At 45.0% G+C, this 144,179-nt stretch overlaps 1 protein-coding gene across 1 annotated transcript; it reads right to left on the reverse strand.

Annotated features, from left to right (window-relative positions):
* Positions 1-13,412: 13,412 nt before the first annotated feature.
* On the reverse strand, positions 13,413-83,827 carry Deup1 (deuterosome assembly protein 1). Its single transcript, XM_057768033.1, has 14 exons — positions 83,792-83,827; positions 82,568-82,640; positions 66,211-66,382; positions 64,655-64,750; positions 60,626-60,757; positions 53,118-53,231; positions 50,008-50,250; positions 42,574-42,719; positions 39,855-39,960; positions 33,663-33,857; positions 32,253-32,339; positions 24,888-25,084; positions 16,967-17,081; positions 13,413-14,176 (listed from the first exon to the last, which is right to left on the reverse strand). The coding sequence occupies exons 2-14, from the start codon at positions 82,594-82,596 to the stop codon at positions 14,000-14,002; spliced, it is 1,809 nt and encodes a 602-aa protein (XP_057624016.1). The 5' UTR covers positions 82,597-82,640; positions 83,792-83,827; the 3' UTR covers positions 13,413-13,999.
* Between the last annotated feature and the right edge of the window lie 60,352 nt (positions 83,828-144,179).

A 144,179-nucleotide genomic window follows, 5' to 3' on the forward strand; every position in this document is an offset into this window, starting at 1 on the left:
CCTTATTCAGTGGGGCAGTCACATCTTGCTTCTTCTGTGGTCGGCTCAGGACTGCAGAAGAATGGGCTTCCTCCTTCTCAGCATTCTCCTGTTCTCTTTGACCCGCCTCTACTTCCTGTCTGGTTGTCCCACCTATATTTCCTACCTGGCTACTGGCCAATCAGCACTTATTTAAAATATGATTGACAGAATACAGACCATTCTCCCACACTGTCACTAGCTGACAGGTTGTAATTCGCTCATTTACATTTTCACAGATGCTTGTCTAGGTGGGGCAAAACTATCCTGAACTCTATGCAGTTCTGCTGTCTTACCAGAGACATGGGACCTGGAGGCACTGGTCCCTCATTGCCTGCTGTGTCTGGGGGGAGTGTTCACAGGAGATGCTCAACAGTTCCTCCATAGACCGGGACCAGCTGGCATATTTTAGCTGTAGCTCAGGTCCCAGGTGCCTGCCATTGCAGTGGCTCTGAGACCACCACATCCACTTGGCTGGCTGGAAACTCAAGTGGGCAGAGACATGCCATTTTCATTATTCCCACTTTCCTATCTTAAATCTTGTAATCACAAAATTAGGAGGATTCCTGTATCCTCTCCTCTGCTAAAAGCTTTTGATCTACTCAAACAGGCTCCGTATGCTCACAGGCAATGTAGCCTCTAGCCATTTCCCACTGACTGGGGGGGGGGGACAGCTGCAGCATGTGTGCATCAGCGGTCATCATCACAGCAGCCACCATCACGGCAGCCATAGACCTGGCCTGCTGGGAGGGGTCTCCCTGCTTTCCCTTCCCTAAGCCCAGTAGCAGACCTAACACAACAGCTGTTTCACTACAAATGTGGAGGAGGGGACAGAAGTTTAAACTATTTACTAGCCCTAAAAATCTTTGCATCTGTTTCTGCTCCACCCCAGCTCCTCTGGTTATCAAAATGCATCCAATCAAATGTACAGACAATTGATTACTATTTCCTTTCCCCATATCTACAAATGTTTACAGTTTTACTCCTGAGTTATTCACTGCACCTTAACTTTACTTTTTACTTGAGCATACCTTTTTTTACTGACATGTGGTTTCTTAGTCATCTGCATTGTCCAATACATTCTCACTTGTACCACTGGCCACACATCTGGGCACCATCTGTCGTGCCCCACGTTGGGTGCCATCTATTGTACCCATACATTGGGGTGACATTGTCTGGGTCCAGCCTCAGTGGCTGTTCATACATTCCAAGATAGGGACATGTGGATTAGGTAAAAGGAACAGAGATACAAAAGAAATACAGAGACATAGGCTAGTATCCAGAGGGCAACCTAGTGAATACTGAATCTGCTCTTGTTTATTTCTTATGATCTTTAAAGACCACAATCCAAAAAAGGGGAAGAAAGAAAAAGACTTTTTAAAATCATGATATAAGAAACAAGCAAAGTGATGACCATCTTAATACCCAGATACCAAGTAACCACATACTAGGTCAAAATATCTTTGTTAGTAGCCACACCTTAAGTCAAATCTCTTGTCAATAACCTTGAAGGAGCAAGAATAGGCTTACACTCTCTGACCTTTAGCTGAGGTGAAATGGATCCACTCTGGTGCCCCCACAGCTCTCCTACTCTCAAGCCGCCAGGGCAGGTTCACTCATACTCACCCACTTTCCCCTACCCCGTCAACTGAGTCAGCTCTACTGAGCTGCCAAGGTGAGGTACAGGGCCAGTTAGTGGGGGGCAGGGCCAGTTCTCCCTAGTACTGCACCAGTTTGGGGCAGGGCCAGTTGTGCAACCCCATCCTTACTGTCTTAGTAGTAACAAGAGCTACAGACATCAACACAGACTGAGAGAATAGCAGGGCCACAGGCCTAGGCAAGGCCTTTGGCAGCAGCCTAGACACCAATAACGGGATGGCCCCGGATGGCAATACAAACTTCTTAGATCTGTATGGCCCTGGAAGTGGCATGGCCCTTGGACACTAACATGGTCCTAGGTGGTGGTCCAGATTCCAGATATCCGAGTGACCCTTGTAGCAACATGGGCCCTGGATATCAACACACAGCCTGCCTGCTATTGGACCACAGACCCAGACTTGGTCCTTGTTAGCAGCCTGGGGCAGAATGTCACCATGGCCCTGGTTGGCAGTGTGTGACACTCAGATCACCATGACCCAGCTGCTTCAAGGCCCTTGAACACCAACATGGCCTCAGGTGATAGCCTGGATCCTGGGCATCTACATGGCCCCTAATGATATGACCGAGGAGCCTCAGACATCAACGCAGACTCTGACTACAGCTGGGCCACTGAACCAGGCATGGCTTTGGTTGCAGCTCAGCCAGGAAGACACCGTAGCCCTGATTGTCAGTGCATGTCACTCAGGTCTGTATGGCTGCCTGTGTGACTTTAGTTGTCTTATTACTCTAGCTAGAACTTCAAGTACTATATTGAATAAATAAGGAGAGAGGGGAAAACCTTGTCGTGTGCCTTACTTTAGTAGAATCACTTTGAGTTTCTCTATGTTTAATTTGATGTTGACTTGCTGTATATTGCCTTTATTAAGGTTTGATCCTTGTATCCCAGATCTCTCCAAGACTTATATCATGAAAGGGTGTTAGATTTTTGTCTAGATTTTTTTTAGCATCTAATGAGATATTCATGTGCTTTTTTTTCTTTGTATACATGGTGGGTTACACTGACAGTTTTTTGTATGTTGAACCATCCTGCATCTCTGGGATGAAGCCTACCCAATCATGGTAGATGATCTTTTTGATATGTTCTTGGATTCAGTTTGCGAGTAAAAGTACTTTGAGTATTTTTGCATCAATGTTCATGATGGAAATTGATCTGTAATTCTCTTTTTTTGTTGAGTCTTTGTGTAGTTTGTGTATCAGGATATCTTTGGCCTCATAAAATGAATTTGGCAATGTTCCTCCTGCTTCTCTTTTGTGGAATAATTTGAAAAGTATTGATATTAGCTCTTCTTGAACGTATGACAGAACTCTTCTCGAAAACCATATGGCCCTGTCTCTTTTTGGTTGGGAGATTTTTTTTTTAATTTTCTTTTTTTATTGATTTTTATTGAGCTCTACATTTTTCTCTGATCCCCTTCCTGCCTCCCCACTCTGTTTCAACTCTCTTCCAAGGTCCCCATGCTCCCGGTTTACTCAGGAGATCTTGGTTTTTTATACTACTCATGTAAATTAGATCTATGCATATCTCTCTTAGAGTCCTCATTGTTATCTAGGTTCTCTGGGATTGTGATTTGTGGGCTGGTTTCCTTTGCTCTGTGTTTAAAAACCACTTATGAGTGAGTACATGTGATAATTGTTTTTCTGTCTCTGGGTTACCTCACTCAAAAGACCAGTGATTGCTATCTCCTGTTAATTTACTTTTTATTGTTGGTGATGTTAATTTTTGTGTTTTGAGTCTATTTCCTCTACTGTATCTTCAGCACCTGAGATTCTCTCTTCCATCTCTTGTATTCTGCTATTCATGCTTGCAATTGTAATTCCTGATCATTTTCTCGGGATTTCTGTTTCTATAATTTTCTCAGCTTGTATTTTCTTTATTGTCTTCATTTCAGTTTTCAAGTCTTGGATAGTTTCTTTCTTATGTTTGATTTCTTTTTCTTGGTTTTCTTTAAGGGATTTGCTGATGTCTTCCAATTTTTTCTTCATCTTTTCCTCCATTTCTTTGAGGGAATTTCTCATTTCTCTTTAAGAGTTTCAAACATTCTCCTGAAGTTATTTTTTAGGTCATTTTCTTCTGCTTCATCTATATTTGGTTGTTCAAGTCTTGCTGTTGTAGGGTATTTAGTTTTTACTGGTGTTATGTGCTCTTTGTGGTGTTGCATGTGTTCTTACCTTTTCTACTTATCTTTTCCTCTAATAGGTGTGGTTGGGGCTGTCAGTGATTCTGTCGATTGATCTTATAGGTGCCAGTTAATCCAAGGCCCAGATAGTTGTTCCTCATGGTACAATCAGTGCCATGGTTCTAGATACCCTGTTGGTCACTCAATGTTCCTGGAGGATGTTCAGCTTTCTCGGGCTTTGCTCTGCTCCCTTGGAGTTTGCTGTCTCTGCTGTAGCCTAGGTTTTCAGCTCAGACCTGTTTTTGTAAATGTCCCTGGACTGAATCTGCTACCGCTGATGGAGCTTGCTTTCTTAAGTCCACTATGGCCTAGGTAGCTGGTTCAGTCCCACTCCTGTGGAATTTGTTGCCTCAGGCTGGCTCCAGCCCAAGGTGGAATTCCTTGCCTCAGGCTTACTTTGGCCTAGGTTACTGGCTTTGACCTGTTTCTGTAAATCCTGGTCTTGATCCACTCCTGCAGAGGTCCCCGGCTTGGAGTTGGTCCTGTAAATGTCTCTGGCTTCAGTTTACTCCCTCGGAGTTCCTAGGCTCTGGTGCTCTGGTGCGTCCAGACCCACAGAGGACCTGGCTCAGGCTTACACCCTCAGAGGTCCCAGACTCACACTAGGACCCACAGAGGTTTCTGGTTCCTGCCTATTCCCTTTGACTTTCCAGACATGCTTGGACCCACAATGGTCCTGGTTCAGGTCTACTCCCTCTGAGGTCCCAAGACTCACACCTGAACCCACAGAGATCTCTGGTTCCTGCCTACTCCCTCGGAGGTCCTAGGCTCATGCCCAGAGCCACAGAGGTCCTGACTTAGGTATACTTTCTTGAAGGTCCCAGATTCACACCCTCAGTGGTCTCTGGCTCTGGTTCACTTGCTCAGCGGTCACTCTCCTGTACCTGTTCCTGTGGAGTTTGCTGTCTCAGGTCTGCTCTGGCCCAGATCACTTGCCCAGTCCTGGTTCACAAATGTCCCTGGATTGAATCTGCTGCTGTTCCCTTGGAGCTTGCTTTCTCAGGTCCACTCCAGCCTAGGTAGCTGGTTCAGTCTGGTTGGGAGATTTTTAATGACTACTATTTCCTTAGGTACTATAGGTCCATTTAAGTTGTTTATCTGATCCTGATTTAACTTTGTAAGTGGTATCTATCAAGAAAATTGTTCATTTCTTTTAAAATTTCCAATTTTGTGAAGTTGAATATTTTGTTTATTTGAGTATTATCTCTCTGCCTGTTAGTTTGAACAAGGGTTAGTCTATTTTGTTGATTTTCTCAAAGAACCAATTCTTTGTATTGTTCTCTTTGTTTCTATTTTATTGATTTCAGTCATCAGTTTGATTATTTCCTACCTTCTTCTGCTCCTCTTTGTTCTAACATTTTCAGATGGGCTATTAAATCACTTGTATGAGAATTCTCTAATTTCTTTATGAAGGCACTTAGTGCTGTGAACTTTCCTCTTAGCACTGCTTTCATAATGTCCTGTAAAGTTTGAGTATGTTGTGCATTCATTTTTATTGAATTCTAGGAAGTATTTAATTTCTTCCTTGATCCAGTGATAATTCAGTAGAGAGTTGTTCAGTTTCTAGGAGTTTGTAAGTTTTTGGTTGTTTCTATTGTTGAAATTCAGCGTTAAGTCATGGTGGTCTAAGAAGAAACAGGGGGTTATTTCAATTTTTTTGAATGTGTTGAGACTTGCTTTGTGACTGAGTATATGGCTAATTTTGGAGAATGTCCTTATAAGGTCCTGAGGAGAAGGTGTATTCTTTTGTGTTTGGGTGAAATGATCTGTAGATATCTTTAGGTTCATTTGACTTACAATGTTAGCTTCATTATTTCTCTGTTTAGTTTTTTCTGGATGCCCTGTCCATTGGTGAGAGTGGGTTATTGAAGTCTCTCAGAGTTAATGTGTGAAGTTTAATATGTGACTTAAGCTTTAATAATGTTTCTTATAGTGCTTTTTGTAAGGCTGGATTTGTGAATAGGTATTGTTTAAGTCTGGATTTGTTACAGAATTTCTTGTTTTCTCCATCTATGATGATTGCGGGATTTGCTGAGTATAGTAGTATGGGCTGGCATCCATGGTCTTGGAATCTGCCACACATCTGACCAGGCCCTTCTGGCTTTTAGAGTCTCCATTGAAAAGTCAGGTGCAATTCTGATAGGTCTGCCTTTATATGTTACTTGGCCTTTTTCCTTTGCAACTTTTAATGTTCTTTCTTTGTTCTGTATGTTTAATGTTTTGATTATTATGTGGTGGGGGACTTTTTTTCTGTTCTGATCTATTGGTGAAGCTCATGTACATTTATAGACACATTCTTCAGGTTAGGACAATTTTCTTTTATTATTTTGTTAAATATATTCTTTGGGTTTTTCATCTGGGATTCTCCTCCTTCCTTTATATCTGTTATTCTTATGTTTGGTCTTTTCACAGTGTTCATGTTTCCTTGATGTTTTGTATTAGGGATTTTCTAGATTTGACATTTTCTTTGACCAATGAATTTATTTCTTCTATCATATTTTCAACTCCTGAGATTCTGTCTTCTATCTCTTGTATTCTGTTGGTTTTTCATTTCCAGAATTCCTTAAGTTTGTGTTTTCCTTACTGTTTCTATTTCCATTTTCTGGTCTTGAACAGTTTCCTTCATCTGTTTGTTTTTTCTTGGCTTTCTTTAAGGGATTTATTGATTTCCTCCAGTATTTGTCTGTCTTTTCTTCAATTTCTTTATGGAGTTTTTAATTTCCTCTTTAAGGCCTCTATCATCTTCATAAAGTTGATTTTAAGGTTGTTTTCTTGTGCTTCAGCTGTGCTGGAATGTTCAGGTCTTGTTGTCATGGGATAGCTGGGCTCTGGTGGTGCTATACTGTCTTTTCCTCTGTTGTGTTCCTACACTGGCATTTAGGCATCTAGATTTGGGATGGTTGTAGGTTTCGATGTTGATTCCCACATTTTCTTTGTTGGATGGGTGTTTTGTTCCTTGATTTATCTGATCTTCTAGCCTAAGTGGCCAGGAGCTCTGGTGACTAGCGAGTCTTCAGGTCTAGTAGATTGTCTCCAGTGCCATTTTTGCAGCCTGAAAGACCTCTGGGGTTTTGAGTGCCCAAATTGCCTCTGTGGTTCCAAGTAACTGTGTGGCCTCTGGGGCTCTCAGTACTTGTTTGGTTTCTGAGATTCCTAGTATAGCTCGGCCTCCAGTACAGCCAAAGTTTTCTGCCAAGGTTGTGGGCTGGGATATGGCACTCAGGGGAAGGGGGTACAGTCTGGGGATATTAGGTGTGCTTTAAGGAGTGTTGTTATGGGCAGTGGGAGATTTCTTACTTGGAGTCCCTAAGATCTGCCTGGGCTCTGATAAAGCAGAAGTCTTCTGCTGAAGTTGTTTGCTGGAATATGGAGTCCAAGGGAGGGGGTACAGTCTGAGGTTGTTGGATGGGCTTTAAGGGGTGTTAATAGGTGGTGGGTGATGTCTTACCTGTGGTCCCTAGGACTAGCCTGACCTCCAGTAAAGAAGCTGGAGGTATGGGCTGAGCTATGAAGCCAGGGGAAGGGTGCTGCTAGGAAATGTTGGGCCTACTTTAAGGACTGTTAGTGGAGGTGGGGAGTGGTGTCTCACCTTGGGTCCTTAGATCTGGCCTGGTCTCTGATAATGCAGCCAGAGGCATTGAACCAAAGGGAGGGTGTCTAAAAGTTTTTTTTTTTTAATGAGCTTACAAAATGTGAGTTTCCATAAGGCCTTTTTTTACTGATTTGTGGTTTCATTTTAAGGACTTGGTGCATTTCAAGTTGGTTTTCTGATAACCATTAGTGTTCATATCTGTACTATTATATTTTGATAATTTATACCCTTCTTTCTTTTTAAATTTGTCAGTTTTGCTATAGATTAGTCAATTTTATTGATTTATCTTTCAGAGACAGCTCTTTGGTTTTTCTCTACTTTCTTTGCATGGTATGTCATTGCTTTCTATGCCTCATTGTTTCCTACTTGTTTTGTGGCTTTCTTTCTTTTGGACTTTATGCTTCTAGGTTCTGCAGAGGATTTGAGTCTTTTCCCATTTGCTAGTCTATGCATTTAGTGACTAAAGCATTGCTTAAGCCTGCTTGTGAAGGAGACTCTCAAGGTGGAAAGGTAGATAGCTTATCAAAGCCTCACCTTTCACAGAGGATAGCCTATCACAGCCTCAGCTGTCTAGTGGATAGCCCATCAAAGCTTCAGCTAGCTACTGGATAGCCTATCAAAGCTTCAGCTGTCTAGTGGATAGCCTAACAAAGCCTCAGCTGTCTGTGGTCTCTGATTAGATCAGCCTTCTTGTCTTTTCCTGGGGGGGGGGGTGGCGTTGCTGAAGCCCTCAAACAGCTAGAATGTATTGTCTCAGGCTGGAATGCATGTTCAGGCAGAGCATATGAAATCAGGGTGTTGGCTGGATGGGTTCCCACTGAGTGTTCTGAGGAAGGATCTGGGTTCAGGTCTCCTCTCTAGCTGGTTTGCTGTCAGTCTTTGGTGCTCCTTGGTTTCTTCCTTCTTCTTCACAGAACAGTCCCCAGTGTGTACCTGTAATTCTGGAGCTGTGAAGAGTGAACTTTTGTCATTTACAGTCATCTTGTTTAAGATATTTGGCTACAGTAGCCTAAATAGATTAAGACAGCAGGTCATTGCACTGGAAGAAACACATTGATGGGATAGGTGAGCAGCTCTACGTTGTTTGAAATTATCTGTTATTTGTAGTGTGTATTCAGGCTTGCACATACCACAGCTTGCTACCTTTATGGAGTCTGACCTCTCCTTCCACCTTTATGTGGTTCTGGGAATTAGACTCTGGCTGTCAGGCTCCTGCAGGGAACACTTAAATTTCTGAGCCATCTTGCCTGCTCATTAATTATCTTATATGAAGCAAAGTAAGTTTTTTCTTTTGTTAGGGGAGGAAAGAGAAAACAAACAAACCATGAAAAGCATGGTTTAAAGGAAGCTGATATTAAGTGGAGGGCTGAAATGGCAATTTAATGCAAGCCTGCACATGAATCGATGCACCCATGCATGGAGGCAGCTGGTCCTTAGGACACTCTCTTCTGTTCTCCTCACTGCTGTATCCCCGATCTTGGTTTTGATGAGCCAGGTTCATCTATGAGGTCACTCCGAGGAGACTCAAGTGGTCGGGGACTTAGGATGTGGTGAAGATTGAAAGTTTAAACTTTCCAATCATTTGTTTGTTTAGGATGTACAGGATGTAGACAAGATCAGCTGAGTTCACGGTGGTTTGGTCATGGGTTCCATTTCTAAATAAACAATTTCTTCCCATCTTTGAGGAAAACACTGACATGCCTTTCTTCTGTTTTTGCTTAGGGTTTTGTTCCTTTTTAATTTTTGTTGCGCTGTGCAGGATCAACCTCAAGGCTTAAAGAATGCTAGACCAATGTTCTATTTTCATTGTGCCTAGGCTAGAAACTAGTCAATAACATAAAAGTACCACAAATCCTATGGTTTTCTTCATAAGGAGCCTTTGTGGGCTGATGTGGGATTCCCCTCTGTATGCTGTGAATACCATTGGTTAATAAGGAAACTGTCTTAGGTCTGTGATAGGGTAGAGCAAAGCTAGGTGGGGAAAACTAAACTGAATGCTGGGAGAAAGGAGGCAGAGTCAAGGAAAAGCCATGGAGCTGCCAGAGACAGACATGCTGAAACTTTGCCAGTAAGCCACTGCCACATGGCAATACACAGATTAATGGAGATGGGTTAAATTAATATGTAAGAGTTAGCCAATAAGAAGCTAGAGCTAATGGGCCAAGCAGTGATTTAATTTATACAGTGGTTATTTTGGGAGTCTGGGCGACCAGGAAACAAATAAGTGGGCCCCTTATATTACAAATTGGAGCTCCAACGTGGTTGACTAAATCCACATAAAACCTGATAAAGCTTAAAAAGAAATCCTAGACACAAAAGAACAGAGTTAAGCATGGTTTGGTAGCGACATTTTCTTGGGTGGGCTCTGTTTGCTAGAAGCAAGCAGAGGTATGGCTCCTTTAAGAGATGTTTTCCTGATTCAACAGTAGCAGAAAAAAAGCCACACTGTTTTGAAACTGTGCTTCCTGGGCTGTGCTGCCAGCACAAACTATGATGAGGTCCGGTTATGGAGCATTTAAATGGGTTCTGTGAGCAGAGTGCTATAAATTGCTTAATGGCAACATAGACCCACTGTGTGCCTAAAAATGGGGCAATGTGCGTGACTCTCAGAGGCAGCGAACAGCTCTACCATGCTTGACCAGATGGAGCAAGCAGGCAGGGCCTTGTTTACCCTAGCAAGGCTGTCGCTTAAGTTTTTAAAAAGCACTTAGCCCTGGTCAGAAAAAGATTATGGATACACAATAGGGCAGATTCAGACATAAGAGACCTTTAAATGAGACACAGTGTGTTTAAAATATGTATATAGGCTTGGGAGAGAGAAGAAAAAGAGTATAGAGAGTTATCAAAAGAAGTAAATGGTTTATAAAAAATAAAACAAAGCCTTTAAAGAGATAGAATAAATTTGTGAAAAAGTAATAGAAATATAGAAAAATAAGTCACATAAAGATGGAGTATACACAGAGAGACTGGATTATGTATGCTATTGTATTTTCTTTGAATTTTTTGACTGCGGAGACACATTTGATTCTGGGGACTGCTGAACTAAGTTAATATATATATTAAAGATACCTTGAATTTAAAATATGGGTCTAGAAATATGTTGCTTTGGAAAAGAGATTTTTCTTTTGTTTTCACAGAGGATGAGAACCTGTGGAGTCCCTCCAGACTAATGTGGTTTGATGAACCAAGATCCTCTGAAAGGTTGCTTTGAACACCCCTCAAAAAATTACTTTGCCCAATAAACAGGAGGAAAAAGTTTGGAGAGAAATACACCCATATTATCAAATATTGTTTATAAATGTTTCTTTACATTTAAATGGGGATATGCTATAGAGATTTGCATTGGTATGGATCTTGGTTTATTGATATACATTTAAGGCCAATTTTGTTATATGTATATTTTTGCCCTTGATTAAGGTATTATGTTTGTACAGCTCATTTAAAAAATGTAATGTATAATTAAGAAATATTGATTAATAGATAATCATCTATAATAGTTAAGCTTATCGTCATGTTAGTTAGATTTTCTAGATGTACAGAGATGTATTTCAGATGGATATATGGATTCTTCAAATCTTTCAAAGACTACAGAATATGGCATTTAAAATGTTTTAAAAACTTAGAACTTTTCATGACAATTAGACACATCTTCTCCTGGCAGCACCAATCTACTTCAAGAGGAAGATGGGCAGCAAAGAGGCTCCTTATGGAGTTGGTTAGCCATTTGGGCAGGAGAGTGCTCTTGCCTGGACTGCTTGATGAACTGGACATGCAGGACCCACAAAGAAATGACTGCTGAACTTGCCTAAAGGTGAGGCTGCCCTTTGGGGTTCCTGCTTCATGAAAGAGTCTGCTAGATACATTCAGGACACAGAAGAAAGTGACTGACAAGCTGCCAATATAGGCAGAACTGTCTGAAATTTTCTGCTTTGTGGAAAAGTCTGCTGGATACTATGGGCTTGTAGGCTAAATATGGATGCCCCAATGGTACAGAAGAACTTTGGGTGACTATCCAGGCAGCGAGATGTCTCTGTCAAATCTAGCATTTTGGAAGTTGCTTACAATGAACTTCTTGTTTACTTAGGTAATATTATATCCTTCTGGAGTCTTTGATGGAGTTTGTTGAAGGAGCTGCGGGCTGCGTTCCTGCCGCCTGGCTCCTGGCCACCAGCTAACTTATGCCCCAAAATAACGACACACAAGCTGTATTCATATAAACACTGTGTGGCCCATTTCTATTAATGTGTGTAGCACTACAAGGTGCGCTTACCAGGAAGATTCTAGCCTACGTCTATCCTGGGTCACAGCTTCATTGCGTCTGCCTCAGAGAGCAGCGGCATGGTATCTTTCTGAGGCGTCTTACCTCACTTCCTCTTCCTCTCAGCATTCTGTTCTGTTTACTCCACCCACCTATGTTCTAACCTATCAGGGCCAAGCAGTTTCTTTATTAATTAACCAATGACCTTCCTCCATCAGGAGTTGAAGAATTTATAGTTATAATTTTCCTTAGTTATGATAAGAGATAAAGTAGATACAAATATTGTAACTGTAATTCTTGCTTGATACCTGTTTTGTTATATGTAATTTTACTATGTTAAAGTTAAAACCTTCCTTCTCATTTAAACAGAAAAGGGGAGGTGATGTGGGATTCTCCTCTGTATGCTGTGAATGCCATTGGTTAATAAAGAAACTGTCTTAGGACTGTGATACGGTAGAGTAAAGCTAGGCGGGGAAAACTAAACTGAATGCTGGGAGAAAGGAGACAGAGTCAAGGAGAAGCCATGGAGCTGCCAGAGACAGACAGGCTGAAACTTTACTGGTAAGCCACTGCCACATGGTGATACACAGATTAATGGAAATGGGTTAAATTAATATGTAAGAGTTAGCCAATAAGAAGTTAGAGCTAATGGGCCAAGCAGTTATTTAATTTATACAGTTTCTGTGTGGTTATTTTGGGAGTCTGGGCAGCCGGGGAACAAACAAGCAGCCCTTCATCCTACAGTGGGCACATTAAGGGCGTGGAACTCTCTGATATGTTGAATGTATCTTTGTTCTCTATCTGCCCGCTTACAGGAAGTGATATTGTGGTGAGAGCCAGGAGTCTGAAATTCAGACTTTTCCTCCATATATCCTGCTTACTCTAGGATATTGTTGTTTTGCAAGTGTGAGCATGTGGATATGTGTGTACCTGTGTGTGTGCAGAGGGTGATATCAGGTGTCCTGATCTGTCACTCTCTACTCTATTCCCCTGAGACAGGCTCTCTCATGCACCTGGAGCTGGGCTAGTAGCCAGCAAGCCCCAGTGATCCTTCTGCCTCTGCTCCACACAGCATGAGGCGTCCAGGTGTGTATGGCCATGCCCTGTCTTTTTATATGGGTTCTTGGAAGACTCAGGTTCTCATGATTGAGCAACAAGTTCTCTTGTTGTTTCTGAGGTGTCTTCCCATTTCCTGGGATATTTATTTTGCTGACAGTAAATTCTTAAATTTAATTGGTGCTGTGGTGTGAGTGTGTGTGTGCCATTTTTATTTTGTTATTTTATTTTTTATTTTTCCATTCAAATATTTACACTTCCTTCCCTCCTCCCAATCCCCTCCCGCTCCCCCACTCCCCCTCCTCCTTCCCCCTCCTACTTGAGAAAGGGCAGGGAACCCTGCCTTGTGGGAAGTCCAAGGCCCTCCCCCCCCTACATCCAGGCCTAGGGAGCTGTGCATCCATATAGACTAGGGTCCCCAAAAGTCAGAACATGCTGTAAAAACAAGTCCCAGTGCCTTTATCAATAGCTTCTCAGTCAGCCCCCATTGTGTGTTCCATTTTTAAAGAACAAGATATCAGATTATCATTTGTGTATTTGTTATGTGAACTTCATTGTTCATTTTTTTGTTATTACTGCTGTAGAAACTGGACACTTGTGAAGCAGCTGAATCTTGCATTACTTTATTGTACTACAAACAGGGTGGTTACAGAGGAGAGAGGAAACGGGTGCTCTGCATTTGCTGGGCTCAGCGGCGGCATGACTATCGGACACGGCAACTTTTGCTGTGCACAGTGCACAGTCAGAATCCACTATAAAGTGAACATAAAAACATCAAGGACGCATCCTTCGCTTCTAAAACAAATCTCAGTGAGTTTACATAGGCCAGTGTATCTATCTAAACATCTTTCACTTTTACAAGCCTTTGGGTTTTTGTGCCCAGCACAGAGTGGCTGCACTCAGTTTCCTTATGTTTGGAGTTGAGCGCTTCCCTTTCTTGCTGCCTGTTAAACAGGAAATGGGACTTTAGCATACATGATTAAAATCAGAAATAATTCATTTCCAATCCCAAACTATGCCTTAGACAGGGAAGAAGTCCTCTGGGGCTAGTCATGTTTATTCTATCCTAACAGAACAATTAGTGTGTGAAATGCAGAGATGAGCAGCTTTTCTAGCTTTCATACAGAAGTGGAGACTGAACCAGGTTTCACAGTTTCACGAGTCTGCTTTGCAAGTGTTTCACTGGAGCCTTTCCCCTTCCTTTTTTTGGAGAGGAAGCAAACAGAAATGGTGCAATGCTCATATGTGCCTGTTCTGCCTAGGCTTGGTGTATTTGTTAAGCGTGAACTCGGTGTGTCTTTGCAGCTCGTCGATGTGTGCGTTGAGCAGCTTCTCAAGCTCCTTGGCCCGTCTCTCCTCTTCCATCAGGAAGTGCTGTGCAGCCAGGGAAGCTGGGAGGGATAAATCTGGTGGAGACTGAAGAGAGGGGAGAAAAGTGAGGTGTGACCAATCCAGAGCCTTCAGTTGTAGGCACGCACCTTCCTGACAGTCAACCCTACAGCTTTGACAAAGCACTGCATTTTGGACAGAATCCTCCTCCCCTTGCAATGTAGTCCCTGGTAATGTAACCCTCAGGGGTATAAGCCATCTCAACACCACACCATTAAAGAGCTCTGGGAATGACAACTGCAGTGACCAGCTGCAAATCCAGGGTGGACATAAGTACCAGGGAGCCCAGGCAGAACACATTTTCCTGACTCGCAAGGCAAGTCATCCAGAACAAAGGCAAGTCCCAGATCTGGAGAGAAGATGTAGCAGATTGGATAAAGATGGACATCTTGCTGGAGGTGGCTGTGTGTGCGTGCGCGCGTGTGTGCATGTGTGTGTGTGTGTGTGTGTGTGTGTAGGATGGGACTGCTGTTGCAATCCTCCCTCACTAGTCAGGCTTAGTTGAAGAAGAAATCCGAGTGATACTCAGTGTCCCTTATTGGGAGGTATGGGGTACTTCACAGCTTTCTTGTGGTGTAGCTAGTGTATATTTGCACAAGGAAAAATGAAATAAAGGATATTAGTTTTATTTAAACATTATAAAATTATTTTTTAAATTACACATTAATTTTTCAGTTCTTTTATGTACCCGTCTTTTTCTCACTATTCTTTGAGACAGTGTTTCAGGTCGCCCGGGCGTGGCGGGAACTCTAGGTGGTTGAGGATGACTTGGGTGTCTGCCTCCAGAGTGCTAGGACTCCTGGCATGCACCCGGCAGTGCACCGGCTGCCTTTATTCTTCTTTACTTCTGACTTGTTAAGAACAATGAAGCTGCCGGATGGTGGTGGCGCACGCCTTTAATCCCAGCACTCGGGAGGCAGAGGCAGGCAGATCTCTGTGAGTTCGAGGCCAGCCTGGTCTACAAGAGCTAGTTCCAGGACAGGAACCAAATGCTATGGAGAAACCCTGTCTCGAAAATCCAAAAAAAAAAAAAAAAAAAAAAAAAAAAGAAGAAGAAGAAGAATGAAGCTTTATGGAAGTGAACCTGGATATAAGTTCATCAATCTATAAAAACTCAAGATCACAGCAGGTGACACCAGAGGCCTGCAGACACATCCAAGTGTTAAATCCCAACTGTACCGACTGTACTGGGTGCAGCCTCTCCACCAGAGTCCAAGGAAACAGTCTTAAACATGCAGTGTGTGCTGTTGATGGGTCAAACACACTCTTTCTAAACACCCAGGGCAAAGAGGGTCAGAAGCAGTTGTCTGTTGCATGGGATGGACACTGTTGACGCCAGGTTTTTCCCAGCCTGTGCTAATAACGTGCAGTGAATTAATGGACTTTGCCCATCTGGACACTCAATAGACCATGCCTGCATACTAACACAAGCATCAAATCAGTGACGCTGAGGAATTAAAGGCTTGAAATGATGCCCACTCTTCAGAGGGTGAAACAAAGCCCCACACAGACTCAGGGGCGTGGCATGCTTGCAGACTGGTGGGGCAGGCAGGGCTATCCATAGACCCCAAGCTAATATGTACTGAAGTCCTGTGCTCTTGGACAGACAACCTGATGCCGTTACTGGACATCACAGAAGGCTGACAGGCCTAGAACAAAGGAGAGTTCTCCCATGGGTTCAGGATAGGTCAGAAATCCTGCTGCTGGGGTCAGATGAATGGTAAATCCTGTTCTAGAAAAATCTCCAGCAAGAGAATGCCATGTGCATTTCATAAGCCTCGAGGAAAGTCATGTTGTGGATGTTTAAGCCAGAGTGAGGCTGTGTTTCCTGCAGTAGAAGCCTGAACACTCCATAGACCACTCCCCATTTGGAGCCCAGGAGACATAGAGCACCTAGTACATGGACAATGTCACCTGTCCCATTTCTGTCCTTGGCAGCCCCAGAGGGTGGATGTATGGATCCAGTAGCAGAGTGCCCCGCTCATCAAGAGCGACTTAGCTTGCTTCTGTTGACTCTTGGACCAGGTGAGGCCAGGTGGTGCCACCCCTCACCGATAGCAAGAAGCCTCTTGGCTGCAGCTAGGCCACACTGGGTCCTTCCCACCCTGTAGAGGACAGAATTTTCTCTCCGCTGGAGATGATCTGCGTTCCTGGGATGACCCTTTCTGCCATAGAACCTTAGCACGTAAGTTAGCATGACAACGATGCTCTCTGGGATGACTGGGCACACGGCCATGTTCAGTTTATACCTGTTATTGTATGTTAAGACCCATCTGGGTCTGGTGATTTATGTCTGTAATCCCAGCACATGCAAACCCGAAGCAGGAGAACTACTACAAGTTGAAAGCCAGCCTGAGTTACATGATGAATTCTAAGTCAGCCAGAGCCAGTCTGGGCTACATGGTGAACTCTAAGTCAGCCGGAGCCAGAGTGAAATCCTAATAAATGAAAACAAACAAAAAACAAAAAGCATTGCCAGGATTCCTGGTGGGGCACTGGGTTATCTTTCCCTTCTAGAGACAGGTGTGGTCAAATGGCCTGCAGAGCATCCTGCATCCTGCAGTCCTATTTCAGAGATGCCGCACACACCTTTAATCTCAGCACTCTGGAGACAGAGGTACGTGGATCTCTGAGACCACCCTGGTCTACATAGTGAGTTCCTGGTCAGCCAGGGCTGCACAGAGAAATCCTTTCTCAAAACAGCAAAATGAACACAAGCAAAAGAAGTGACATTTTAAGCCATTCTATCCTTCTCTATATTGGTTTTAGGATTGAATAATCTTCCCTTAAAGGAAAAATCAGTTTCTGGAAACTCACCAGAGGGAAGACTTCATCGTCACTAACCAAGGGACTTGTCATTTCTTTGGTCTGGAATGACAAAGATGGTAACGGCGGTGTTGGACTTCTGTTCAGCTCACAGTCTTGGCTAATTCTAGAAGAGAAGAAATGGATGTCAACAGTCTTCATAAGGATCCTAGGTTTTTTTTCCTATTGCTGTGGTAAAACACCATGACCAAGGCAACTTAGAAAAGAAAGTGTTTATGTCTTGTGGGTTCAAAGGGTTGGAGTCCATGATGGTGGAGTGAAAGCCAGCTGAAGGCTCACATCTGTCGACAAACACTAAGCTAGAGCTAACTGGTAATGGGATGAGTCTTTGGAACCCTCCCCCACTAGTGACAAACCTCCTCCTGTAAGGCTGCACCTCTGAACCTTCCCAAATAGTTCCATCCTCTGGGGACCAAGGATTCCAACATACGAGGCCACTCTCATCCAAACTGACCACCAAAGGCCATGTTTGTTGTAGCTGAAGGTTCTGATTTTCCTGTTGTCCAACTAGGGAGAACCAAACGAATAAATGCATTCGTCTGGGTGTTTCTTTGACAATATTTTTTTTTTTGTCTAAATAATCCCAACTTCACATTAAAACCTTGGAATGCAGAATTATGAAGCAGAATACCCGATGATTGGCAGGACAGCCTACTGTCCTCAGCCTCAGCCTTCCTAATTCTGTGTTGTGCTGCTGTATTTCTAGGCCATTCTAACAACTGGAGCCAATTTGACAGAAATCTCAAAACTCTGAACACATCTGCCATGGTGGTGGGGGGTCTAAGGAGAGAAGCTAAAGTTCTCCGCTGCATGTCACAGGCTTTTGGAATGTGGTACCACATCTCTGTGCTAACCAGTTCCTTCGGATTCTCTGACATCATCCTGGTTCCCACTAGTGCCTTCCCAGGTGCCTTGCTCATGCAATTTCTTTCTTCTCTCTGACTTTCTATCACACTTAGGAGAAAGAGTTCTTAGGACAGGTGAGGGCCAATGCATGTAAAACACATGGAACATGATGCCTGCTGCATCCTAGACACCCAATAAGGATCAGATGCCGTCTTAATGTCCATTTGATCTTCAAAAAAGCACAACAAAGTGGATGTCCCCACAGATGAAGAAACTAACCGGAAAGTTAAAATTCATTTTCTTTTCCTTTTTTCTTTCTGGTACTGGAGAACTGAGCCCAGATTCTTGCAAAGAATGCTAGGCACGTGCCTACACTGAGCTGCACCCTAGCTTTATTATTTTTTTTTATCTGAGACAGGGTCCCCCAGGCTCTCCTTGGAAGTGAGACAGGGTTTCCCAGGCTCTCCTTGGACTCAAAGTCCTCTTGCCTCAGTGTCTCTGCCTTCCTCTGTCCCCATCCCCACTAAGTGGGGTTAGATTCCTCTGAGACAGCAGTGCATCTTCAGTCATTTATTACAATTGTATGAAAAACCTTCTCGTTTTTTACTTTTGAGATTACAATATAACGGCATCATTTCCTCCTTTCCCTTCCTCCCTGCAAACCCTCCTGCATATATTCCCCACCTTACGCTCTTTCAAACTCATGGCCTCTTTTTTCAACTGTTACATGCTTGTATATATGCTTATATATTCCTAAATACAAACAGCTCCGTCTGTCTAATGTTACTTTAGACTCAGGAGGAGGGAGGCAGTCAATAGCCCCACACAACTGTGACACCCATGACTCACATCAAAGAGCAGAGTGGCACTAGAACTCTAAGGTACAGTGCCTTGGTGACAGCTGACAGCCCTCTAGTTGGACTGAAGATACACTCAGGAAGAGGATAGTCATGCCTGGTCCCAGAAACCTCGCCAGCGTTCCAACACTAGTAAAGTCATGGATCTTGGAGAAGAACCCACACTTTTACTAAAAACCAGCATAGTTTCAACTACATTTGAAACATTTGTCCTTATATCCATAGATAAGCACAGTCTTCACCCCTCAGGGAGGAAACTTCTCTTTGCAACAGACGGAAGTCATTACAGTAAATAATAACTCATCAAAATGTAGGTAGAGTAATGGAGCCCAGCCCCAGTGGCTACACCTACAATATGGCTCCTGAACTCAGGGCTCGGAGAACACTGCGGAAGATGGAGCAGAGAGTGTTAGAGCCAGAGGATGGAGTTTGCTGTGAGACTGTCCCTCCTAGAAACGTCAGAAGCTGCACCCATAAAGTCTCACCATCACGACCGCCCAAATGTGAGCTGAACCGGGACCGCGCCAATGGACCTGGCAAAGTGGATGGAGACAAGCCTATGGTGCCTCAGATCTATACAAAAAACCATAGGCAACTAAGGGATGCTGAGAGGGAGCAATGGTCTCCCAGGGAAAACTGCTGGTTATCTAGCACCAAATTGTCAACCCCAAAAACAGTCGTTTACTTTACAAATGAGAATAAATTGCTAGGAACCAGTAACTTTGAACTCAAGTTTTCCTGAGGTCAAATCCCACAAGAAGAATGCAAAGCACACTATGGAACCTATTGTGCTAAAATATCAGGTGGAAGATATAAGTAAAAAAAACACCGAGCATAGAAGCGGATAGGGGAACAAAACAACAAACCTTAATGTTGGGCCAAAGACTACCCCACGTGGCCTGTTTGGCTAAGTGAATGTCTTTCATGAAAGTGGGGCTTCAGTTTAATCAAATCACCAAAGACCATGAAACATAAAAATCTCTTGAATTGAAAGCTGTTTATCCTTACTAATAACCCAGATTTCCCACAGGTGTCAACCATTTTCAAAGCGATGTTTTGATACAATTTGAAAACCCACACTGTATTTTTCTCCTCTCATCCAAAGCCCAGGCCATGCAGACTTGTCTCTTATGCGGGATTCTTCAAGTCTGTGCATACAAATGACACGGAGCATAGCACTAGGTGCCGCAGATCAACGCAGAGAAACAAATGCTTCCTGGCTTTACTTATCTTGAGATAAATCTTTCCCCCTATTATCCCACACCATAATTTTACCATGGAAACAGAGGAGCAAATTAAATGGAAATAACATGGTTTATGATGTGAACAATAGAAGAAACATCTCCCAGTTCAGATTGAGCAGTAACAATTGTATAATGAACCTGTGTATCATCTCTGGCCTGAACCTAGTGTCTACACTTCAGGGTGGAAAAACAAGACAATAGTGGAGGTGCTCTGAGAAGAGTGTGTGTGTGTGTGTGTGTGTGAGTGTGTGTGCACAATCTCGACTGTGAGAGATTTTATATACAAAGTATTATTTGTTCTAAATTATCTAAATAATTATCCCAATTACCCATTTTGCTGTGAGTGCACAGAGATGGCTTTATGGTGCTAATTACTAAGATTTATATAGGAATATTTTTTATATCATAAGATCAATAAAATATTGAGATTGAAGGAGAAAACTATATTATGAAGTAAAGTGCTTTGGCTTAAATCATCTTTACAGCTGAAAGCCCTTCTAGGACATAGCCATTCAAATACTTCATAAAACCACCTTGCACAAAATGCTGCACGTATCCATTTAAAGAGGGCTTAAGAATTATTGCAAGAAGGCTTTTGCTATCCACTCTCACGTCTCACTGTTCCCATAGGCTTTCCCATAGGCCCTGCTCCAGGGTCGCCAAGTGTGGCAGGCTCATCTGCTTGCACGGGAGGCAGAACTCCTCATGGAGTGTGAAGTCCTGTCTGAGGTATGCAGGCCTCCCATGCCGCTTCTCCAGGTCCTCCTTCTGGGCTACGGGATGATGTCCTAGCCAGGGACGAGGACCCACCACCTATCACCAACCTCCCAGTCTCACCTTCTCACACCCCACAGAAGCTCCCCCAGCTGTGACCTGCACTCTCTCCAGGCCTGGAGCCTGTAGTCTTCTGTGTTCTGCTCCTTACTGGTTAATACACAGAACAAAATTCTCATACATATTTTCAGCTTTTAGATTCATCCCTTGACAAGGGACCTTGCAAGCAGCAATGACAAGCCTGCTAATTTTGTGGCCTTTTCCTATTAGACACTTACTTTATTAGCTAAACATGAAGCCATCTTAATGATGAATGTTTCCGATTACTAATCTTTTCTTGATTCATAATATAAAAATTTAAACCAAGAATATCACTTTTTAAAAGATATATTGATTTTCATGCACATGTGTGTGTGTGTGCCTGTGTGGGCTTGTGTGCACCACTTGCATGCAGGAGCTGGTGGAGGTCGGAAGGAGTCAGATCCCTGAGAATGGAATTGCAGGAGGCTGTGTGCCATCTGATGTGGGTGGCAACCAGACCCAGGTCCTCTGGAAGGGCAGTAAGCGCTCTGAACCTCTGAACCATCTCTCCAGCCCCCGTGACTTCACTTTGAAATGTGTATTCTCATATGAAGACAAGCCCCATTTATGACAAAATTGTTTTGTCATTAAAATTAGTTCTGTATTAACAGTTCTGGGCCCCAGTACTCTAAATCAGCTTGTAAAGTCTCCTGCAACTTCCAGACATTATTTTTTAAAGAATAATACTCAGAACATCTTAACAAAATTCCATTAAATTTCATAACAATTTTAAAGTGATGGATAGATTTTTATTCTAGAAACTAAATGCTTTGGATTGCCTGAAAATGCTCCCGATTTCAAGTGAGCTAACATGGAGATATCTTCCAATAGGCATGAAAGACAAAAGTTAAGAATAAATAACTGTTTATATTACAGACTGTGCCAGTCTTCCTCCATTACAAGGGAGAATCTCCTTAGACAATGACCTTGAGATTTATGAAGCAATTTTATTTTTCTTCCACCAAATAGTTTAAGCCATTGCTATGTGAAGATGACTTGGTCATTGTCTGGTTAACTTATGTCTGACAAACATATGAATATGCCTTACATGCACAGACCCCCACATATACATAGTCACACACATATAATATATATGTAATATACACATAACCTATATATACATACACACATGCATACATACATATACATACACATGCACACATACACAGAGATACATAGACACTACACATAGATATAACCACACACATTCATATACACATATACCACACTCATACATACACTACATATTTATACACACATATACAAACATGTGTGCACACACACACACGCACACCCATGTACATGCACACATATGTGCATATAGATCTTGCTACTTGACTCCCTGAGCTGGGCTGTGAGGGAAAGGCTTTCTCTTCCACTGCTCGCATCATCAGGGAGCTCTCTGCTTTCCAGTTCTCTGCTGCTGAGCTCACAGTGTTCCTGCATGTCAACAACTCTTCCCCATCGTGGGTTTTACATGGCAACAATTTATTCAGACCGTTTGAAATGCTGTTTCTTTTCAAAACCAGGTCACTGAAGAACACTGAAATCAGACGAGGCATTAAAACAAATTTAATGAAACTTGCAGCAAATGGAAGCGGCAGGGCCCGGCCCTGCAACCAGTAGTCCAGGCTGCTTGTTAAGATAATCTCCCGCAGCGCCTTTTACTCCTTCCTGCCTCTGTCTCCCACGGTCTTGTTTTTGTGCGGCACTTTTAATACATCTGCACTGCCTGGCAAAGAAAGATTAAGGGCCAAGAAAAGTATGTTTAAACTAACAAACTTCAGAGCATTGGCACAGCACCTCACCGGACGCTACCAGACTTGCTCGAGCAGTAAGGATGGGCCTGGGAGCCCAGGCCCTCAGTGACTCGCTGAGGTCAGCCAGCAGTGCCACAATCGTTCCGAGCGTCTTTAGGGCTGGACTTTGCTGGGAGACTGAAGGTAGGGACATGCTTTGTGAGTTCTTATTCTAGATTAGAAATGACCTCTTAGAACAGGTTTTCAGTGCTACTGAGAGATCGGCATGTGTTTAGCCATTAGAGGACAGGCTTTTGACTGTGGCCAGAGGCCTCTTCATTTTTCCCACAGTGCTTACACGGAAGCCCCATCATGGTGCCACACCATGGCACCCCAACCATGGCACTCCCTCTACAGCACCCCAACCATGGCAACCCTCCCATGGCACTCCCACCACGGCACTCCCACCACGGCACCCCCACCATGGTACCCCACCACAGTACCCACCACAGTACCCCTACCACGGCACCCCACCACGGCACCCTCACCATAGTACCCCAACCATGGCACCCCACCATGGCACCCCCACCACAGTACCCCAACCACGGCACCCCTACCACAGCACCCCAACCATGGCACCCCCACCACAGCACCCCAACCATGGCACCCCCACTACAGCACCCCACCACGGCACCCCCACCACAGTACCCCACCATAGCACCCCTACCATGGCACCCCCACCATGGTACCCCACCATGGCACCCTCATCAAGGCATCTCCACTGTGACACTCGCACCATGCACTCCCAACTATGACATCACAGGCAACCCACCGTGGCACTCCACCGCAGTGCTCACACCTTGGCACCCCCTGTAGTACTCCTACCATAGCACCACTAGAGTGCCATCCTCACCAAAGTCCCCCCAACACAGTGTCCCCCGAAACACCTCCACCACCGGATCCTTTCTCCACTACCTATAGAGGGGTTAATTTAGGGCTTTGGAGAGACTGATACTTCAAGCATTGGAATGATTAGAATCCACCTTTCTAGGGGCTGGAGAGATGGCTCCAACCCATAGAAATTGCTCTTGCAGAGGACCAGGGTTTGGTTCCCAGCACCCAGATGGCAGTTCACAGTCATCTGGAACCCCAGTTCTAGGGGATCCAGCAATGTCTTCTGGCCTCTGTGGACACCAGGCATGCACATGGGGCAATGTAGACATAAATATAAAATAAATCTAAAATTACAAAAGAATCCATCCTTCTAGTACCTATAGGACTGAAGTAGGGAAGGGAGAGCATTGCTCTAGAACTGGAGAGTGTTGAATAAACTTCCCCCTCTTTGGGGCTGTTCCATAGATTTTGCTTAGCTACCAAGATGAGCCTGCCATGACCCTCTCCACACCTCAGGTTCAGTGATTAATCTAGTCACTAAAATACATGTTTTAGTCACCATGAATTTATAAAGGTATTAATATTATAAATGCAATTTACTACTACTAATATTAGTGCTTATTAGATGGCCAACATTCATGCCACTACACATATTACACAGATTCTTTCATACAATCCCACTAACACGCTACACACAAGAAACCATGAAAACATTATTAAGCATCCACACCAAGGACCTCGGCCTTCCAAGGACAGAGAGGGCAAGTTCAGTGTGCTTGGGACTTTCATAAGCACACGAACGGCTCATGTCAGAGCGTGTGGTGAAGGCAGCCATAGCCCTCCTCCGAAACCCACAGTGCTCTGAGGAGTTCAATGGAAAAAGAATCGCTTTGCTGAGGAGTTCATGAGACTGGGGGGGACAGTGAACCTCCTCCAGAGACTCTCCTGACTCCATAAATCGTTGGTGAAAATTGAGTTAATTAGCAGGTTTCATGGTTAACATTGACTTAGGGTGTGAGCTAAGATGTTTTAGAGATCGTGAGAATAAAATGGACAATGGGCATTGATCTTCCATGCACTGAACTCTCTTACTGTCCATAGGGCCCTTGTTAGCACGTGACCAGCTGTCGGTTACCATGGCAATATCTGTATTACGGGAGGACAGACAGAAGTGACCCTTTCACATGTTTTGCTTTCTCATACCTAATGGGGGAATTTCTAGTTTTCTCAGTTCTCACAACTTTAAAAGGATTTCTTGCTTGTCTTCCTGCATGACTGTTCTGAAATGACGTGAACAAAAGTCCCTGGGAACTCTCCGCCCAGCTGTTGCGGTGTGTACTTACAAAACAGTGTGCCCAGACTCCTGTGTTATCACTACTAGACAGAATGTAAACAGCCGATGAAGCCGTCATTTTCTACTACTGAGGAATTTCCCACAAGGCGTTTCTGATGCCTGTTTATGGCTAAGCTAGCATACCTGTCTCCAGCGGTCTCCGTCTTCAGCTGGCTCTGGTAGGCGCTTGCTCTTGCTTCATCGTAGCTGCTCTGTGTAGGCCACGATGCCTTCCCATTGACACGGAGCTTTGCAAGATCGCTTCGGAGCCTCTCATTCTCGTATTCCAGTTTGTTAATCGATGGGTACCGTGACTGCTCCTTGTCAGTGAAGTCCATACTCTGGGGAGTAAAACAAACCCCCCTGAATGACCTCACACATGACACGTTTTCCACATGTTTGGACTCATGTGTTGGGAAGCCCCTTTTATTTGAACTAGGTGACGTGGCTTTTGTGAACTCTTTGTTCCTCCTGAACGTTTTAAATGTAAAATGTTAATATAATTAATTAAAGTATATTTTAGAAGACTCTTAATAGCTGCATTAAAGATGTGTCAAATCTTGACAACTGACTCTGTTTCATCAGTGGTGCTGTGGCTGCTCATACACAGGCCTGCACTGGAATCCCTTAAAATACGAGAATAAACTGAATGAAGGTGTTTGAGGAGCTCAAGGGGAAGTGCTAATCCCACTCAGTACTCTCGCACATTCAGGCTGGAGGGATGGACGGCTCAGAGGCTACACTTGCTACTCTTCTGAAGGACCAGCGTTCAGTTCCAGCTTCAGCATCTCATAGCCACCGGGAACTGCAACTCCAGGGGAGCTGATGCTCTTTTCTGGTCTCTAAGGGCACGTGAACACACAAGGCGTGAGCGTGCACACATGGGCACGCGCGTGCGCGCACATACACACACACATAAATCCTTTAAAAAAATCTCATAAATTCCAACCAACAGTAGGCTGAGGATCTTATTTTATGACCCTCACAATCTGATATCACTATTTTGTTAGGTTTGTAAGCGATCTTGGTAATGGTAACTCAACAGCAGCCTTTACCACTGAAGTCAAATAGGTTTTCATGTTCCTTGGTGATTTTCACTCCACAGAATCTCAGTTGCTTTTGCATTCTTTGGTGATTTTCCCACTTTGGAGTTTCTGCTTACCAATATTAAAGTATCCTTTAACACTAGAGGCAGCAGTACAGTGTTTCTCTGGTTGTTGAAAATATGGTTTTTGTGGTTTTTAAACATATATTTATGAGGTTTTAATTGTGGTACATGGCATGTTTTGTCTAGAAAAGGACTTTGGGTTCTCTTTCCTTAACTCCTGCCTCTTTGCCTCACATTGTGATTTTCGTTTTTTAAAGAGCTATTAAATATTTACTTTCACTTTCTTCTATTTGTTTTATGATTTCATTATTTCACTTTAATTCTTTAGCTTATTTTGAGTTAATTTTGCTATAAAAGTGAGAGAACAGTAAAAATAATAAATCATTCCAATTATTCCAATTACATATTGATTAAAATATTCATGCCCGCTGCCAGGTGATGTAACAGATCGCATGCTGAACTGATGCTGAACTGAACTGGACTCTGCACTATTTTGCTGCATTGATCTTGCAGTTGAGACAGTGACAACGGTGCACATTTGGAGCAATGTCATTTCATGGCAGAGATTTGCTGCCGGGATATTAATGCACCGCCCCAGATTGTAAAATAAAGCATATTTAAATCACAAAATAAATGGCTTAAACAAGAGGCTTAGAGATTTCTCAGGTTGTTTTTGTTTAAAACTATAAGAAGTTTCCATGGAAGGGGTGTGTGAGTATGTGTGATGTGTGTGTATTTATGATCTTCTTGTACTGCTTTGTAGGATAGTCTCTGTTCTCACATAGCAAGTTGTGGGAAAGCTGTGTGCGATGATCTCTTGTCCACTTCTGTCCTTCCATCCTGTGAGTTGACCACCCCAAGCTGCATTGTGGCCTATGGGACCACAGTTCTCTCTGATCTACAGGATCAGAAGGGCAATACCTTAGCACCAAATGTTTGCCTTGGCTAGCCCATCACTTTTGAAGCTCCAAACATTTGGAATTCAAGGCCTAGGAACTAAATGTTTGGAGCTTAGACATTTCTTTTTGAAGTCCCTGAATTTCCAAGCTTTGAGAACCGTTCACGTAGAATAACACTCAACGTCCTCCCAACTTTCTCACGTTTTTGAATAGCTGCACATTGATAATCAACCGCACCGTCATATTAATGTCAGCACTGAGAACCAGCTTATAAACCACTTATACGATAGCACATCTAAGCTTCTAAAATGCTTTCTTGTTTTGTTTTGTGCCAAGGGCTACATCTCCTTACTGTCTTCTTGCACACTAAGACAATCTAGGAAAGGCAGAGGATAAGGACTCTGCGGAGCACATTTAAGCAGCTCACCAAGACTTGGAGAAACTTAGCCACCCTGAGCCAGCCAGTCATTCTCCACAGCCAGAGGAAGCTGCCCACAAGGCAGTGACATAACAAAGGGCTTTCTCAGGCATCTTTGATCAACTTTCTTCTCCTCAACAGAAGGAAGTAAGGATTAGGCAACGTTACTTCAGAATTAGGCAATCAGAAATGTTCTCAAATCTGTATTTATTTAGTTAGGACCGATCTCAAGATCAGTAGTTTCCTGTCAGGAAAGGAAATGGAGCGGGAGCTGGAGAGGTGGCTCAGTGGTTAAGGGCACAGGCTGCTCCTGCAGAGGATGTGGGCTTGGTTCCCAGCATGCACTTGGTGTTTGTAACTATGCCTAATCCTTAACTCCAGTCCCAGGGGCTCAGACATCCTCTGACCTCTGTGGGCAATGCATGAATGCATGCATGTGGTACATAAACATACACGCAGACTAAAAATAAGAAAGAAAGAAAAAGAAAATAAAACAGCTGTCATTTTAAAATTACTCAAATATCACAAATGTCAGGAGGCTGAAAATAATGATGTATATATGTATATATTTTGTTTCTTCCTACCCAGGGTGAAATTTCAGCTCTAATCACTTAATTTTATATTTATATATTCTAATCATTGCTTAATTATCTGAATATGAATTTTTTGTACTTGCAGAATTTTAATACATAGAAGTAGAGTTTTCTTCATTTCATGACATTTGAGAAGTAACAGAATAGAATAAACAAGGAATAAGAAATTGGTAAACTCCAATAATAAATTAAATAGGGGGCTAGAGAGAGGGGCTGGTCTTCCAGAGGACTTAGGTTCAAGACCCAGCAACCATATAGTGGCTCACAATCATTTGTAACTCCAGTCCCAGGGGACCTGATATTCTATTCTGGCCTCCGCAGGCTCCTCACACATGTGGTTCACAGACATAGATGGAGCCAAGACAATTACACACACAAAATAAAAATAGAAGTTAAAAATTTTAAAAATAAATGAGGTAATAGTATCCTCAAAGCCATTGCTTTTACGTGTCAGTAAAAGAAACTTGTGCGTCATAACTGAAACAAACAGAAGAAAATGAGTTCAACTATCTAAGCCCAAGCGTAAGAAAGGCAACTGAAACAGGAACTGGGCACGGTAGTTCACGTCTGTAACCATGGCACACAGAGAGTGACGGACAGACCTCACCTCAGATAAAGTGTCACCCTTGTGACTATTATTGGTTGAACTGTGGCTCCTTACAAAAGCCTGTTGAAGTCCTAACCCCTACTCCCTCATGATTTGACCTTATTTGAGAACAGCATCTTCTCAGAGACAGTGGTCCTGAAGTGAACACCCAGCAAAGGGAAATCTGACCTGAGCATCATGGGTGAGGAAAACAGGGACCACAGCACACTGAGACAAAGTGCTGGGGTGCTGCCGGGGACAGCAGAGACTGTCACAGACCAGCGAGGGGAGGAGAGAAGGGGGAAGAGGAGAGAAGATGGAAAGGGGGAGGGGGAGGGAACCTGTGCAGAAACCTCCTGCACCGAGGTTAGAGGGAACATGCCCTGAGGATGTCCCTTGGGACTTCTAGCCTCCTCCCAGAGTCCTGCTCCTAAGCACACACACTGTGATATCAAGTTAATTTAGAACTAGGAAGATTTATCCCTGGAACCCACATTGGACAGAAACTGGGAAATATGTCGACCATAGTGTCTGACGCGTCGACAAATGCAAGGGGAAGACTCGCACAGCCACCTCTGTCGCCAAGGCCCTGACAAGTGCTAGCAGCTGCATTTCATAACAGGGCAGAAAGAACCACAAAGGATCCTGGACTGAAAACAAATTCACACCCCACAAACCTCCAGAAGTGTGACATTTATAGACAGAAACTAGATAATTTGCTTGTGAGTGCTGCGGCGACTTAGATTTTCTCGGAGGTCCTAGCAAGGATACCTTGGCAATGACAGGGATGGGTGTGAGCTCCGCAGAAGAGGAGAGAGCCTGAGAGCTACACTGTGCTAACAAAGTTCCTCTAACAGAGCAACTCTCAGCCCTGAGTCGTGGTCCCTTTGGAGGTCCAATGACCCTTTCACAGGGATCAGTGTAGACCATTGGAAATATCAGATATTTGCATTATGATTCCTAACAGCAAAATTACTGTTATGAAGTAGCAATGAAAATAATTTGATGGTTGGGGTCATCACAAAGTGAGGAACTGTATTAAAGGGTCACAGCGCTAAGAAGGTTGAGAGCCACTGCTCTAGAAGGAATAACATACCGTGGACCTCCTTCTATGCTAGCAATTAGCTGCTTGATGTGGCAAAAGCAGATATTCTATTTATAACAGCAAGAAGAATTGTAAATAACTTGGGAAATGGTTTAAAGGAAGGAGACAGGAGCTATTCAAAGAAAATTGTATTATTGGGAAATGTATTATAAAGGAATGGGAATCATTCTATATCTTATTATAACGAAAGCTTTGTCTTCCAAGTTAATACAAAAACGAATTCAATTCCAGATAGAATCTACAGGAAATTACAAGAAGAAACCTGGTGCGTTGAGCTTAGTCTATATGAAAATTTTAACTGTGCTATTACACATTGCATTTCAAAGCATAATTTAAATGAATCGAACAATTGGATGGAAAATATAAAACCTGTGAAAAAGTACAAAAGGGCACAGGTACATGCAGAAACCCTGTCACCAAAGACGGCAGCTCCACGTATATCCATCAAGGCGAGTGGTTTCTGGCGAGTCAAAGTCAAACTTCTTTGGCAAAAATACAAAGTTACAGAAAACAGACTTTGAAAATACTTCAATAAATTGACAAGAAAAAAAACCTTACATCAGCGAAAATATTTATAAAGCATATCTAATTCATATTGTTAGAAACTGCCAAGAGGTGCAGGAAACAATTTCCCCACCTATGGCAGGGAAATGAAAATCAAAGTGCCGTAGAAAAAACTGCTGTAGTAATAATACCGGCAGCGAAAAAGCACAGCGATGAATGAGAAAGATGATAATGGCATTAACATTAAGACACACATATCCTGCGAGCCAATGGTTCCTCCTCAAGGAGCTGCTCCAAGACATACGTGTTGGGACTTTGTGATGACCGATTTTTCCAGGTGAGAATATGAAAACAGTCAAATACACTAGGGCTAAAATACTTATGAAAACCAGTCTAATAAGGTTTGATATATCAGCACTGTGGAATATTAACCACCCACTGTAAAGGACAGAATATGCTTGAGCCGGTTGGTGTGGAAAGGCAAATCACAGAAGTGTGACATGCAGAGTTATGTGAACCTAATTTTTCAAAAATAATTCTATGCATTTCTGTGTGTACATTTGTGCATCTTGTGTGTACAGGGCCCTGAGGGGAGCAGAAGATGACGTCAGATACCCCGGAACTGGACTTGGCAGGTAGCTGTGAGCTGCCGTGTGGGGGCGGGGAACTGAATCAGAAGCTATCTCTACGGGAGCAGCAAATGCTCTTAGATTGTGAGCCATCCCTCTATGCCTGTGACACTAATTTTTTCATAATAAAGATCCCCAAATAAGCACGTATGTGTGTTTCTAGAGGTGTCTAAATATACAAAGTGATAAATACTAATGAGTAGTCACTGTATACTGTCCGGCACATGGGACACGATGTGGAAGGCGGGGTAGGAAGGCTAAAAGTAAGAAAACGTGCCCTGAAGCCACCTGCGTGCACACTGTGGTTCATTCACAGACAATTACTGATAGCTTCGGTGAGGGCCATTTCCACGCACAGCTCGAGGTCAGCTCTGGGCAGCACCCGAGTTTCACATATACTTTATAGGAGACTCTATCTCCCCACCTTCTCTGTGGGAACGCTCAGGAACAAGCTACAGGGGCCACCACTTGCTTGCCGTCACAGAGCCCTCTGCTGCCCAAGTGGGACTGGGGGGAGGGGTGTGGTAATTAGCGGCTGCTTTATGTATCTTTGTGCATTTCAGTTCTTAGAAAATCAAATAATATGAATGAGTAAAGCCAAAAGCCTACAGGAGCAGAGTGAAGCCCCTCAGCGGGGCTCTGGTGACCTGGGATAGACACAGACAAACACTTGTGTGTCCCATGTTGGGAATGAAAAGGCAGAGATGACAGGCAGGGTTTTAATGAAGCAGAGAGGGAGACCAGCAAGCTTCCCTTTTCATCCAGCTGTGCTCCAGTCACAGGGTCCACAGCCAGGCTCAAGGAGGAAGGGAGAATGCTTCCAGTTGCTTCTACTGTCTTGATGCTGGAATACGGACTCATGTGAGAACAGGTGCACAACAAGATAGAAATAAACACAACATTCACTCTAGAAGGGGCCTGTCTGAGGCCCCAACCCACTGGCTCACATTATGGTTAAAGGGGCGGGCCAACTTAAGCAACTATGAGGCCCAAATTTTCCTATCTTACCTTTTCTGTTCCTTGAACAGTTAAAAAAAAATAGTAACAAGAGTAAGATTTTCTCTGAGTAAAAGAAAAGATAGCAAGGCATGCTAATATTTCAATATTTCGACCAATGAAAGCTCTTTTACAAAAACCAGTCGTGGACTGCTACATCAGACACAGGAGACAAATGAGAGGCTTGGGGCCATTTAACCTGTTTGTGAGACCAAGTAGAGCCAGGAACTAATTCATGTATTCAGTTAACAATCACTGAACACTTGCTTTGTACCGGAAGTCCTGAGCTGTTGGTCATGCCAACTTCCTCCTTGTCACCCAGTTGAAAGGGGCAAGCCACAAAACAAGTCAGAGGCAAATACGAACCAAGCAAGAACGGCCCTAATTGTTTTGATTCAGGTTTGTGGGGAAGGCACTGAGCATAAGGTTGGCACTGAAGTTGGGCCGTCTAGGATATGGGGTTTCAGAATTAAAAGTCAAGAAACTGCATGGTCTGCATGTCTGGGAAGTGGTCAGAACCGAGCCCAAAGCAAGTATCCCGGCCTGGGCGAACCATGGCTGGAAGAGAGCGCCCAGCTGGAGGGCGCATGCCCAGTGACTACACCGAGCGATCAGCCCCGACCAGACAACCCCCTCCTGTTCAGTTTGGGGGAGTAAATTCAGCGCATTACCAAGTACCGAGCAGGGTCTAGGTCTCCCATCATTCCTTTCAGGTGCGTGTTTTCTGTTCGGACAGCTTTGTATCTCATATCCGAGACCTGAAAGATTAGTAGACAAAAGGCACACGTGAAACTCGCGGAACTAGTCATCTTGTTCATTAGCTCTGTCCCGTGGGTTCAAATCCTTTCTGTGGCAGCAAAAAGGGAGCCGCCTGTCGGGGTCCCCGTTCCCTCGCCCGGCCTCTTTTTCTGTTTGAGCAGTGCTAGATTTAAAAAACTTAAATACTGATTTGCTTTTTTCCTTACCAAGCCCGAAATTCCATTTCTCATGTATTAGAACTATAACCAGGAGGGTCAGGATTTTAAAATCCCTTCTTCAAGAGATCGCTCATTACGCGTTTTCAATGCCCGATTAACTTTTACAGCAAGCAGTACATGGCTTAATTTGTTCCTTCTGGTGTTTTGGTCGCATTTCCTCGCCTGCCTAGGACTTCATTTTGTGTCCTTTTTCTTTGCTTGATTTCTACCTGAATATTGGAATGATGGACGTGTGTCTCTCTTCCTGGCCTGTTCTTTTGTATATCTAAGGCTCATTTCTAGATAAAACTCTTGCTTTTGAAAGATTTATTTTTGTAAGTTTTAGAATATATGCTCATTGACAAAATCTAGAAAACATGGAAACATGGAAACAAAAATGAGACTCATTCATGGCGGCTGCCCGCTCTGGCCATCTGCAGAGTGCCCTGCCCATGGTGCCCTGGCAGTCGCTCTTTTCCTGAATATGGCACAAACTGGTCAGTCTAAGGCCATTGACTGGATGGAGGCCTAATTTTTCCTGTTTTTAACTGCTCTTGTAGAGACTGTCTTGGTTCATGTTTTATGTTCTAAAATCACTTGGTTTTAGAGTGAAGGGCCATACAGTCCATGCTGTCAAAAGCAGACTATGAATTTGATTATTTGTAAGGGAGAAGGGAGGTTTAAAGGATAAACCGGGGAGGAGGGTGGGCATGAGCATCCCTTGTAGCATCGTAACAGTTGAAGTTTGCAACCTCTGCGGTCTCTGGGGACACACTGTGTGCTGAGTGGACGTTTAGTTAATACGTGCCGATTTTATTCTGTAGCCTCCATGTTTAAGACATGAATGGCAATCTATTAAATGTGTGTGTGTATCGGGGGCTGTTAGTGGAAAGATCCTATTGAAAACAACTTCGGAAAGAAGCACGTGTACGTGACGTGGGAGATAGCTGCAGGAGAATGCCAGCGTGGGACCGCTTGGCCTTGCATGCGCTGTCTTTAGGTCCCTAGTGTTCCTTTGATGATACTTTGTGGAGTGGTCCAGGGTTTTAGGGGGCACCCAAGGCTCCTGACAGTCGAGGAGAGGGCAAGGATGGGCACTGGGCTGGGTCAGCCCTGAGCACATACCTGTTGCTTTGTTAACATTTTTTCCTTTATTTCTAACTCTATCTTTAGCTGTCTTTCCAGAAGGGCAGCTTTCTTCCTGACAGTTGCTATAGTGATTTCCTTCTGGTGGAGTTCCTGGGTGAGGTCCGAGATCTCATTCCTCATGCGTTCCTGTTCAGAGCATAGGTCTTCCTCCTGATAGAGTTGGCTTCTCATCTGCAGGGAGAGTGACCAGAGACGTGACCAGCCCGCTCACTCACAGAGGAGCTGCAGCCTGTGCTGGACTCCCCCAGTCTTCCTACCTAGAGTGTCTGCAGCCCATGGCATCCCCATTATGACCTGTGCCAACCGACAAGCAGCGCATGAAGTTCAGTTTCCTCCTGACCCCCAAGTCCTTTGCTTTCTTGTAGTGTGACAAGTGTCACTCAGCTTTGGTACAGACTTGACAGAAAATCTTACTAAGTCCTGTGCTTTGTTTCTGAGGCAGGGCCTACCTACGCAGCTCAGACTGTCCTTTATCTTTGGATCCTCATGCCTTGGCCCCTGAAGTTCTGGGATTATGGCGTACACGACCAAGTCTGGCCATTAGGACCTTCTTACAGAGAAAAAGATAAAGGACCTAAGAAGGGTGAGCAACTTGTTCAAATCATACAAAAAGTGTCAGTCAGATTTGAGACTAGAACTCATGGTTCTTGGCTTTAATTAAGGTTTTTTTTTTTTTTTTTTTTTTTTTTAAATGCGACAAGTGTAAATCCCACTGTGCCAGCTGTGACCCCAGAGACATGAAGATACTAAGCTTAGTGTGTTTCCAAATCTTGCTGGGCAATTGCCCAGTCCACCCTCTCGGATGCCCTGCTCTTTGTTCCCATCCTCCCCACCTTGGCCACACCCCAGCATTGCTCACTGCTTCTCACCCTTGGGAATCACAGATAAATTATGCAACAATCCCTCTCCCGCATAAGGGGCAGGGGAGAAAGATAAGCAGGTATTTGTTTATTTTATTTTATTTTTAAATATCTAAACAATAACCCTTTATTGAAAAGGGGTTAGTTTAAATGGCTACAAAGTTGAAGTGTAAAGTGTGTACATTTCTACAGGTACAAGTTAACTTCTTAGTGAGAAGCAAATATTTATTAGCAAAAGTGTGTTTAGATTTGGATGGACAAACTGAAGGGGATTTAGAATTGTGGCTGCAAGGTCTTCCAGCACACGTTTACACTGTCACCCTCCGATGTCGGCTGGCTCTCAGTGGCACCCTTAACTCACAAACACGGGGCTCACACTGAATGCTTGAAAATGCTTTTGTTTTTTAAAACAAAAATCAAAAAACTTTCTCCAATCAAATCAGTGTTAAAATAACCCAAACAAAGGATTCCATGGTGCACTTCATAGTCATCAACACTTTTCTTGGTAGAAACTTCACACAGTTAACCCCAACCATTCACAGTGATGCAATAGTGAAGGGGCAAAAGGAGCAAACGTATTATTTTCTTAATTTATAACAGTTTTTAAGTCTCATTTTATTAGTACTATTGATTTTTGGCCTGAATTACACACAAATTCCTGTCTCATCATCAACCAAGCACTTTCTTCTGCAGCAAAACGACAGCAGAGAATTAGCACCTGCTTTGCTTCCTCCGCACCACCGTCTCCCTCACTTTCCCATTCTGTGGCCATTAACTGACATTAGGGGACAGTGCAGGAGCCTATGAGCCAGGCGTGGCTCTGCTCACCTGCTGGCAACACAGATCTGAAATGCCTTTCGTTCATGCCACACAGACATTTCACTACACAAACTGAGGAAAACAACAATGGCTGAAAACAGATGAGACAGTCTGCACATAAAAAACTGCTATTTTCCTCTCAATAGAAAACCACCAAAAAAGGGAAGAGTTAGAGGAAAATCTGGCAGGAATTTGGGCCTCAAGCGGCATTTTGTGCAAGAGCACCACCCAGTCACAAGCCTGGGTTCCGATCTATGCCAGCCAAGGACCACGATTTCCACTGCCATGGCAGCTCTCTTGCACCTGGTTATACAAAGTACATTAAAGTGCAGTATAAAATATAAACATTTTGGTTTCTTCAAAAAAGTATTGCCTTTTAGTTGAGTAGAAAGTTTATTAACTCCTATTGTATAAAGAGTCTTGTTACACTATGAAGCTGGAGCTCACAGCTGCGTTGGTTTTCTCCACAGCACAGCACAATCAGCATCCACAGTATAAAAATCCTTGTAGTGAGCTCTCTACAGAGGTTTGAAAATGATCCGGCACTAGAATCCAGAGCTCTTAAAATTCAACCCTGAAATCCTGCTTTTTAAAAGCTATTTAAGTATAAACATGTATCTCATTAGATAAATCTCCTCTGTTCTGCCTGGTTAACAGACAAATGTGCAGATGAATTAACCATACTAACTACTGCAGCAAAAGTGGTTTTAGGTGTTCTGCACAAATATAAAGTTAACAGTGTGCTTCGTTCTACTGAGCAAATGTGCTGCCACCACCTCTGTTACAGGTACATCGTGTCCACCACACAGGAACATTCTGAGCAAAGAAAAATGTCTAGACACAAATCAAAAGTACTTGTCAATGATTAGTCAGGCCAGCTAATCAAAGAAATTCACTATTAAATTATACATGTTGACTGGTTTTTGGAAAAAAAATCTAACATTGGTGGTTAAGGAAGAAGAAAATCAGGACTTACCTCACAAAATATAAAATGTGACATAACAATGAAATATAAATGTTAAAAGTACTTCATACCAGAGGGTAAAAAAAAGAAAAGAACCCAAAATCAAAACCAGTTAAAAACCAAAACCAAAACCAAAGCAAAGTCCCAACTGAAATCCTCAGACACAGGAAGTTAATCCGGATGGGCACACTTTCAAGGGTGTTAAGAAATGATCCCTCTCCCGCATAAGGGACAGGGCAGAAAGATAAACAGGGTGGTAACTGATGTTTGAGGAATGTCCTGGAGGGTGCATAGCCCAGCTGGAAGGTGCGGGGGAGGGGGGGGCAGGCAGGGAGCAGGGAGCTTGTGTTAGGATGGTCTTCCCAAAGGGGCCATCATCAGGAAAATCCTGAGGGGTAGGTGGAAGCCAGAAAGCCAGGGGAAAGGAATGCAGCCGAGGGTGGGGCCAGAGAACTGTGTTCACTGAGGCAGCCTGGAGTGTTTTCATCCTCTGTGCGCCAAGAAGTAAGGCCAGAGAGGGAAATCAAGAGAATTCAGAGATGTCTATGAATATACTCGGACACTTAGAAGGGAGAAATGACTCTTTTACATTCCGTTTTTAAATCCAGTGTGTATCTCTATAGGAAAAGGGGGCTTTTCCCTTTTTGTGAAACTGAATTAGGATCTCACTATGCCCACCTGGCTCTCCTTTCTCAAGCGCTCTCTTTGTGTCTGGCTGGTCTACTCATCCAATCCCATAATCTCATGTTCTAGTTACAGTTCTCATGTAAGGGAGTCACTTCCTAGAACCTGTGCCCCATCCATCCTGGGCAGCACACTGGGATGACCAGGGTTTAGGACCGACACCCAGGGAAAGAAGGCCTAATGTAGGGGATACCTGGGTCCAGAGGCCAGTGTGCTGATCCTTCTCTGATTATTAAGATTAGATATGTGACTTAGAAATCACATGATCTTAACTTTGCCACTCAGCAAACATGAACCAGGGGAATGTGGTCCAGCTCCCCAAAGCAAGAGTCTCAGTGATGGGACCTAATCCCAGTATATGTGATGGATCTCGATCTCTCTCTTTTTGTGTTTTTGAGACAGGGTTTCTCTGTAATTTTGAAGCCTGTCCTGGAACTTGCTCTGTAAACCAGGCTGGCCTCGAACTCACAGAGAGTGATGGTTCTCTTTAAATTACATTTGCTTGTGTGTTCACGTGAATGCCATGGTGTACATGTGGAGGTGCCAAGAATTCACAAGGGTTGGCTCACTCTTCCTACCATGAGTCTGGGAGACAGAACTCAGGTCATCAGGCTTGGCAGCAAGGCCCTCGGTCTGCTCGGCTGTCTTGTTCACTCCCTCTGAATCTCTCTGATTCACCCCTCTCTAGTTTTCATCCTTATTATAGTTTATTTGGTGAACCAGCTGATTGTCTGGAATTTACTGTTTATGTCCCTGTGGTGTATTTTAGCACGGTCCTCTTCAAAATGAAACTCAGAAAATTAAGAAAATGAATATGCTGTTCTGAAAGAGGATTAAGATTTTTTATTAGTTTATAGTGGTTAGATATTAAAACAACATGCTCTTCCACAGAGCCTTTTTCTAAATGAGATTGATTTATCTGTGCTTCCAATAACATGGCTTCTTTTTAATGTGAATTGTATCACAAAATAAGTAACGAAAAACAGCTCTGTACCCACAAAAGAAAAAACACAAGACTCATAGTGCATGGCACTGGTTAGTGTCATTACAATGGAATGGAAATATTCTTTGTAGATACTTTCTGGGAGCTGCAGCTGGTTACCTCAGCCATCCACTACCGCCCTGCACAGCGGGGGCCTGGGAGATCTGTACCTTGGCCTCTCTCTACCTTAGAGTCTGACTCCAAGGAGTCTTGATTTTATTCTGTCTCTCTGAATTGGCTGGACGTCTCTGAGCTCCAGGAGAGTCTAACTATACATGGCGTTAGTCACTCCTTCTACCATGACACAGTATCTAGACATATCAGTAAAGATCAGGTTTTGAAAGTTATCTTTTTAAAATCAGTGAACTCAGTTTTATGGGATTGCGTGGTATCAGTGTTCAAATCAAGACAGCAACAGCAGCTGCTCTCTGTTTCTGTGCTGGACCTGCTTCAGTTCTCAGGAGCTCTGCCAGGGTTTGTCTTCTAAGGGGATGGAGGACAGAGACAGGGTCTTGATGTATAGCCTAGGCTGACCTCAGACTTGCTGCAATTCTCCTGCTTCAACTTCATGAGTGTTAGGATTAATGTTGCGAATTACCACACCCATTCAAAACCTTTCATTGCAATCTATTTCTTATGGACACTGGTGGAATTACAAGGAGGATATATTGGCTGTAGGAGAATGAAGAACGCAGGTTTCATATGAACCCTGACCAGACCCTCCTCATCTTAGGTTTTTAGCCCTGGCATAGTCTGTGCTGGGCCCTTAGAAATGCGGGTGTGGCCCAAACCATCAGTAGGCCACATCTGTCAGGTGTTCCCCCAAGCCAGGCTTTGTTTATGCATTAGGTTGCATTATTAGCTCATGATTTTTGACAGAGGTAGGGATGTAGTCTCTGTTGTGAGGTAGTCTACATTTGAAACTTGGGTCTGCCACTTATTGTCTGTGTAACATGGGAGAATTTATTCAACTTCTCTGTGTCTTAATCTCCTCTAATGTAAAAAGAGGATTGACATAGATCCCATGTTTAAAGACGATTGCGAGGACTGAGTGTTAATCTTTGGGACAGTTTGTTCCTGGCACGTGGTAAGAACCACAAGCATGTCAACGGATATTGGCTCATTTCACCCCCATCATAGATACCTCGAGGTGTTGGAAGTTTTGTTTCCCTTTTCTCTGAGTTGAAACAATCCCTCCCGCCCTGAAAACACAGCTCATAAGACTTAGGCAACCATCTACCCCCTGCAAGGTAAGGCCCAGGGCGCCCAGAAAGTTGTAAGATCCCCAAAGTCCAACCACTAATTTCAGCAGTTAACAGTTGCTGAGACAGGAGACTGCAGTGGAGCTGCCAGCCAGCCAGCCAGGGCTGCAGCCTCTCTGATGCATTTCCCTCTGCAGGGCCCTTTTCTGTGGTCCAGCTGCCTCTGAATCACACACAGCCCTGCAAACACGCGCCCACTGCCGTAGGTCATTAATAAACTCACTGGTTTACTAAATGAGCCCTGAGTGGAATCCTTCCTGCGGTCTATGGTCGGTGCCCTCTCTGGAGAGACAGACATTTGTTCATTGTGTCGGCGGTACTAACCACCCCGTCTGAGATGAGGTCCCCCAAGGTCCCCCACATGCTGAGCACCAGGCTGGCTCTCTCACCAAGGCACCTCCACATTTCATCTGCAGCTGCCCGCTGGGAGACAACCCAAGATTTGTGTTCACACAGATTAACAGAATTATCCGCTTGGTAGATCATTTCTTTTGGAGAAAATACAGCAGGAGAAAGAAGGAAGCGTGAAGGGAGATTTTAAAGCCAATTTTATGCAGACTTTAGAGCTGAAAGAATGGATCTCGTCATACTCCTTACTTTGTTTAATTCTTTTTCATGATTTGGTTGATCTGAGACCATTGCAAACAACTCTCTCCTTTTCCTTTCTGGTTCTTTAGTAGAAGGGGAATATGACGATTCAAGTCTACAAATTAAAAATAAAATAGGCAACACTTAAGCTTAACTTGGCGAATTGCTAATTTTATTGTTAGTCTATGTCATTGGCCGCATAGAGACAAATCACTATATTATTAACACTAATAGCTAAAAAATTGCAAATTCTAATAATTCCAGCCCTGAGAATATTTCTCTTTTTTTATGGGAGTGGTTTAAATGGGAGAAAAGGTAGCAGTTAACAGGCTTTCAATTATATATTAAAATAGGCAGGTTACTAGGGTTGCATATGTACATAAGACTTTTAAAAAGTATTTATTTATATATTTTATGCACCCAAGTTCTTTGTTTGCATGTCTGCAGAAGAGGGTATCGGATACCGTTATACATGGTTGTAAGCTACCATGTAAAAGTAGCAGCTAATGCTGTTAATCACCGAGGCAGCTCTCCAGTCCCTGTAGGTAAAATTTTGAATAAGAAAAGACTTCCGCCAGGCAGTGGTGGCGCACGCCTTTAATCCCAGCACTCAGGAGGCAGAGGCAGGCGGATCTCTGTGAGTTCAAGGCCAGCCTGGTCTACAAGAGCTAGTTCCAGGACAGGAACCAAAAAGCTACGGAGAAACCCTGTCTGGAAAATAAAAAAATAACAAAAAAAAAAAAGAAAGAAAGAAAAGACTTCCTCTTGTAATAAAATAGCTTGGGACCTGGAAATACACTCAGCTACTGGTACATCGGGTGCTGATGTAGTGAGACAAAAATACATCAGAGTCCAGCAGAGCACACAGTCACCAGAGCGCTGAATGATGACCTCTGACAGTGTGGCCAGGGAGGCGACTCAAACGTGCCAGTGTTTGGTTATTTGCACATAAAATGGAATAGCAGCCGCTTGTCAATACTGGGTGGGGCAGTGAGGGAGGGGAACTCCCAGGAGGACAGCCCCACTTGATGCTCAGAGAAAGGCAGCTAGTGATGGCCACTTCTCTGTCTGGTAAACTGGAGCCAGTCATTAAAATACAAAGTAGAGCTTGGTGGGAGGGGCCAGCAAAAGCTCCAGGAAGTTAGGGGAGGTCACCACTGCAGTCTGCTGTGAGTGTAAGCTGGCCTTCCAGTGACATCAGAAACACAGAGCACACAATAAAACCACAACTCCAAATCTGAGCAATCGTGGAGAAACAATTGATTTAAAAATTGGAAATAAAGCTTCACTCAAAAGGTACAAAATCATAGCAGCCTCCCTGGCATATAGGTGTCTAAGCTGGGCTGATCTTTCTGCCCCTACCACACTCTCTGACATATAGGTGTCTAACTAAGCTGGGCTGATCTTTCTGCACCCCCCCCCCACTCCCTGACATATAGGTGTCTAAGCTGGGCTGATCTTTCTGCCCCTACCACACTCTCTGATATATAGGTGTCTGACTAAGCTGGGCTGATCTTTCTGCCCCTACCACACTCTCTGATATATAGGTGTCTAACTAAGTTGGGCTGATCTTTCTGCCCCTACCACATTCTCTGACACATAGGTGTCTAACTAAGCTGGGCTGATCTTTCTGTCCCTACCACACTCTCTGACATATAGGTGTCTAACTAAGCTGGGCTGATCTTTCTGTCCATCAGAGTTACCCCCCCCCCTCCCCACATTTGAGTTTGTGTAGGCCAACAGCGTGTGAGTGTAATTGCTACTGACGTATAACTATCCTGGAAGAATCAACCGCTGTCAGCTTCACTGTGAATGTTGTCTTCTCCCCCATATGTACAAGTGAACATGCTTCTCACACAACCACAGTACACACTACATGCTATTTACTTCCGTATGATCATAGTACACACTACATGTATGTTTCTCACTGACCTTAACCACTGAGGCATCTTTCCTTGTTCCCATATCCTACAACTTTGAAGAAATAATTACTGCCCGAAAAGCAGTAACAATTATCATCCGGTAAAATAGCCTTGATCCTTTAGCTATTCAGATTTTAAAAACCCTATCATTCATTTCATTAGCTTGCTGATTCTGAGAAGAAAGTTCCACACCAGCGAATTGTTAAAGACATCAGACCATCTCTTCAGAACCTCAAGCACCGAGAATTCTCAGAAGACCCCCATTTGGTGGCTGTGAAAGCCACAATACATGTCTGCTCTTGAGGAAAAATTTGTGTTAGTAATACAAAGAGATTTATCTTATTTCAATGTATGTATGTGTGTGTGCCTATGAGCACAGGTGCCCTCAAGAGGACAGAGGCGCCAGGGCCCCTGGAGCTCAGCAATGTGTTTATGAGCCACCTGACCTGGATGCTGGGAACTGGCCTAGGGTCCTCTGGAAGAGTAGCAAGCTGCCTTGGCACCGGGTCATCCCTCCAGGACAAGCACTAGCTCTGTCTGTGGAGCTGCAGGTCGTGAGTGCAGTTACCATTTCCTCAGCAAGAGGAAAGCTTAGCGTCAGGCTTATAGGCAACCAAGGCAGAGACAATAAAAGAGTAAATCTCATTTCCCTGCAAATTTATAATTAAACACCAGGTCTACACTGTTTTTCTATTGATATCCTAAAGAATACACGGTAATTCAAATAAACTTTGTTCAAATATGAAGCCTTCGAATGCACACACGCATCCTGCCTTGGGAAAGTTCCTCTCAGGTGAGAGCTGTACCTTTTCCTGTTATCGTGAGCAGTCTGGAATTCTCCCATTTTCAGCAGCTCCCTGTGCAAGTGCAGTCTTTCCATTTCTATAATCCTCAGAAGATCATCACGTGACTGTAGCTCATTCTTCACCTCTGACAGTCCTGCTTCCATGGCCTGCATTAAAAATTTTTGACGTTCATGTTAGAAGTACGATGCATGATACATTAAGAACTAACATCTAGCCCTCAAAACAATACAGGACACCACCATTGCTCTTGGTTGTCCATCAGATCCTCCTGCTGAAATCCTGGTTGTAAGACCCGGGGAGATCAAGCCGATAGCTCCCTCCCTGCAGGGCAGCTTGCATAGTGCCAGAATGTGCTATGCGGGCTGCTGTGCGAGACATCTGGGTAGTGGTATTACCCAGCGGGAGACCCTTCATGGCACCAACATGCCAAGCAACATGTGCCTGCTAGTGCAATAGTGGCACGGATGCTATGGACACAACCAGTCCCATTCTGATTGGATCTGGGGCTTGCTCCACAGGAGGCAACTCATATCTGGGATGATGGGGAGATCACAAGTCCCAGGGAGAAGCTGCTGTTGTTACTTTGCTGACCAAACATGTTAAAGTGCCTTCTGAATATTTGTTTATATCCGTAAGTCAGTGGTGTTCTTGGCCTTGGTCAGAGAAGCTTCTTTTTGCAGTGGGCGGTGGTTAACTCAGACTGGTCAAAATGCTGAGAATAAGTGACCGTGGGCTCAGCCCTAAATGGGACATTTTATCTCCCACCCTCAAGGCTCTGGAGTGTTTGACATGATGTGTAGTGCACATGGCCTGGCGGCTGTGCTCATGAAGTCACGGCAGCCATGGCTAACTGTGTAAGACAGGGCCTGTCAGCATCCCATCACTGGGGAGAGAGGGCTCTTGAGGACCCACTCCTCCTAGGGAAGCTATGGGTAGTGATGGCTTCCGGGGAAAGGCAAGGCCTTGTCTTCCATGATGTAGCCACAGGGAAGGTGCCATGTTATAGTATGTAAGTCCACATCCATGGAAACAATCCTAGTGACACCCACAAGGTCACCCCCCCACTCTCTCTCTCTCTCTCTCTCTCTCTCTCTCTCTCTCTCTCTCTCACACACACACACACACACACACACACTGCACTTTCATACTCTCACACACATACATACAGACACTGTCACTCATACACTCACACACTCATGCACACACCCACACACATAATTGCACACACACATTCTCACACATGCACACAAACATATTCACAGTCTTTTGCACAATACTCACACATTTGCACATATGCTCACACACTCACACTCATATTCACATCCTTTCACAAACACACACACTCTCACATATACATTTTCTCTTTCACAAATACACACACTCTCACACACACTTACACACTCTCACATATACATTCTCTCTCTCATACACACATTCACTCTCACATACACACTCTCTCATACACACACACTCTCACACACACTCAGTCTCACACACACACACTCTCACACACACTCAGTCTCACACACACTCTCACACACACTCAGTCTCACACACACACACTCTCACACACACTCAGTCTCACACACACTCTCACATACACATTCTCTCATACATACTTACACACACTCAGTCTCACACACACTTACACACTCACACACTTACACATTCTCACATATACACTCACACACACTCACACACATACATGCTTGAATGCAGTCACACTCACACACATGACGGCAGGGAGAGGACCCGTTCAGAAGAAGGAGGGGTGCAGTGGGGGAGGTGCGTTCTGGGAGAGGATAATGCTGGTGGAAATGACTGAAATTCACCATATACATGTATGAAACTATTAAATAATTTAAACATTAAAAATTGACGCTTAAAAATCAATGTACTTAATATTAAGTAAGGCATGTTTCCTCTTTTGCTTCCTCTGTCTTACAGAATTCCTTTCACTCATTGGACAAGTCCTCAGTGAGCTCCTATATACTCTGAGGGCAGATGACAGTCACCCTCTGAGAGCTCACCTGGCTGGACAAAGACAAAGAACAAATGGCCAAGCCACCTCGAAGTAGTCACACCGTGCAAACCTGAAGCCATGCAGTTTGAATAAAGTACAAAGTGTGAACTCTAATCAATGCTTCTACTTTCTGATTAATGATGAACAGGAAGTAAATGACAGATAATCTCACGACCAAAACCGTCACTCAGCTTTCCCGACAAAGCTGGCAACACGATGAGTTAGGAGCCTTGGTGCTCTCCCACCCATGACAGTCAAGCTTTGCTCAACTATCTAGGAACAGCAGTGACCCCCTGGGCCCGTCTGTGCAAGGCCTGAGCAGTTCAAAAGTGCAGCACAGATGTGGACAGGAGAGAAAGGGCAAGGGCAGTGGCCGAGGCTCCTCAGCAGGTGGGAGAGAGAACCTGCAGGAGACCAGCCTCCTCCTGGAGCTGGCATTTGGGTGGACGGGGAGCTTCAGAGCCTGGCTGAGTGTTGGGGAAGGGAGGAGGTGTCGGAAGTGACCCCATTGCAGGCGTAAGCACAGCTTGTGGGATGAGCTGCTGCACAGTGCTGGCAGGAAACCGAGAAGCCACGCAGTGAGTGGCTCCTATGGCTGGGTTCTTTCCTCTGGCAAGTTCCCCAGGTTCACCACGCTGAACTACATCTATTCCTATTGATGGCTGAATTATATCCCATTCATGGCTATATCACGTTCTGAGTTTCCATCCATCAGTCGGTACACATTGTAGGCTAACTCTGCTTTTCGGCAGTCATGAGCAATGAGTCCGCTTTACTGATGGGAGTGCCTAGGATGTTTTCTTAAAACAAAAGATTTCTTAAAACAAAAAATTGTAACAAAAGTTACAATTCTTTTCCAAGGGCCTGGGTTTGGTAAGGAACTGATTGCAATACTTAGCCACACACATTTCTGGTGACTCAGAAATGAGTTGAAAAACACATTCAAAATGATGTCTTATGAGATAAGTTTAGATATTCTCTGTTTTGAAAAGTGGGGATTTTTCAGGTAGAGTTAAAATTTCAAAAACTAAAGTGTGAAACGACAGTAGAAAGTAATTTACCTCAATGCAAAAGTCACCTGCTATGTTATGCAGGTGAAGAAGGGACAGCCTGGACATTCTGCTTTGTGGAATTTCCACCATGGAACATGAACAGCAAACAGAGAGTGGGCGTGTCTTTCCGGGGGCGGGGGAAGAGAAGTGGGGCAGTTCCCACTCTAGGCTGGTGACCTGAGGTGTCAGGGTGATGGGAGTGGTCTTCTCTGTTTCTTGAAAACGTGCCCTGAGTACCCAGGAGAAGCCCACTGTGCAATAATCCCGCGCCACAGGTGCGGCAATGTAAATTAAGGCAGACATTGTACAAGTTGGAAATAATGATTTGACAGATAAATAGGCAAAATAGACTGTAGCTGGCAGAATAATGCAAATTGGCTGCAAAAGTATAAGAGCAATCAGGAGGATTTGTTGATACTGACAAATCTAGAACTTCTATCTTCTTGCTTTGGATTTAATAAGCCTGAGTCGACAGAGAATTAATGGATTTTTAAAACTAGGAGATTGTTTTGCAATTGGTACAATTTTGCATGAAAGTCAGATCAATTATTTGTCCATGTATCAAACATCTGGGGAAATGACTGCTACTGGGACATTTACAAGCATGTCTGGAGCAATCTGAGCGCTGGAAGCTCCCTTTAATTTCGATATTTTATAAAAGCTAAATATAGATGAGGCATCTAGCAGTGCAATGTAGCTGTGTTGTGGGGTTACACATACACATAGATGAGGCATCTAGCAGTGCAATGTAGCTGTGTTGTGGGGTTACACATACACATAGATGAGGCATCTAGCAGTGCAATGTAGCTGTGTTGTGGGGTTACACATACACATAGATGAGGCATCTAGCAGTGCAATGTAGCTGTGTTGTGGGGTTACACATACACATAGATGAGGCATCTAGCAGTGCAATGTAGGTGTGTTGTGGGTTACACATACACATAGATGAGGCATCTAGCAGTGCAATGTAGCTGTGTTGTGGGGTTACACATACACATAGATGAGGCATCTAGCAGTGCAATGTAGCTGTGTTGTGGGGTTACACATACACATAGATGAGGCATCTAGCAGTGCAATGTAGCTGTGTTGTGGGGTTACACATACACATAGATGAGACATCTAGCAGTACAATGTGGGTGTGTTATGGGTTACACATACACAGATTGTTGATGACAGTATGAAAGCTGTAATATATCTCATTAACAATTTTTATGTTTTGATTACATCTTAGATGACAATGATTTGATATACATACTACTTACATCAGTTTACTCATTTCTCTCTAGTCTTTAAAGACAACTTCAGCCAAGGCTGGGGCTGGAGCTCAGCTGGTACAGTGCTTTATCCAGTGTGCATGAAGCCCTGGCTTCTGTCCTTAGCGCAGCAGAAGCAGAGTGTGGTGGTGTGCACACCAGCTCCCAGTTCAGGAAGTGAAAGAGGAAAAGCTCATCATCACCTCAGGCTACATAGGGAGTGTAAGGGCAGCCTGGGCTACACAAGATCCTGTCTCAAAAAACAAATCAATGAAGCAAAGCAAAGAACAATAACAAAGACTCCAGAATTTCAATTAGACCTATGGCTGGATTATACTTCTTTTGGATGGTGCTGCTTTAGCTCTCAGTGATGCATTAACAAGCAAATGAGAAGTTAACTTTCCCAGCAGAGACGTCTGAAAGACAGAGTCACTTATCTTTGCCATTAATCGCTAGTGGAGACTTAAAAGCATGAGGGCATGTAGGGTGTAAATAAACATGAGGTGTGTGTGTGGGCGTCTCTCAAGGTTGCAGAAAGACGAATGATGTGCTTGCCTCCAGGAGGTGCAGACACAGCTGGTAGCAGAATTACTGTAACACATTAAATGGCAGCAGCTTAAATAAGGATTGCTGTCTTTCCGCTTTTACACTCAAGATGTGGAGCATTCTGTCAGGTGACTGAGAAGGGAGGGCCGTTGTTTTTGCAATTGCACGTTACGGTTCTTGTATTATTTACCTCTACTAATCCTTATTTGGTAAAATGCAGATTTTGTAGAACAAACCCGAGGCCCGTCTGGCTAGTTAGGAACTGTCTAGTCTAATGCTCTGAGAGGGGCAGTGATTTTAAACCTTCAAATCAGCTGACACACCTAAGCAATGGGCTCTCAGCATTCAACAGAAAGCGCAAGGACAGGCCGCAAGTGACACCTGGGAATGAAACAGGGAGGAGGAAACAGAAAAAAGGAAAACACAGGAGTCTTGGTGTTTTTTTCCAAAGAGAAACTGGAACTTTTGAGCCAACGTACTTTTCAATTTTCAAAAATAAATTTTCTAGGACAACAGATACTTTTTCCTCTTGAGCATGTTCCAAATAAGGCCCAAAGAGTTTGCCTTATTTAATACATGTAATTTGTTTGTGCATGTGTGTGCGTGAGTGCGTGTGCGCTTGCCTGCCTATGGTGTGGGAGTGCACATGCGTAGGCGGCAAGGACAGAGGTGGCCCCTGAGCATCTCTTATAGTTCTCCACCTAGGGAGACAGGGTTTTTGTTTTGTTTTGTTTGTTGTTGCTGAGCCTGGAGCTCACTATTCAGCCAGACAGTCTGGCGAGCAAAGCTCTTTGGATCCTCATGTCTGTCCCTAGCCACTTAGCAAGCACTGAGGGACTTGCAGAGATCAGAGCTAAAAAGCCCCCAACAAGAGACAAAACAGTTCTTCAGTCCATGCAGTGTGAACTGAAGCCCAGGGCAGAATATTTTGGAAGGATCTAGAAAAAATAATCTGCGTATTCATTGTGTGGGATCTCGGTATAGGCTCCACCAGTGAAGACAGCAGTGAAATGTGTGCTCTCGTTGTCTTTAAACAGAAGGTAGGACCAATGTCCAATCCCAGAGAAGGAGAGAATCCTGCTGGAGCCAGCAGCTGTGCAACTAGCTCTCACAGGCAGGTGGGTAAGTAGCAAGCTGAGTGCTGGGAGAGCCTGGCCAAGCTCCAGGAAGAGAAGGATTAATCTTAGACTATGGCAGAACCAGGGAAGATGCCACCACACCTGTCCTGTGTCTGGAGGACACCTGGTTCTGGTGTCTAGTGTTTTCAGTTCAATCTGGTTTATTTGTTTACATCTGTCAAGTTAATGTTAAAATAATATCTTTCACCAGACATAGCTGGAGTTCAAGATGGGGGAGATGCAGGTCTCTTAGAAACATCCTGGAAGAGAACGTGGGAGCCATGTGCTCTGTCCCCTCCCAAACACAGTGGAGAGGACATGGGGAGGACAGATGTTGATGTGCATGTTTCAGGACAGTACTGTGGTGACGCAGCAGTTTGGGGATGGAGGAGCTGACCCAGGACTAGGAAATGACCCTGAGAACTGGAGAGCAGAAGCTACTGGGGCAGAATATCCCAGAGAAACAGGGGTCTACCCAGGTAGTGAGCTTCAGGACGCGAAGAGATGAGAGGAGCCGAGAGATGGGTAAACTGAATGAAGAAAGCGGTAGAAACATTTAGAGGTGGGAAAGGAGGGTTAGAAGCAGAGAGTAGAAGCAGAGAGAGGCTGGTGAGGATGTCTCAAGTGTCTGAATTTGCACGAGTACGAAATGATGATGGGATATTAAGCGCTGGTTTTGAAGGTGCTGTTACCAAATGCCCCTACTAATTACAAAAAAATAGAAAGAAAGAAAAAGTTGGCTTAAGGAAGACCAAGTTGGTTACAGATCTATAACTCTATTAATCTGATGGTATCACCAAGACCTTCAGTTCCAGAAGACTGTTCCGCAGAGACTTATGACCAAATGTGGTGGTCAGCCACCAACAGGCCCAAAGAGTTTCTATGGGCCAGGTGGTTGGACCCTTGGGAGATGGGGTCCAGTGGACACCCCAGTCCAGTGGACACCCCAGTCTGTCCTTCTTCCCCTTTGCTTGTGGGCCATGAGGTTTTAGTTTACCCTGCTACCCTACCGTGATGTTCTGCCCCACCACAGGCCTGAAGTACTCAGGCCACTCCCAAACCGTGAGCCTAAAGGAATCATGGTCTACCCAGAGTGCTTTGCTACAGTGATGGGAATGGACTACCATGCGGAGGTCCCAAGGAAGAGTCAGAGCAGCTCCATGCCATTGATGGGAAGTTGTTACACTGCACTGGTAAAAATACACATTGCCAGTGTGCTACTAAGACTCCAAGGCTAACATGCCCATGAGATTACTGCATCTACTCCAGTGAGAAGTACTACGGAGGGGAGCTCTGACCTGAGTTGACAGTACAACAGGAAGCTGTGTATAAGTGCCCTTATCCCTGTCAAGCCAGCATCTGTGCAGCTCATCAACAACAGCTGGAAATGAAGCTAAAAGCAAAGACCCTCGCCTGGCACCGCCCCTGGTGCAGACCCTCACCTGGCATTGCCTCTGGTACATCTTCAGTTCTTGTAGCAGCTTCTGATTTTCATCCTGTAACTTGTTCCTGCTCAGTGCTATTTCACTCACCGCCGACTTTAACTTTTCAATAATAAACTCATCTCTCTGGCTGGCTTCACAGCCAGGATCTGATTCGCACACCAGACGAGGAATCTCAGGGCTGCTGTCCTCTGGGCATTGCTTCTTACCATTTAGCTGAGTTTGGTAATTTTGTGCCTGTTTCTGAGAAATATGATAATCAGGTAAACGAAGCAGAGAATATCATATTTAAGCTTCCATGCAGTCAGAGAAGTAAAGAAATTAGTAAAGATATTTGTCAGTACTAAGCTTGGCTTGTGCAGTATAGCGTTATGCTTGTTTATAATCTCGATTTCAGATGATATGAGGAGAAAATGTATTTGCATAATTTTGGAGTAGGGAAGGGGTCTGGTATTAATCAAGAAAGAAAATCTAGAAGCTATAATAAAAGAGAAATGTTAATTCAACTGCATAATCATGACAAAGAAATAGAAACCAGAAACAGATTGAGGGGGAAAAGCAGTTGCCAACACATAACTGTTATTGGTAATTCCTAATATGTAAAACCTACATATCAATAGGGCAAGCTAGTGACGCAGCAGAACGCACTGAGCATGGGGGAATGCTGAAGGGGAAAGTAAAGTGAGGAAATGCCCAGCCTACCGTGGGTGAGGACATGTCAGACAAAACATAGAGACACATCCTACCGTGGGTAAGGACATGCCACACAAACCATAGAGACATATCCTACCGTGGGTAAGGACATGCCACACAAACCATAGAGACATATCCTACCGTGGGTAAGGACATGTCACACAAACCATGTAGACATATCTTACTGTGGGTGAGGACATGCCACACAAACCATAGAGACACATCCTACCGTGGGTAAGGACATGCCACACAAACCATAGAGACACATCCTACCGTGGGTAAGGACATGCCACACAAACCATAGAGACACATCCTACCATGGGTAAGGACATGCCACACAAACCATAGAGACACATCCTACCGTGGGTAAGGACATGTCAGACAAACCATAGAGACACATCCTACCGTGGGTAAGGACATGCCACACAAACCATAGAGACATATCCTACTGTGGGTAAGGACATGCCACACAAACCATAGAGACATATCCTACTGTGGGTAAGGACATGTCACACAAACCATAGAGACACATCCTACCGTGGGTAAGGACATGCCACACAAACCATAGAGACACATCCTACCGTGGGTAAGGACATGCCACACAAACCATAGAGACACATCCTACCGTGGGTAAGGACATGTCACACAAACCATAGAGACATATCCTACCGTGGGTAAGGACATGTCACACAAACCATAGAGACATATCCTACTGTGGGTAAGGATATGTCACACAAACCATGTAGACATATCTTACCGTGGGTAAGGACATGTCACACAAACCATATACATATATCCTACTGTGGGTAAGGACATGTCACACAAACCATAGAGACACATCCTACCGTGGGTAAGGACATGTCACACAAACCATAGAGACATATCCTACCGTGGGTAAGGACATGTCACACAAACCATAGAGACATATCCTACTGTGGGTAAGGACATGTCACACAAACCATGTAGACATATCTTACCGTGGGTAAGGACATGTCACACAAACCATATACATATATCCTACTGTGGGTAAGGACATGTCAGACAAACCATATACACATATACTTTGTTTTGTTTTTGTTTTGTTGCTGTTGTTGTTTGTGAGTCAGAATCCTGTTATATACTGCAGGCTTGCCTCAAACTCATGACCCTCCTGCCTTTGGACCCCAAGTGCAGGGTCTAAGTGTCTTGAGCCACCCAGGTCCCTCCCCTGAGGACCTCTAACTGTCAGATTCCACCCACAGAACAAAGGACATTGAGACTATAAATCGTGACTCTAGAGAAGCTAAATAAGAAGGTGAACCCAAAGAAAAACATATAAGCATCCCCCTGAATATTAACCTTCATCAGGCGATGAAAGAAGACAGAGACAGAGACCAACATTGGAGCACTGGACTGAAGTCTCACGATCCAAAGGAGGAGCAGAAGGAGAGTGAGCACGAGCAAGGAACTCAGGACGGCGAGGGGTGCACCCACACACTGAGGCAATGGGGATGTTCTATCGGGAACTCACCAAGGCCAGCTGGCCGGGGACTGAAAAAGCATGGGACAAAACCGGTCTCGCTGAACATAATGGACAATGAGGACTACTGAGAACTGAAGAACAATGGCAATGGGTTCTTGATCCTATTGCATGTAATGGCTTTGTGGGAGCCCAGGTAGTTTGGATGCTCACCTTAATAGACCTGGATGGAGGTGGGTGGTCCTTGGACCTCCCACAGGGCAGAGAAACCTGCTTGCTCTTTGGGCTGAGGAGGAAGGAAGACTTGATTGGGGGAGGGGGAGGGAATGGGAGGTGGTGGCGGGGAAGAGGCAGAAATCTTTAATAATTAAATTAATTAATTAATAAAAAAAATCAGCAAGAAAAAAAAAAAAGAAAAAAAAAAAAGAACACTCTAACTACCCTAACTGCTGGACCCTGACCCCACCCTACAGAGTAATAAGCCCAATCTCTGTACACCAAATCCCACCAATCTCCATTCTGGAAAGCTCCACCCCTTTCCCAAGGAACTCTGTATGAACCCTGTATCCTGTTCTGTTCACTGCTGTTTCTCACCCTAGCAGAGGCAGCCATCCCTGTTTGTTTTTCCTCCCGACAAATCTCATGTGTGAGGATTGTTGTGCAGTGTGACTTTGTGGTACTCTTTGGCTCCTGGCTGCCAGGATACCTTTCCACCCGAGCTGTAATGCTGACACAGGGATAAAAGCATATGTTGTCTAAAGATGTAACAGCAGCAGACTTTTGGCCACAGCCTGAGACCATGGTCGCAAGGGGCTCATGCACATAGTTGAACTGTCACCCGACCCACGATGACTGCTGGCCCTCAGTTCACATTTCCATGAGTAAGTTGATTCTATACTGAATACAAGGATGGCAGTTATTAATCTCTAATTATAATTTCCAATTTAGAATAGTTTACCTGAAATTGATTGCATTTTTCAGATAGTAATTTTTGTTGAGCATCCAAAGATACTAGGTGAGTCTGGTAGAGGATCTCCTGTTTGTCCCATTCCCTTGACTTCGCTCTAAATTCCTTTGGAATGGGGAAGGGAGAGACAAACAAACAGAAAAGGATTATTCACTAAAAGTGCAGTGAACAGGGCTTTTTTCCTTCGTGGATCTTCATTAGGAAAAAAAAAAAAAGAACAAGTCTATTCTTTACCTATTAGGAAAACAAACAAGAAAATGACGGAATTACACATTGACTGATTGCTACAGGTTCTGTGTTCTGCCTCTGAACCACTTGGATCACAAGTTTTATTTCAGATTTTGGATTATTTACATGTTTATAATGTGATGCCTTGTTGATGCCATCCAAGTCTAAACACACACTCGTCTGCTTCACACACCTTGTGTGTACTCTGACAAAAGGTGACAGTATGTACCCTGTTTAATATACCCATGTTATGGCCACCCATATTACTTGTGACACTGTGTCTGCGCTCGAAAGCCTGGGATTCTGGAGCATTTGGGAATGTTAAATTTTCAGAATAGGTGTATTTAACCTATGTATTTCAGTTTTTAAAAGAAATTATGGAATTTTTAACATACATAGAAACATACTGAAACCTTAGATCTCTCGCATGGCAAAGGGCGAGTGCCGACGAGAGAGAGTCAAACAACCTTGGCATCAACTGGCACCTATCCACTTCTCGGGTGTGTCTCCCTTTCCTTCATTCTCTACACTTAGCCACTGGACATTTTCCTTCATCACTTAAGAGGTGGATCTAGCAGATGCTCAGCAATTAAGAGCCTGTACTACTCTTGCTGAGGGCCATCTGGGCCCAGGGGATCAGCCACCAGCAGCATCAGCATTCACATGTATGCAGCCCCATAATTAAAAATAAAATAGTTCTTTTAGAAGATGTCCGTTTATCAAGTTCTAAGAACTCGGTGTTTGTGCATGTATGTTGAAGATTAAGGCTCACTGTTTTGAAATTGTAAGTTGGGCCTCTGGGAGGTTATTGAGTTATAATCCTGGAGCCAGGGTGGGTTAAATTAGTGTCCATGTAATAAAAGATTAAGAAAATCAGGGGTCAGGCTGAACATGGTGGCACACTCCTTTGATCCCAGCACAGAGGCAGGCAGATTTCTTAGTTTGAGGGCAGCCTAATCTAGAGACCGAGTTCCAGGACAGCCAGGACTACAGAGAGAAATTCTGTCTCAAAAAATCACACACACACACACACACACACACACACACACACGCTCACAAAAAAGAAAAAAAGAAAGGAAAGAAGGAGGGAAGAGAAAGAAAGAAAGAGAGGGAGAGGAAAAGGGAGAGAGAGAGAGAGAGAGAGAGAGAGAGAGAGAGAGAGAGAGAGAGAGAGGAGGAGGAGAGGAGAGAACCATGAGTCTATGAGACAGTGCAGCTGGTACAGCATTCACTGTGCAAGTCCAAGGACCTGAGTTTTCCCAGCCATTGTATAAATTTCTGGAAAGTGCATCCTTGCCCACCTATGCTCACCTATGTCCACCTATAACCCAGTGCTAGGAAGGCAGAGATATGAGGATACGGGCCCAGCCATTCTAGCTAAATAGGGTCTCAATGAGAGATCCATCTCAGAAAAGTTAGAAAGATGTAAATGGAGATCTTTTAGGAGTCTTGTTCCTCCAAACTGCATTAGCCTGGAAGGAATCCACAGGTTCTCATTCTCTGTGGAAACAAAAGCAGAAACTCTTTTCCAAAGCAACACATCCTTAGACTCAAATTTTAAAGTCAAGGTACCTTTAAAATATATATTTTGGTTTAGTTTAGCAGCCCTCAGAATCAAATGTCTCTTTGTAGTCAAGCAATTCAAAGAAAACACAATAATATACACAATCCAGATTCTACATGTATTTTTCATCTTTACATGGCTTTTTTACTCTATTACTTTTTAATATTTATTTTATTATCTTTACTCCTTTAATCTATGACCATATGTACACTTTCTTCTCTCTCTCTTAAGTCTATGTACATTATCCAACACCGTGACCTATTCAGATGTCTTTTTCATCTGAATCTGTCTTATTGTGTCTATAATCATTTTCTGACCAGGAGCACCGTTTTGTTTTTTTTTTAAATGCTAAGTAGGAAGCCGGGCGGTGGTGGTGCATGCCTTTAATCCCAGCACTCGGGAGGCAGAGGCAGAGGCAGGTGAATCTCTGTGAGTTCGAGACCAGCCTGGTCTACAAGAGCTAGTTCCAGGACAGGCTCCAAAGCCACAGAGAAACCCTGTCTTGAAAAACCAAAAAAAAAAAAAAAAAAAAAAAAAAAAAGCTAAGTAGGAGTGGCTAGGACCAACTCTGTGGCTCTGCCTGTTGGCTCTGCCCTGTCCAACATGGTGGAAGCATGTTCACTGCCAGCTCTGTGAGCCATGCTTACTGCCCCAGATCCAGGAACACAGCGGGTCTCTGTTGCCATTAAGCAACTAGTAGCATGCTATTCACAAATCCCATTTAAGTGCAGGACCTTCAGAGCTATTCGTGCCACCAGCACGAACCAGAAAGTCATCTCTTAAAAGAGCCACAGTTTCTCCTGCTAACACTGAGTCAGGAAGCCTCTCTTAAAGAAGATGCACTTGCCTCTAGCAAACAGAGCCCACCCAAGAAAATGCTGCTACCAAGAAGCCATGCTTAACTCTGTTCTTCTGTGTCTAGAACCCCTTCCTAATTCTTGACCTAACCTGTTTTGTTATATGTAATTTTATTATGTTAAAGTTAAAACCTTCCTTTTTATTTAGATAGAAAAAGGAAAATGATGTGGATTTCCCCTCTGTGTGCAATGAATATGTTTTTTAAAAATCATTGGTTAATAAAGAAGCTGTTTTTGCCAATGGCTTATCAGAGTGAAACCAGATGGGAATCAGAGAGAGAGTAGGCAGAGTCAGAGATGCCATGTAGTTGATAAAGGAGAAGGATGCCGGAACCTTACCGGTAAGCCACAGCCTCATGGCGATACACAGATTAATAGAAATGTGTTAGTTTAAGATATAAGAGCTTGCCGGGCGTTGGTGGCGCACGCCTTTAATCCCAGCACTCGGGAGGCAGAGGCAGGCGGATCTCTGTGAGTTCGAGGCCAGCCTGGTCTATAAAAGGAGTTCCAGGACAGGCTCCAAAGCTACAGAGAAACCCTGTCTCGAAAAAACCAAAAAAGTTAAAAAAAAAAGATATAAGAGCTAGTTAGGAAGACGCCTAAGCCATTGGCCAAACAGTGTTGTAATTAATATAGTTTCTGTGTGATTATTCAGGTCTGGGTGGCTGGGAAACCAATGCGCAGTTACCACTTACAGAAAGAGATGAGGGAGATCCCTGATGCTGACTTCCAGCTTTTACAAATACATGCATTCTCATGAAAACACACACACACCCAATCAAAGATAAGAATTTCCTCCCACTCCCATATTTCCTGCTGTTGTTTGAATCTCGCCCTGTTGGCCCTTTGTCTAAGCTACCAAGCCTCTGCATTCTGCTGTAGTAGCCTGAGCTAATGTTGGCTTTATTTTCCTCCGGCTTTCAAAGCCATTGTGTATAGGGGGAAGCTAAAATCAACTGACTTGGGGAACAGAGAACACATCTTGGCCTTCATTCACATGTGTGAGCCGGGGAAGAAAATGTGGGACTAGCTGGACACAGCACGCTTAGCTACACAATGCCCACTCAACGAGTGCAGCGTGGAGCATGATGGCACAATGCAGCACTGTGAGCGACAGACACGGCATCGGAGGTGCCAGAGAACACAGTCCTGCATCTCACTTCTGGCTGCGCTGAGCTCTGCAGCGTGTCTTCTGTCCACGCTTTAGAAAGCTAGCACGGAGGACTTGATGCTTTAAGCTCTGCTTACAGCACCTGGTTTGGACCTATTTCATGACTAACCCCTGCCCTGCTTCTAAAGCAGAGGAGGAGCACACACATAGAAACAAGCCCTTTGCAGTACACAAGTACAATAAGATTGTCACAGGAAAGCCAAGGGGATATTTTTCTACTATGTCAAGTGGGAACATGGCGTGTTTGGCCAGAGTGTTTTGAAAATGGCTGCAGGGGTTGACTGGGCTATCCTGGTAAAACACGTGTTGATTCTGAGGGTACAAACTGTACCTTGCTTAGAATGAGAAAAACAGCTTTTCATATTTCCTGCACAGAAATGATTTTGAGGAATATTTGGAAGAATTTAAGTGTTTTTTTCATAGTTCTAATCAGTGAAGGAGGTCTGTAGTGAAGCAGACTTTGTAGGAATTAAGGGCAATCTGAATCAAGTGAAGAGAACGCGTTTGGGGAAACGCAAGCATAGCACACCTTATGACAAACTCTATTTACTAGGGCAATGGGGAGAGAACGTGTCGGGGAAACGCAGGCACAGCACACGTTATGACAACTGTATTTACTAGGGCAATGGGGGACAGTCCATTTAGAGCTATGGACTGATTTGACAGTCGATGATGTAAAAATAAAGAATGAGTCTTCAGCAACAGTTACACATCTACAAAATTAGCTTCCAAATAAAGGATGGAAACATTTACAAATCAACACAAATTAGATTTCGAGAATGTGATTTTAATATTTATGACGATGTCATGAGGAAACCTATTATTTTGTATGCTAACTTTAGGAATTAATTATTTTTTTTAGTTTAAAAATAACTCTTTGGGGGAAAAATAGCAAAAATGGAGTAAGATTGGTTTAAACAGCAAATATGCTTTCTTTTTTTAATGTTTCAGATAGGGTCTCACTGTTCAGCCAAGCTGGCCTTGTCAAGTCCTTCTGCCTTCAGTATGACCCACATGGCCAGTTTAGAAAATACCTTTTAGATCATAAATATACTTATCTTCACCTACTCAACATCCGCAAATAATCTTAAATAGCCCCCAGAATGCTTTAGGGGGAGGCAGTAGCATTCACTTTAGCTCATAAGGGCTAAAATAGGCATGGCTGCAGTCTAGGGCGGCTAGCCAGCGTCACAGACGTACGGGTGGGTACTAAACAGTCCAGATTCCTTCGCTACTAGAGGTATGGCTTTCAGGGTTAGGCAGTCAGCGTGGTGTAGTCAGCAATGTGGGACTCCCTGAAGGCCAGCAATGGGCAAGTCACCCAGCCCAACAGGGAATTCTTAAGACTACAAAGCCTTCCCTGAGCCACCTAGGTTGCCAGTCGGTTATGTCATTAAAATGAGTGTTTCTGGTGATAACTGGGGTTAGTTTTTAGTGGTGGTTGTTCTAAGAGCCCTTCTTCCGAGCCCCGAGAAACAGTGCCGAGTGTCGTGTCAGCGATTCTACACATCACAAAATGGCCTCAACTATTTATTAGGATTTTTCATACTTACATAAAAATGGAGAGTAACCAAACCACATGATCTTTACAGCTTGCCAGTCATTAACAGTCTCTCTCATTTCTCGCTCTTATTTTCTTGAAGTATTTTAAGGGAACTTTCTGAACGCATGCATTTTCACCCCTAAATGTGCCAGCATGTATCTAAATATAAAAGTGTGTGTGTGTGTATCCCCCTACAATATCAACTATAAAGACTTTTCTGGTGTGTGTGTGTCCCTACAATATCAACTATAAAGACTTTTCTGGTGTGTGTGTGTGTGTGTCCCTACAATATCAACTATAAAGACTTTTCTGGTGTGTGTGTCCCTACAATATCAACTATAAAGACTTTTCTGGTGTGTGTGTGTGTGTGTGTGTGCATTAGGAGGCCATAGGGCAGTCTCAGGTGGTATTTCTCGGAGCCGTCCCCTTTGCGTTTTGATTTTGTGTCTCTCTTGACCTGGAACTTAGTGATTAGGTGAGGCTGACTGGTCAGTGTGCCCCGGGATCCACCTGCTTCGGGCTTCTTGGTGCTGGGATTACAGGTGTGCACCACCATGTCCAACTTTTAGACTTAGGGGGAGCTTGAGCTTAGGACCTCGTGCTCGTGAGATGGGCACTTCACTGACTGAGCTGTCCCCCAGTCCCATTGGCCTAATGCACTGACCAGAGATGGAATTTCTGAGGCTAACACGACCTAAATGTCAGAGTAGTCAGCGAGTAGGGTAAGGATGATCTGTGTGATAAGCATGATGTTCTCCCACTGCACACACACCGTCTCTATGTTATTACTATAGCATCATATGTGCTTATTTGAAAACAAGAGCAGCTATCTCCTGCATGCTATTTCCGGACGGCCGTAAGAAAAACAGCTATGTTGGATGCCTATAATCATTGAAGTTACACGGTATTTAGTCAAGACTCTTGCATAACTATAAACATATTCCTGAGGTGTTGTCAGAAACATGTATATGAATGTGGGTCCCCTCCAGAAGCCCACAAAGAACCAACCAAGAGGACAATGGGTGTTCTGACTTTCATGTCAAGAAGGGGTGAGTTCTCCAGAGTCTGTGTTTGAGTACCTCTTGAGAGGTAGTCCCACCCTGTGAGAAGCTGGGAGTAGGAGTCAGGATTTCCTTGAATGCCTTTTGCTGGGTGATAGTGGCTTTGCATCTGAGGAGCTCCATTTTACCCAGCAAGGCATAGAACCTGCGGGCCCTTCTACCTCTGCTGCTAGTTCCAGGGAGGTTGGAATTATGTATGAGTCGAAGCAGAGGTCTTCATAGTCTGGGGTCTCAAACTGCAATTCTCTCTGCTTTGAAAATGTTTTGAAGCAGGAGTGAGAAAGAAAGAGCAGACTAAGGTGGTAATAGCTGAAGACAAAGAGACAGGAGGAGAGGCTAAAGACAGACCCAGACAGAGAACGGCAAGGACGAGAAAGGCCTAAGAGCTCTGAGCTATCTCTGACCTTGGTTCCTGGGAGATGCAGGGCCGTCCTGAGTTCGTGAGTAGGAGAAAATGAGACTGTTGGCTGGGGTTGGGTCTTGAGGAGAAGGAAAGGAACTGGATAGAGTAGCACAAAGGTTAAGGAGAAAGTGACCCCTAGACCATGCTGCAGCCCAATAAACCAGAAGTCAGGAGCTCACGGAGACACCATCCCTTACACAGGAAGAAAGACAGCTGGTCTGTGTTAGCTAAAGCTATAACATTAAAAGGGTGAGAAGAAAGATCTTTTTTCAGAGATGGATCTTAGAAATTCTCAGCCACACAGGAGAACTTAAATGGAGTGGCATTAGGCCTTTGAAGAAAACCAAACCAAACAAAAAAGCTGGGACGTCAGGCCCTATTCTGAAAACACTTTTGAGGCTCTCCTAATACTTAAATGGACATTAAAAGATTTATTAGGTATTCGATTTAAGTGACCCCAGGGTGCCCTTCAATTTCACTCAACAGTGGCAAGAGTCTTTGTACTTTCGTTTATTTCAGCTCTCCCAGTCTGTGTGCATGTGTGTATTATAAATCATAGTTATTTCTGAATTCACTAAGTGCCTGAAGTAGAAGGTGCCCTGAGAGGCCATACCGGGTGCCATGCGCCTGGAGGCCACTCCCACTTCTCCAGTACACCAAATGTGTGCTTACCTCCAGCTTCTGGTTCAAACTGCTCAGCTCGAAGGGTATTTCTTCTTTGCTGGGGGCTTCCTTTCGGTGAACTTGGTTTTGCTTCATCTGGTGTAACCTCAGTTTTTCAAAGTTATTGGTTAGCTTAGAAAACTGTAAATGACAGGAAATAGACCAGTTACTTCCAGCTGGCCTTCCCAACTGCCCTTTGTCACGCGGCTTTTCAAAAACGAAAGTCAGGATTAGAAAGCGCGAGAAAACTTAAATGTCCCGACTAGTGAGGATAGCACCTGCTATTAAAACTCAGCCACCGAGGCTGAGCATGGCTCCTGTGAGTGGAACTGGGCCTTCCTGAGCTGGGCATGAGCTGATGACTCACTTGGGAAATGTTTGGTTCAGTTTTGTTTGAAGGGTGTGTAGGCAGCAAAGCTAACAGCCTAACAAAAATAATCCACACATTTTCCTCACTTTTCCTCAATGCCATCTTGTGTTGACAACTCAGTTGATGTAACAGGTGGCTCGTATTTCATGTACATCCACAGCCTCGTATCATAGCATCTGAGGAGACATCAGAGTCCCTGCTCATTGTTTACATTGACTCTTTCTGTGCAGAGATGGCTACGGAGGTTGCTAAGCCATCGCTGACGGACTCAGGGTCTATCTCACAAACTTCTGGTGTATTCGGTAGCAGTCTCTGCATGTCTGTCGAAGGGCTAATCTCTTCCACTGAGTCGTCTTTAGTTTCTTAAGCATAGCATACTGGAGTTTTATCTGTCTTTTTTCTTTTGGCTTCCCTGTATCATCATATTTGAAGGGAATTCCTTGAACAGCTCATTGAGCTGGGTCCTGTTTTTATGTATCTGGCACTCTTTAAATTGTGCAGTTAGGGCCATTTTTTGTTTAATATAATTATGGATATGCTCGATTTAAGCGTGGCTTCTTGTGTTTTGTTTCCTGGCTTCCTCTAGCCTGTGCTTTGGTTTTACTTTCCTGTCGTCCCGTGGCTCACGGATTTTAAGGCTCCCCTTTGAGTTGTGGATAGTTTTGAGTGTCTCTGCACATCTTTTCCAGTCTTTTCTCCAGGCATCAGATTGTATGTGCACAGCCTGCTGTAGTCTGCAGGTATTTGACACTCTCTAGTTCAAACATGGAATTCTTATTTTCTTCTCATCCCAACTCTTTTATAAACAAAAATATGAAATATTTTTGATGCACACACTGGAAATTACATTACGCATTTAATTTTTTAAATCAAATAATTAGCAAAACTCAAGAGCAGAAGAAAAGTCTGTGGCCAGGGACCCATGATTTTATTCCAGATGTTTTTCTGGTGCCTGTGAAGACCCCTGGTAGCCACTGTGTTAGGATAACGTGACTGCTAACAAGGGCTGGAGTTTCCCTCTGACTATGCCTTCGTTTTCCTGTCACTTCTGAAGTATATTTTCTTTGGAACAGAATCCCAGAATCGACAGTCCTGTTCTCTCATCATTTGTGACTTTTCTGCTCCTTCACACGAGAGGTGGCCGCTCCCCAAGTTGCTTTTCCCTTCGTTGAGACTTGTCTCTTTCAAATGCTTCTGGGGTTGTTTTTGTCTTTTCTATATTTCTTTGAGTTTATCTTGTTTGAGGTTCACTTAGCTTGGTGACACTGTGGTCAAATTTTGGGGCATGCTAGAATAGTGTGTGTGTGTGTGTGCGTGCGTGTGCACATGTGCATGTGTGTGTTTTGAGACAGAGTTTCTTTGTGCATCATTGTCTGTCCTAGAACTCACTCTGTATATCAGAATGGCGTTGAACTCATAGATATCCGCCTTCCTCTGCCTCCAGATTGCTGGAATTAAAGGTGTGTGCCCCCACTGCCTGGCTAGAAAATTTTTAGTGATTTCAAGCATGTTTGTAAATGTTCACTGAATCATCTTTATGACCACTGCCTCAATGTCCTAGTCAGATTATCCTAATACTGCCACTGACATCTGCTGATCCGGTCTTCATTTACACTTGAGAGCTGGTTTTTGCTATTGTGAGTGATTCCCTGTAGGAACCTGGAAACCTGGGGAGGACACTGTGTCTCAGAACTATGCGTCTGACTTGTTGCAGCAGGGAAGAGGGAAGGTCATGACTACTGCTGGCCACAGTGGAAGTCAGGTGCCAAGGGCAAGTGCTCCTCATAGCAGCGGAGAGGAAGGGGCGTTCCGAGGACCCTCACAGTGTGACTGGAGGGCACGGGTACCCACTACTGCTTCTCATACAGACGTCAGCATGTGCAATGAGGTGAATCTTCACCGTGCTGCTTTACGAGGCTTCCTCTGACACCACCCTCAGGAGCGGTGGGTGGGGGTGGGGGTGGGGCCCCTCATTCTCTACCCACAAAACGGTTTTAGAAATCCAGGCTCCATGACCTGGGGAGGTCTGGCTGAGGTTTGACATTAGTAATATATTCCTTATCCACATTGGGTCTTCTTGACACCACTCAGGCAGGGGGCCTGGGAATGGAGTTCTATCCGGGAGAGGGTAGAAATCTAGGTTTTTTACTCAGTATTTGCTGGTGGACCGGGGTCATAGTTATTTTTCTGAGGCACTTGGCTATTTTTGAGAGTTTTTGTGTTGGTAGGCTTCCTGCTTTGTGGTCTGCCCACTGCTTGTCTGTCTGCATCCACTGTTGTGTCTGGACTGGGCGGCATGCTAAAACAAATCCCAGGAGAATCACTGGTGCCCTGTGCTGGCTCTCAAGCTCCCCCAGCAACCTGCCTCTTCTCCCCCCTTTCTACCAAGTTCACATGCTGTCTTACAACGTCCAGGGCTTTCAACTGTGCTTAGGAGGGCAGCAGAATACAGATAACCTACCCCTCCAGAAGATTCAGACATCCCCAAACTCAACTGTCAGAGTGAATTTGGACCTGTGTTGCTATGTTTGTAGGAGAAAAAAAAGCCAACATTGATTGCCTCAAATTTCCGATGCGTCTGGGCTCAGTTCAGAAAACCAGGCAGTTTCACAGTACAAGCTGCCTTCTAGTGGCACATGCCTGAATTGCAGGCAAGATGTAGACCTGGTTAGTCCAAAACATTTTGAAATAGCAGTTAAGCAATGGCTTCAAATCTTTCTTCTTCCATGTGTAATGGCTGAATCCCCTTTCTAAAAAAGATATTTAAAGAGGAGCATTGCATGCTCCAGGCTCCTTTAACTAGGTTATTACATATGAAAGCTTTGCTTTTCAAGAAGTGTTGGTGGGCGGAGTTCCCATCACAGCACATTCCCTACTGACTCCTTTACTAGGTTAGGGACCTCAGCAGCTGCTGGGCCACGATGCTGAGGGGACTCCTGCCTATGAGACGTCCGTGGAAGGGGACGAGACTTGAGGCAAGCCTAATGGGGAGCACAGTGATGGGGACAAAGCAACCGGTACCCTCTCATGGCACGTACAGAGGCACTGGCTTCTATGAATGGCCTATCAGTAGCCCAACTTGGTTCTTCCAACCACTTACTTCAGAGTAGCAAACATCCATATTTTAGGCTGCTATGCAAGAAACCCTATCCACAAAAAGTAACCATAGAAAATAATTTTGTTTTGTTTTTGTGGGTCTCTTAACTAATAATCATTAAAAATATTGCTTCTGAAGAGACAGAAATTTATCTGTCTGGTACCCTGTCAGAGTGAAGGTAATGCAGATGGTATCTGAGTTGACAGCCTAGTAGGAGAGACAAATCAGGACACAGAGGATACTGAAAGCCAGAGACAAATATGCAATTAAGACACAAGAACATTTCCTTGTGTGTAAAACACTTTTTTTTTTTAAATTTAACAATTTTATAGGTTGCCAGGTGGTGGTGGTGCACACCTTTAATCCCAGCACTGGGGAGGCCGAGACAGGTGGATCTCTGTGAGTTCAAGGTCAGCCTGGTCTACAAGAGCTAGTTCCAGGACAGGCTCCAAAGCTACAGAGAAACCCTGTCTCGAAACAAACAAACAAACAAACAAACAAACAAACAAAAATTGTACAGGTCAGAACGTGTATCCAAATATGTGACGGTACATTTAGTAGGTTCTCTTACTTGAGCTTTGAGGGTCTGTAGTTGCCCTTCATAGTTCTGAGTCATTACTAAATTACATTTTTCTAGACTGTCCAACTTCTGTCGAAGTAAGCCCACCTGCATGAAGAACAAACTTTAAATTAGCTTTTTCTGAATTACCTTTAAAATAGGAAAAGTGCAATCCAAGTTAAACTGCTGCACCGAGCCAAGAGTAAATATTTGTCTGGCAGTTCTTAAAATAGCTGCTAATAACTGCATTCTCAGAAACCACACGTCTCTAGCCTGGTCCACTGCTACGTATGAGGACAGCATGGAAGTGTGTTAGCACTTTGCATTTTAAATTAAGATTTAGAATTTACCCTGTATGATCTGTTTGGGAGGCTGTGCTATTGTTACTCATGTAGAACTTCTGCTAATGTAACACAAAGATTTTTCTTTCAGTTAGGTTCCATCCCTTATCAGTTTGGCAGTCTATGGATAATAGTTGCATTTTAGAGGAACTAACATATTAACGAGAAAATAAAAATGTTTAAGAAGGTTTGTTAAGGATTTGAATTATCCTGTTTAAATGCAGATGAGACATCTATTACATATCTGTGTCACTACAGGTCCTTGCATATTCCAGGACCAGGGGACTTGCCTTTCCGGTCAAGGGAAACCGCAGCCATGCCCACCTGTGAGACACCAACGCCCTCAGCTTTGCCCAAACCAAGTTCTATCTGGAAGTCGCTTCTGTGGCATGTGATTCCTGACTGGAGAACTTTCCCTTTATGCCTCTCCCGGAAGAGTCCAGACCTGTAGGTCTGCACGTACTTTTTTGCAACCCCCATGGTCTACGGGCTCTCACATTCTCCCATGAGCACCAGCTCAGCAGTGAGCAGCCAGAGGAGTGGAAGAAGCCTTTCTAAGTGGACACTGCGGGTGTACACCGCACACCCACACACACCCATGCACACAGGACAACACACGCACACTAGAACACACACACATGAGAACTTACACATGCAGATGTATCCATGCTTATCCATGCACATATGAGAACACACAACCCATACATACACATCCACGCATACCCATGCACATATGAGAACACACAACCCATACATACACATGCATACACATGTACACTCACACACATCCATGCATACCCTCCACAAGAACACACACCCAAGAACACACACACACAGGAGAACACACACGCACATGCACACACACTTTTACCAAATGCATTCTCCTTTGGCAATTAACTCTCGATATGCTTGTTCACAGAATGTTTTCCAGCAGACCAGAGGCAGTGAACACTCCTGAACTCTGCTGAACAAGGACAGCTTTGGTCTCCATGGCGGGAGACAAAAACGTTTTTACCTTTGTTCCCAAACACTCTTACTTCGCATGTACCTTAAATGTCTGCTAACATTTACTGACAGCACTGATATAGTGAGCGTCTCCATCAGTGAGTGCCTGACTTACTCTCTGCGTCTATTTGATAGCACACATTTACCACCAGCTGTACTGACAGGGTTGTAAGTGACAAATGAGTTTGGAGTGTGAACTCTTTACTGACATGTGCTCAGTACCTCCTGGCCTTTCTGGTCCAAGCAAGTCTGCGCATTGGCCAACTCTTGATCCCGGAGGTCTAACCGTGTCTCTAAAGCCCGCATCTTCCTTTCCCAGTCCAGCTTCTTGTTGCTCACCATGATGTCAATTTGTTCCATCAGTTCCTGGAGCTCTGCTTCACAAGGAGACGCTCTGGTGAATATACAAAAGTGAGACAGTTTCAAATTTTAAGCCTAAAATTTGACTTCTTCTCAATCGTTTTCCTGCCAGTAGCTCTATTCAATTGCTCACGGCCTAACATCCTCCTTACTGTTCTGCCTGGCAAACACAAACTACGAACACATCCATAGTAAGATGGGGCGGGAAGGATTTGTTGCTTCCTCAAATGGCTCAACTGTTCAAGAAGCCGCAAAGCTGTGGCTTTAACTCGTAAATAACAAAGGTCATTTCAGAGATGATAGTGTTTGTTTTGGGTTTCAATAGCCGTGATGAAACACCAGAACCAAAAGCAAGCTGTGGAGGAAAAGGCTCTATCCGGTTTACACTTCCACATTGGAGTCCATCACTGAAGGAAGTCAGAACAGGAGCTCAAACAGGGCAGGAACCTGGAGGCAGGAGCTGATGCAGAGGCTGTGGAGAAGTGCTGCTTACTGGCTTGCTCCCCATGGCTTGCTCAATCTGCCTTACTCAATCTGGTTTGCTCAATAAAAACCCAGGACCACTAGACCAGGGATGGCAACACGGGCTGGGCCCTTTCTATCAATCACTATTAAGAAAATGCCTTACAGTCAGATCTTATGGAGGTATTTCTCAATTCAGGTTGCCTCCTTTCAGATAACTCCAGCTTGTGTCAAGTTGACATAAGACTAACCAGCACAGTGCACATATATATATATATATATATATATATATATATATATATATATATTATCCAAAACAAATAACAAATAAAATCTTGTTGCCTACCTATAACCAGTACTAAGAAAGCAGAGTCAACTGCATTGCCCAGGCAGTCAGGCTGTATAGTGACTTCCAGATACTTATCTCAAAAACCCCAAAAAACACTCCCTTAAAAAGATGAAAAGCAAAATCTCAAAACAAACAAACAAACAAAATAAAACAACAATCAGTCCCTCCACTTACACACACACATACACACACATACATACACACACACACCACACACACCACAAAAAATGGAACCAAACCAAAATCTAACAAACTCCATCCTTTTAGAATATGCTAATTCTAGTGGATAGGGAAATTCTGAACAAATGCTCAGCACTTAGGGATCCAACAAGTGAAAATAGATACACACAGACGTCTGTCATAACTCAAGGAGGTTTGACAGAGACACACTGAGACATCAGTCATGTCCACGGTTACATAGCTCATCTGTAGAAGGGTCAGAAACAGGCCTCAGCTTCCCATTCGTGGAGTCCTGTGTATCATCTTAAAATCTATGGTACTGATCACAATAAGCCCCGAAATCCTGTGTTTTCAGAATTGCCCAACACCATCTGAGAAAAGCTGTCTCTCTAGTTTATCCAGAAGGACATTGACCAGCCTTGATGTCGTTAGAGAGGGGCTAAGTACAAAGTGTCATTCTGAAGTCTTTCATGGTAGTCCTGGAGTAAGGCCAAAAGACTTTGTCAATCTTTGCTTAAATCTTAAACCCACCAGGCAGTGGTGGGGTGGTGCATGCCTTTAATCCTAGCACTTGAGAGACAGAGACAGTCAGATCTTTGTGAGTTCAAGGCCAGCCTGGTCTACAGAGTGAGTTCCAGAACTGCTAAGGCTGTTATACAGAGATACCCTGTCTCAAAAAACAAAACAAAACAAACAAAACCAAACCAAATAAAACCAACAGCAAAACCCACAAAAAACCCACCAAACTTAAACCCAAGCAAAGGAAGTGTGGCAATTCTTCCATGGAGAGCATGACTAACTTTTAATTGGAGTCCTGATATTGAGAAGAATAGAACCACGGCCTTTCATTTTCATACGTTTTTTGATAACTACTTGCATTCCTCTTTAGTGTAAATAAGATTTATTTCTGTTAGTATCGGCTCTGAGAAGAAAAGAGCTATCATCTTGCTCATCACTGCCTCCCCATAACCCCGAGCAGTGCTCCAGCACGGAGGGAGTGCACCAGCATAGAGTGAGCACCCTAGCATGGATGTAGTGCTCCACCAGGGTGGGTGCTCCCTCGTGAGGAAAGTGCTCCAGGACACTGCAAGTGCTCAGCACGCCTCTGCAGGGATAGAAGAGCTCTTTTGTTGACATTTCTTTGGCATATAGGAGTGCAACAAGCTAGTGGGGTTCAAAATTGCTCCAACATAGAGTGCAAAACAAGGACTCTACCCCACTGATGCTGTCAAATTAATAAACCAATGACTTGTTTCCTGGCTGTGACTATGGTAAGTTAGAATTCAAGACTCGCAGAGCAGAAGAAATCACACACACTGGTCTGTAAACGGAGACTGTTCTTTGGTTTCCCAGTTGCCCAGACCCAAATAATCACACAGAAACTATATTAATTACAACACTGCTTGGCCAATGGTTCAGGATATTTCTAGGTAGCTCTTACATCTTAAATTAACCAATTTCTAGTAGTCTTTGTATCACCACGAGGCTTCAGCCTACTGGTAAGGTTTTGGTGTCTTTCTCCTTCTCCTTTGGAACTACATGGCATTTCTCTGACTCTGCCTTCTTTCTCCCTGCATTCAGTTTAGTTTCCCCTTCCTAGCTCTATTCAGCCCTGCTATAGATCAAAGTAGCTTCTTGATTAGCCAATGGTAATAAAACATATTCACAGCACACAGAGGGGACTCCCACATCACAGTCATCCAACTATCTGTTGGTCCAGCATGCGCACTCCTTTCACAAATATTTCTTGAGGGTCGTCTATCACATACAGCCCTGGCCAGATTCAGTAGCCTTTGATAAGATTCTGGGTCAGTAACAAAAGTATCATGTGATTCCCACAGTTTGTGATCTACTTTTGCAAAATGACCACAAAGACATCACTCAGCATAGGTCCGAGGTCTCCCCTGAGCAAATCATTGCCACTTTCTGAGAGGGTATCCTGTTAACAAGAAGAGTTCTGTTTTCCCAGTGAAGTCTTTCCCACTCCCTAGTCCTAACTTGATCCTGAGGTCATTCAGGCTCTTCAACACAGCACGACCACCTGATACCAAGTCGTTAATGTGCAGGTTACAGTTGTGGCTGTACCCTGTCTTCTCAACCTGCAGTATGAGAGCCCAGTTAGTCGAGGGACTGGTGGCCAGACCATGTGACAGCAGACTTTGTCCTGCAACTTCCACACCAGCCAGCTCAGAAGGCCAAACCCTGAGGCAGGTGTCACCAGATGGCAGTATAACTTGGTTACTGAGCTTCCTTTTTACTCCCTTTCCAGCTCAGAAACAGCCAGAGAAGGATGAATATGTTACCCAAACCAATCACCCAGAATGCCTTCTTTCTAGTTATCCTCCCTCTAACCCCTCTGTGCCAAAAGCCCCCAAGCACAGCAAACCCAGTGTTCCCTCTCCTACAAAGCTTTCCCACGTGTCTGCCGTGTCTTGAATCTGCAAATGCACGTGTGATGTCTTCACCATCGACTTGACTGGACTCTAGAATCATCTAGAAACCCAGCTGTGGGTGGATCTGTGAGGGTACCATCAGAGAAGTTTAACTGAGGAGGGAAGATCTGCCTTAAACACAAGCAGTTGAGCAGCTTGAGTGAAAGGGGAAGCAATGAAGGAAGCCCAGTGGGCACCAGCATTCACCTCTCTGCTTCCAGCTACAGACAGACGCAAGACACCAAGCTATTGTCTCCTTTCAAGTCATGAGACCAAATAAATGCTCTTCCTTTGGTAGCTCGAATGAGAAGGGCTCCAATAGACTCGTGGTTGGAGGAAGTGTGTCAGGAAGGTGAGCTCTGAGGAGTCCAAGCTTTCCCTTGTCCCTTGTTAGCTCTCTGCCTCCTACTCGTAGATCAACATGTAATCTTCCAGCTGTTCCTGCCACCATGCCTTGGTTCTGCTATCATGGACGCTGACCCTCTGAAACCATAAGCACTATTAAACCCTTGGTTCTGCTATTATGGACTCTAATCCTCTGAAGCCATAAGCATTATTAAACACTTTATTTTATAACTTGTCTTTACCCTGGTGCTTTGTCACCGCAATAGAACAATAATTAAGACATATCTTTAGGCTGATTTTGAGATATTTTGTCACAGAAAGTGTAAAAATAAATTATACCGAAAATGGCTACTGAGGAGTAAGGTCATTGCTGTGACCACCTGACCACGTGGTTCATAGGCCTTCAGATCTGTTTCACAGAATGGAATTGCTGTAAGCAGACTTTAATGGGCCTTTCGAGAGGGAGTAGAAGGACAGAATGCTAAGGGAGATGTCAACAGTGCAGGTCAAGCTCGTTTCTATGGACAGCATGGCTATATTCTGTAAAGAATAGGGCTCTGTTCTATTCCTGCCCTGAGAACTCAAGTGAGGTGGAATTCAAAAGCAAGAGACTGGCATGTTTGGTAGAGAAAGTTTTTCAGGACAGTGTACAGTCTAGGCTGTGGTGTGGCTAATGCTTGCTGCTCACACACACACACACACGCATGCATGCACACATGCCCGTACACACATCCGCACAAATACATGTGCACATGCACACACACACACACACCCATACACCCCCACATGCACACACATGCACGCATGCGCACACACATGCACACATGCACAAACACATATATTTATGTCCATGAGAGAGAGGGGGAGAAGAAGTGCTGCAAGCACAGCAGAAAGGCATGAAGGTGTGCCTGTGCAGAGAAAAGGAGTGTGATTCGAGAGCTGTAGTTTGAGCAAAGTTTAAAATAAAAGCAAAAAGTGGTGCTCTAGTCTCCTTCATGTAGTTTGGCATGAGAGTTCTTTATATCCTCATCTCTTTCCTCAGTCACTCCCCAGCTACACTATATTAAGGATTTCTCTTTGCTTCCTATCACGGACTCATTCAACATACCCTAAGTAGGAGTCGTATCTCAATTTTATAAGAGTTGATTGAGGAGCCAAACTGGAATAAAAAGCAGCTCTGAGAGTCATCAGATTTGGACACTGGGTGGGCTGTGTCTGCCTAAGGCATGCAAACCCAGTCTTTACCTTCAGGTTCATCTGTGGGGACAGCTCACGAGAGAGGGCTCGGGGGTCGGGCCAGACCCTTCAGCTTTAAGCCTTTGACATGAGAGGCCAGAGGAAAAAGGTACAAAGGCCTGCGTGGTGATGGCGTAGTCTGGAATTAAATGTCGGGACATCTGGAGCAGAAGAGGGAAGAAAACGGCTGATGACATCACAATGGCGGGAGCAGCGGGGTGGAGGAGGGAGCTGTGTGTAGACTAAAGGTGTGGGCCTAAGCCAGTTCTTCAGCCCTCTTGCTTGAGTTTCGGTATTACGTTGTTTGAGGTTCTTGTGTACTCTGGATATTAACCTCTTGTCAGATAATAATTCACAAATACATCTGCATAGTCTGTTGGCTGTCACATGTGTTCTACTGGCTGCTTGTATTCTGTCGCTTGTCATTTGGGATCTGTTGATTGCTTCATTTGCTAGCAAGAAACTTTTTAGGTTAACGGAATCTCATCTGTTAGTTTTGCTTTTGTTTTCTGTGTTTCCAGGGTTCTCCATATTAAAAAAAAAATCCCTACAAAAATCAAGGTCCTCAAATTTTTTCCTAAGCCTTTTTCTGGTAGTTTTCTAGTTTCGGGTCTTGCATTCCAGACTTTAATCCTTTTTGAGTTGCTGTTTGTATCTGATGAGAATATAGCTTCTTTTTTCCCCAGCAGCTTTTTGAAAAGGTTATCCTTTCCCTGTGTTTCTAGCAACTTGTAAACATTCAATTGGTTGTAAATTCATTAGGTCATTTCTGGGCTTTTCTGCTTCATTGATCTGTGTGTCCCTCTTCTTCTTCTTTCTCTTTCTTTTTATTCTCTCATACATCACATCTTGGCTGCAACCTCCACTCCCTCCACTCCTTTCTCCCCTAGATCCATTCCTCCTCCCTTTCCCTTAGAAAAGAAGAGCAGGCCTCCCAGGGATATCAGCCAAACATGGCATAACAAATTACAGTAAGACTAGACACAAACCCTCATATTAAGGCTGGACGAGGGTGTGTCTGTCTTTATGATGAAGCCATGTTGCCTTGGTGACTGAGTGTGGTGGCGCAAATGAATGTAGACAGATTATATAGATATATACAGCTTTAATAAGGAAATAAACTTACAGGACCAAAGGTTCCCGCGGTGTACCGGAAAAGCGGAGCAAAAGAAAAAAGGGCTGCTGGGCTCACGCCCGGCAGATTTATCCGTAAACATTAGCCCGAGGCGAACACGCCCCCAATGGGTGGGGCTATGTCCCTACAACTGAGCTTTAGTGTGGTCTGAGGTACAGTGATTCTGGACTTGTTCTTTCTGCTCAAGATTTCTTTGTTTACTTGGAGGTCTCACTACAGTGAGAATGTCTATGGGGTGTCACACAGTGAGAACGTCTATTGGGTGTCACACAGTGAGGATGTCTATTGGGTGTCACACAGTGAGGATGTCTATTGGGGTGTCACACAGTGAGGATGTCTATTGGGTGTCACACAGTGAGGATGTCTATTGGGGTGTCACACAGTGAGGATGTCTATGGGGTGTCACACAGTGAGGATGTCTATTGGGTGTCGCACAGTGAGGATGTCTATTGGGTGTCACACAGTGAGGATGTTTGTCTATTGGGTGTCACACAGTGAGGATGTCTATTGGGTGTCACACAGTGAGGATGTCTATTGGGTCATAGAGTGAGAATGTCTATTTGGGGTATCATGCAGTGAGAATGTCTACTTGGGGTGTCACCACCATGAGAACGTCTACTTGGGGTGTCACCACCATGAGGATGGCTAGTATGAAAAGAAAAAGACCAAGTGATAGGAAACAACAAGAGGAACCTTTGTGCAGTGTGGGCAGGAATGTCTAATGTAGCCATCATGCAAGTTTCTAAACATCGAAGTAGAACTACAATATGATCCAACAATCCCCCTGCAGATTTTATACTGAAGTGACTTAAATCTGCATGTTGGAAAGGCACCCACAACCCAAATTTATTACTATTTCCAAAAGCTAGGACACAGACTCAAACCAAACATCTCCCAGCCCAGGAAATGACAGAGAGAACGTGGCAGAGACACGCGATGGAATACTATTCAGCCATAAAAGCCTGTGCAGTCCTGACATCTGCGACAGCAAGAATGGAGAAAGAGGACTTATGAAGTGCGTTCTCACAGACAGACAGACAGACAGACACCCACTGAGAGGACCAAGCGGACATCATAACAGGCTGCTTGGTCTTCTCTCAGAGATCAGGCCTCAGTTTTGGTTTCCTGAGACTGAGCAGGCAGTGTCTGAAAGAGCCACAAACAATGGACGATCCTCAACACCCCTAGCAACAAGAATGAGGCCTGGTACATACAGACAGTACCAGGCTAGGCCTAAGCCACAGTCAGCAGCTCAAGGACAAGGCCTGGGACTTGTCCAGGCCTGCCCAAAAATGGAAAACTGTAGTCCTGACCAGCCTCTGATTAGCCCTGACCAATTAGAAAGCAATAGTATGATTGTCACTTTCTTAAGCCAATCATATCTAACATAACCTGGTTTAGGACCTCCTCTTCTGCTGCAGAGGAGCCCACAGGTCCCTCTCGGGGGGGTCTTTCGCCATCTTGTTTCTGTGTGTGGCCACACCCCAGCATGCTGGAATAATAAAATGCTCTTGCTGATTGCATATGTGACTGGTGGTCTTTTGTGGAACTTCTCCAGGACCCTAACACCACCATCTACTCCTGTAGTCTTGGAACAGCTGCTCTCAGAGATGTTGACAGCTTGATTATTACCAGACTGGGTGGAGGGAGAGAGGATGAGAAAGAGACATGGGACTGTTGGCAGTACTGGTGTTTGTGGTGCAATACAGTGAATATGATCAATGGCGAACACCACACATCTCGGAGTGTTTAGGACAGGCTAATCAGTGCATTTGCCGGTAAGAAACGATAGACGTTTAAGGTGACAACACTAATCTCCTGGCCTTGCTCACTCTACCTTGTGTATACATGATTAAAACCTATTGTACCTTCTGAATATATAAAAATATCATTTGTGAAATGCTCTGGGACAATGCTCTTGAACCCTGTAAAGATTTGTCCCTTGTATTGGTTTAATAAAACACTGAGTGGCCAGTAGCCAGGCAGGAAGTATAGGTGGGGTGACCAGACTAAGAGAATTCTGGGAAAAGAAAAGGTGGAGATGTTGTCACCAGTCAGATGCAAAGGAAGCAAGATGAGACTGCCTCACTGAAAAAAGACACCAAGCCACACGGCTAAATGTAGATAGGAATTATGGGTTACTTTAAGTTGAAAGAGTTATTAATAAACCTGAGCAATAAGCCAAACAGTTTATAATTAATATAGGCCTCTGTGTGTTTGGGACTGAATGGCTGCAGGACTGGGAGGGACAGAAACTTCGTCTACAGTGAAATAAAATGGAAGAAATAAAATTGAGACCATAGAAGACACATGGAAATATCCAGAAGAGACAGGGCAGTATAGCAGCTGGTGGATTCTCCTCTCAAAGAGCTTTGAAACATAGACTTCTGTTTGGGTTACTTTGTGTTGTTATTTGTTTGACTGTGTCTCACTCTGTTGCTCAGGCTGGCCCAGAACTCAGGATGTAGTTCAGGCTGGCCTCAAAATGATAGCAACCATTTTGTCTCAGCCTCCCGACCCCTGGGATTACAGGCCTGAGTCACCATGTTTTCATGGTCAGGTTTTTAAAAAGACAAGGAACAACATGAGCTCAACTGTAATGGCCTTGCCACATTCTCTAAACCAAGGCAGCTCTGGAAGGGGACAAAGCAAATCAGTAATAATCACATCATTGTTGCACTGGGGAGGTAGTGGGGAGTCATCAAGCATGGGTTTAGAGCTTGGGAGAGGGACAACGGCAGCTCATCACATAAATAGGGATGTCAGCATGGGAAGGAGGAGGCAGGGAAAGAGCATGTTTCTTTAGGAGACATGGAATCATAAGAAAATGAGTTTTCAAGGCGGGTGAGAAAGCTTAGGAGACCTTGTTTTTTTCAAAGTCTCTTTAAGAAAACTCATTCTGAAATAAATTATAGACTCTTTTCCCTGAGTTGCCAGGCTATTGCATGCAATTCGACCTTTCAAAGGTGCTCACATCAGACACTACAGCACATGGAGACACAGATGTAGGCAGAGGGGTTCTAGAGGTGACCCAGCATCTTCCTGACCAACTCCTGTGAGTTTACAGTGGTCAGTGTGGCGCCTCCTCAGCAGAATGGTGCAGTGCTGGTCTCTGCAATTCGACAGGTCATAGCTTCATGGTTCTCTACCTCAAAATCAATTACTCAGCCACGGACATGCTTTCCCTCAGGCCCATTCCTTGCCATCTAAACACATTTGTTGTAGTCCTGAGTGTTTGCTGAGTTAGCAGTAGTCAAAGCCTATTTTCACGACCTGCGTGTGATGGAGCCTCATGTCCTGTCAGTAACGGCCTGCCTGTGATGGAGGGTCATGTCCTGTCTAATCCTCTTTGGCACTTGCAAGAATTTTAGAGGAGGTGCCACACACCCTCGTTCTAAAGAAGGGGTGCATGAATAAGGACCTTCTAAAGCCTTTGATCTAATGGTGAATGGGAGCCCCTAACAGAGATGAAAAGCTCTATGATATTCCAGCATCTTTATTGACATGAAAACCTAAGCATCCCCTGTTTTCTCCTCTGAAAGGGGGATAATATGTTAAAATAGACATCACAGATATGCTCTGTAACAGCTTTTCACATCATGAGTGAGAAGCCTTTCAGTGAACAGACAGGGAGGGGGCAGACAGGGAGGGGAGCACATAGGAAGGGGAGCACATGGGGAGGGAAGCAAGCAGGGAGGGGAGTGTAAGTTGGAAGGTGCTGGCCTCTTCTCCAGGGGAAGCTCTGTAGCTACAAAGGAGAACAAATACTTCCCTCACAAACTAATCCATGGAAGCTCCAAAGAAACCGAGAATGAACGTTTGTCCTCATATACAGCACAGGAGGTAAGTGAGCCATCTCAGGACACCTCCCCATGTGATAAGATGGCAACGCTAGTGACCTGAGCATAGGCCTCTGCCTTTCCTACCTGGCAACACGGCCCGATGTTTCACCAGGCCTTGATGGGAAGAGTCAGATAAGCAATGCTAAGACCTATTTTCTGATACTAGACTTAAAGAAATAAAATCTTAAAGGAATATTCTGCTTTCTGAACTTTGGAAATTTCCCACGAACTTTCCTTGCTAGCTTATGCTAACTTCTGGAAGTTTCTGCCATCTCAAGTCTTGAACTCCAGGCATCCAGTCCAATCCTGTCCACTATTAGCAATTCCACAGGATGTTGGGGGACTCTGAAAACATCCCAGGTGCAAACAGACTACCTGACCTTCCGTGCTGAAACCGGCTCCCATTCCAGTCTGCTCCACATCTTTACAGGGCACAACTGCTCCCAGCTGCCAGGAGTAAACTCTCCTTCGGACCAGCAAGTAGTGCTGGTGCCACCTCCGGTCCGTTCCTGAAATTCTGCTCTCTCATCATCCCAGTGATCAAACCTGACCAAGGGTCATCACCCCTCATCTGCCAGCTACTCTTATCAGTGTGTGGTTGGAGTGTGTCTCCCGAAGGCTGGCACGTGTGGTTTCTAGCTTGCTGAAGCAGAGGGGTGGGATCCTCAAGGTGTGGCCTTGTGGAAGACAATTTGGTGATTTAGTTCTTGCAGGAATCTGTAAGTCTTGTGGGGCTGAGTCTTGAAGAAAGGAACACCGGCCCCTGAGCCTCCCCGGCTTCCTTTTCTTCGGCACACCTCTGTGTGATGCCATCAGCAAAGACAGCCGGGTGAGGTTGTCTGCTCTTAGACTTCCAGTCTCCAAAACTGAGCTGACTGTACCTCTGTTGTTTATAAACCATCCAGCTTTGAACATGTTGCTATAGCAACAGAAAAAGGACAATAGCTTCCCTAATATTCGCCCTTTCATTCTCGCATACTGACAAAGTTTTCGTGGTATTCAGAATGATGGTTCCTGCACATGGTGCCACTAACACCATGAGGCGGGGGCCTCAGTGCCTCTGTCAACCAGTGCCTCACCTGGTTCTGCCATGCTAAATGCAGGTATGTCTCCCCCAAGACTGGCTTGGAGTGAGGTCTGACATTCCTGGATCACTGGCCAACAGCACCATTCATGACCCATAGTCTACCTTGAATCTCTTTTCCTTTGCAGTACAACGGTTTGATCGCAGAACCTTACACCTGTGGGCAAGCGCTCCACCACTGAACCAAACTTCCAGCCCCACCTCACGTTCTGAGCTGTGTGGAGAGCGACGTGCAGAGAATCTGATGTCCGTGATGAGTGGAGGCATTTGCGTGGGCAGAGTTCACGGCTCTGTCCTGGCTCCCAGGCACTGTCATTTGTACACAGTCACTCCTCACACAGTGACTTAGTGAGAAGAGCCCAGAGACAGCTGCACCACATGTTTGTATGGTCAACAGCAACAATCCCTGAGAACTTCAAGGCATAGCCTAGTCTCAGCAGTGTGAGAAGGTGAAAATGGTGTGTTCTCAGGTGTGACCCTCAGAGGACTCCCAAGCAGACTCTGAGAAGAAACTACCGCCACACAGCTGCGTGTCGCACGTACCCCTGGCTGTGTGTCCCACGTACCCCTGGTTGTTCTGGATCTCAACATTTTCTCAGACCGTTCTGCTTCCTCCTAATTCTGAACTCTTAGCTCCTCCTCTTTCGGCTCTCTGTGTATGGCGTACTGTGGCTCTTTGTGTCTTTGACATTGCTCCTGACTCCCATGCTCTTCCAGTCAGTGAGGTGTGAGAGAGAAGATGTCGCTGTCGCTGGTTTAGGTTCAGTCCCTGTGGGGCCTTGGTCACCACTGCCTGAGCTTCTTTCCTGGCTCTGTTTCTAGCTTTCTTTTTTCTTTGTGCTTCTTGGCTTTGGTGGAGAGAGGGCCCAACTTTGTCTTAGCTGCTATCCAAAGAGGTCATTCCTCTCTTCAGAGGCATAACCCTGGGAGCGTTATACAACGCTAACCCTCCTGTGCCAATCACACCGACTAGAGACTCTCAGCTGTTCTAGATGGTTTCAACATGTCGAAAAATTATGCACCGAAGAACACCAGGTCATATTAGGTGTGCCTGGTGCCAGTGTGCACAGTTGGTCTACACACTCAGGCCCCTTTCCCCTTTAATGTAACCAGTGGCTAATATGCCCAATGGCATCCTATAAAATGTGCAGGCAAATGTGTTTTGTGTGGTGACACTTCTTAGTCTTTCTCTAACATTGTTAGTAACACAATCTGTCTTTCAAGGGAATCTCCTCCCTTTCTCTCCTTCCTCCTCCCAAGTTTTCTTTCATTCACAGTCACTGATCCTGTGCATAACTGGCCCCCAGCTAACACTTCAGCATCCACCTTCACACCGCACCCCAGAATGCCCCATCCCCATTTCTTTCTCATTTCTTCATCCGAAGACGCAAGAAATTAGAGGAACCCATTAAGTGTGCCTGTTCTGGTGAGGATCAGGCATGGGAAGAGCAATGTGGGGTGAACAGGAAGGTCTGGGCCAGGCAGAAGTCCCAAAGAGTCACGGAAGTCAGTCAGAAAGAATTCTCAGTGTGCAGAAAGAATGTACTGTTGCTGCTTATTATGGTCCTGCTCTAGGGGCTTAGGTCAAAAAAATCGAAATTTCTTTTTACCAATGATAAAACTGTACTTAACACACCACAAAATGAGCAAGCGTAGCTGTGACTCTGTGTCTCCCAGGGAAGGGCCCTTGAGTGTTAAGAAGACACACAGGGGAAGCAGGGTCAGGAAGGGCTTTGGGGATTCAGGTAGGAAGCTGCTCTTTAAGACTCAATCTTTCTCAGTTCTCTGGAAGATGAGAAGAGTTTACTGGTGTGTGCAGTGGCATTCTGAGTTTTAGATCCCTTTATAAGACTGTGAAAGAGACGAGTGGCTGAGGAGTCAGTCAAAGAATGCAGAGACTATGAGAGGCTCAGCAGAAGAAAAGCAGGCTTTGGGTAAAGATGGATGAATCCGCAAAGTCTGCTTCTTTCTCAAGTCCTACTAAAACGAAGCGAATGCACATTTTAACCTGCAAAGTCTACAAAGGCGAAAATCGTGGGAGTCAAGTAGCAAGCTGTAACAGTTAATAGTGACTGTGAACTTGACAATCTAGACTCACCTGGGAGACAGGCCTCTGGGCATGCCTGTGAGGGACTTTATAGAGGGAAGAAGCACCCCAAGTAGGCACAGCACCATACCATGGGTGGTCCTGGACTGAGTGAGAAGTGAGCTCAGGGACCAAGGAAAGCAATTCACAGGATGGAGAAGGTGGGCAGGTCCAAAGAGCGAGGCATCTTTTGAAAGATCATTTAAAAGAAATTTATTTTAAAATAAGGTTTACATCTTTATTTTAAAGATGAAATCCCACCCCTACCTCCTTTAAAGAAGGGAACTGCGGAGAAAGAAGAAGACTCCAAAAGTTTCTGATGTCAGGATCACTAACTCCAGGAAAAAAAAAATTTGAACAGGAAGGGAAAATGATCTCAGTCAGCCTTCAAGATGGATGTGGCTTATAAAGTCATAAGAAGACTATTATGAAGACATATAGAGATTTGGATGCTACCAAAATCATGAATAATTGGGGGACAGGGGAGAAAAAGTGTGTTTGTGTGTGTGTGTGTGTGTGTATGTGTGCGTGCGTGAGAGAGGGAGAGAAAGAGAGAGAGAGAGAGAGAGAGAGAGAGATGTCCTGTGTAAAAGCCAATAGACAGTGCCTAAAATGGAAAACTCAACCAAGCGCGTTATTTGAAGATAGTGGGCTAGACACCAAAGGCTTGGGAGGGAACCCTGCCAAATCACGGAAAGCGGCTGCCTTTTGGAGTAGAAGACTGGGTGGGCGCCAACACAAGTAGATTTTGGTTTTGGTAACGTACAGAACCAAGTGAATTTTTGTACTGCACACACACCTTCCTTTTCCTATCAGTGTTTGATATATATTTGCATGTTTATATGGTTTTAGAGCTATGTAAGCTCACAGTAGGTGCTAAGAATTTGTTGAAAACAGGCTGCTTCAAGAAACACCAGAGGAACGTGTTTATGAACTCGCTAACAAACCCCTGGAGAATGAGCCACATTTACTGGTTCCTTAACACCGTGAGAGTCTGTGGTCTCTGTGCTCTGGAGACCACAGTACACAGTGTCTGGCCACACGCCTACCATGATGAGTGATAGTCTTTCAGGGCAACTGTAGGGTGCTCATTATCTTCTGCTCTGTAACTATCCTGTACCCAAACAAGTCCAGCTCTCTCCAGTAACGTCTAAGTTCTCTAAAGACCAAGTCTGTTTTTAAATAACCTTTGCACTTCAGGGTTTAACACTCACTACAGCCTACTTTGTTTTCAAAGAATGAATGCAGAGACCAGCCATGCCTTCAGATCTGCAGGGCTGAGGCCATCTGCTAGCCCCAGGCTTGAGGCCCCCAGTCTGTCTTACTGTCGCCTACTGTTACATACAGTCACACCAGGGACCCCACACATGCTCCTTCTGACCCGACTGTGATGTGGACTCTAGGCAGGCTGCCTCTCACTCTTCAATGCAATCCACTTCCAGTGGAGAAAGAATTCAAGCTTTGGAGCCAGATGTATTTCCATTCAGACCCCACATCCTTCATTGACCAGTGTTCTGTCCATCTCTCTGGGGTTCAGTGGGGCAGAGTCTGCTGGGAGTGCAGCAATGGTCATTCTTCACCCTTTCAGATGCTCCCCCCCCCAACTTACAGTGGAGTTGGCTATGGTGGGACAGGGCCATCATATACTGAAAATACCATAGGCTGAGAAAGCACTGAAAATATGCCGACCAGCTGAGCATTGCCAGCTCAGCCACTCAGTGTTCTGGGGTGAGGTGCTGGTCTGCCCTCACCATTGCGTGGCTAACTGAGAGTGTGAACTCACCAGTATTGCCAGAGTGAATCTATAAATCTCTAGTCTGCACAAAAGATCCAGAGTTGAAATCTGAGTATGGTTCCTATCGAATGTTTATAGCTTCACTCAGGCAAGCAAGTGGTTATAAGCCGAGCTATCCTAAGTCCAGACTCCTAGAAGGAAAGTCTTTCTGCCCTTCCTTCCCCTTTATTAAGAACACTGCCATGATGGAAGGCAAGCCAGTCACAATGACTGGAGCGGAAGCAATCACTTTGGGTCTAGAGATGACTCTCTCAGTCTGACACAGAGATGAGCTTTCTTGTTATTTAAGATTTCGCATTTTGTGTGTGTGGTGTGTGTGTGTTTCGGGAAGTCCAGTTATACTGCAATATGTTCTGTTTTCTCATTGAGAATAAGGGCTGTCAGAGGAAGGGAGCAGGGCTCCAGATAGAGTCATCATTGTTTACGCTTCTTCGCTCTTCTTTCCCCGTGTCAGAGCCACAGCCTGAGCCTGGAAGTGAGACACCTGGAGCTTTTGAGTCAACAGCAGTCACAGTCAAGACTGGGCTCTGAGGTATCTGCTGCTTCCCCAATTTGAGCCCCACCAGTGGCCAGATGGATAGAGAAATCTTCATGGCGCTGATGCCCGAGGAGAAGAGATAGGACAGAGAGTTGGGAAAAGGAATTTGGTTCCCTTTCTACCACACTGAATGTTTTCCAATCTCCTTAACTAAAATATCTCATTCTCGCTGCTCAGTGGATATACGTATATTGTGGGCTGTGTTTACATGTTGAGAAAACATGGTAAATCTTCACAACAGGAACAGAGAGACACTCATACAGCAGGAAAGGAGCAAGCTGGCCAGGAAGTGCTGTGCTGGGGACCTGTGAGTGCTGGGGAGGCCCGTTTGGGTCTGTACCTGTGAACAGGAAGGGTGCTGGGGACCTGGGTCTGTACCTGTGAACAGGAAGTGTGCTGTGGACCTGTGAGTGCTGAGGAGGCCCGCCTGGGTCTGTACCTGTGAACAGGAAGTGTGCTGGGGACCCATGAGTGCTGAGGAGGCCCGCCTGGGTCTGTGCCTGTGATCCAACAACATTACTGAGGATGCTCTCTTCCCGGGTAGAATCAGCCTTTCAGCATCAGGAAGACTCATGTAAATAGAATCTCCAGACGCTATTTGAAATTTCCCTCAGTCTACTTACCAAAGGCAATCAGCACATCCTTCTTGGAACAATTCATTTCAGAACTTGTGCTCCATCAAGGAGTTTTGGGCACAAAGATAAACTCAGTAAAGAGAAGTTTCTGCACACTTACCCTGCTGTGGTATGGGCTTGGTTCTCCATGCCAAAAACCGTCTACATCTGGCTTGTTCGTCTTGAGTTTTAATCTGTGAGGGGAAATTATTTAGATTTATAAAGTGTTTACATTTATTAATATAAGATGAAGTTCTTGCTGTTGGTAAGTCATTATTTAGTATGGGGCTTTATGAGTATGGAGACTTGCTTCTACCAGCACAGAAGGGAGTGGGCCTTCATTGGCTTGAAGGCCCCACACAGATAGGAATACCGGCTCAGCCCTTGGCTGAAATACGTGGAACTGGCTGAAAGCAGCATGCATTCGTCATTAGCCCAGTGGCAGCTCGGTGTCAGTTGCCTTGTGGAGTGTTCAGTTCATAATTCCTGCTAAGAGGATGCTGTCTGGAGCCCCAGTGTCCATCTTAATGGAGCTCCTATGCTTTGCCTTTAGAGGATGTGTTCTTTCATTGGCTTTTCTCGACCTTTAAGAAGCATGAATACAGCAGGAAATTTAGGACAGAACATCTAGGAAAGGGGCTAGAGAAGTGGTCCAGCAGTTTAGGGTGCATAGAGGGCCCCAGCACTGGTCAGGTGGCTCAAAAGCACCTCTAACTCCAGTCCCAGGGCACTCTGATGCCTCTTCTGCTCTGTGAGAGCACCTGCAGCTATATGCATACACACACACACACACGTGTGCACACACACGCAGACACAGATGCACAGAGACACACACAGACTCCCCCCATCATGCAGACACAGACACAGAGACTCACAGACACACACAGACAGACACACACACAGACACACACACATAGACATACATACACACAGGCACATAAAAACACACGTGTGCTTGGACTAACATAATGTAAATTAATGAAGTGTTAAAATCAATTTAAACCCCCTAAAAATCGTATGAACCAATTAAACACCTGAGAAGGGATGAGGGAGGGGGAAAGAGGAGAGGAGGAAGAGGGAAAGAAGAAGGAAGGGAGGGAGGGAAGGAGGGAGAAAGAATCTCCATTCACACCACAGGAACTGCCCCAGTGAGGCAGCAATGCGAGGTGGTGGGAGGCAAAACTAAATCAGGAAGTACAGACAAATAAAAGAGGGAAACTGAGGCAAAGGCCATGGTTCTGCTGGAAGCTTGTCTCCTAGTTTGCCCAGCACGTGGACCCTGCTGTCCTGCGCCAGCTGGATGGAGGGGATGGTCCGGGCCCGGTTCACGGAGCCAGTCGGTTACCTGCGCTGCTCTCTGGAAAGGTCTAAGCAGTCCTGGGCCGCAGGTCCAGCCCGCTGCGCCCTCCCTGCGCTCTCCCTGCGCTGCTAGGCCCCACTGGGTTGCCATGGAGACGCGACCCGACTCTCACCCATGGTTTCTCTGCGGCGGGAACTCTCCAGCACTAGCGCGTAGGTCCTGGTCCGACGCCTCCTGAGACCCGCCCATCCCCGCTCGCCCCTGGCCCCCGGAGGCGCGAGAGAAGCGCGGGAGGACGCTGCCCAACCAGAGAGCCCGTGGGCTGCCAGGACCACAGCAGACTGGGGTTCCTAACCCGGGGCCTTGACTCCCTCCCAGGCTAGACCAGGCGCTGGAAAGAAAGAACTCCAGGCAAAGACACTTTCAATTCACCGTAGTGACTTCCAAGTGGGAATCTGCGAGGCTCTCTCCACTGTCACCGTATTGGCACCATTTTGAACCTCTCTTCACAGTGCCAGGCGTCCTTGGAAAACTGCCAGTTAGGTGGATCAGAATGTATTGGCGACAAGGGAGTAGCATCTAAGGAGAGGAACCATCCCTGGCCAACGGCAACTGATTCCAAATTCTTTCCCTTTTCAGCCACATTCCAACAATAATTGAGGACAGAATCTCAGTCTGACCTTGTTGATTTCATCGAGGAAATGGCTGTGCATACCGGGTATATATATGTCATAGAATACACACACGCACACGCGAGCGCTCGCACACACACACACACAAGCACACAACACACACACATACACTGATACACGTATTGTTATACAAAACACACGCCTACACACACAGGTGTGACAGCAAGTAAACTTTCTGAGCACTTGAACTGGGGAAATGTTGCTGGACTTATTTCAGAAACATAATTGTTTCTCAACACGTCCAGTAGATTGATCGCTCGTTCTTAAAATCTCTCATTTGCATTCTCCTTTCGTCATTCCGCGCCACTTTGCTACTTAACATGGCTGTCAATTTTAATCCAACCCACAGTTCTCCGTCCAGGTCTGTGTGGTTCTCAGACGAGCTGTGTGGAGTAATTCAGGATGCTAGTTCTGATTAGTGTTGCACGGCTGTGACAGGGACTGAGTGACATATGGTTATTTCGTCTTCCCTGGAAACTTTGCTGTTCTGCGATGCTCGTCACATCTTTCATCTTTGCCTATGCTGAATTTTTTCCCGACAAGAAAAGCAGTCATTATTGTATTATTGATTTACGTTTACTGTTTTGAGACAGGGTTTCTCTGTGCAGCCCTGGCTGTCCTGAAACTAGTCTTTGAGGACCAGACCTCGAACACAGAGGTCTGCCTGCTTCTGCCTCCTGAGTGTTGGGATTAAAGACGCAGGCCACCATGCTCTGCTACTTATTTTTATTGTTGGTGTGTGTGTGTGTGTGGGGGGGTGACACATGGATGGCTCACTGTAGATGTCAGAGCACAACGTGTGGGACCCGTTCTTTCCTCCCACCTTTTGGTTCCTGGGGATGAAATTCAGATCCTCGGACTGGGGAGCAGGTGCCTTTGCCAGCTGAGCCACCGGATGAAAGTGAGCAGGAAGGGCAGAAAGGAAATGTATTGAAGGTTTGAGGTCCCCGAGACTGTACCCACTTACAGCTCTTCACTACTGGCCAAGTCTCGGGGTGCAGTGAGACACATGTAACAAGCAATGTTCAAAGTTTGTATGCACACGCGCACACTCAGGCTTGGAATAAAGGTGTCATTGGAGGATACATCTGGCTAAAGAGAGAGGAAGATGTGAACTGAGACCATCCTGACGTCAGATTTATTGCTCTTCAAAATCTTCCCAGAAATTAGGGTTTTGAATACCCAGGAGGCCCATATAGATAGGAGTCTAGGTCTTGTAGAGGCGATGGCTGATTTCCTATTTTGGAAGAATGGACGTGGGAAAGGCTTTCAAAGCCTGACAGGACTTATGCTGTAATGGACTTTAGGAAGTTGTATATATGTGGACTAACCCTGCCCCCCCATTCAATTCAACAATAGGAACAGAGACTTTGTTTTCAGAGTAGTTCTTAAGACCAAACTGAAATGAAGACTTAGCTCCGCTCCTCAAAAAGAAACACCTGCAAAGGCTTAAGTTTGTCTTAAAATGTACTGATCACTGCATCTTCTAGGGTGATGTTTTTGAAAGATGTGCTGTTAGGAAGGCTCCAAGTTCAAAGGAGAGTCCGAGTGGAGGCATGTGGTTCTAGCCTGAGTTGCTGAAAGGTGGCTGGCCACTGGTGTCCTCTTCTCCTTCCCTTTTCTCCCTCCTCCTCCCTCTTTTATTCTTCTCTCTGCATGGCAGCCCAGCCTATCTTTATCTTGCTTAGCTATTGGCCATTCAGCTCCTGATTAGACCAATCAGGTGTTTTAGGCAGGCAAAGCAACACAGCTTCACAGAGTTAAACAAATGCAACGTAAAAGAATGCAGCACATCTTTGCATCATTAAACAAATGTTCCACAGCAGAAAAGAATGTAACACATCATTAACTAATATTTTTCAACACTGCTGTCTTAAAGAAATTAACTTTCTCAGAGTAGTTTTGCACTTACAAAAGAAAAATCTGTGAACAGAGAGTTACCATGTTCTCACCTCCAGTAACCCCAAGTGTTAACACCTTACATTGGCAGAATCTATTTGTTCTAATTAACAAACCCAAACTGATTTTTAAAAATTAATTAAATTCTATTCTTTACTCATATTTTTTCATTTGTACCCAATACACTTGCTGTAATGCACACAGGACACTAAGCACACTCACCTCACCTTTCAGTGCCTCTCAGCTGTCAATCTCTAGACTTTTTGCTTTCGATGAACTTGACCGTCTTGACAATCTCAAAGCATGCTGTGGTTCTTGTAAAATTCCCCTTTTTAGAGTTTGTTTTCCTGTTCTGCTGGAAGAAGGTCATGGAAGTTATCTGCCCTGTTAATCACATTGTGCGCAGGCCCATGTCTCCATGACCTGGCTGTCTGGTTGAGGTACTGTCTCCCCCCGTAATGTTACCCTCCCCTTTTCTACACCACTCTGTTAGATGACAGTCACACGAGACCCAGAGTTGAGGTGTACAGAATCATGCTCCATCTGATCCACGACAGAATGTCTCTCTAGGTTATTTGAAATTCTTTTTGCACGGAAACTGTGTCTCCCGTTTGTTTTTGTTTTATTTTTCATCGGTTTAGAATTAATAATATTTGACATGTATTTTGACTTGTAACCTGGGGCTACCACACATTGCCCCGTGATTTTGCCAGCTTTCACCGTCGAGAGCACTTTCACACGGGTCCTGTGCCATTCAGGACCCTACATCACTGTGCAAATTTTGGTTTTGTTTGGGCCTTTATTGCTCATTTTGGTTGACTTTAGTGCGTCCTGAAGTGTAAACCACTCCAGGCCCCTCTTGCCTATTATGTACAATCCTAGTTCTACAGACAGCTGTTTTAAAACATGATATCTTTAGTTAAGAATGGAATTAGAAGTTGATGTCTTGGCACTAAGTGCTAGTTGGGCCTCATTGTTTCTAGGCCCTCTTGGCTGACAGAGGAAGGAAATATATGTTCTGTATTTGCCTCTTAGGTAAATATATACACAGATTCCCATATATATCATTCATATCTCTTTATAAAAGATTTACTTATGGGCCATGGTGAAATTTGGGTGGGTCTGAGCTGCTGCCCAGGGTTATGTCTGGGTCTGTGACCCTGCTGGACCTGGGTCTGTGATGATGTCCAAGGCCCATGTTAGCACAGGGAATCACTGGAGCCATGCTGAGCTGGCCCCACCCTTCACTGGCCCTGGGACAGTTGGCCCTGCTCCTCACTGGATACTTCAGCTGGAGAGCTGGGCCTACCTCTAAGGGAAGAGCTTCCCCCCATACACACCTGGGAAAGATGGTTTCACTCCTTAGCTCAGGTGTGTACCTTTCTGGGCAGCACACTAGAGCTGAACCTGTTGTTGGGAGGCACAGGTGAGTCAGCCCTGAGGGCATGAGAGCAGGGGAGCTGACCTCACCCCTCCCTTGTATGTCCCCTATAGCAACTAGGAGAGAGGAACCTGCACTGGGCAAACAGTAGAGCTGGCCCTGGGGGGTTAAATGTGAGTGAGCTGGATCTGAAAACCCGAGAACAGGAGCACTGGCCCCGGCTCCTTGCTGCAGGCTGCACCAGGTGAGCTGGCTGAGGCAGTGCTGGAGAGCTCAGCTGGGAGCAACCATGAGGGGAATCTGGCAGACTGACCAAGCCAGGTCTAGAACCAGGGCTGTGAGTTGGACCATCCTAATATCCACCTCATCTATGAACTGTTAGAGTATGTGAAGGGACAGACCTGTTATTGGTGGTGTAGCAGAAACCAGAGACCTCAAGCCAGACCAATGGCTCTGGCAATGAACACTTACAAGTAAAGATGAATTGACTAAAGGGTAAACCATGCAACTCAACAAGCCACACTACAGTTTCCACGATGGGAGTCTTCTTTCCCCCCCTTTTTTGTTTGTTTGGTTTGGTTTGTTTGCTTGCTATGTTTGTTCTTTGATTTTTCTTCTCAGTTTGGTTTTGTTTAGGGGGAAGTCGCAAGGATGAAGGGAGGTTGCAAGGGGATGGGGAAATGAGTTGGATAGGAATGCATGATATGAAATCCACAAAGAATCAATTCATGGTAAAAAGATTTTTAAAAAGATTTATTTATTTGTGTTTGTGTCAGTATGTGTATATGTGGGGACACATGATGCATATTGTGGGGGCCAGAAGAAGGCATCGGTTGTCTCTCTCTGGCACACTCTGTTATCTTGAGGAGACTCTAATATGGGATGTCCTTCTCTATATGTATGTGTTGTTTTTATCGGTTGATGAATAAAGCTATTTTAGCCAATGGCTTAGCAGAGTGAAGCCAGGCAGGAAATCCAAACAGAGATAAAGAAAGAGAGTGGGCAGAGTCAGGGAGACGCCATGTAGCTGCCAAAGGAGAAGGGCATGCTGGAACCTTAGGAAACTTACTAGAGGCCACATTCTTGTGGCAATACACAGATTGTTAGAAATGGGTTAATCCAAGATGTAAAAACTAGCTAGAATATGCTAGAGTCATTGGTCAAGCACTGTTGTATTTAATATGTTTATGCGTGATTATTCAAGTCTGGGCATCCGGGAAATGAATGAGCAGTCTCCTGCCACAAAATGGAGCCCATACATTGGAGGCTAACCTGCACGGCCAGCCACACACTTTGGGTCTGGGTGCTTGTATGCCCACTTGGGTTTAGGAGGAAAGTAACTGAGAGCATGCCTGCCACTCAGCACCCCCACCTGGGGAAGCAGCTGGATTGTGTCTGCTAGGCACACACAGGCAGGAAATCATGACGGAGTCCCACCTCCATACGTGGAGATATTTCCAGGCCACACAGCATACTGCACGGAAGATTTAGCTTTTACTCAGACATAAAGGGTTTATGTGCTGCACTGGTGCTTCCCAGAATTGAGGTGGTGAGCACTGCTCCCACCCAACGGTCCCAGAGCAGGCGGTAAACATACCTCCGCCATACTGAAAGGCTAAGAGAGGTGGAGCCAGCATCCAGGGCTGCCACAACCACATTGCTTTCCATTTTAAAATGCTCCTTGTCAGAAAAGAATTTCAGATACACAATAGGACAGATTCAGACATAAAAGCTCTCTAAATGAGACACACTATGTTTAAAAAGAAATAGTTTTTTTTTTAAAAAAACAAAGTCTTTAAAGAGGCAACAAAAGTAACATAAAAGAGTACAGAAAGACATAGATTAAATGGGTAAAGAAAAATAAGCTATGTAAAGATGGAATATACACAGAGAGTCTGGATTATGTATATTATTGTGTTTTCTTTGAATTTTCTGACTGCAGAGAGACATTTGATTCTGGGGGCTGCTAAGTTAAATCAGCATAAAGGTATCTTGACTTCAAAATGGAGTCTAAGGATATGCTACTTTGGAAAAGAGATTCTGCTTTTGTTTCCACAGGAAATGAGAGTCTGTGGATTCCTTCCAGGCTAATGTGGTTTGATGGAACAAGACCCCCGAAAGACCTCTATAAACCCTAAGAATACATCACCCAACAATCAGCAGGATTGAAAACAATGCCCAAATTCCCAAAAATGATTATTTATAAATGTTTGTTTTCATTTAAAATGGGTTGATTATAAGTGTTTAATGGTCACAGTCATTTCTTTCTTTTTAATATTTTATTACTTAAAAAATACCAATCCAAATTCTCACTCCCTCCTCTCCTCCCACTCCCTCCACATACCTTCCCATCCTATTCCCTCCAGTCCTAAGAGAGGGTAAGGCACCCTGCCCTGTGGAAAGTCCAAGGCCCTCCCTACTACATCTAGGTTGAGCAAGTTATAGGATCCCAAAAAGCCAGTACATGCAGTAGAGACAAATCTAAGTGCCACTGTCAGTGGCCCCTCTGTCTGCCCCAACTGTCAACCACATTCAGAGGGACTAGTTTGATCCCATGCTCATTCACTCCCAGTCCAGTTAGAGTTGGTGAGCTCCCATTATCTCAGGCACACTGTCTAGCTAAACCCCTAAACAATAAAGGAGAGGGTTCCTGAACTGGCCTTTCCCTGTAGGCAGACTGATGAATATCTTAAATATCACCATAGAACCTTCATCCAACAACAGATGGGAACAGAGGCAGAGACAGTCAATTTCTAAAATAAAAAATATAAGGGAATATGATATAGAGATGAATACTTTACATTGGTATGGACTTTAGTTTATTGATATAAATTAAAGGTCAATTTTGTTGTATGTATGTATCTTTCTAATCTTGTTTAAGGTATTATGTTTATACAACTCATTTATAATGAAATATTACAGATTAATAGATATTCATTTATGATAAACTTGTAGTCATGTTAGTTAGGTTTTCTAGATGCATAGGGATATATTTCAGTTAGATAGATAATCTTCAAACCTTTCAAAGACTTACAAAATATAGCATTTAAATTATTTAAGAATTTAGACTTTTCTTGAAAGTGAGACATGTCTGCTTTTGGCAGCACCAATTACTTCAGAGAGGTTGATGGGCATTGAAGAAATTCATTATGAAATTTGTCTTCAATGTGACAAGGCTAGCCATCTGGGCAAGAAAATACTTTTGTCTGGATTGCTTGATAGTATGCTGTATAAACTGGACATGCAAGGCCCATAGAAAAGTGATTGCAGAACTTTCTAAAAGATGGAATGGTCCTTCAGAGTTCCTGCTTCACAGAAGAAACTGCCAGACACTCTGCAGAACATACAAAAAAGTGACTGACAAACTGCCAATATAGGCAAAACAGTCTTTCAAATTTCCTGCTTCACAGAAAAGTCTGCTGGATACTATGGGCCCATAGACTGAATATGGATGCCCCAATGATATAGAAGAACTTTGGGTGACTGTCCAGGCAGCAAGATGTCTCTGTCATTTCTGGAACTTTGGAAGTTGCTTACAATGGACTTCCTGTTTACTTGGGTAATAAATATTATATCCTTCTGGGGTCTTTGATGGAGTTGCAGACAAATAGTTACAGTTTTCCTTAGTTATAATAAAAGATAAATTATATATGAAACTTTAGACTCATAAAGATAAGATAAATGATAGAATATTTTCTTTAATTTTTTTTGCCTAATACAAATAGACTAAATATTGTAACTGTAATTCTTGCTTGATACCTATTTTGTATATGTAATTTTACTATGTTAAAGTTAAAACCTTCCATTTTAATTAGAAAATGGGAGATGATGTGGGACGTCCTTCTGTATATGTGTTGCTTTTATTGGTTGATGAATAAAGCTGTTTTGGACAATAATATGGCAGATTAAAGCCAGACAGGAAATCCAAACAGAGATATATAGAGTAGGCAGAGTCAGAGAGATACCATGTAGTTGCCAAGGAGAAGGACTCTGGAACCTTACTGTTAGGCCACAACTTCATGGTGATACTTTGATTAATATAAATGGGTTAATTTAAGATATAAAGAGTTAGTTAACAAGAAGCCTGAGCTAATAGTCCAAGCAGTGTTATAATTAATATAGTTTCTGTGTGATTATATGGGTCTGGGTGACCAGGAATGAATGAGCAGTCTCCGTTTACAGAGAGAGGGAGAGAGAGAGAGAGAGAGAGAGAGAGAGGGAGAGGCCCTGGACTTGAGCATTTGAAACCTCAAAGCCCACCCACAGTGATACACTTCCTCCAACAAGGCTATACCTCCTAATCCCTGCCAAGTAGTGCCACTCCATAATGTCCAAGTATTCAAATATATGAGCCTACGGGGGCCATTCCTAATTAAACTGCACATACATGCACATAGGTAATTCTGGCTTCCTTTAGCTTTTCGGTGAATCCTGATTTCACTAGTGGAAGAGCAAGTTCTGACTGTTGCTGTATTTACTTGGGAAACTGTAGTAGTACATACAAAAATGTTAATTTAATATAATAATGGAATTATTGACTTGCATTTAAGGGCACAACTTTATCAATTAGATCTCAGCAGTTAATCTGACCTTTAGCTTTTGTGTTGATTATCCTTGTCAACTTGAAACCAAAATCACCTGAGAGTCTCATGATGGATTGTCTACATTGGGTTGGTCTCTCTGTGTGTCTGTGGGAGATTGTCCTACATAAGCAAATTGATTGGGAAAACATGGTCTATTGTAGGTAGCACCATCACCTAGACAGGGCCTCCTGAATTATGTAATAAGAGCAGAGAAACAGAGCTGCACACCAGTGAGCATGAATGCATTCATTCTCTGCTCTTGACTGTGGATGTGATGTGACATCTCAGGCTCCCACCTTGACTTCGCTGTAGTGATGGACAGTAACTTGAAATCATGATCCAAATTAAACCCTCAAATTAATCCCCCCCTCATTTCTTCTTGTCAGGTTACTTTCACAGAAACAGAAATGAAAGTGGGGCAGCCTTTTGGAGTATGGTGACAAGGCAAAGATGGCTACATCAGGCCCCTTTCCTTCTCCCTCTTTCAGCAGGGCATTTCACACATGATGGTCTTGCTTTGCCATGTGTACTCTGCCCTCAATTCTCTCAACTTTCTAAATGTTTAAATCTGCACATACTAAGTTCACTGTTTGTTTGTCTATCGCAGAGACAGTCCTTTGCCACCTTGGCTTTGTGGAGAATCTTCTACTGAAATCAGCACAGAGCAGAAACTCCAGGCATGAGCTACTTCATAGATTTGGCCTTTGTTGGTGTTTCTGCCTTTACCTAGGGTTTAACATCTTTGCGTTCCCTTCTTTCATTCCAATTCACAAAATATTACCATTTTAAGAATCTTTTTTGTTTTAATTTGAAGACTTGTTGAGGAGTATCTACTTAAGTCTGCCTCTAGAAATTGAAGGTCCTTTCTACATTAATCTTACTTCTTTTCCCAGTCAAGTTACATGCAAATATCTTTTTTTAAAAATTTATTTCTACTTTATGGGCATTGATGTTTTGCCTGCATGTTTGTCCGTGTGAGGGTGTTGGGTCCCCTAGAAATGGAGTTACAGACAATTGTGAGCTGCCATGTGGGAATTGACTTGGAATTGACTGGGGTCCTTTGGAAGAGCAGTCATCGTTCTTAACCACTGGGCCATCTCTTCAGCTCCCACATGCAAATATCTTTTAAGTTTTCTTAGGTTCTTGTTTTTCAAACTGGGGAGAGAAAAAGAAATAGATTAAATAAGACATGAGTAAAAACTATTTGCTATGAATAATGTTAGAGAAAGACTAAGGAACACAGCACAGTAGTTTACACAAAAGAGCTATGTCTTTAGGATACATTTAGAAAGCAGGATGGAGGGGCACACATCTAAACCCCAGTACTTGGATGGTGGAAGCAGAAGACTAGGTGCCGTGGGATATTTTGATAACACGGTGATGCTCCAGATTGTCAATAAAGTTTACCTTGAATTGCATGGGAGGGCAGAGTCATAAACTAGCTGACCAGAATTAGCTATAGAAAAACCAGCAATGTGGATAGTGAAGACACACAGCAAGGAAAGGGAGGGACTAAAGTTTGAGCTTCCTTTTGGTTCTGGGTTGAGGGAAGAGATACTTTTCTTGTTGGGTCTTTGGCTAAAATGCAAGGTCAACTAGTTACTTCTTGGATTTTCTTGATCTAGCAATTTTCACCCCATATCTGACCTCCAAGTCTTTGTTGGTAAATAAAATGATAAAGACTTAATTTAAACTTATATATGGTTGCTATGGCAGAGTTGGGGTCACAGAACTGGAAGCCTGGCCGGGCCATGATCTGAGCAGCCTCAACTGTGATGACTGTGGGGCCATGAGGCCATAGATTATAATCAAAATATCAGTAGACTCATGTACATCCACTAAGCTGATAGAGAAACATCATTTGGCACCCAACATGGGGTGCCAAATCCACATGTCATCAGACTTTCCTTTGGACTTCCAGCTCACAAACAATAACATGGAAACTTATTAATTATAAAAGACTGTACTTTAGTTTAGATTTTCCCCAACTAGCTTTTATAACTTAAACTAAGCCATATTTTTAAATCTCTGTTCTACCATATGACTCACTAGCGCATCTCCATATTGCACGTCCTATTTTTCCTGTGTCTTGCTGGCGAATTCACCTTTCTTCCTCCCCTGCCAAATCCTCTCTGCCTAGAAGTCCCTCCTATTCTCTCCTGGCTAACTATTGACCATTCAGCTCTTTATTACACCAATCACACATCTTCACACGTTGTAATCAAATATTCCAAAACAATCAGGAATTTAAGGTTTATTCTCAGCAACATAGCAAGTTCAAGACTAGTCTCAGCCATACTGAGCTATCCAATCTTAGAAATAAAAACGACACCAACAAGTATGTGAATGTATAATGTATAATCTTGCAATGTCAAGCACAGTTATTATCATTTTCATATTTTATTATTTAAATTTACTGAGAAATCTTCCATGAGTTGAGACTTTATGTATCTGAGTTCCAAGGCATTTGCTAGCCTACAGCAGTGGTTAACTGAGTGGAGCTGAGAGAGACATTGACAAGTCCTGAAAACAAGCACGGATGAATGAATAAACATGCTGTACTAGGAAGCAAGGTGGTGTCTTCTAGAGAGATACCAGCGTTTTGTTCATTCCAGAGTTACCTTCAATTCTCACGTGGCTGAAGAGAAACGTGGGCTGTCACTCACCCCTAGTAGGCTTGTACTATTGGGTGGCTTTCTGTTTCTTGTTTTGTTTCTGGTTCACAGAGCACAAGTGCTGCAGCAGACAGGCTGTTTCCCAAATAGGAAAACATTATTCTAGGATGCACCTGAATCCTGCACTGAGGGACCACAGGTTTGCCACAGTCAGTAGGAAAACAGAAGATAAAATTTTTCCTTTGCCCATTTCCTGGACTGAATTTATGAAAACTCCTGAGTGGATCTCTGAAAAAAAGAAGTAGGGAAATTCTTGTGCACAGAATCTAACTTGAGCAGCCCTCACACATGGTGCTGGCTACTCCCACATCTGAGTTCCATTATGCCATGGTTCTGTTCAGAAATAATTTTTGACAGTAAGAGGAGTTATCTCTAAAAGAAGTCATTTTACATCATTCTGATGGGACATGTAAGGTGTCATCTCCAGTCCGTAGTGACCTCAACTTCCCGAAGCACAAATTATCTCTGAAAGTTTGCAAATTGCTTTTTGAAGAAGCGATCCATCTTGTCTATATGGTGTTGTGTTAAGATTCATTATTCAGTTTTATTTCTGACTTGACTGAGAGAATTTTCACAGCTTGACATAAATCCTCCACCGTAGAGACTGATCACAGGGAGATTTTCTGCATCTTACTTTTTCTCCCTTTATAGTTAAATGTTTCAACTGCACTTTCTGATTCTGAGCTATATGTCGACTTATGATTTTTCTATTTTGTAAGGGCTAGAAGCTTTTCTCCAGTGTGACTGCAGAAAGAGGTGGTAGGTCAGTGGGCACCGTCTGTATTAGTTTTTTTTTTTTTTTTATTGCTGTGAAGAGACACCATGACCATGGCAGCACTTACAAAAAAAAAAACCATTTAATTGGGGTGGCTCGCTTATAGTTACAGAGGTTCAGTCCATTATCATAATGATGGGGAGCATGGTGGCACAGGCGAACGTGATGCTGGAGCTGAGACTGCCACATCTTGCGGTCAACAGGAAGTCCGTTGAGAGAGACACTGAAGGAAGCTTGAGCAAAGGAGACCTCAAAGTCCACCCCGAGAGTGACACCCTTCCTCCAACAAGACCACACCTACTCCAACCAGGCCACACCTCGTAATGGTGCTATTCCCTTTGGCGAGCCTTTTGTTTCAAACCACCACACCATCCATGGAAGGATTTATGTTTGTCTCATGGGACTACAGCCCAGGACTGGAGCAGGCTGTTTTAAAGTTTGACCCTGTCTGACACACTGGTGGCTTCTCTCTCACATTCCTATCAAGTGGTACCATCTGTGATGATATGATACAGTGGGAGTCTCCCAAGGACCAGCTGGTCACCAAGTTTTCTCAGTTTCCCAAACCATTAGTCAAAAGAACCCCCTCCCCCTTTTTTGCTTTTTTGAGACAGGGTTTCTCCATAGCTCTGGAGCCTGTTTTGAAACTCGCTTTTGTAGACCAGGCTGGCCTTGAACTCACAGAGATCCGCCTGACTCTGCTCTCCTAGTGCTGGTTTTCAAGGCATGCACCACCACCGCCTGGCTGAAAACCCTTTCTTTATGAAGTTTCCAGCCTCCAGTGTTTTTGTTGCAGTAACTAAAAAACGAACTGGGACGGAAAACTAACTCATCAATGGCTGTATTGAGATTGTAACCATAAAGGAAATAAAAATATCATTTTTTTCTTACTCAAGTTTTTTTTTCTTCTAAGAGTTTCTGAAAACATAAACAGCAGGAGTAAGAAACTGCCCTCCCTTTAAAAAAAAAGTATTTGAGTTATTTAAGTTGGGGAATCTGTTTACGGAGAGTCCTCACTTTCCAGTACGAGAAGTCAGTGAAGTAAGCAGTTCATGCCTGAGCAAGTCAGCTGAGAGCTGTAAGGAGAATGTGAGCTGTGAACTGATCTGGACAGGAGTCTGGATCCCAACTTGTACCTTAGTAGTTGTCTGACAGAGCTAACACACTTGACTTTTCAAAAAATACTTTTTCTCGTTTCCATGGTAGGAACAGTATTTCCAGGACTGCAGCAAAGATTACATTGGGTCAATCATGTACACAGCGCACTGTCTATGTTTAGAACCCCAATATTTAATACTAGCATCATTAATGATGTCCTGGTTGTTACTTGCCTTATGATTATTCTAGTCCATGCCCACTTTTAGAAGCAGATTAATCTGAGCTAATTTTTTTTAAAGATAAAGATCTTAGAGAATACTCAAGTTGTAATTGAAGAAGTGAAAAGTGGGAAGGGAAAAGATAATTAAATTAATGAAATGCTTTTCCCAATTAAAGTTAGCAGCACAGGGTTCGGTAGACACACTGCATATCTGAACATCGCTTATTTAATCAGTCATCCATTTAAACTGCAGATTTGTGTAATGTGAACTGTAAGAGATGAGAGGACACAAAGAGAAATTAATCTGAAATAAAGAAAATACTTTGTCAATCCATAAATATGTAAAAAAAAGATTCTCCGTGTTAACCCTTCCCTGGGAGTTGAAGAATAAAACCTGAAGTGGAAGGTGGCTTTCTCTCACAGAGTTGGGGAAAATGGAGAATACAGGACTTAAAGTTAGCATGGGCAGGAACAGTGGCTTCTGCTTGTAATGCCAGCAATTGGGAAGGAGAAGTAGATGCTTGTGACTTATAGACTGTCCTGAGACATCTAATAAGACTCAGCCTTAGAAATAAAATCAGCGGCTGGGGCTGGGTGGTGGTGGTGGTGCACATCTTTAATCCCAGCACTTGGGAGGCAGAGTCAGGCAGATCTCTGTGAGTTCAAGGCCAGCCTGGTCTACAGAGTGAGTTCCAGGACAGGCTCCAAAGCTACAGAGAAACCCTGTCTCGATCTGCCCCCTCCCCCACAAAAGAAAGAAAATACAGGAGCTGAAGAGATGGCTCATGATGAAGACTTGCTCTTCCAGAGGTCCAGAGTTCAGTTCCCAGCACCCATGTCGGGTGACTCATAACCACTCCTAGCCCCTCCTCCAGAGGATCTAGTGCCTGCTAACCTCCACAAGCACCCCTTCCAAATGTTTTCATTTTAAATCTCTTTTTGTTTTATGTGTATGAATGTTCATCTGTCTGTCTGATGTATATGCACACTTGTATGCCCGGTTTCTGAAGAGGCTAGAGGGGGCAACCCCTGGAACTTGTTACAGATGGTAGTGAGCCACCATTTGGGTTCTGGAAACTGAACACAGGTCCTCTGCAAGAGCAGCAAATGCTCATCTCCAGCTCCCACTCAGTTGCTATAAATTAAAAATGCAGAAGACCCACAATAGCAGTTTTAGGAACCGGTTTTCCAGAATGAGTCATGAGATCATGATGATGCTCATATATAGAGATTTGTTATCACACTGTTGATAGTTTTATAAAACTAGAGAGGAAAAAACAGCAGAGTAACATGTGTTTATAATAAGTAGGACAGGCTGGGTGGCAAATTATCCCAACCATTAGAAGTCCAAACAGCAGACATGCATGATCCCAGAGCTTAAAAAATGTTATAACATTTATGTGTGCATGTATGAATTAATGTATAATGTATGTATGTATGCATAAGTTAGTGTGTGACGGCACATGTGTGTCATGGCAAGCCTGTGGAGGTCTGAGGACAACTTTCAGGAATTGTTTTATTTCTTTCATTATGTCAGTCTGAGGGGTTATGCTCAGGATGTTAGGCATTGTTACAGGGAGCGGGGGCCCTTTGTTTGTCCCGGCCGCCCCGCTAGCTTACACCCAAAATAATCACACAGAAATTGTGTTAATTAAATCACTGCCTGGCCCATTATCTCTAGCCTCTTATTGGCTAACTCTCACATCTTCATTAAACCATTTCTATTAATGTGTGTTCACCACAAGGTTGTGGCTTACCAGGAAAGATTTAGTGCGTCTGACCTGGAGTCTCCATGGTGGTTTTCTGACTCTGCTTCTTCCTCCCAGAATTCAGTTCTGTCTCCCTGCCTACCTAAGTTCTGCCCTATCACCAGGCCCAAAGCAGTTTTCTTATTAACCAATGAAAGCAACACAAATACAGAAGGACCTCCTACAAGACATGACCATAAACCCTTCAGCCACTGATATGGCTGTGATGGACCAGTCTGGCGCCATCTTAAGACTGGAAGCCATCTTGTTACAAGGTCAAAATAAATTCATTCCTGGTTTCTGCAAAACTTAAATTTGACTTGGTCTTGACCCATTTTCTGGAATTTGACGCGTTCCGCACCCTATATCCTAGCCTTCATCCTGTTAAAACGTCAAGCCAAGTTCCTGTGTAACCAAAATTTCTGGAAATACCCCAATCCTTGGAAACTCCTAGTCTTGTAATTTGGGGGCTATAAACCCTACCTTCTCCTTGTTCAATACCACTTTCTCATACCCTGCTTTAGGGAGAGGGCCCAGTCTGACAGAAAATAAAGCTTGTATAATTTGGGCAAAGAGTTTGGATAATGGGTTTTACTCTCATTTGGTAGGCTTAACAGCTGCTGCAGCAAGCTTGTGTTTCAGGCAGTGGGCTGGTGAAAGGAGACACAGAAAGGAGCCATGCGTTCCACAGAAGTCTGTCTACCTCTTTCTGTCTAAAAGAGGTCACTGCAAAGACCAGAGAACAGTCAGTTGTGTGAGCAGCAGGTATTTATCTGAAGCTCAGTGTTTTATTGCTGTAGAGTGGATAAAATACATAATAGGGTAAATGTGAAGTTTCCCTGAGACAGCACTGGAGGGAGAGACAGACAGGCTGGGATGAGGCTGCGAGCAAGGTTGTCACTGCTGAAGACAGGAAGCAAGGACTGGAGATGTGCTTCGTTGGCACAATGCTTGCCTAGCCTGCATGAAGCCCTGCGTTCCAACCAAATGAGTATGGTCGTGCCTGCCTGCAATCTTAGCACTGGAAGGAGGAGGAGGAGGCAGGAGGATTAGAAGTTCAAGGTCATCATTGGCCAGCCTGGACTATCTGAGCCCCGAGAGAGGGAATGGGGGAAGTCAGGCACACACACACACACACACACACACACACACACACACACTTAAATGCTTACACTATACAGTGGCTGGAAATAGTTGGGTCATAGATCAATAATGAACAAGAAGCAGTCTTTTGGTCCCCAGAAGCACAAGCATCCTTATTCCTCTGAAATATACTCAGTCCTGTCGATGCTTGCAGCACAGGCTCCTGTGCAGTGTTCCTTACAAAAGTTTCCATGCCCAGGGGCCCTCTGAATATCCTATGATATCCAAATATCTTCTGCACATTTGGGGATTTTTTTTTAAAGAGTAAGGGAACAAATATCTGAAGGAAGAGTCAAATAAATTTGGCTGTTAAATTCCTGTTTTGGACAGTGTGCGTCTGTCAATTAGAGAGACTGGTGTTTGGAGTCCCAGGAGAGGAGATGATTAAAATAAATACTATTCCAGAGGACCAGGAACCATCAGAGGATGAACTTATGAAATCCTCGACATGGTTAGACTCTCATCTGCTTCCGGAACTGTTGACAGTCCATGTGGGGCTATCCAGGCACTATTTCAAATTGACGTGAGTGGCAGGGACAGTTAATCACCTGCCGACTCACTGTGGGAGGGAGACATGGTGCCAGGTGCAGTGTGGCAGATGCTGTCCCCAAATTACTAAGATCATGTCACAATTGATTCACACTATGGCAGTCTGGTGCTCAGAGTCTGCTCCAGAGGAGACGAACATATGCTCCACGCCTGCTGGGTAAGCATGTTTCTTGAGGTAATATATTATACCTAGCAGGTGGAGGGAGTAATTGATTTATTTCTGGTCTGCTAGAAACGTGCGGGAGCATCTCTGGATACCAGTGTCAAAACCCTCAAGTTCTAGATAATGGGCAAAGATGAAGCTTGAAAGCTTGCAAGGACCACGACAATCAGTTCCTCACTTGGTATTAATGTGTTGAAGTGTGTACTAATGGATTACAGACGGTGTCAGGCCATCTTTGCACATTGCCATATTAATTCAAGATTCAGAATTTTAAAATGCATTTCCGACATCAGTCAAGTGTATAAATATTAAGGAGGCATTAACCTTTATCAAGTTGCTTTTCCTTGTGTGAAGAGATCAGAGTTTAATAGAACAAGCCTCATAGTTTGCTGCAGTGAGGGAGAACCTCTCCCCCTAGATATTTGTATAACTCTGCTGAAACGTTCCATTTATATGTCTTCGGGAATGTCAGGGGTAGGGATGGGGTTTGGAAGAGAAAGGGGCGTGTTTTGATTGGTGAGAGGGGAAGAGTGTCTTTCCTTCACCATGCTGCCTGCCATCCTCAGCACAGAGAGGAACAAAAGCCCATGGGAACAATACAACATGAAGCTTCAAGTCTCCTCATCCCAGCCAACTGCAGTGTGGATGCCTTTTGGAACCTCTAATGCAAACATTTTGTTCAAATACTTCATCTTCCACCCACAGGACACTAAGAAACAAGTTTTTAAGATCAACTGGGTATTTTTTTCATAAACTTGAATGTGAGACCCCATGAACTGGCCTCCTTGAAGCTGATCGACCTTGGTGAAGTAAATTGGGGTTTAAATTTGCCCAGTTATTGACCCACATAGCTATCAGTTCCCTTGAGGAGAAGCCAAAAACAAAAGACACAGAAGCAGCGAAAAGGGCCCTTGCTCAGCCAGGTCTGCAGGAACTAGTTTCCACTGTCAATCCATCCAGATCACAAGTACAAACAAGCCAACCCTCAAAGGTACCAAAGCAACTCATTTCTGCTTTCCTTCTGCAGTCTTCCTATTTGGGGTGCATTAGGAATACCCCCTCATGCCAATGCCCAGACAGATAGCAAACTCTGAGCTCCCACTGCCAAGGCAATTGTGGGAGATCAGGGCCTGGCGCAGAGCAGGGGCATTGCCACATTTGTTGGACAGGTATGTACAGGATCAGACACTGAAAAGAAGCTCCTTGACTTAATTTGGGAATCACTCCAAGGAGCAATTTGGGAATCACTCCAAGGAGCAGCAAGTCATAATCAAATGTTATGTTGTGAGCTAGGACCCTGATGCATCTACGGGACTGGACCATTTCTGGCCTGCTAAGGTTTTATTCTGTAAGATGAATCTCTGTGTATGCTTCTGAACACATGGGCAACAATTAATTGGGGTATCAATCAAATCTGGGCTAGAAAAAGTGAACCCAAGTCCTTATTAAAACAAGGAACATAGAAGAGTGGTAATAAAACAAATTGTGGCACTTTAGAAATTGTAGTTACATGACTCCAGTTAGGTGTGCCACCTGCCATGGCTGTTCCTGGCTGTCCACTTGACTAGAGTTAACTAAAAATCCCAAGTTGCTGGGCACACCTGTGAGAGTTTTAGTTAACTGGATCATTTGATGAAGAACCACCTTAATCTACATCACTAGAGGTAGGAAGAACCACCCTAAATCTGGGCCACCCTCCGCTCCCCCGCAGGCTAACGGACAGGGGAGAAAGAAGCTTGCTCTTCGCCTGCTGGCCTCGTTCTCATGTCGTTGGCATTACAGCCTATTTCTTCTTTTCAGGATTCTGACATAAACTGAAGACCAGCTGAGATATCCAGCCTCGTAGACTGAACAATGGCTGGATTCTGACTTTTCATTGGGAGACCACCATCGCTGAACTCCTTGAACCACACAGTCTGTAAGCCACTCTCATACACCCCATACATACATATGTATACACCACACACACACACACACACACAGAGCCTCTCTAATACATCCAATACATATGTATACACCACACACACACACACACACACACACACACACAGAGCTATTCTAATACACCCCATACATATGTATACACCATACACACACACACACACAGAGCTATTCTAATATACCCCATACATATGTATACACACACAGCCACTCTAATACACCCCATACATACATATGTATACACCCCCCCACACACACTCATTCTGTCTGTTCTGTTCCTATAGAGAAGACTAATATTCCACCCTATGACAGGATGATGCATTTCCAAGCTGCTTTCATTGCTTGCATTTTGCGTGTCTCGGTAGTTTGGCTCAGCACTGGGAACTCTGCTCCCCACCTTACTGGATGATACCTCTGCTTGGACATCGTGGGTTAACCTGATTGGAGTGGTATACAAGTGCCCCCTTGAATTCATTTGGAAGAGAAGGGGAAGCGTAATGATTTCTCCCTGAGTGAAAACTCAGTAGGGCACGAATGCTGAATTTCTCTATTAAAGCGTTTTGTGAACAAGCCATCCACTGGCTCAGACCGGGTACCAACAACAGAAATGATTCTACCTAAGTTCAGCCGTGTGGCCTGGGTTACTCAGGAGCATGGGTGAGGGTTACTTACAGGAGCCTGGGTAACATATGGGTGGCTACAACACTGAAGAAACACTCTCTTCACAGCTGGGCTCTTGGCTTAGAAAGCTTTAGCTGCCTGTTTATCCACAGGGAAGCCCAGGGCCCAGTGCTGGAATGCGAACAGCTCAGTCTGTCCAGATTTCTGCCACCTGTTTCCAGTGTATTTACCATCTTCAGTGTATTTACCACACTTCACCAAGGTGTGATCATTTTCTCACCAGCTGTGCAAAGTTGTTATCGAGAGTGTACAAGAAACTCATCTAACCACAGGAGGTAATTTATGGGTGTGTGTGTATCTGTGTGTGCGAATATATATGCTTTGTGTGTGCATGCATGTATATATATGAACGTGTGCTTGTGCATGTATTTGTGAATGCGCATGTATGTGTATGTGTGCACGCACATGAGGAAGTCAGAGGTCCATGTCAGGTGTCTTCTTCAGTCACCTTTTCCCTTATTTTTGATCTCTCACTGAACTTGCCAGTTTGGTCAGACTGGCTAACTTCCCAGGGACTCTCTTGTCTCTGTCTCCTCAGTACTGAGACTGCAGGCACATGCCAATTGCACTTAGTCTGCTACAACTGCAGTTAAAGGCAGATGTGATCTGGAAACGGAACTCAGGCTCTTTGCAAGAACAATATGTTCTTATGCAGCCCTTTCGCTTTATTTGTGTGTGCTCGTGCTGTGTGAGTGTACGTGCATGCAGGGGAGATGGTGCCTGCAGAGGGTGTGGGATGCCTTCAAGCTGGGGTTACAGGCATTTTGCCTGCTATAGGTGCTGGGATTTGAACTCTGGTCCTCATAATTGAGCAGCAAGTGCTCTTAACGCCCGAGCCATCTCTCCAACTTAAAATCAGACACTTGGAATTCCTGACCGTTGCTTCTGGTCTAAGTCCACTTGGTCTAGGTTGAGCAGACTCTTGCTGACTTCATTAGTGAAAATCCCACTGGTATCCAATGATTGACTTCCTCATGCTGTGCCCAATGTCTTTTCATTTGTCTGCAGCCTTTGGGAATCTTCTTGAGCCAGGCTAGCCAGAGCCCCTCCAGCCGTGATGCGTGATGCATCCTCTCACCCGCTCTCTTGCATACTCCCCTCAGCTTGTCCTCTGCCCGTGGACCTGGCGATCTTTCTGCCCTATACCAAAGTTCCCTGCTGCAGTTTCCTCTCTTGCTGTAAGTCTCCCACACCAGTGTTCGCAAGCGACAGGGGTGCTCTCTCTTCTGGAGTCCCTGAAATGAGGCATTGCAGTTTCTTCCTGGTTGACTCTTCTGCACCCAGTAGACAACGAGTGCCGAACAGGTGCGTGTGGAACGAGCTCCTGACCTTGAAATATGCTTTGAAGGACAAAGGAGGAAACACAGGTAAAGTGCAGTGCGAGAGAGGAAGCCAAGTTCTGAGTAAAGATGGCTGCAGGCCAGGCACGGATGGGTGGGGGAAGAGTGTCAGTTGGGAGGATATAGAAATCTGGTTGATTGAGTCGTAGGGCGCATGCAGGAGCAGCTCAGGCTAAAGTCTGAAAAGTGCATTTTGGTCACATGACAAGGCCCTTGAACACCAGGGTCCCCAGGGTCATCGATTTCGGCTGACAGTGGAGGGTCCCTGAAGGCTCTTGAATGAGGCAGATGAGCAACTGGACGAGTGCATCTTGGAGATCTATGTGGAAACGGCGTGAAGCCTGCCCTGAAGGAAGACAGGAGGTTTGAAAAGAAACCACTCCAGCGGCTTCGCGGTAAGCCAGCGAGATGATGAAAGGCTGGTGAAGTGTGGAGGGGGACGGTGAAGAGGCACTCAGAGGTCCTGAATCATCCCTCCAGCCGCGCACAGATGATTCCCTCCCCTGCTCCGTTCCTTCCTCTTTATCATTGACACCACAGGCAGCTAGGGGTAGCGCGGCATCACAATTTGGTCATATTTCTTTAAGATGCTAAAGATATCTGAGCTTCTCAGAAATACTCAGATTACATAGATAATTCACCAAACGGATGGTATTAAAAACAAAACAGTAAACCCAAGAGCCTTGCTGGCTGGAAACTGCAGTTCCCATAAAGACATTATGTAATTAAAACCGAAGTTCAGAAGGTCACATTCTGATTTTCTATCTTCCTAGAAAATACATTTGTAGGTTTCAGAAAACACTCAATAGCCTCATAAATTAATAAAAATATAGGTTAAAAACTCTGGAAAGGAAATAATCAATCATGGTGAACCTTGGCAGTGCACGAATTGAATATCTGAAAATAGCTCAGGTACTGTTAACCACAGCCGTACTCTGAGCCGCAGAAGAAAGAGCTTTGGGGATTATTGTTCAAAGCCACTGTCCATCTTCTCCTGGAGGTGTTTCCCTTTAAGGAATTCCCCTTCCCCCTCATTTCCAACATATCGGGGAGCCATTTGATTCTTGGAAATTGGCTTCTACCTCCTCCACTCCCAGGGAAGAATCAAGAGACCTTCACTTGGAGTCATGCATGTTTTTCTTTGCACTGTGAGCTGGTATAGGGAATGTACAAAAAAAGGTCACTGCTGGCTCCGACTCTAATTGGCTAGAGTAATAAGTACTTTTTCTTTCCTTTACAGGAAGTCTCAAGGTCTATACCGTGTTTATTTCCTCAACAAGAAGTCTCTTCCAGCTACACTATGTGAAGGGCTCCTGGTCCTAGCTCTGCCAACTCACAGTGCGGTGCTAGCCTCAGATTGCCGGTCCTCATGAGTACTACTGTGTCATGCAAGTGGCCAGTGAGGAACTTCAGTTTTCTGTGTAACTGGGCTACCTGAGGACACAGCTTCACCTGAGCCGATGAATGACCGTGAAGTTATGCACTGATTCTTTATTGTCATTGGTAAGAGGAACAAACATATTAGACCGGGTCCCGGACATGGTGTAGGTATTTAAAGGCTGTGTTCTCTTAAGAAAGCAGGAATTAGACTAGAAAGAGAGGAATGTTGAGCATGAAAAGAAGTTGGACTCCTGGTATTGACTGACGTGACAGACTGGGCATGCCTTCTGCTGGCAGCCTATGTAAAGGACATGGAGGAGGGTTTTCTCTTTGCTGGCCTGCTCTTGCTCTCATCGGCAAGTCCATTCCTTCAATGTTAGTAGAGCCTACATCTTCAGGATTCTGGCACACACTGAAGACCAACTGACCAGGCAGCCTCTCGGACAGAACAACCAGGGACTTCTTGGACTTTCCTTTGGTAGACAGTCATAGTTGGGCTAGCTGGCCCATAGCCTGTTAGTCACTCTAATGAAGGTGACCTCTCTCTTTCTCTCTCTCCATATATATATGTGTGTGTGTGTGAGTCCTGTTCCTCTAGAGAACCTTGACTAAAACATGTAATTTCCCCCTCTTTCCCTTTTCTTCCTCCAGCTCCTCCCATGTGTTATCCTACCAAGGAGGTTGGCACGGCTTGTCCTTCTGCATCCTGAAGGTGGGAACCCATTCCTTGGTCATCTAGTTTGTGGAGGCTAACCTGGTTTGTGGCTTCATCATTCCCATCTGTTTCTTGCTCCACCAGCGTCACCTCTTGTAAAGATCTCAATGATTACTATGGGTCATGCATAAAACCCAAGCTGGTCTCATGTCAGGATCCTGGTGCTCACTAGTTTCTTTCTCTATAAAAGACAACATTTTAGGTTTAGACACACACACACACACACACACACACACACATATATATATATATATATATATGATCATTTATTCAGCTCCCAATGGCACTAATTGATTTGGCAAGATCGATAGCTGTTGAATAGCAGAGAAAGAATGCAAGCTAAGGCTTTTGCTTTTAAACAGAAACTAACACACTAAAACATGCTGTCTATTGCCACATTATTGATGCAGTTTGGCTGTTTCAATTAGCTTATATCAGACAGTTGAAGTAAGAAATTCAATGTACTGAATCCATGACTTGCCATCGGTGAGGATGGCACAGTGAGGATCCTGGGGTGAGGACCTCACCGGCAGAGCACATCTGAAGGGATGAAAGGGGATAGAGAACCATTAGAAAAGTTCACTAACCAAGGCCAGGACTTGATGCAGTGCCACCATGCTGGAATTTCTGCCTTTGTTTTGATGAACCCTTGTGAGACCCAGATGGCTCACTTAAGGATTTCCAGAGGTCTATGAGAGCTTGCTAGAGACATCCTTGCTGCTATAACTGTACTCCAGGACCAACAGCATCAGGAATATCTTGGTATCATAGAGAATTTCAGGTACCAACCACTTCAGACCCTCCTAAAGCATGACCTCCATTTTCAAAGGACATCACACAGTTTGTCTGCAGATTCAATTTTGAGAGTTGTTAACTTTCCCCTTCTTCTGCCTCCATGTGGGAGAGAGGGGCTGTTCTTATAAAGCCCAGATTGTTCTCAGGAACAACAACCAGACCATTCTTAAGACAGTATAACTGCTAAGGGACAAAGGACAACTCTGGGGTACACTGACCTCAAAATTATCTGCCACAGAATCAGGGTAGAGAGTTGGTTCAGGAAGAGAAATAGTTCCAAGCCAGAGAGGACTGGAGTCAAGGACAGCCTTTGAGCATAACGTTCACTTAATTAAAGAAATCTGGAAAGCATCCAAGGATGACCTTAGGACTGCCGTCATACACTGCTAAGGGGCCAGCACCAGGCTGGAACGAGATCTGATGAAATGTAAATGGCACCTGTACAGAACAGAAGAGTGTATGTCGCTCAAAGGTCATAGTATTATAGAGGGAAGGCAGTAAGATATGAAAAGTCGTTAGGAAACTCCATTCAATTATTTCTAGGAAAATCAGTGACCAGAGCCAAAGCAAAAAAGTTGAGCATGAATTATATACTCTGATTCATTGACGCCAGACTCAGATGCATTGATTCATCCCATCGGGTAAGCATTTGCTAAACCCTCCTGTGTGTGGGTTCAGAGGATAGAAAGCTAAATGAGGCCAGAATTCACAGAGAAGGCACAGCTCTTCCGTCAGAGGCATGCTATGGGGTCACAAGCAGGGTGTAGTGAGGCCATTCTCTGGTGGGCTGCGGGGAAGTAGCCGTGGCAGTGCTCACTGAGCATTTGGAGAGGAGCAGCGGCGGGGAGAAGACACTGAAGCATGGGGGCTCTGGCCGCTAGAACCTTGCTGGGTGCCCTTGGGTCTATTCCTCATGCACATATACTCCTCTGGCATTTAATTCTGATCCATACCCTGAGCTATTTAGAATTGCCCATTTTGCAGATGAAAACTACTATAAGAGCCAGGTGTAGTCGCACACACCTTTAATCTTGGTACTCGGGAGGCAGAGACAGGTGGGCCTCTGAGTTTGAGGCTAGCCTGGTCTACATATAGAGTTCTAGGCCAGCCAGGCTTACATAGTGAGATCCTGTCTCAAAAAATTACAACTTCAAATGGTTTAAACCAGTATTCCAAAAAATATCCTAGAATAACATACAATACCAAAGATATATTAAATAGTTTATATTTTAAAAGATAACAAAAGTGCTTAGAAACAGTAGATCTACAAACAGTTCTGACACTGGAAGTTCACTGGCTCTGAGCTTCCTACCTTACGCTGCAGCTGGGAGTTTCCTGGCAGCTGAGATGAGGCTGAAAAGCTCTTCAGGCATTAAAATCCTCTTTATAATTAAAGGAAGCAGATATTGTTTACTCGAAGTGATGAACTTTTCCTCTCAGTGAAATGAAAGGTATTTGTCATTTTACTTGACGCTTCTTAAATGCCTCCATCAGAGCCAAAACTTCACTCAGAGATGACGACCCAGTTTGGTTCTGGGAGATGGCTCCAAGGAGCTCGAGGTTAGAAAGTAGCGCATCTCTCAGACTCATTCTCCGACAGGACTTCAAGTAAGCTTTTATCAGGTGACTGTTCGCGCGGCTGAGTTACGGCCTCAATTCTCAGAAGTGCATCCAGCCGCGCTGTCATTACTCAAAGAGCGCTCCAGCAGCTGCTGGTGCCCAGGATACTGCCAGGCTTGGCTCTGTGTCGCTGAATTCTGTTTCTTACCGCTGTGGTTTGAACGTAAAATGTCCCCATAGGCTCATGTTTGGAACACTTGGGCTGGCTCCAGCTGGGGGTGCTGCTTTGGAATGTTGCGGAAGCTTTAGGATGGGAAGACTAGAGGAAGTGGGTGATTAAGGTGGGCCTTGAGGTTTGACAGCTCAGCCCGTTTCTTGCCTGCTCTCTGCTTCTGACTGCATCCCCACGTGACCAGCTGCCTCGTGCTCCGGCCTCCATGCTTTCCCGGCCATGGGATGTACCGCTCCAGCCGTACATACGGAGCTGTCACTCTATAGTAAGCCCCTCCTCCTCTAAGCCATTTCTTGTTGAAGATTTGGTCACCGCAGTAAGGAAAGTTAACTAGCGCATGTCCCCTAAACAAATACATTGTTATGCCTTATTTGCTTAGTGAGTAAGGACCAAAAACATGCTCACGTGACGTTTATAATGCTTGCCATACCATCTTGACCTCCTTGGAGCTGGAAGCTGAATATTTTTCAGGGTCACATCTGTGACCTTGTCTTAGCCCTGGTGACAGCCCCTTCCTTACCCACTGCCTTCGGGTTTCTAAGCTAAGCTTAGATTTACTTTTGTATTTCTGCCTCTCCTGTCTGCTTGAGGTAGACATGTCACAGTGAGGACACTCTGCAGAGGGAGAGGATTTGACCGTCACTGGTCCATCCTGGAGCAGAAGGAGAACGGACAGAATGAAGCCATTACCCAGCTTATGGGGGAAGGGCATATGGGTCCTGAACACTCACAGGTGGGAAGGGTCAGTTTCAAACTCCCACACTCGCTAGTCTGTGACATTAGAACAGTTACAAAGCCTTCCTGATTGTGAGCGCTACCTGCTTGGCTTTCGGTCAGGAGGCGTTTGCTGGCCCGACTAGAATTTATCTGCTGTTGCTTTATTGGCACTGCCTACAGCTAGATCTTGACACCACAGCTACCAGGGAGCTTGAGAATATCAACAGAAAAATACGTTTTAGTATCTTTTCATTTTCCCAACTGCTCACAGAGATGGGATTCGCAAATGGAACTTCTGACCAGTCTTACCGAAAACAGTTAAAAATTTATTTTGTCGTAAGTGGAAATAGCTATGATTTATTTTTAGGTTTTAGGGTTTGGCCAGAAGAGTAACTCTGCGGAACGCAGAGCTTGTGTTCTCAGAGCTCTGTGTCCTCGGTCCCACAGCAGTCACAGAGACTCAGCAGGTCTCTGTCGAGAAAGACCAGGCATATCCGTGCTTTGTTGTCTCTGCATCAAAACCCATCAAATCTTATGACAGACATGCATGAGAGTGTCATAATGAGACCCATTGTTTTGTGCAATCAATTATTATGCTAATAACTAATAGAAATGATTTGACAGCCCCAAATTTTAAGTGGGTAAAACAATGCAATACCATTCTGCTATTTCTGAATAATTAAAATATTTATAAAAATATTAATGAAGGACTCATAATGAAAGTGATTGTACAGTCAACTAAAAGGATTTCTAATATTTAAGTGTGCTCAGTTCATAGAAGGACAAAATCAAAGAGCTGAGGTAAATACCTTAAGATGCACCCTGGATGCCGGGGCCCATCCACGAGGTGCACAGGTTTAAGTAAGGGGGGTCTTTGGCAACTTCTTCGAATCTTTCCAGGATGCCTCTGTCTGCAGTCATGTGCTTTGCTCTGAGTCCCTGAGGTCTGGAGGTCCAGGTTGACCTCCCTATTCCAGTCACGTGCAAGGCTGTGGTTAGAGGCTGGGGCTCCCTTAGAAGCTGTTTTTACCCAGTCCCGTTCTGCACCTTTCTTCTCGGCCCTCTTTTTGTCCATAGCCTGCCAACACCTGCCATTAATGACCGGATGGAAATGAGGTGCAATATTTTAATACTCAGTGACGTGATCTAAATATCCCCACACTCCTAAGGCAGATCTCTAATCTGCTATCTCTTAGCCTCCTTCCCAGACAAGCAATGCAGAGGAACTCCCATTGGTCCTTTATATCCTACCGGAAGCCTTCACTTGTTCAGTCTTTGTGCTAGAAATCCAGCAGTCCTTTTTCTTCTGGTCCTTGGCTTGGCTCCCCCCTCATCATCAGCCAGGCTCAAAACCCTGCCCATTCCTTCGTTAGAGTATTGATTTTTATACCCTGTAGACCCAAAGAGAAAAAGCATCCTATTATCACTAAGAGGGTAAGTGACTTTCTAAAGTTTTAAAACTTGTAAGATGATGTTTGAGCAGTGTTCTAACTCTGAAGTTAGTGAAGACCTTTGTTAACGGTCTCCAGGGAAACGAGACTCATACTCCGCAGATACAGAGGAATTCACATAGGACCAGATCACACATTTATGGGGTGGGGGTTGGGGGAGTTCACGGTCTGGAATCTAAGTCCCCCTCCTGGCTGGGGTGTGGTGGGCTGGTGAAATGAGTTCCTGTCCCAGACATTCAGGAGGACTGAGAATCACGAGCACTGATTCCTAGGGGGAGGGAAACGAATGTCCGAGCGCAAGCAGAAGGTGAATCTCTTCCTCTGCTACCCTTTAGTTCTGCTCCCATCCTTAGTCCTTTGGCTGACACCTGCTCACACTGGTCAGTGGCTCTTCTTCGTTCATTCCACTGGTTCAAGTGCTAACCTGTTAACCAACACCGTCGCAGGTGCGCATAGCCAAAAGTAATAGCCAGCAGCCACATGAGCATCTCTTCGTCCGGTCAAGCTGTGAGATACAATTACCTTTCACCATGATTCGAAAACACGATGCCCCATGCTCCGCTGGGAAGTGGATGAAGACTGAAATTCGCTGTGAGACAAACAAACCACACACATAAAAACTCATAAGGGATGAGTTTGAGGTTTAAAAAATCCTGATGTTTATCTCTACCTTTCCAAAGGGATTGCCAGACCACGGACTAAGATATTTTATTTTAAATTGATTGCTGGTTTCAGCTTTTGTGAGCGAGTGTACTTGCTGTGGTTTGTATATCTTTCTCCAACTCTCCTGCTGCCAGCGTAATTGCCCCGGATTGTACTCATCCTGTCATGTCTCAGCTGAAAACATCCACGGCAATGCCGGTGTGCCCTTCATTCATCTTTTAATCATTTACTAACACCTTAAGGTTTCGGTTGCTCTTTTTGTGTTCTATTCCACAGAATTCATAGGAGGGGAGGATGATGCCTGTCTTCTTTATTGTTATATGACCATTGCCAAACACAGAATAGATATGTGTGGCTTACTTGAAGCTGGGACACTCTTCTGCGTGGTCAGGGAGAATATAAATTGTTAGGATGTTTGTCAATGTGTTATATGTATAGAGAGACTGTTGAAGACGCCGAGATATGGTTACAGCAAATCGCTCAGAAAGGTAGGTTAAGGAGACCTTCATTTCTGGATTTTTTTAAAGCTCCAATGCTTTTGATTTTCCTTCTCCTATTTTTCCTTCCCGAACTTCCCTTCAGTTTATCGCTTAAAAGGTGTTTCAGAGTTCAACCTCCTCTCCACTACCTGTCTCCCCATCTCTCTTAAGTGTCATCTCCAGGTAATTCATCCATGCATCCCTTCGAATGGTGTTTGCTGAGTGTTTGCATCTTACCAGGCCCCATAGCGTAGGGAGAACACACATGAGCAGGGGATTATTGAAGGAAGACACAAAGTGCTCATCCACTGTACTGGGAACACATGCAGGCTGCGGAACTGTGGGAGAGTCTATGACTGACTTCACTCAGGTGCCAAAGGAGGTTAGGGAAAGCTCTGGAAGAGAAACCTGTACTGGAAGTGAGCCTTGAAGAGCGATTTGTCCAGATAGAAAAAAAAAAGATGTTTTCAGGCCGAGTTGGGGGCCCACGAATAACTTGTTGAGGCTTCTAGAAGCAGCTCAGCAAAATGCTGTGTGCTTGGATGTGAGGAGTCCCCAGCAGAGGTGCGAGCCCAGCTGCAAAGGTCTCACACTGTGCCTCCTCTAGTGGGACCCCATGCATGCCCCAAGAGCCTTGGCCTCTCCTCTGGTAGGCAGCTGCCTGAATAGTTGGCATCTCAGGCAAGAATGCTGTTTTTATATTTCCTCGTCTGTCTTGCTTTTGCCGTGCACACACCTGATGCTTACAGTGGTGGCTGATTAGGGCACTCTGCTGTGCAGTACTTACAATGAGTCCCTGAGGGGTAGACAGGTGGCCTTCAGCCTTCATGCTTGCAGATAACCCCACAGAAATTAGTTTTGGGTAGCTAATCCTGAAGGTGGCTGGCTGGGGAGTTTTCCTCTATCCCTGAAATAAGGGTCGTGTGCAGTAGCCCTGAACCGTCTTTCGAATCTTCTCTCAAAGTAAAAGGGCAGTCCCGGAACTGAGGCAGAACCAAGTCCTTCCACAAATGAGGCCTTCTGCGGCCCCTCTGACCTTTCTGCATTGACTGAAAAGCTTGCTATGTTTACCAAACTCCCGAGATCATTGGGAGTCTGAAGTAATCTCTCATGCCTCATTAATCTGCAGTGTTTGAAGTAGTCGTTAATGTGTAATAAATCTCTGCTCTCTGAGGTCTGAACCGAACAGATGTGTTGTTTCAGAGGAATCACGGCAGGCGTCATTCTGCCAGTCGGTCACCGGGCCCTGGGTGGGGAGGGAGGCAGGAATCATGACAGGCGTCATTCTGCCAGTCGGTCACCGGGCCCTGGGTGGGGAGGGAGGCAGGAATCATGACAGGCGTCATTCTGCCAGTCGGTCACCGGGCCCTCCGTGGGGAAGGTGGCAGGAGACGCCTACCGTGACTCATGCTGCCGTGTTCTAAGCACTTAGGTGAAGGTAAATGCAGAAATACATAAATATGCAAAAATATAGAGGAATGCAGATTGGAGCGGTATGCTAGCGCTTGTCAGTCTTGTGCATATTTTTGAAGAGCACAACACTGTGATTCATTGGCTTTGTGCATTTTTAGTCTCTTTTCTTTCTGCACCAACGTTCATTATTTTCTCTTTTCTCTACCGGGTTTAACTGCACTCCTGGAGTTCCTAGAGATGGAGCTCTAGCTTCCCTCTGCGTTCTTCCTGACTTTACCGACTGCTCACTGTGACGTTCACACCTGGCTTTGCTGTATGTACTATTTTGTAGGGATAAGACTCACAGATTTTTTTTTTTTAAAATTTGGCTATTAAAACAATTTCTGATCCCCCAAATATTAAGAAACTCTCTCCTTTGGTTTCCTTGATCTGTCGAAGACCAAGCAGGAAGAGATGTTAACTACGGAATACAATTGGAAGTGAGTAGTAGAACATGCTCAGCTAAGTAAAGGTGCAATTATTTTTATTAAGTGGAGGATTCCAGAGAAGCAGGTGTATTCATGTTTACTGTTTATCCATTCCACAGATAGCATTGAGTGAGCCTTGCTTATTTCCTTTCAGTATTTCAGCCATCAGAATGGGAGGCACAGAGAAGCAGTTGTATTCATGTTTACTGTTTATTCATTCCACGGATAGCATTGAGTGAGCTTTGCTTATTTCCTGAAGGATCATGGGAAACAGAGCCAAGTCCCTTTGTCGAGTTTATCTGGAATAAATTGCTCACATGTATTGCCATTTCCCCGGAAGGTTTGCGTCATCTCCTTGGCAGTTTCTTCTGATGAATTCGCTATCTCTTTTCTGACCAGCCTCCACTGTTGATGCTGTGAGGAAAGACTCTCCATTTTGAGAGCTGCTCGCATCCTTATGGTGAACCAATTCAAAGCCACAGACTTTCTTAAAGGAGACAGGGAAGTAAAAGATATCAATTTGGGAATGGGAGTAACAGCCACGTAGAGACTGGCAGCTTAGAACAGGAAGCGCCTGCTGGCAGATCTGTCCTGTGCTTTCAAAGGAAGTTCAAAGAACATAAAGCCAATCTTAAAGAAAACCAAGACCCTCTTAGAGGGAATGGAATTCCAGCATGCTTGACAAAAGTTCCTCCTCCTAGTCCCAGAGATGTTGGGGGTTCCCAGTGTCCCCTCATCCACTAGGTGCAACACTGCATCCCCATGTGCATTTGACCCAGAGTCATGCCACGGCCATAAACATGTCTTTACCTATTCATGCAGTTATGAAGCATAATTTCTAATACTTTTCTAAGGGAGGAAGGGACCTAGGGAAGGCAAGATTTATATGGCCCATCAGAGTCACAGCGAGACTTGGAAACAATTATCTGTTGATTGTAGTGGCTGACCAGTGTCTGTGTTTGTTATTTTCTCCCATGGCCATGACTAAATGCCAGGGAAGAAGCAGCTTAAGAGAATGATTAGTTTGGCTCACAGTGAGGAGGGTACACATCATCCCAGCAGGGAAGTTACAGCAGCGAGAGAGCTTGAGGCCGCTTGCTCATATCTGAGGAAATCAGGAAGTAGTAGAAGGTGAATGACGCTTCTCCCGCCCCTTCCCCCCAAGCCTTTTTATTTGGTCTAGGTCACCAAGCCCACAGGATAGTGCCGTTCCCTTCAGTATGTGTCTTCCTAACACAGTTAATGCTTTCCAGAAACACATTCTCAAGGTGCCTGTGTCACTCAGGCTGGCCTCAAAGCTGATATGCAGGCCAGGCTGGCTTTGAGCTCCCAGTCCTCCTGTCCCAGCCAGCCATATGCTCTACTATGCTTGGCTAAGTTTCACTGTGACTCTGACTCACAGCGGAAACGCAGTGGCGAGAAGTGGCCCCAGCAGCACGCAGCGGCCTTGCTGTGATAACGTTTCTGTAATTTCTCCCACCCTTGGTCTTCATCTTGCCATGTATTCAGCATGTGGGAAGCAGAAGGCTCCTCCCCAGGAAATGCCATTTGCCGAGGCAGCTTCCAGTGGAGGAGCTCTCAGTTAAGAGTCACAAGGCATAATCAGGCAGGACTCCTGCCTGGAGACTAAGCCTTTCTCTGAAGATGAACAGACACCGCACTGAATCCTTTTAGCTGGATGGTGACCTGTCTAAGTAAGTACCCATGTCACACACACTTCCTGCCACGGTGGGACCGTAACAAGACTTTCTGGTTCATAAGTATGGATTGGGATCTTCTCGGTAGGTGTGACATTAATAGCAAGTTGGAGTTTATTTAATTATCACACTGTCACACACTTTTCAACATCTGTAGAATTTTAATACTCAAAACACACTGTGGTTTCACTGTAAGGACATACACAGGAACATAATGACGTGAATTGCTAAGACATCTGTCATGTGGCGTAGATAAGATGCACCCTGAAGTAAAGACATTTTATCTGTCACACTTTTAGGATGTATGTATGGGTCAGTCCTATTTACACTGAAACATGGGAACATCCTGTTCTTCCTTTCTCTCCTCCCCCTCTCTCTTTCTTTTCTTGTGTGTGTGTGTGCACACGGTTGTACCAACCTGCCCACATGAACACAGAGGCCAGAGTAGGGTGTGAGGTGTCTTGCTTTATCACTCTGCCTTATTGCTTTGTGATAGGGTCTCTCACTGAACCAGAAGGTCACCATTTTGACAAGACTGCCTGGCTAGTGAGCTCCTGGGCACCTGTCTCCACCCCAGTGCTGGGGTCACAGGCACATGCAGCCATGCCTGGCTTTTCCATGGGCACAGGGATTCAAACTCAGCCCTCATGCTTGCAGAGCAAGCATGCTTACCCAGTGAGCCATCCCCACCCCCGTGAGTCTTTTCTGATCAAAGTAAGCATATGAGAAGGAAAGAAGGAGGGAAGGAAGGAAGGAAGGAAGGAAAGAAGGAAGGAAAGGAGGGAGAAAGGGAGGGAGGGAGGAAGGGAGAAAAAAGAAGGAAGAAAGAAAAAGGAGGGAAGGAGGGAAGGAAAGAAGAAGGGAAGGAAGGGAGGGAGGGAGGAAGGGAGAAAAAAAGAAGGAAGGGAGGAAGGAAGAAAAGGGAGGGAAGGAAGGGAGGGAGGGGGGAGAGAGGAAAGAAGGGAGGGAGGAAGGAAGGAAGAAAGAAAGAAGGAAGGATGGAAGAAAAAGGAGGGAAGGAGGGAAGGAAAGAAGGAGGGAAGAAAGAGACCAACCATTGCCATTTGCTTTTCTTTTTCAGTTATTCTAGTCAAGAAAGAGGAGACATTCTCTTGAGGATATTTTATGAGCTAGTATTGAATCTATCCAGAAAATGTAAAAGCAGGGCATTTATTAAAGGGTATTTTAAGGCCTATTTCATTAGCAGGAGTCAGAGAATTGTCTTCTTAGCAGAAATTCTAGAACAGCTTCTGGAACCAAACATACCCAGGCAGTGACTGCCTGATTATCAGTGGCTGCCTGGTTATTTGCTGTGGCTGCCTCATTGTCTGTAGTGGGTGCCCAGTTGTCTGCAGTGGGTCCCCGGTTACCAGCAGTGGCTGCCTGGTTATCCACAGTGGCTGCCTGGTTATTCACAGTGGCTGCCTGATTGTCCAGAGTGACTGACTGGTTATCTTCAGTGGCTGCCTGGTTATCTGCAGCGGCTGCCCAGTTGTCCGCAGTGTTTGAGAAGCTGCTGGTGCAAGGTGCTGAAGCTGTTTGTTCTTGAGCCCACGGCTTCTCTGCTGATGCTGTTGCCCATCAGCAAATGATGTGGTCTCCTCACTGTCTTGCTGTGTGGTCTAGTTCCAGATCAGCCTCACCTGATCACTTGAGTTAGCTGGAAGGAAGCTTGAGAATTACAGTTTATGCTTTTCAGCCCTCTGTGTGCTCAAAAGGAGTCAGATTGGAGTCAAATGGGCTAATGTAGACAACGTTTGCCTGAATAGACAGACAACTGGACTATACTGAAAGATCAAGAAACTACACTAATGGCACTAATCAGATATGTTATTGTTTGAGGGCTCTTCCTCATTTATGATTGAGAGAGTTTTAATTATAGTCCTTGACTAATAATACAAAGGAACTGATCATAGATAGTTCACAAATCTAGAACTGCATACATTGCCAGCCTAGGGTCATCCCTTCTAATATCATATCTGACCACACACGTGTGTGTTCTTACGAGTTGTGTGTTCAGCTTCTTCATTATCATTGTAAAGATGAGAGTATATGGAGTGTGGCCTGGTGGTACATCAGGTCACTGTTCTGTTGCTGTAATAAAAGGAACCATGACAAAGGAAGACAGAGTTTATTTGGGATTACATTTCCCTACGGAGAGTCCATGAGGACAGGTGCGGGGCCTGAGAGGTATCTGTGTGTGTGTGTGTGTGGTGGTAGGGGTAGCAGGCAGTCAGAACTGCAAGATCACATCTTCAACTACAAACGGGACGCAGAGGGAGCCACCTGGAAATGGGGTGAGGCTCCAAGATGCTTCATCTAGAAAGGTTGCACTTCCCAAAGGGTCCATCACTTCCCCAAACAGCACCACCAACAGGACCAAGCACTGAAATACACAGTCTCTAGGAGAGATTTCTCACTCCAACTGTCTTCCGATCTTTTCCAGTCCCTACAGTGCTGACTTTACCCTTTGCCCGTAGCTTTCACCGTAGCTAGCTCCTTCCAACTGTTCTATTCTGTGACTGAAATGATGTAGTCACACGATGTGAACACTCAGGTGTCTTTCTCCTAATGGATGTTAGTCAGATGTTTCAGGGTTTTGCTGCTGGGAACCATGTTGCTATGGAAATAACCGTACGTGTACTGGAGCATTATGGGAGGTATCTTATCATTTGTGGGGCTGTAAGAGAACATTTGAGACTGGGCAATTTATAAGGAGCAGTCGGACGGCAGTGCTGAAGTCCAGAATTTCCAAGGTCAAAGGGCTTGCTCTGAAGGTGGCCTTCTTGACTTTTGGGAGTGAGCGTGTGGCAACCATTCTTGCAATAATTGCTCAGAACATTCTTTGGGGCAGCCAGGGAGTATGTTCTTTTCTTTCCTACACAACTTGTAAGAACACACATATGTGGTAAGATATAATATTAAAATTAATATTCCTTAAGAATTCGTGACTTTCCACAACTGGACTGTAGCAGTTTCTCTCTCCAGTTACCCTGCCTAAAACTCACAGGCCCTGTCACAGAGACCTGAGCTGAGCATCCATCCCACTGAGCAGCCCCAGCAGCATGGGAGATCTAGTGATAAACACCAAAGACGAAGAATCCTGAGCAAAGCAGCAAAGAGCAGACGGCAGTGCTGTGATCTGTGATCTGAGCTGATTTCAGGGGCAATTGCGCTGCAGGGCTTCATTTCCCAGCATCCTATTCACAGGATCAATTCAGAGGTCAGGGAACTGTTTTTATGCTGCTTGTATTGTCTTACTCAACAATATGACCAGATTTAGGGTTAAGAAATATTTTCTTAATTCTCAGAGAGGAACATTTACAAAGTTGAACCCCAATCCTCTAATTCATTAGTAGTCAAGGAGCAAGCGGGGAGTCAAAGTCAGATTTCTTTAAACAGAATTGCCTGGCGTGTACAATGGTCTAAATAAAAATGTAAACACATGAAATAAACATCAAAGTTTAAAGAACTATTCTCTTTAGTTTCTTATCTCAGGAATATGCCCATGAAGCGCCCTGGGCCTGCGCCTTTGCAGACCATGGTATAAGTTGCTGAGAATTGACAGAAATTTTGTGAGTTGGGTTGTCGCCACAATCTGCAGGTCTCTAATCCACAGTGGCTAGCCTTCCCACAAGTCACTGGGATCCGGGTCTAGGGAATTCTGGATTTTGTTTTTCAAGTGAAGAGACGCACAGGGACAACAGCCAGAAAGGGGGAGACAGCACCTGAAGAGTAGCCGGCCTCTCCTCCTGGTCATTCACTAGTCAATCAGTGAGGGTAAAGAAGCCGGGCGGCCTCAAGGTAGACACAGCAGTTGAAGCAAGGTGGGTGAGAGCATGCTGAGCCACGGGTGCGGAGGCTGGGGATACAGCGTTGACTAGAGGGCCAGCCTTCCTGAGTTCATACTTGGTAGAATGCTGGGATGATGGAGGAGTTACTTTCATTTAATAAAGAAACTGCCTTGGCCCATTTGATAGGCCAGCCCTTAGGTGGGTGGAGTAAACAGACAGAATGCTGGGAGAAAGAAGCCGAGTCAGGGAGTCACCATGATTCTCCCACTCCAGACAGACGCAGGTTAAGATCTTTCCTGGTAAGCCAGCTCGTGGTGCTACATAGAATATTAGAAATGGGTTAGATCAATATGTAAGAGCTAGCCAATAAGAGGCTGGAACCAATGGGCCAGGCAGTGATTAAAAGAATACAGTTTCCATGTAATTATTTCAGGTAAAGCTAGCCGGGTGGCGGTGGGAAGCAGACCTGCCGCTCATATTTCAATACTGGGACACACAGTAGCCAGACCTCCCCACACCCTGCCTACGCCACCACCCGCTATTAATGAGGCTTCCTTCCCATCTCCGCTTCCAGCTTAGGTTTATGCTCCTAAATCCCACTCTAAACGCAGTCCATCCGGTCCATGCCTGTGCATGTCTGTGAGCAGGGTGCCTGCAGAGTTCTCGGGTTTGGGACGGAGGCGGCTGAGATTCCAGGCCGCTGCTCTCTAGTGGGCTCGTATCCCATCCTGTGCTCTTCTAATCTTCCATTTCTGCTTTCCACCACGCTAGAAACCCAAACATTAGCGGGCGGAGCATCTTTCGAGCATGACTGTTCGCTGAAACACAAGCTCTCTCCACGCACGCTGTCTGCAAAAGGTCTTTCCCTTCAAGACAATGGCTCTTAGGAGCCTGAGTTGAGCCCAGTGGTGGTGAATCTTGGAATCACAGCTGCGGTACATTCTCCTTGGTTACTGGGACTTTTTATCCCCTGTGAGCCAACCACCAAGATGTCCTGCTCACTACCCCTATTCAATTCCTTGCCCTCTATGTCAAAAGTCAGCCTTTCATAGCCCCGGGTATTGATTCAGTGAAATTACACACTCTGTCACCAACAGATATGAACAGCAATGTCTCCAGTAGCAGTGTTCGGGATGACCTCAAACTGGAAATTGGCATGTGAGCCCTTAGGGTAGATCAGCACATTGTGGTGTGTTAGTTCCCAGAGGCAGGCAAGCCCCAGCTACTGTACCCCATGTGGAAGACGCTCCCAGTGCGACTTAGGTAGGGTTTCTGCTGTTGTGACAGGGAAACGCAACTCGGGGAGGAAAGGGTTTATTTCCTGTTATCCCTCCAGGTCATAGCTGGGCACTGCCATGGAAGAATGCCATTTACTGACCTGCTCCTCCTGGCTTGCTTAGCCTGTTTCTTCATACACCCCAGTAGCACCTTCCCAGATGTGACACCCTCCACAGTTGGCCTGGTCCTCCCATGTGGATCACTAACCCAGAAATGCCCCACATAGAAAAATCCACAGCTTGACGTCCTGTTTACAAGAAAGTCCAAAATGAAATAAAACTAGTGTGGATTTAGGAATTTCTGGTGGTCACACAGGGGCTGGGAGGGGTTCTTTCCTGAGTAGCTGTCCCTGTCACCTCTTCCATGGCACTAAACCCAGGCAGATTTTCGGAGAAGCAGCAGGTAAAAGAGATATATCTTAACACAAAAGGAAGCAAGGAATGACGGGCACATAACAAATGCCTCCTGTGTTGCCAACAGTCTCATTATTAAAGCGAAGCCGTTCCTCTGTATGCAGAGTCTGAACGGCAGAGACGCAGCCTCAAAGTTCCCATCTGCCTTACCCATTTTCACACCTGGCTGTTCCTCCTGGTACAGCAGAGCAGGCTGTTCGTGAGATCAACATTTCTATTCTGTATCACGCTGAGATTTTATTCTATTGCCTTTATCCCGGTGCTGTTTCTCACTGTTTTATCTCAGCTTTTCAGAATCCTTCCCTCTAAGAATATCAAGCAAACAGGTCACGGAGCAGTGGAGAACCTTGACACAGAGGTGGAGGCGCATTCTCCCTAAGGCATTCAAGGAAACAGAGAAAGCAGAGAAAGCAGGAGCAGCTAGTGATTGGGGCTCAATGTAATATTCTCTCTCTCTCTCTCTCTCTCTCTCTCTCTCTCTCTCTCTCTCTCTCTCTGTGCGTGCGTGTGTGTGTGTGTACGCCAGAGGTTGGCACTGGGATGTCTTCCTCTATGGCTCCTCCCATTATTTCTTGAGACAGGGTCTCTTCACTGAGCCAAAAGCCCACTGACTCACTTAGGCTGGTTGACCCGTGGATTCCTAGATACCACTCATCTCTCTCTCATTTTTTCAAGCTAAGGTTTCTCTGGTGGTCTTGGCTGTCCTGGAATTGTTCTATAGACCACATTGGCCTCAAAATCACAGAGATCTGCCTGCCTCTGCCTCTATCTACTGTGTGCTGGTGGTACATGTGCCTAACACACTCTCTTACACTCTCAGACTCTTCCTGTCTCTATTCCCCAGTGCTTACCACCGCCTGGCACACTCTCTTACACACTCAGACTCTACTTGTCTGTATCCCCTAGTGCTCACCACCACCTGGCACACTCTCTTACACTATCTCTTACACTACTATTCCTGTCTGTATTCCCCAGGGCTCAGACTACAGTTAAGCTCAGTTTTACATTGGTTCTGGGGATTTACACTTAGGTCCCAACACTTGCTGTGGTCACTGAGCCATCTTCCCAGTCTGTAGTTGGGTTTCTGAAAGAAGGATTTAGGGTGTCGGGGGTGAATTTAGATGTTCTGTGCAGAGGGTGGGAGAAGTCTGTGAGTTAAAAGTATCAAATACCAGCTGTTATCACAATAGTACACACATGTTTTGGTGTGGAACAATTGTCTACATTCTGTATTCTGTCAATTGTATTTTAAATAAACGCTGATTGGTCAGTAGCCAGGCAGGAAGTACAGGCAGGACAACCAGACAGGAAGTAGAGGTGGGTCAATGAGAACAGGAGAATTCTGGGAAGAGGAAAGCTTGGTCCGCAGTCCTGGCCCAGCCACAGAAGAAGCAAGATGTGACTGCCTTGCTGAATAAGGTACTGAGCCACATGGCTAATATAGACAAGAATGATGGGCTAGGCCGGGTGGTGGTGGCGCACGCCTTTAATCCCAGCACTCAGGAGGCAGAGGCAGGTGGATCTCTGTGAGTTCAAGGTCAGCCTGGTCTACAAGAGCTAGTTCCAGGATAGGAACCAAAAGCTGCGGAGAAACCCTGTCTCGAAAAATCAAAAAAAAAAAAAAAAAAGAATAATGGGCTAATACAAGTTATAAGAGTTAATAAGAAGCCTGAGCTACACCTTACTAGACCTGGATGGAGGTGGGTGGTCCTTGGTCTTTGCACAGGGCAGGGAACCCTGATTGATCTTTGTGCTGACGAGGGAGGGGGACTTGATCGGGGGAGGGGGAGGGAAAATGGGAGGCAGTGCTGGGGAGGAGGCAGAAATCTTTAATAAATAAATAAATAAAAAAGAAGCCTGAGCTAATGGGCCAACCAGTTTATAGCTAATGTAGACCTCTGTGTGATTTCTTTGGGACTTAATGACTGTGGAAGCCAGGCAGTACAGAAATCCCATCAACAAATTTTTAACATAAGGCATAGGGAAGGTACCAAATAAATGGTAGTCAAATGAAAGACAGGCAGAAGCAGATATTTGCTCTTATCATACTGGGGTCTTGATACATCATGGAATTTGAGAAGGAAGAAACTCATGATGCTTCTTTGTCTACTGCCTTTATGACTGGCTTCACGTCAAACACTCTGAAACCTCAGAATTGAATTCGAAGCAAGGATGAAGGAAAAAGATGTGGTACTTGCTGCAGGGTGTCTCTTTAAGACAACGATACTTTGCAGACTTACGGAGCACGACAGGGTGACTTTTTAGCTCAAAAGCTATCACGAGAGAATCGGAATATCTTCATGAGTCATTTGTCATGTCTGCTCTCTGGCTAAGAAATGCAGAATTCACCAGTTGGTGATAACTGTCCTCTGAGTTTGTATGGTCCTTCTGTTCCCAAGGAGATCTCAGGGACAAGGGGTCCATTAACTCTCACACAACGTAACAGGGACACAATTATTCGACTTTAAGACCATCCGTGGGATGCAAATTGTCTGCCTGTTAGTTGTGGTTATGAAGTGCACTTACGTTACTCCAAATGCTAGAGCCCCTGACACGACACACTTGGTCTCTGTGGTAGAGTCCATACACTGGTCCTTGAGGAGGGTTTTACCGTACCCCTTGGTAAAGTGAGCTAAAGTCCACTTCACCCTGATATCTGAGGTGGCACTCACTGCAGGGAGCTCACAGAAAGTAGACTGGAAATCCCAAGTACAGCTCCGTTTATAATGGCGAGGGGCCACAACCCAATGATTGTCACTGATTAAAATGTCACTATGTGGTGCATGACCATTTTCTGAGACTCAAAGTATGTCCTGAGTTTCTAAGTAACAGTTTTATATTGACTTACAGTTTAGTTACTTGAAGACAGCAACAGGAAATATCTTGGAAAGCTTGTTCTGAAAGACACACATCTATTTCTTAAGTAATAGGAAGAGCTTGTGAGAGTTAATTGGTGCTTTTCTTTCTGAAGTTGTGAATCAATCAGTGTTCACTGGGAAAAGTTTCCCCACTTCCCCTCCTACAGGTGCTTGGGTGCTGAGATCTAGTGGAAGGGCTGAGCTCAGAGTGGCCAGCCTGTAGATGTCTCTCCAGGGACTAGGGAAGGCAGGGTGCCTGTGTGTTCTGGCTTCACTCCTTGCATCCAGGCACTCCTTGTGAGTGCTGGAAGACGTGGGCAGGTGCGGGATGAGAAGTGCTGGGGACGTGAGGGATGCTGGGGACGTGAGGGATGCTGGAGACCTGAGGGATGCAGGGGACCTGAGGGATGCTGGGGATCTGAGGGATGCTGGGGACCTGAGGGATGCTGGAAACCTGAGGGATGCTAGAGACCTGAGGGATGCTGGGGACATGAGGGATGCTGGAGACCTGAGGGATGCTGGGGACCTGAGGGATGGTGGGGACAGGTGCTGCTTTAGTCCGGCAGCACAGTGGCCCAGCTGGCAATCACTGACCAGAGCTGGGCTCCCACTTGCCCAGCTGTACCTACTGTCAGACTTTGGTATGGCTCCTGGGAATGAACAGAGATTTAAAGCTCAGGGTGGACTTACAACTCCTCTTGGCAAACTGAAGTCTAGCTTTGGTTTAGAAAAATGCAGGCATAATGTTTGCTTTTTTTGTCTGTTTTGTTTTCTGTCGCAGGCATCATGGAACCCCCCCCCCCTCATACAGCAACATTTATGCATCTCCTACCGTAGGTCAGACATTAATGACAGATGCTGGGATGTGATGGGGTGCTGGACAGAAGCACCTCCTGCCAGGGGAGCTTGTTATATGCAGCAGGAAAGGGCAAAGCTAATCGAGGAACAACAACACAACAGGGAAAGGCAGGGATCTGAGGCCCCACAGAATAGGGGTACACAGCTGAATCTAGGGGCCAGAGGTGGCATTTAAGATGGAAAGCGTGTTTGAAGAACATCGTCCTGCATTATGTGTCCCTCCACCCCCACCACTGCTGTGGTCAGCACTGAATACAGCCACGTGTGACCTCTCTCACTCAGCACTTAGATCCCAGGGCTGGGGCAGAAAGTAGATGACTGAAAACAAGGATAAATCTTCACCCCCCCCACCCCGACCCCGTACCTGAACTCTTACGTACAGAAGGTTTATTTATTTATTTTGAATAATGGCTTATAAAGTGACCCAGAAACAGATGAGTAATGGCTGAAAGAGGAAGATCATAGAGTCCCGCCGAACCCGAGTTCACCACAGCAATCCCAGCCTGGCATTGGGAACTACTTTAGCAGGACCTCTCAGCGGCTCTGCAGGCCTGAAGACGATTGCATTTGCTAGTTTAGGCTGCACTGCCACCGTGAGGACAGTCTGGCTACTGTCAGGATTAGGACCCTTGGGACCAATGCCTGCTTAGAATCCCAGCTTCCTGCTGGAGAGAGCAATGGCTGAGGAGAAAGGCAAAGCCTACCCACCCCAGAAGCCCCTTCCTTGGGCTGTCCCAGGGGCTGGGAGTCTCCTGGTAAAGGTGCCTGCGCACTGCAGGTTAGAAAAGCAGACTACAAAGCAGTCATGCTGCATGTCTGTCCCTGCAAGGCTGACTTCTCCCGGACTCCTGCTAGCCCACCCTCCCACTGACCACCGGCAGGCTCACCTGACTGAGAGGAAGCACGAAGTCCCTCTTCAGTGTCCTCTCCTACAGGAGAGGACATTCTCCTTTGAATGCTGGTACATCCCGGTCCTCACCCCTGGAGGAGATGAGGAACTCTTTCCTTCCTCAGGGGTCTTTCCGTTAGTCCTGTCCACTGCTGTGCCCCCAGGGAGCCAGCAACCAGAAAACTCCGATTGTAAGACAGCCATGCTGACTTCGGAGCCTTGGCCCCAAGACTGGTGTTTACCTCTTCAAACTTCCTGTTTGCTCATCTACAAAAGAATTATCAATACGCCAGACCTATCAGATAGGACTGTGGAAATCAAGGCATGTCTTGCAGTGAAGGCTGGCTCTGTTTACATGTAACGCACTGTCCCTTAGTCCTATGTGTCTACAGGGGTACATATGGCAACACACAAGCAAAATCGGTACACCGTGGTGGGAGTGGCGTGTGTGTGGCAATCTGCAGACTACTCTGTGCGGATTTGGGGATCAATCGAGCGAGTATAAAGAGTCTTCTGGAAAGGGAGCTTCCTGCTGTCAAACTTAAGCTGTGTTTTGTAGAACAAGGGATCAAGGAAGGGCATTTCAGGACTGGGACAAAGGCTCAGCTGTTAAGAGCACTTGCCCTTGCAGAGGACCCCAGCTGAGTTCTCAGCACCCATGTATCAGCTCACAACCCTTTGTAACTCCAGCCTCAGGGGACCCAAAGCCTTCTCCAGGCCTCCATGGGCACCAGGCACACAGTGGTGCCCATACATAGAGAAGGCAAACACTCATACACGTGAAATAATAAAAAGGGAAGATCGTTAGTAGTATCCTGGAGTGACAGGCAACAGGCTGAAATCAATTATTTCAAAAACATGGAAACTAATTTATGTAGGCACATATAACTGGCCTAACTCTTTTTGCTTTTCTCTTGTCTTGAATAGGATCAGCATTGGCCACTGCGGAAGACACTCATGAGATTGGGCTTGTTAAGGTTCTCCTGTGGGGAGATGTATAAGAAGGGTCACAGGGCTCAGGGGGCGTTAGTGACATCCTCACTGGTCCCCTTTCCTCAGAGAGGCCACAGAAGTGTAAATCACTGGGGTGGAATTTTTGGTAGGGTGGTTGCCCGTACACTGAGCAGGAACCTGCAGGTGGTAGGGCTGTTCACATGTTACCCACACCTCTGTGAGTAACCATGGTAAATTCATTGTTTACCAGGCTGGACTTTTGCAGAGACCTGGGATCAACTAGTTTCCAGTCTCCGGTGAGCAAACGTTTTAAAAATGCAGAGCTGTTACCTTCAGTGAGGGTTAATATTGCTTGGTTGTCAACTTGACAGGATCTAGAGTCTCTGAAGAGCCAAGCTTCGAGAACACCCATGAGGATTATCTGATTTAGGTTAGCTCTGGCCAGGCCTACGAGGGATTATCATGATTGGGTTCAAGTGGACGGCTGGGCTGATGTGAGCAGCTCCACTCCACAGGCCAGACTCCCAGATGGAAGGAAAAGGAGAAAATGAGCTGATTTCCAGCATCTCCCAACTGCGGAGGCAACATGGCCTCGCTCTCCTGCCCACCACGATGGACTGTACCCTCGGACTGTGAGATAAAACAAACCTCCTTGCTATTTTTTTTTCAGGATATTTTACACAGCAATGGAAAAGGTAACCGTTACACTGTCTACCCTAAGGTCTTTCCTGATGACACACCACAGCATCCAGGGGACCTGGCAGGGAGCTCAGGACACGGAGTGTCTGCTACTGACCTCTCCAGCAATCAAGCCCCATTTTTCTTCATGAGAAGGAATTCCCCTTCTTGAAATGTATGCCATTGCATAGATTTTTCCAGAAATAAGATAAAAATTATGATTGAAAACGCGGGGAAATGTGATCCTCTGCTTAGGCTGGTTTATTTGTTTTGTTGAGTAGGCCCTTGTACTTGTTGGCTTCTTGTCAGTAATTATCTATCTAAAAGTTTCCTGTCGAAGACTCACCGAGCAGACCCGTTTCAGTGACCAGGATTCCTGGGAGCTCAAGAGGAATGTTCTCTGTATGTGTTGGTTTGTAACTGGGCAGCTCATATGGGACCTGCTGCCTTTTGTATTCAAAAGACACCTCCAACCAGAGTCATTAGGGCTTGGACACGCCTACAATTTCCCACAAGGTGGCAGCAAAGCTCACAGCACTATTAATCATCGCTCTTCTAAGCCTCAGTGTCTAAGGCATGGAGAATCTTGGGAGGGAGGTGGAGCTTGGAATCCTACAGTGTATATCATCCTGAGACTGTGATATATGCCTTGAGATGCCATAATTATTCTCCTGAGAAAACTGCACTCTAGATTTGAAAAATAGATTTTAACTTTTGGCATCCTGTTACTAGAATTTATAGGAACACCTTCATCCTTTAAAGAAATGACAGTGTGTGTGTGGATAACATTCACGGAGCATTTGCTGTGTGCCACAGGCCGTGCTGAGAGTGTGCAAGGCTCCTGCCACTGCATCCTTGAGGATCCCCAGGCGCCAAACCCTCCATAGATGAAGATCTAAGCCTGCTTCGGGCCCCTCCCGAACCATAAGGGAGACATTATGCAGCTTTTTTTTAAAAAAAAAAAATTAACATAATTTCTTTATTGAATCTTTGGGAATTTCACATCATGTGCCCCAATTCTGCCCCCAGCTTTGCAGGGCCCACCGAAAGAAAATCTTTAAAAATCAAATTAAAACAAAACAAGCAAACAAAATAAAAACAAAAACAAACAAACAAAAAACAAAACAAAAAGCCTCTTCACGCCTCCATCTTTTTTGCCTCTCTAACGCCTCCTCATTCGTCCTGGTGGCACTGGGGACCCAATGTTGTCACTCAGTGCACCCTTTGTCCCGCCAGTTTTCCTTGCAAATGTTCATTGCGATGAGTCACTGGTTTGGTTCTAGGCCTCTGGTTTCTGGTACTCCATCACCACTGAATCCTCTCGGTATCCTAGGACCACCCCAAAATCACGGAGATCCTATGGGTATCATTCCACAGAGCCAGTCCCTTCATGAGCTCTAACAGGTTCAAGATGGGGTAGACGTTAGCGTGGACCAACCCAAGACCCCACTGTGGGCCTGGCTGGTGGTTGAACAGGTCAGTTGAGGCCACTGGGGTTGCCCAGCCTCAGGTAAGAGATGGAACAAGGTTCCCTGTGCATACACCATCGGGGTCAGCTCTTCCCCGGCCGCGGTGAGGGGTGGGGCTAGCTCTCTTGCTTCAGTGTCCATGGCGGGGCAGGGTCAGGTGACCCAGGGCCGGTGTAGGGTGGGGCCGGCTCAGCATGGCCCTCTGACTTCATCCTAAATGGTTCCTAAGGCCCCCTGAGGTGGCATGGGCTACAGACATCAACACTGTCCCCAGCTCAGCAGGACCACGGACCCAGACATAACCTTCGGCATTGGCTTGGGCCCGAAAAACACCCTGACTCAGGGAGGAAGCACAGGCCACTCAGATCGGACTCCTTTGGTGGCACGGCCCTGGAAACCAACAAGGCTGCAGGTGATGCTTCCGTGTAACCTTTGGTAGCAGCATGGCCTCGTACTTCAACACAGACCACAACTTGGGTAAGACCATGGGCCCAGACATGGTTCTCAGCAGTGGTGGGGTCTGGATGTCGTTATTGCACCAGGTGGCAGTGCAGACCACTCCGGTTGGCATGGACCCAGCGTCAGCATGGCCCTCAGACACTAACATGACCCCAGATCTCACATCTCACAGGACCTTCAATGGTAATACAGACCCTAGCTGCAGTAGGACTCTGGACCCACGCATGGCCCTCAGCTGCAGCTCTGGCCTGGGCATCACTATGGCACTGGGTAGCAGTGAAGGCCACCCAGATCTGCTTGGCTCTAGCTGCAGTGTGATCCTTGGCCACCAACATGGACTCAGGTGGCTGACCTGACCTCAGGCATCCAAATGCCTCTTGGTGACGACGTGAGTCATAGACTTCCACACAAACCCCTCTGTGGTAGGACCACGGACCCAGATATGGTCTTCGGCAGCAGCCTGGGTCTGCATGTCACCATGGCCCCAGGTCAGTGGCACAGGTCACCCAGATCAGCATGACCCTGGCGCTCAGACACCAACAGGGCCCTAAGTTGTGGCCCAGATCCCAGGAATCTGGCATGCAGCCTTGTAATCTCACTTGGAGGATTGGGGTTTGCTTGAGCATGATAGCAGCTGAGTCTAGCTAGAGCCTTCCACAAGGTTTTCAGGGGCAGTTTCCAGTGATAACTGGTACTTTTCAGGACACTCATAGTGCCATTGCCTTAGCCTCATGAGACCCCAGGGCTGGCCTGGGTCGGTTAGTCATTGTCAGTAGATGTTTGGGTTGTTTTTAGTGAGCAAGCAATCACGATTTGCAAAGCAAAGGTATGTCAACATAGTTCTGGTATTTATTGAAAGTTTTTGCAAACCTTAGTGTCTTAGTCCATCTGATGCTCCAGGGTGTTTCTGCGGATGCGTAGGGTAAGGTTATTTGGCTCACAGTCCTGGTGACAAGGGCTTGCTGCGTGTAGCAGAGAGGCTGAAAGGGTCCTACGCACATGTGGGGAACCAGAGACAACTGTGTGGGGTGGTCCCCACTTATAACAAACATCTCAAGAGGATTGCCCTAGTCTCCAAAGACCCAAGAGGCAACAAGAGTCAGCTCAGGGGTTGCTGCCCTGATTGGTTATCTTTGGCTAAGTCCTACTGCTTCCTTCCTCTCTCCCTTTTTCCTTCTTTATTTTCTCCCAAAGCTTTGCTGGGTAACCCTAGACCCTTGCTAGGTACACTGACCTTGAACTTGGCATTCTCAGTTTCTCCTGCTGCAGTTTTACAAGTACACCCCATGTTTACCTTCCAGAAGCTCTGCCATGTTAATATCACCATGATAAAGATGAAACTTCCAGCACAGAAATCCTTTGGGGACAAGACATTTCCAAACTATTGCAGAGTCTAAAGTTCTAAGGTATTGTTAGGTAGTAGCTAATGGCAGGCTTGTCCTCTTCCTGGACTTAGCAAGATGCCCTTACTATCATTGCAAGTGTATACGTGTGTGTGCATGTGCATGCACGTGTGTGTGTGTTTGTGTGTGCGCGTGCACGTGTGTCCAGTAGGATTAGGGGGTGGAAAGTCTTGGGAAAGACAGTTATTGCACCTGATCATCGACCTAACACTTCCCTGTGCTGAGGAAAAACCCCAGGCGCCTCACACGCTAGATGAGTTCTCTGCTATGATCCTATCACAGCAGCTCGTGCGATCTTGATGAAGTTCACTGTGCTGTTTCCTTACAGGTGGTGTGTTGATTGCCTCGCTTTGCTCAGGACTAGGACGATTCATGGGTGACAGACTTTCAGAGTTAAAACTGGGGAAGTCCCGGACCTGAATAGACCCATGTGGGCCAAGGAAACTCATTTTCTTCACCCACCTAGAGACCAAGTACCTGAGGGCCCACACATTAATCAAGCTTGTAAGGGTGATGTCGTAACTGGAGTATCCTTTATTTGTATATTTTAATTTTTAAATTGCATTTACTTATTTATGTGTGTGTGGCGGTCATTCATTCTTCTGAGGAAATTACTTTGGGGTACTAGATATAGAACCCAATTGTAAAAACACAGTCTTTGTGGGAGAAGTCCAGCCCCAATCAGGAAGCAGCTAAGCCTCGCCCTGATCAGGAAGCTGCAGTCTAAGCCCCGCCCCGATCAGGAAGCTGCTGTCTAAACCCAGGCTCAAGACTAGGATGAAGGTGGATCATCACTGCCTTTAGTTGGGAAAGTGCGGCATTCAGGCAGCAAACACCACAGAGCCACTGCCTCTCTGGGACAGTGCCGCCCTTGGCATTGGGAATTTCACCTCTGTGGCCGCTTCTGTCTAGCCCTCACAGCACTTTCTTTCCTACACACGGTTTTCTGAACCAAGGTTATCTTTTCATTCCGGTTACAGGCAGTCTTGGAAACCCACATGCATTATTTTCCTCTTTCAAGAGTGTTTTTGTTGGTTTGCGGATGTGACTCGGTTGGTAGAGTGCTTGCGGGAACCCCTAAATTCCACACCTTGTAAATTCCACTTTGTAAATCTTGTGTGGACAGTGCTTGGACAGTGGAAGGCGCGGAGACAGGAGTTCAAACTACAGGTGAGTTTGAGGCCAGACCAGGCCACATGGGATTGTCTCAAAAACAGAACAGGAACAACAATAGATGAATAAATAGCACACGGGACAGCCAGTCCCTTGTATGTCCCTTGGCCATAGCCATCCTGTTACAGATGGCTGGGAGCCACCATGAGTGCTCAGAATCCAACCCAGGACCTCTGAAAAAGCAGCAAGTCCTATTAACTGCTAAGGCGTCTCTCAAACCCAAGCCATTCCTTAACCCACAAGACCTCTTCCTAGGCTATAGAGGTAGCTAAGAAGGCCCTGCCATCAATCCTGATGACTGCCCACCAACCCCACCCAGCCTCTGTTTTTGGTCAGAGCTGGAAGCAGAGGTGAGCTATGTCATTCCTGTCTCCCACTTACCAGCCTCCTGACCTTTCCCTCAAGTTCCCATAGTGTAGTGGAACAGGATTTGCAGGGTGGTGCTGACCCCCCCACATCCCTTCTTCCTGAGGCTTAGCTTTGCTAGAGGGAAGAGACACAGCTTCCAATGGACCAATCTAATTTCCTTCCCTCTAGGGAGAAACAGATTTGCTGATTTCTACAGATGGCCATGCCACCAGGGAAGGCCTGTGGATTTCAGAGGGCCTGGTTCCTACCCTGGACTCTATTGCTAGTTCATTCATTAATCCCAAACTGCCCAAGAGGTTCCTCAGGTACTGATTAGTTTTCCGTTTAAGGTAGTCAGTGTCTAGCTTCCTGCCTTCACAGCCCACACACCTAGCCAGACCCAACACTGGCGTCTTTAAGAATGCAAAGCAGCAGTAATGTCCTCCCTGGCTGAGCAGCTCCCTGTGGCTACTGCCTGTGCCTCCACATTTCCACCAGGACTTCACCCCCCCTGCCACCACCACCACCTGTGACTGTGGATCTGCCTTTATTACTTGGAACTCCCCCCCTCCCCCCACACACACACATTGCTATCTGCTTAGCTCAACAAAACCAAGTTTGAGTACTAGACACCGTTTCTCCTCCACTCAGAAGACTCCATGTTGGCGGTCAAATCCCCATGTAGCTGACACAAATTTCCTAAGCACCTCCTCCTGAGGTTACATGGTTCCGTGTCAAACTCAAGATTTATAAACCAGATTCACGATCTCATTGTTCAAGTATGGTCACTTTCTGTCTTTCCAGCTTTGATCAAACACTGCCCCCTCTCACCATAGTCCTCCTGTTTTCTCTTCCAACCTGCTTCACTCGCAAGCCCTGCCGACTGACCTGCCCTCTACCCATGTGATGCACAGTTCCTGACAAATTGCCTCATATTTCACTTGCTGGGATTTACCAACTCGGTACCCCCCATGTTGGCTTGTTCTGAGACTCAACCCTAATGGTACTCAACCATGATAGTACTCCGAAGGAAAGTCTCAGCTGGTACATCTGCTCGAATGGCCCATGAAGCGTTGCTCTTGGGGAACCTCAGTGGCTGTTGAGTGATTTTCACATTTATTTTTCTGATGTTTAAGGTACCAACTCCTTTTTCAAGCCACATTTTGTTCCTGCCACTTTGGATATCCTTTCTTCTTCATTTCTATTTTTTTCAGTTATGCCTTTCCTCTGGGTCAACAAGTGAGACAAATTCATATAAAAATGCATTTGAAATATTTAGAACAGTGGTCAACATAGTAAGATTCCATCAGTACCAGTGAATGTGATGATGGTGATCGCATAGCTCATCTCTGTGAAGCTCTCACTGTTCCCTGAGGAAGAGCTATCTTTACTTCCTCTGTGTTTCCATTGCCTTTTGTTTTTGCTTCTTTTTAGCTCCCCCTGGGTGTGGGGGGGGGGCTCTGCTTTGCTTTCTGATTGCTCTGCTCTGTCTTGGGAGGTGTAATCTTGATAAACTCTACTTTGGTAAGTGTGATGTCAGCCGAACACAAGTCAGAATTACTGGGAAGACAGTCTCAGTGATGGGTTGTCTATATTGGGTGTGCATGTCAACTAAGGGCCATCTTAATTCGGGGAGATCTGACCCACTGTGGGTGGCACCAATCCCTAGGCAGGCGATCCTGAACTGTAAAAAAAAAGTGGAGAAATACAACTGAGCACAGTGAGGCTGTGTGTGTTCGTTTTTCTCTTTTCTTGACTGGATGCTTCTAGCCTCTTCCAGTTCCCGTGGTTGCCAAGTTCCTGCTGAGGACTACAGTTATAACCTGGATCATAGGTGCAATAAACCCTCTTTCCCCTAAGTTTCTCAGGATGTTTTTATCACACAGCAAAGCGGAAACCAGACCAGCCAGGTACTGCAGCATGTCCAGGAGCCACACAGTGGCTTTAGTTCCTTTTACCATCTGTGTACCCAAATCCCCACTGAGGAGCAGCTCAGATTCAGAAGGACTCACTTTACTGCAGTTCTGTGTAGTAGTTGGAGCTCTGGCCTTGGGGCTGAAGCTTGCAGCTTGTTACATACATGGAATGTTAAAGTAGAGATGGAGGAGGGTTGAAAACTGCCTGCCCTAGTGACCTCTTACAGGTCTCATAACCTCTTGGGGACCAAGTATTCAAACACAGGAGACTATGAGGACATTGCATATCCAAGCCTTAACAGTGCTGAATTCACTCACAGTCTCTTGAGTTCCATAATGTCTGGGAAGATTGCCACCCCTGCCTTCTTGCCCAGTTAGAGAAACCTGGCTCAGAGTCCTTTAAAAGTGTGGTTATGCTTTCACCAAATGAAGCTTCCAGTTCTCGGAATGGGTTCCATCTAATTGGGTTGTTGGCCTAAAGGGCCCCATGGGAACGCTCAAATAACTCAAGTTGTTGGCAAGACAACAGCTCTCCTCAAACTGACAGCAAGGTCCCGGTGCTGAAGACAACACCAACATGACTCATTGAACATGGAGAAGCCAAGCTGATTCCTACAGAAAGCCTTCACCCCTCGGTGCTAGCGTCTTTCATATAAGAAGGTTCTCTGAATGCTACCAAATGAGAAACATGAACACCAACCCAGCCACAAACCCCCGGATAGACAGTGGTGACCTGCCTGCAATACATGCTGGTGCAGTGGTGCAGTCTGTGGGAGTCACCAACCAGTACCTGGTTTAACTGAAGACACACTCCATGAGGATATAATACGTTCTTGACACTTCTTGGGTGATCAAGAACCTGAGCCAAGATATCCCAGGGTCCCCTCCTTCTCCTATCATCATCATCATCATCATCATCATCATCATCATCATCATCATCATCATCATCATCATCATCATCTACTTCTGGCAATGCTTAAGCTGCACGGACAGCCCATTTATGGCGGTTCTCCGGTTGTTCCTATACTGGGCAGTCCTAGATGCTTGTGTTATTTTCATACCCAGGGTGCCACAGTCTTCCTTTATGCTGTCTAACCAGCATTTTGGGGACCTTCCTCTTGTCCCGTGCACTCCTCCAAGCAGTGCTATCTTCGGCTATTTGCCATCATTCGTTCTCATAACATGGCTGAAAGGGGCCCCTAGGTTCTGTAAGAACAATTATTATTGTTCTTAAAAACAAAAGCCAAAATAAGACAAATCCTGAAATGTAGCAGTAAGATGACTTCTAATGGAATTCGGCTGTTCTCACAGATCAGTGCTGTGCTCAGCCTTCATCAGAGAAGCGTCCTCCTGCGGCAGATGGGAACAGATACAGAGATCATAGTCAGACGTCATGCAGAGAGTGAGATCCAGGAGCATCCAGCCTTAGACAGGATGCCTGCATGAAATCCCGCCCCGCAAAGCTCAGGGAAATCCTCCAGGAAGAGGAGGCAGAAAGAGTGTAAGAGCCAGAAGGGATGGAGGACACCAAGAAAACCAATCCCTCTAAATCAACACACACATGAACTCAAAGAGATTGAGGAAGCCTGCCCAGGTTTGCACAGCCGAAGTCCTAGAACTTAAGGGAGAAGTGGACACATGCTCCATCCCCAAGCCAGAAGCTGTCTCCAGTTGATAAGCACTTGCAAATGAAGATTTAGTTTTTCCAAGGGAGTCTCTGGGGAAACAAACTACTCTTAAGGTAGTCTGCCTGCTTAGCAAGAGATGGCCAGCAGAAATATGTTAAATAGATACACACACACACACACACACAATGGTTTACAGTTTAGTGTTTTTTGTGGGGTTCCCAAGCGTGTAAATGTGTGGGTCTCTGTTTCTTATACCTTCTCTTGGGTTCTTTTCCTTGCATTTGTTTATTTTGTTCAATTCTAATGTGTTAGTTTGCATTTTATTTTATTACCCCACAGAAGCCTGTTTATTTTCTAATGCGAGACAGAAAGGGTGTAGATTTGATGGAAAAGGAGGTGGGGAGGATTAGGGGGAGGGAAAACCGTCGTCAGAATATACGGTGTGCAGACAAAAATTATTTTCAATAAAAGGAAAACAGAAGAAAGAGAAAAAAGTGTGATTACTTAGCAAGATGCCTCTCAGTTAGAGGGACAGGGGAGTATTAGCCTTTGCTGAGTGACCCTGTCACCACTGTCCTGCTGGTCACCCTCAGAACAGCTGTGGCACTGTGGCTGCTCCTTACCTGTCCTGTGCTTAGTATCCATTGTTTGCAGAATGTAACATATGACTGATGTTTTCTGGGCTCAGTCCTCCCGCTGATTCTGTATTGTATAAAGAGGAAGTAGTTCGCTGGGTGGCAGCACCAGGCACTTACATTTTCTCGGATGTTCAGGCTTGAAGGAATTGTGTGGGGCTGGAGTGTCAGGTGCTCTTGAAGCACACAACACTCCACTAAGAGTCTAAATGTCCAGACAACTTCCTGTTCTTTCTGGCAGATGGTCATTCAGATACTCTTAAGAGGAGGGTGCATTTCAGAGAATTCAGGGCCTTCCTTATGTTTATGGTCTTAAGGCTTTGTCTGTGGTGACTATGAATGTCCCTGTGAGTGATACCCAAACCGGATCTGCTTTGATGGGAAAAGGACGTAGTGGCACTCTGAGCCGTGCTTACATGTTAGAGGGTGCTTTTTCCAATGATGATGTAACTTCTTCAGACTAGAGGGAAAATGCAGATTGCCTGGGAAAAGTGTGGCCCGGTGATCAGCAGGCTCCACCCTCAGATGTCACTCAACTTGGAACTGACCCTTGTTTCAAATGGATTGAGGGGCAGGACAAGCAGAGCAATGGAGGGACTGGGAGTGTGAGCCAGAAACACAGAAATCACAGAGACACTCTGAACAGCCTGTGGTTATTCTCAAATGCCGAAGAAAGCCAAGAGGTCGAGTTGATAAGTCCCTGCTCAGGAGCCACATGAAAAGAAGGTATCTTGGTTAAGGATGAGCCACACCCTGTCTGCTGAACAGGTAGATCTCTTCTAAATAATGTTGGATATAATGACTACAAACAAGATTGTTAGGAAAACACTCAATACACAGCACAGTGTGCCTGGCTACCAACCGCACTGCAGGGGAAACAGGTAGGCTTCTTCTTCTTTTTCTCCTTATTTTAAATGCAGTCTCTTCTAAAATGACTCTCTCCAAGTCCCAGAAACTTCTGATGGTGTGAACTTCGTGGACAGGGATGTGACTGACCGAAACTTCTTCCTGGAGCTTCCTAATGCCTGTGCTGTCAGGGGCTGGCTGCTACCGTTCATTCTCTCTAATCAGGATCCCTAGGGCCCTGTGTAGCCCAGGTTTCCCTAGGGAGCTGTGGTTCTCAGTGGGGCTGAGATTCTCAACAGTGTCGCTAAGCTGTGAGCATGCACCCGAGATCAGCACAAGAGAGCTTCGCATTCAGGAATTCCAGGCCTCCTCGTGCACAACATGGCTCTCCAGTGACCTACTTAGCGGAAGACTTTCACACACTCCCTTTGAACTGTGATGAAAGTGGGCTACATACAAGCTGACAGGCACAGCCTGTGAAATTAAATCCCCAGCCAGACCTTGATGTTAAAACCCCGAAACAGAGAGTTAAATTTACACAGGAGGATCTGAGCACCCCGAGGAATCTGGGGCTCCAGTGCTCAGCAGGACAGCAGTTGGATTTGAAGGCAGAGCAACTGAAGTCATGTCCTCATGGTTTAACTGAGATACAGCGCTTACAGTGGAATGGGAGCTTTTAGGGCGTGCTTTCTCTCGGCAGAGTCTTTGAAGCCACACGTTTATTAAAGCTGAGCCTCTCCCGGGCTTTCCAGCTCTTACTGCAAGTCATGTGGTGTGTGTTGTCCTCTGGACAGCTGTGTTTTCTGAAGACAAATAGTATGTTCGTTCGCATGCTTGTAGCGACACCTGCAGCAGCGTTAGTCACCTGATTCCGCAGTGACCTTCCTAATCTTTCATGGGCCCTAAGAGGACAAACTCACCAAGTCCCATAGTGCACAGCGAGAGGCCGTGAGGACAGCACTCATGGCCAGCTTGGGCCCTCCAGAAGCTGTGAAGCACGGTGGTAGCTGCACGTGCCTTCCAGCTGCGAGACGTGGGGCGAGTGGCTTAGCTAAAGCTTTAACCTCTGGTAAATTCTGTGATGTTTTGGGCCTGGCCCTGAGGCTAGTACACGCCAGGCAAATGCCCTGCCCCTGAGCTATAGCCTGGGCCCTATTTTATATCAGTTTTGTTTTGAGATGAGAGGGTTGGCTTTGACTCACTGTGTAGCCCAGGCATTCCTTGAACTTGTCACCTTCTGCCTCAGCCTTCCAAGCAGCTGGCATTGCGGGTTTGGCTTCCCCCTGTTTGACTGTGTAGTTGTGTAATTGAAAAAAAAAATGAACGTAAGCCAGGTAGGATGGTGCACATCTGTAATCCTACCAAGTGTGTACGTGTGTGTGTGAGTATTTGTGTGTGTGTTAAGGGTGAGAGAAGCAGTTGGAGTGGGAGTTGGAGGATAGCCTGGTTTATGTTTGAAGCTATCCTGGCTATATGAGTCCTTGCCCTACAAAAACAAAAATAAATGAGTAAGTAGAAATAATTGAATCTGCTTACAGTGTATGTGGTGTCTTGACAGACCTTTGAGAACAGGGGATGAACTGAGAACATTTCACTGTTTTCTACACGTGGTCTTTTAGAACATTTCAGAACGTATCTGAAGACTTTCCCAATAGCAGGACCCTGTATGCTCTGTTGTACATGGCAGAGATGGAGGTTTAACAGTACTTACTGCTCCACAGTTCCGAGCAAGTCCGCTGAGCCCTGCCACCTGGGGCAATGCAAACCACGGTGAGGCAGCTCCTCAGCCCGGCCTTCCTCTTTCTCAGACAAGCCATTCTTTCCCAGGACACACTCCTTATGTCAGTGTAACAACCAATGTTTCAGTTCACGGTCTTAAATTTCCAGTCTGGAGAACATTTGCCTTCCCCAGCCCCAAAGAAAAGTGACTCATAACACATGTGGATTCCTGACAAACTGTTTACATGTAAATGTTTTTAAAGATGGATATCCTAGTTGAAGCATTATTATTATTAATAGTAGTAGTATTGAATCTGTCACTTATGGGTCAATAGTCTTTAATAATACCTGAGCTCTGTTTGATTCTAACTATAATAATTTAAAAAAACATTTCAGAAAATACATTTTCTTCATCATCTTGCACAGATTCTAAAATACTTAGAATCTGAGGTACTGTGTCCTTAGCCATAGAGATGGCCAGCATTGAAACAGTGAATTTGATCTGGACATGATAATCCATACTTGAAATCCTGGCTACTGGTCAAAATGAGGCAGTAGGTTTGAATATTTGAGACCAATCTGAGAAATTAGTGAAACTGTCTCAAAAAAGAAAACAAAAAAGTGCTGGGATGTAGTTCAGTGGTGGAGAACTTACTCCGGGTCAGTACTGAGATAGATGAACACACACACACACACACACACACACACACACACACACACACACACACACTACTCCCTCTATCCCCAACACCACCACCACCTCCCCACCATCACCACCAAAATACCAAAGAATTTTGAAAATAACTAAAGAATAGAAAATAGTATGATTTTAAAAATTAATGAGCTTCATGTTATAGATGACTTTCTGGAATATTTGTTTTAATAAAAATTAATAAGTTTTAGAAACTGATATTTCTTTTGTGAATTTAATATTTTTTTGCCATGTACATAGCTTAAAATCAAATAGGATTTACAATGAATGGTCTTGCCTGCTTATAATTCTGTTTTGAGAAGCCACTGCTCAGAGCTCTCAACAATTTCATTTTGTATTTGCCTCCATGTTTCTAGAAAGTACACACTGATTTTTCAGTTTTGTTTATCACCATTGCCCCATAACTATGAAAAATAAGTTCCCCATAAGAACTTAGCTTCTTTATATAAACCTACGTCTACAGAATCATACCACATATGCCATTGTTCATGATCTATTGGGATATGACTGTGTGTATCACTCACAACCAAGGCATATTATGTGCTATACTTATACATTCCTGTATTTCTTTTCATCAGCATTGCATTAGCTGGAGCTGCTGTCTGTGTGTCTACCTGGCCCTCACCTTCTCCTGTCCGTGTGTCTACCTGGCCCTCAGCTTCTCCTGTCCATATATCTACCTGGCCTTCACTTTCTACTGTCTGTGTGTCTGTCTGACCCTCACCTTCTCCTGTCTGTGTGTCTGTCTGACCCTCACCTTCTTCTGTCTGTGTGTCTGTCTGACCCTCACCTTCTCCTGTCTGTGTGTCTATCTGGTCCTCAGCTTCTTCTGTCTATGTGTCTATCTGACTCCTCACCTTCTCCTGTCCATGTGTCTATCTTGTCCTCATCTTCTCCTGTCCATATGTCTATCTGACCCTCACCTTCTCCTGTCTGTGTGCCTGTCTGACCCTCACCTTCTCCTGTCCGTGTGTCTGTCTACCTGACCCCACATCTTTTCCTACCACTACTGGCTATTGCCATGTCTGTAGCAAATTCCTTCTATATTCTCCAAAAAGAGGAAAAAGTTTCTTTGCCCAATTTTACAATTTCAGATTATTCCTTAATTTCACCATTTCTTTCATCCCTTCCTGATGTTCTAGGTGAACTGACCCCTCTCCAGGGAGACTGTGGTCTGGGATCGGGTGGACTAACCCTTCTCTAGGAAGACTGTGGTTTGGGATCCTCTTAGGATTTCTTCTCCTATCTAAGATTCTTGGTTCCTTGGTTGCCATGTCTTCTAACTAGGTTTCCTCCTAAATTCTAGAAAAATAATTCTTCCAGGGCTCAATAAGACAGAGCATATGAGATGTCCAGACTGAGCCTTTATATTATATTAAAGAATTTTTGTATTTCTCTTTCACTGTTTGGATAGGTATAGAGTTTTATCTGGGTGTGTTTTCCTCGAAAAAATGGAATTCAAGGATTCATGGAGCTCTTGCCTTTGATGTTTGCTATTAGTGGGCAGGTGAATTTTAAGCCAAGGGGACTCTTCCCATTGCCTTTTAGTATTTAAACTGGCAAAACTTTCTGCATCTTTCTATAGTTTCCGTTATTCTAAAGTTCTATAATGATAAGCCTTGGCTTAAGTTGATTTTCCCCTCCTGTATTAGGTGGTTAGTGGTGTGCTTCATTCTGGGAACAAATGCCCTTCCATGATAAGTCTTCAGTTCTGTGTGTAATTCCCGGTTGCCTTCTCTTTGTCTTCCTGAATTAATATCTGGATCTGTTGGATGGATCCTATGAATATTTCTGTGTCTGTTGATTCTTCTTTCTGCCCCCACATTATCCACTCCCCATGGCAGTCTAGTTTTGTTTGATTTGCTGGGTGTACTTTTGTCAACTCGACACAATTTTAGACATATCCAGAAAGAGGAAACTCAGTTGAGAAAATGCCCCCATATTGGCCTGTAGACAAGCCTGTTTGTCTTGATTGGTGAAGGGTCCAGCTCTATGTGGGCAGTGCCACATCTGAGCAGGGGTTTCTGGGTACTTTTAGAAAGCAGAGGCAACAGCCATAGAGAGCAAGCCAGTAAGCAGCACCTCTTCATGGCTTCTGCTCCAGTTCCTGCCCCCAGCTTCCTGCTGTGAGTTCCTGCCTTGGGTTCCCCCAGTGATGGACTTCCACCTTCTAAGGTAAAATAAGCTCTCTCCTCCTCAAGTTGCATTTGACCAATGGTGCTTTATCATGGCAATAGAAACGCCAACTAAGGCAGTAGACACGATGTATTTATAAAAACAAATTATATGAGGACAGTGTGGAGTCTTTTCAAAATAAGTTAAACTTATGCATCATTTTTCTTGGTTTTCAGCTGGATAAGTCAGTCATAAAGAGTTAAGTTAACAAAGACCCTGCAGTAAAGGTCGTGTTATCAGCACCAATGAGGTATCTACCATGGTGTTTCCTAGGTCCACCCATAGAACACACAACTGTTCAAGATAGGGAGAAGGTTGCTCCTCCTCTCGGGAGCCAGCAGCTGGGGAAAGCCACTGTAAATACAGAATAGTCAGGCTGACTTGTCTTCTCCATACACATGCCTAGTCAGCTCTTCCCAAAACAGAGTCCAGCTGTTTAACCACCCTACCAGCTACACTCTGCCATTTCCCACATCTGCAATTAAGATCATCTGTCATCTTCTCCTTCTCTTCCCCTTCCTCCCCACCTTCTGCACTCTCTCTGGCTTGCTAGATAGCTTGGACTGTCCTCCAGCAGCCCTCAAGTGTTGTGACAACACATACGTGTCACCACACCTGCTACGTAAAATTTCCCAGCCCTAAGAATTGGGAAGAATTTGTAAATGAAGACTTTTGTTTCCCTGCTGCCCAGACCCGAATAATCACACAGAAACTAATTACCACACTGTTTAGCCAATGGCTCAGGCATGTTCCTAGCTAGCTCTTAGATTTTAAATTAACCAATTTCTATTAATCTATGTATTGCCATGAGGCTGTGGCTTATTGGTAATGTCATGGCATCTTTCTCCTTTGTCATCTACAAGGCATCTCTTTGACTCTGCCTACTCCCTCTCTTTATCTCTGTTTGGATTTTCCACCTGGCTTTACTCTGCTAAGTCATTGGCCAAAACAGCTTTATTCATCAACCAATAAAAGCAACACATATACAGAAGGACATCCCACATCAAGTAATACAACAAGATGTACCGGCCTCTTTGGAATTCATTTATTTCTTCTTCTCTTTCTCTTCCTTTCCCTCCCTCCCTCCTTCCCTCCCTCCCTCCCTCCCTTCCTCTCTCCCTCCCTCTCTCCTTCCTTTCTTTGAAACAGGGTCTTAGTATATGACTCTGTTTGGACTGAAATTAGATATGTAGACCAGGCTGACCTTGAAATCCCCAAGGGTGGGGATTAAAGGTGAGGCCAGCATGCCTTGCCCCTGTGCTCAGGCTCTTCCACACTGCACTGCTACCCATAATGGAGTGTTGAAATGAGAGGAGCCATGGAAGCCACAGAGCAGGCTTCCAGGTACATCACAGCTACACCCTAACACCTTGGGTTAATGAGCAAAGGCACCTTCAGTTCCAAGAGGAGCGAGGCAGAGACAGTTCAACACCTTCAATGACAACTGTGGTAGCCATTCATATGGCGGCAGGGATTATGGTGTGTGCTTCCTTGTATGTGATTTCACTTCTCAAGTCTGTAGTCACTCCCTGTCAGCTGTGGTCTGAAAACAGTAAGTGGAAGATCTTAGAGACAGAGGTCATTCTATGTGAGTTCAAGGCCAGCCTGCTCTACAGAGCAAGTTCTAGGACAGCCAGGGCTACACAGAGAAACCTTGTCTCAGAAAATAAAACAACAACAAAAAAGGAAGTGCCAAATTACAATTAGAAACCACACGCTGAAGGCTGTGGTGAAGGCTCACACTACTGCTGTCCTCTGCATGTTTGGGAAT

This window comes from Chionomys nivalis, chromosome 4, assembly GCF_950005125.1.
Source record: "Chionomys nivalis chromosome 4, mChiNiv1.1, whole genome shotgun sequence".
Lineage (NCBI taxonomy): Eukaryota > Metazoa > Chordata > Mammalia > Rodentia > Cricetidae > Chionomys > Chionomys nivalis.

Coding starts and splice junctions, on each gene's coding strand:
- Deup1 (XM_057768033.1), bottom strand. CDS start 82,596: ATGGAGAACCAAGCCCATACCACAGCAGG. Junction 53,232..60,625: donor GTTTGAACCAGAAGCTGGAG/GTAAGCACACAT, acceptor CCCATTCCAAAG/GAATTTAGAGCGAAGTCAAG. Junction 14,177..16,966: donor ACGATGAAGTCTTCCCTCTG/GTGAGTTTCCAG, acceptor CCCTCTCTTCAG/TCTCCACCAGATTTATCCCT.